This window comes from Carassius carassius, chromosome 6, assembly GCF_963082965.1.
Source record: "Carassius carassius chromosome 6, fCarCar2.1, whole genome shotgun sequence".
NCBI classification, from domain to species: domain Eukaryota; kingdom Metazoa; phylum Chordata; class Actinopteri; order Cypriniformes; family Cyprinidae; genus Carassius; species Carassius carassius.
This window is the reverse complement of record NC_081760.1, coordinates 30,987,528-31,131,706: the sequence shown is the minus strand read 5'-3', so window position 1 is coordinate 31,131,706 and position 144,179 is coordinate 30,987,528. Positions and strand designations below refer to the sequence as shown.

Sequence of the window (144,179 nt, the reverse complement as noted above, 5' to 3'; positions counted from 1 at the left end):
CCAGAAACAACAGCCAGTGTTTTTGTTACTACTCCAAACCTCATGTAAAATTTGGTTTTCTATTTTGAGAGAAATCATAAATGTACAAGTCATAATTTCAATAGAGAAAATGGATGTACATTAAACAAAAGTGGTTATATTTACAGATCTGGTTCAGCAGTGGTCACAAGCAAGCTGGTGTTCATCTCCTTATCTCCAATTCCCAGTGAATCTCTGGTCCTCAGAGCTATCAATACTCTCCGTCATTCCAGAGAGTCACAGCTCAATGAATCGGTTAAGGTGATTAATGTCACCTATGAGAGTAAGTGTCATAATTTTCCCTTCAAAAGATTTTAAATGAAATTATGTTATACAATGATGTATTACAGGCTTTTGACAAATCTTTAAACTACCATTTCCTTCCAAACAGAGATCTCAGAAACCTCCTATGCTGTGGTCTTTACATTTAACGTGATTAACATCAGCATGCCAGAGGACCCTGTGTCTAGAGGCAAAACCACCCAGCATGTGCAAGATACCATCAATAATGCGGTAAACTTAAAAAATGAACAGTATTATATGTCTTAGGTTCAATGCCAGTCTTCTTCAGAAGCTTATGAATGGTTTGATTTTCCACCTTTAGCTGAACACTCTTCTGAATGAACCTGGCAGTCCAACTTTACAACCCAAGACCGCCAACTTCACGTAAGATGCAAATAGACATTGCAATCTTCACTTTGTCTCTATATATTATAGCTTATTAAATGAATCCAAATCATTTAGTAGTAGAAGTAGTGTCAGCTGTGTTATTTCCATGAATTATGTTTCAATATGGATTGAAGTCCTTTAACAACACAATTTGTTTGTTCTGCAGGAGCACTTCAAACCAGATTGATGGCAAGATGGAATACAGCTTCCAGGATGGAGATATCATACAACCAGTCAGCTTCCTCAATGAGCTACGTCTACCAACCACTACAACAGTGTTTCCAGAAACAACAGCCAGTGTTTCTGTTACTACTCCCAACCTCATGTAAATTTTGGTTTTCTATTTTGAGAGAAATCATAAATGTACAAGTCATGATTTCAATAGAAAAAATGGATGTACATTAAACAAAAGTGGTTATATTTACAGATCTGGTTCAGCAGTGGTCACAAGCAAGCTGGTTTTCAACTCCTCATCTCCAGTGCCCAGTGAATCTCTGGTCCTCAGAGCTATCAATACTCTCCGTAGTTCCAGAGAGTCACAGCTCAATGAATCGGTGAAGGTGCTGAATGTCACCTATGAGAGTTAGTGTCATCATTTTCCCTTAAAAAGATTTTAAATGAGATTAAGTTATACAATGATGTATTACAGGCTTTTGACAAATCTTCAAACTACCATTTCCTTCCAAACAGAAATCTCAGAAACTTCCTATGCTGTGGTCTTTACATTTAACGTGATTAACATCAGCATGCCAGAGGACCCTGTGTCTAGAGGCAAAACCACCCAGCAAGTGCAGGATACCAGCAATAATGCGGTAAACTTCAAAACTGAGCAGTCTAAAAAGGCTTAGTTTCAATGGCAGTCTTCATGAGAAACTGATGAATGGTTTGAATTTTCCCCTTCAGCTGAACACTCTTCTGAACGAACCTGGAAGTCCAACTTTACAACCCAAATCATCAAACTTCAAGTATGATGAGTCTATTTTATAACCTTTTTTTTCTCACATGAAATCATGAAAATAAATAAATACATTTCCTAGAAAATTCTCAGTGATTGATCTGTGCATATTCAGTTATGTCCTGATACTGTATGCAACAGATACTGTATGATATTGTTGTTTTTCTATAGGAGTACATTAAATCAGATTGAGGGCAGTATGGTGTACAACTTCCAAGATACAGATTTCATAAAACCAGTCAGTTTCCTACAGGCACTTAATTCATTGACAGGTTTGTCAAAACTGTAAATCAAACAATGCTTTTATTTTTTTTAAATGTGTTGCTCCACAAACACCAAATACAGTAACTGCAAGCCTCCTCCACTAATCACTACTTCATTTTACAGTCTTAACAACAGCTAGCACTCTGACAACAAGTACAACTTCTCCACCAACATTGTAAGAGCCATGATTCCATTGTCATTTTGTAAAGGCCAGTTATTTTATGAATCTGTCTTTACATTCCTGTTATTCTATCATCTTTGGTAGGTTGGGGAAGGTTTATATAAATATTCAATTGGTGTTTATCACATTGGGCCAAATACCAAGTGAAACCATCATTCTACAGTTGGCCAAATCTTTGATTAGCCCACGTTACAGCACTAAAGAATTCTCAACACGAACCCAGGACGCGAGCCTTTTGAATGTCACCTATACAAGTGAGTTTTTTTCTCCTTTTTTGACTACTTTTTGTTCTGAATTAGACATTTGTGATGTATACAGTATATACAGTACTGTGTTGACCTATAGTAGCATGCTTTTAATGAACATTTTTGCCACCAACATATAACCACACAACTAATCATTTTCTGTTGTTTGTTTAAAGGAATTAATGATACCTCCTATACTCTCACATTTGGATTTGAAATCAGCAATATATCCATGTCTGAGAAAATTGAACTAAGGAATGAAACTTACACTTCAATCAAAAGCACTATAAATGGATTAGTGAGTTGGAGACACTTTTACTTAATGGTTTTCCAAAAAAACTTGCTATGAAAATGAATTTGCCTTATTCTAATCACATTAACTTTAACATTAATAAACATTACTCTCTTTATTTTTTACTCCACTCTCCAGCTTAACGAAATCCTAAAAGACCCCTCAGCTTCTCAGTTTGATCTCCGTCACGTTGAATTCAAGTAAGTTCTGAATCTGAAGAAATGTCTTCCCTGATAGCACATGTACATCACAGAGACTCTATTTGACGTCTGCATTTACATATGCAAGATGTATTTTTTAGAGTTCTTGCTTATCTGCAATACGTCTATAGGATGTTTATGATTTAGAATGTATGTAAAACTGACATCTTGCTGATGTGCTATCTGAGGTTAACGATGGTACAAAATGTGCTTTTATCATTGAGTAGTTTTTGGTGTGAGTAAATGGCTTATGAGGTAAATTTTTTTTGATTACCACTTTTGTTCCTCTTTGCATGTTTGAATCTTCACACAGGGATAATAGCACAGTGATTCTTGCCAGTGTTCAGTATGTTTTCTCAGAAAGTGACTTGAACACAAATAGCACCTTTGTCAAGGAAATATTCAAAGCGAATGAAGGTATTACCACATCCACACCTGTTGTCACATTTTATATGCCTTGCAATATAAATACCCCATACTATAATTTAAAGCATGATTCTTCTCTACTAATCATTACTTTATTTTACAGTTTTAACGACAGCCAGCACTCTGACAACACCTTCTCCACCGAACTTGTAAGAGCAATAATTAATTTTCTCTTTACATTGCTCTTTATTATCATCTTTTGAAAATAAATGGTAATATGAAATAAATTATCCAAATAAGAAAATGTATCTTCTGTTGCAGGCTTGGGAAGGTGATCATATACATCAAGCTTGTGTTTAGAACGCGGGGTGCTATACCAAGTCAGAGTGACGTTATACAAGTAGCTAACACTCTGTTGAATGGAATGAAAATGAGAACTAAACGAGCCCTTACAACAAAAGATTTTACTGAACTTGTGAGCTTTGTAAATGTCACCTATACAAGTGAGTTTTTCTCTCTTGTCTTTTTCATGGTGCATATAAAATTTTAATGCAAATGGTGTACATTATGTAGTAAGCTTTTATAGCTTCTTTTGCAAGAAAATCAGTATCCCTGAATGGATAAGTGAAATTTCATCATCCGCATACCACTCCACAACTAACTATTGTTTTGTTTTTGCTTTCTTTCTAAAGAAATTGATGATTACTCCTTCTCTCTTAACTTTGGATTTGAAATCAGCAATGTGTCCATGCCTCAGAACCTTGAATTCAGGAATGAGACCTATAAAGTGATCCAGACCTATATGAATTCATTTGTGAGTTACACACATTGAGAAATTGAGAATAGAGAAATTGTTTTATTTCAGTCACAATAACACATGATAATATTATAAACAAATTAATCAATAGAAATGTATTTCTGCATTTCAGGTATCCACAATCCTAAATAAAACAACAACTACTGACTTTAATTTCAATCAAATCGTTTTCAAGTAAGTTCTGGCTCAGTATATGTACTGTATGTATGTATGTATGTATGTAAATATATATTTAATGAGTAGATTTTGGGTGAGGGAAGGGAAGATCAGTTTATTTATTTTGCTTAATTTCTAATTGTACATTTACATTTCTGCACAGGGGTAATTCCACCGTAATTGAGGCCAATGTAGAGTATGTTTTCACAGACAGTGACATCGGCAGTTTCAGCTTGGTCACAACTTTGCTCGGATTTACTACAACAGCCGCTCCAACCACCTTTTACCCCACAATTCTGCACACTACCATTTACAACAACAGTACTAATGCAGCTTGGGTTGTAGCTATCATTGTCCCCTGTGCTATTATCATCGGGCTTGTACCTTGCTGGATTCTTCTTTGCGTAAGTATTATGATGACTGAATGTCAAATATGTGCATCGGAAGTAAAGTGATTAAAGACATGTTAATGCAAGCTTTACTATTTTGTCTTAAAATAGACTTAAATCTGCCTTTTTATTTGGTTTATAATGTACAGCTGATTAAAAGCAGTTTAAAGTGTATGAAATTACCTTCCATGATGCTAACTCTCACTTTGTCTATGTACGTGTTCAGTGTTTGCTGTGTGGTTGCTGTGCAGCAATCAGAAGACGTTGGCACAGAAGACGGTCATACAATGTGCAGTACACCACTCGAAACAGTCTCTTCTAGAGATATTCAAGAACAAACTTTAAATGCTTAAAAGTGTATTAATTTTCCTATATTACTTGGTATACAGGACATCTCCAAATGTGATGCAACTGTGATTTAGAAAAAAAAAAACGACTATTTAAGGAATAATTTTATTTATTTGAAAATTATGTTAAGTAAAGTAATGATAATCTTGTTTTCTGAATGTAAGATTTATTTGGTAGTATGTATATAATGTTATGGGACAAATGTAGAATGGGTTTATTCACACTTCATGTACTTTATCTTTATCTAAAATAATATATTTTACCCTGATGACCATTCCACAATTAATATTATGAGACTGTGTAGTTAAAAACTGTAATTCAATAAAAAACAAACAAAAAAAAATACAATATCAATATGAGAACATTATTGTATCCATATTTTTTTTACATATACTATACAGAGCTTTATGCTTTAATATGTTTGAAAATTCAGTTGGGCCCATCCCACCAGTCCATGCTGTCTAAACGCTCCACCAAAGACAGAATGGTTATGATGATTGGTGAAACACCTTCAACACAAACTAAGACTCCATTTCACTAAATGGGTGTCAGCCATTTTGCAGTGCTGTCTGACTTCTCTGTGAACAATTTAAAAGACACACCTAAAAAAAAAACAGCATTGAAAACAATCACCATTTCATTCTACTGTTCATATAGAACGTTTCTGAAGATTTAATCATAATAATTTATTTCAATTTTAAATAACTGCATGTCAAACTGTCAACAGAAAATACAGCACAAAGGGTTAATATACAATACTTCTAAACAGGCCCGGTTCTGCTGGGGTAAGCACCCTTAAACGAAATCAAAAGCACCCTGAGTTAAAGCTGTACAAATGGCATTTTATTGATATTGCAAACTAGCCAGTACATTATGGTTTGTGCTTAGGATATCGATTTCTGTTTTAACGTGTTTTTGCAACGTTGAGCAATTTAGCCAATCACAGACATATATACTATCTGTTAATTTCTCAAATCAGAGGCATTTAAATTAGAATCCACTCACCGCTCAAATCGCAGGAGGTTTTTTCATAGATTGTGTTCAGTATAAATAATCTCATTACAGGGGCGTAAATCATGCACTTTTTCGGGTAAGTGTATTCACATTGAGGTTTTCAAAAGCCAGTGTAAATAAATATAGATTTCAGTTTGTCCAGACAGGATGGTCTGTGCATGATCTGATGTTTTATTCGGACACTATGACGTCAGCCAATCAGGTATCATGTTCTAAAAACACCCTGATCTGGTAACTCACATTACTTTCCTGAAGAGACCTATACTTGGTTACATACATAACCTTAGACGTTCCTCTTCAGAAACTCGAGCTGCTTCGAGAACGAATGGGGAACGAGAATGCCCACGCCGCCAGACTTTCAAATCTCTGCCTAGTGTGGAAGAGCACAGCTAAAGCAAGAGAAGGAGCGGTTGAGAGACCGGAAGCTGAGAGTTGTGCCTCCTCAGAGACAACACTTACAGCCTCTAAGCTCCATGCGGGGGCGCACCCTCCGCCTGCGAGAGGAGATCTCTCCTGACGGGAACCTCCCATGCAGTGCCGTCAAAAAGAGAAATCAGGTCCAGAAACCATACCCGGCCCATCCAGAACGGGGCTACTAACAGCAGCCGGACTCCGTCCCGGCCCACTCTCTCCAGAACTCCCGAGAGCAGAGCAATCGGGGTAAAAATGTACAGATGAAGCCTCTGCCATGTCTGTACTATGGTGTCCAGCCCCAGTGGAGCTGGATGAGTCAGAGGAAGCCAGAGGGGACAGTGCGATGTCTCTCGAGTCGCAAACAGATCCACCCGAGTCTGGCCAACATCTCCAACTCTGCTTCATCACCTCAGTGTGAAGCTGCCATTCCCCGGGCCTTGGCCCCTGTCTCAACAGGATGTCTGCTCCCATATTAAGATGCCCAGGAATGTGAACTGCTCTGAGCGATAGGAATTCGTCCTGGGCCCACACAAGGATCTGGTACGCTAGTTGTAAAAACGGCGTGAGTGCAGACCTCCTTGGTGGTTGATGTAAGAGACCACCGCTGTGTTGTCGGTGCGAACCAACAAATGGTTACCTCTTAGGTATGGGAGAAAATAACAAAGTGCACGAAGCACGGCCAGCATCTCCAGGCAGTTGATGTGCCATGTCAGATGGCGACCACTCCACAGACCAAGGGCAGGGTGGCCACTCATGACCGCACACCCCAGGCGGTGAGGGACGCGTCCGTCGCTAGCATCACGCGGCGAAAAGGAGCTCCCAGCACCGGGCCCTGGGACAAGAACCAAGGCTTCCTCCACATATCCAAGGCACGTAGGCAGTGCCGCGTGACCTTTAGCATGCGAAGTGGGTTTCCCCTCAGGGAGAACCCCTTGGTCTTGAGCCACCACTGTAGGGGTCTCATGTACAGCAGGCCAATAGTATTCACGTTGGACGCAGCTGCCATCAGACCCAGCAATTTCCGTGACTGCTTGACAGTGAGTGACCGGCCTTCTCTCACTCTCGTGACTGCAGTGAGGATCGACTCGATCCGAGCAGGTGACATACGTGCCTGCATCGTGGTCGAATCCCACACCATGCCCAGATAAGTGGTTCTCTGAACTGGAGAAAGCACACTTTTCTTGGCGTTAAGTCTTAAGTCCAGCTCTTTCATGTGAGTGAGAACGACACCTCGGTGCCGAACCATCATCTGCTCAGATTGAGCTGATATCAACCAATCGTCAATGTGGTTGAGTCGTGAAAGTGTGGGGTGAGAGTGCAAGGCCAGTGGAAGATCCGTTTTGGTAAGCTTTTGCCCCCAAAAGCAAACCTCAGCAGGCCAATAGTATTCACGTTGGACGCAGCTGCCATCAGACCCAGCAATCTCCGTGACTGCTTGACAGTGAGTGACCGGCCTTCTCTCACTCTCGCGACTGCAGTGAGGATCGACTCGATCCGACCAGGTGACATACGTGCCTGCATCGTGGTCGAATCCCACACCATGCCCAGAAAAGTGGTTCTCTGAACTGGAGAAAGCACACTTTTCTTGGCGTTAAGTCTTAAGCCCAGCTCTTTCATGTGAGTGAGAACGACACCTCGGTGCCGAACCATCATCTGCTCAGATTGAGCTGATATCAACCAATCGTCAATGTGGTTGAGTCGTGAAAGTGTGGGGTGAGAGTGCAAGGCCAGTGGAAGATCCGTTTTGGTAAGCTTTTGCCCCCAAAAGCAAACCCCAGGAACTTCAGATGAAGAAAGATGGAGATAAGTGCATCTTTTGATAGATCGTGACACACCAGTCCTCGGACTTGGCCTGTGCAGGCGGGCTAAACTTCAGTCCCCTGACTGAGAGGTTCAAAAAGCACAGATCTAGAAAAGGACACAACACCTCATCCTTCCTCGGAACAATGAAGTACCGGCTTTAGGACCCGGACTCTGCAACCCAAGGAGGGACCACCTCGATGGTCTCCGTCCTCAGAGAGAGTCTACTTCTGTTCCATTACCAGAGCCTGCTTGGGGCCCACCAGAACTGGATTCTGTGGCCTCTTACTACAGTGTGCAGGACCCACTGAGACACATTTGGCAGTAGTTTTCACGCTGCAATATAGTCTACTAAGGGAATCAGCCTCTCAAGACTGATCTCTGGTTGCATCAGAGCAATTAGCTCGGTGGCCTGAAGCGGCGCACCGCAGGAGACGGCCGAACTAGCTGCTCTGGAAACCTCCCAGGAGGTCGCAAGCCTCTTAGCACCGCTATGTTTCCGGGCGGTAACTGAGAGAAGTGCTCGCTGGATACCACTGCGCCCTGGAACACCGGCAGGGTTGGCAGATCGATCTCCTGAGGGCACTGAGGTGAGACGGGCACCATGTAATGCGGTGTACACCGCTCTTCCCCAGAGGGGCCTGCCCTCCGAGGTCCTGAGCTGCAGCATCAGGACTTTTGTAGCTGAAGTCTCCCAAAAAACGACGGTCCTCAGACCCACATCGTCTGCTAGGAAGCCTAGACCAGAGCCTGCTCGGGGCAGGACCCCGTGAAGTACACTTGGCAGGGGCTCCCGCACCGCCATGTGACCTCCTAAGGGAACCAGTCTCGCGAGACTGGCCTCTGGTGCGCCTAGAGCCACTAGCTCGGTGCCCTGAAGCGGTGGACCGGCAGGGGACGACCGTACTAGCTGCTCTAGAGTCCTCCGTAGAGGTAGCGAGCCTCTCAGCACCGCTATGTTTCCGGACAGTAACTGAGAGAAGCGCTCGCCAGAGATCGCTGCGCCCTGGAACACCGGCAGGGTTGGCAGAACGATCTCCTGAGGGCACTGAGGAGAGACGGGCACCGTGTAATGCGGTGTACACCACTCTTCCCCAGAGGGAGCTGGCCCTCAAAACGTCCTAGGCGTCAGGACGTTATGATGAAGGCTATCCAGCGAAAACAACGGTCCGTAGAACTGCTTTCCACTAGAAGCCTTCGGCCTGGGAGCGCCACTTTGACTCTAGCGTCTGCGGAGTACAAAAGTGACACCCCCGGCACGTGGGGCTGGAACACGGTTGGGAATGCTCCGCCAAGCAGCCCCTGACTGCCTCAACCTCCTCAGAGGAAGAGCAATACACACGTGTTTTCACACAAGAAATCACATCCCTAGAGCCCCTGTACATCTAACTTCCCATAGTCAGATAAACATGTCATTTTATTCCTTAGAATTAAATGTAGTCAGCAACCAGACTAGTCAACACGGTCTGGTGTGGAAAAAACTCACATAAAAATGAAACAATGTAATACACGCGTTGCCTCGGCAGCGCTCTTGTCTTTTTTTTATTTTATCTTATATATATATATATATATATATATATATATATATATATATATATATATATATATATTAGGGGTGTAACGGTTCACAAAATTCACGGTTCGGTTCGATACAATACACTGGTGTCACGGTTCGGTTCGGTACGTTTTAGATACAGCAAAAAGAAAAAAATGGCAGATAAATTTCCTTGATTTTTAAAAAATGTTTTATTTATTAAAACTAACAAAGTATGTTTTTTTTTTTTTTACATTGAACAATGATGGAGCTATTCTTTACCCATCTTCTATGGTGTTGTCTTAGCAGCATACTGTATAAAACAAAAACAGCTCCTTATAAAAAAAAAATGAAAATGTTATATTAGTTATGAACAAATACAAAGATGTAACTTTTTATATGGAACTCTATAACTCTTTATATTGAGTGTGTTTTTACTCAATTGGTTCTCTATAGGGCTTATGTTTTTTGGAACAAAGCAGGAATTGCGGTCTGTCTGAAATGGGCTCGTTAAGGAATATTGTAATGGGGCTTAATTACATTAAGCATGTTCTTAAAACCTACGTTTTCCACTACAGAGCAAGGCGCTCGCTCACTCAGTACGCGCTGAAGGCTCGTTGCAAAATGGCTAATGCGTTTAACAGACCAGAAATAGAAGATCCTCCAATAACCAACAGGTCTGGTGTTTGGGTGCACTTTGGATTCCCTGTAAGCTATAATGGTGGTGATAGAATGAATGATAAATAGTGAGGTCTCATATCCGCGTCTATAACGTAAATGTAGCCGTCTTTTCCCAGATACTGACACACTAAGGTGATGTCGGCGTAAATGAGTTGACATGTTTCAAGTATTCCCGCTGGTGTTTTTTTTTTTTTTTTTGTATTCCCGCTGGTGTAACGTTACCCTAGATGCGACATATCGTTGTTTTTTTTATCCACCACTCTCTTGCCATCACCATTGTAGCTTACAGGGAATCCAAAGTGCACCCAAACACCAGACCTGTTGGTTATTGGAGGATCTTCTATTTCTGGTCTGTTAAACGCATTGGCCATTTTGCAACGAGCCTTCAGCGCGTACTGAGTGAGCGAGCGCCTGACTGAGTAGCCTAACGTAAACATATAAGTTGGTGTTTTTTTCTTCTTCGGGGGTGTCAGGGGCGTTGCCTGTTACGTCATTTGGGTTATTGGGCTACCTTGTTGAACGCATATCATTATATTTCACAATTTTTTTTATTTTCCAAATATAATTAATTAGTCCAACGAACCATTCGGTCCATAATGCGTACCGCGTACCGAACCGAAAGCCTCGTACCGAACGGTTCAATACGAATACGCGTATCGTTACACCCCTAATATATATATATTATTTTATGCTTCTCAGTCACACAAACAACATCAATCTCCTCAGAGAAAGATGGATGCTGCAGCGAGCTGTCTCAGAGGCTGAAGAAACCGCAGCGCTGGTTTCCAAGCCTCGAGAATGAGCTTTAGATCTAGTGAACATGGGTGGAGATAGGACGAGCCGTCTCCAACCCGTTCGCCAGATCATGTGCGATTCCCGCTATCGTGGTCGCCGCCGTGCCTCAGCAACAGTGCGACCGCAATTGCAAGATCGCATGCACGGACACACTCCTCGGAGTGTGCCCGGCGAGAGAGCATGCAGCAGCAGCAGCGAGCTGTCTCAAAGGTCAAAGAAACCGCAGGACTGGTTTCCAAGCCTCGAGAACGAGCTTTAGATCTAGTGAACACGGGTGGAGATAGGACGAGCCGTCTCCAACCCGTTCGCCAGATCATGTGCGATTCCCGCTATCGCGGTCGCCGCCGTGCCTCAGCACCAGCGAGACCGCGACAGCAAGATTGCATGCACGGACACACTCCTCGGAGTGTGCCCGGCGAGAGCGGAGCGCTTAACAGCGAGAAAAGCACAATCAGCCCCCTGAGAGCTGTCTGCGCGAACTCCACTCTTCATTAATGCTGCTTATGTTAATATTAGGCATAATATGCTTGTGTGACTGGTGCTTGTGCAACTGGCGAGCTCATCGACACCTATCCACATCAATCTCCTCAGAGAAAGACAGGCAGCACGTCGCGCCCTCTCATCGGGGAGAAAGTACCGCAAACGCGGGCTTCCGACCACCGAGAGCGGGCGCCGGATCTGGTGGCTAAGAAAGAAGATGGGGACTTGCTCGTCTTACATTCTTTCCAGCAGATCCGACTCGCATCGCAGCCGTCAACTACCTCGAGAGCTGACACTGCGCGCTTCACTCGCAAGCAGACAACACAAGAGCTGCGTGTGTCCCTACCCTTTTTTTTTTTTTTTTTGCAGGGAAAACACACAGCCTGAACGCTGCCTGCTCTCGCCCAAAACTTCTCTTGATTGAAGCTTTGACAATGGAGTTTATCAGTGGACAAACGACACTAAATAAGACTCACAAACGGATAGTCGACTGACACACACACAGAGCGCTTGCTGAAGACACAAGGCTGATTACCGGCTTTGCCGTTCATGCTTTTATGCTTCCTGGTCTCTGACGTCACCCGCCTATGACGTCTCGCCCTTCCATTGGACTGATTATAGACGTTATTCAGAGACGCCACACTGGACGCGTTCCCCATTCGTTCTCGACGCAGCTCGAGTTCCTGAAAAGGAACTGAAAATTTTGGATACATGAGGACATTAAACATACGCTTGCGACAATATATGGTATATTTGTGTTTTTCCAAGTCACCTCCAGCAGGTAATAAATAAAGCATATGAAGGATGCAGTGCTAATTGACATAGCATCTATTACAGTATAGAAACTTTTCTGCCTTATTATGTTATAAAACGTTTTTTTAGTATATAAACATTAATGAATTATTATTATTGATTATTGTCCAGCAGTTATCTGATTTCTAAGCCAATTAAAAGCTAGAAATTAGATAAAAGTTAAAGTTCCCTTTCAAGGGAACTTCTAACTGCGTCCTCTGAGGGGACACTATGGGGAACACCTCGTCGTGACCCGTGTCTGAAGCATACTTTGAACAACGCCAACGTGTTGGCCGGCGACAGCCTCTGACGTCACTACCAGCGCGACTATAAATACGCGCCCGTAGGACCCGTCACTATCTTCTTCGTCTTCAGTTGACTGTTTTGTTTGAAGCGTGCATCTGAGAAACGACCAAAACGGTAAGAGCGATCTATTACTGTTTTCATCATGGCTTCCACTAGCAAGGCGTTTAGACAGTGTGTGCATCCGTGTCAGCGTTATCTGACACCCGATGACACGCACACTCTTTGCGTCTCTTGTTTGGGCGAAGAGCACGCGCGCGATGTCCTTGAGGGGGCGGTCTGCGTGCACTGCGAGCGTTTCTCTCTGAGAAAGCTCCACTCTCGTTTGTCTCTCTTTTCGAGGAAAGAGGGACAGCCATCTGGATCCCGCGGCTCAGGTCCCGCCGTTGCCGAGGCACGGAGGAGAATGAGCTCGTGGGGATCACAAATGGATCTTGCTGAGGAGTGTAGAGAGGGACCTTCCTTTTCACACTCTCTGGCGGCGAACGAGAGCGAACTTCGGGAGGCAGATGTGGTATCATTAACCCATTCTGACACTGAAGTTAGTGCTCTGCTGGGTTCTACCCAGGAAGAGCAGGAGATGTCTGAAAGTGGTGAAGAAGCTGAGGCTGAGCCTTCTCAATCCTCCTGTCCCGCGTATGAGGAGCTGTTAGAGGTTATGGATCGCGCCACGGCAAAATTAGATTTGCCATGGAAGCGTGCCAGCAAGGTGGCGCCACGAGGTCGCCTTGCTGAGCGGTACTTGTCTGACCATAGCCCTCCAGCCCAGGTGAGCCTTCCATTCTTGCCTGACTTACATGCAGAAGTCGAAAAGGAATGGAAGAGGCCGTTTTCCTCTCGCATCCACCGGTTTCAGCATACGAGCTATGCTAATATCGAGGGCTTGCATGAGAACGGCTATGAGAGGATGCCCCTTGTAGAAGAGACGCTGGCTTGCTATCTCTCTGTGGGGCAAACATCCTCTCTTAAATCTCCCGCTTTGCCATCTAAGCCCCTCCAAGATACATCCCGCTTAAATGGCAGGTCATACGCGGCAGCCGGTCAGGCTGTGGCTTCACTGCACACGATGGCGGTGCTCCAGGCCTACCAGGCTGACCTGCTGAAGGACCTGGATACAGGTGAGGGCCTTTCACCTGACCAGGTAGCCGAGCTGCGCCGCACCACAGACCTCTCTCTCCGAGCTACCAAGCAGGCCGCCTCCGCCATGGGCAGGTCTATGGCGGCCATGGTGGTGACGGAGAGACATCTGTGGGTGAACCTGGCTGACATCGGGAAGGAAGAAAGGGGGTTTCTTCTCGATGCTCCGGTCTCGCCTTCTGAGCTTTTTGGTACCTCCATCGAGATGGTGGTCGGGAAGTTCAGGGAGGCAAGGGCGCGCTCAGCGGCCTTTAAATCCTTCATTCCACGAAGGTCCAGGTCCGAGCCCGAGCAACTCAGGGGTCCTGGCTCATCTCGATCTGAGGGTCGTAGAGGGGCGCAGAAGGCTAGTGTTGCGGCTCGCGCTCCTCCCCCGCCTAAGGGCAGGGGCAAGAGGAACCGCGGGTCACGGAGCGGTAAGCAGGGTCTGAGGGACGTGATTCGGACGAGGCAGCGTCCTCGCCCGGGTCAGAGCGGTAGTATGACCTAGTAGCTCCGGATGTTTTTAACCTCTGTTTTTAACCTCTGTTTTTTGTCCTCCCCTGCCTAATTCCCCTGTAGCCACCAGCTTCCACCTGATCGAGGTTAGGTGGACGGTGCTGGTGGTTATATGTCTACTAACAATCTCTGTGAGTTTCCTTACAGTAGCTAGGTGGCCAAAGAATTGGCACAGCACTGCAGGGAATTCCATAGATGTCCGGCTAGAGGACGCAGTGTCTCGTTCCCTCTCAGGGAACCATGGTTACATTCGTAACCTGAGAGGTTCCCTTTCAAGGGAACTTCGAACTGCGTCCTCTGAGGGGCCGCCTGGCGAGGTGATGCTCCCCTCGCCTAGAAAAGAGGGTTGGAGCTCACCGCTCCCGTGCGATCCAGCGCCTCTGCGATGCTTGGGAACCTCTCTGTACACACGCTTGCCTGTGTACTTTCTCAAAGCCACATAATGGTCAGTGTGCACGTTAACGCTTTGCGCACTGTCTGAAATCCACGTAAAGTGGTAAGTGTGCACGCAAGACTCTGCGCACTTTCTGAAATCCACATAAAGTGGTAAGTGTGCACGCAAGACTCTGCGCACTTTCTAAAATCCTGTATGGTAAGGGTTACGCGCTCCGCTTCGTTCCCTTTCTTGGGATGATTCGCCCCCGGTGTTCCTTGGGCTTCATCCAACCAGTGTGTATTTGTTATGCACCTCAAGCATCGCTTCCCTCAACATGAGGGGCTGGGTGGTCTCCCTGGAGATTTGGCTCCCACATACTGTGCGTCTCCACTAAATAGCATATTGTGGTTTTCAGATAGTAGGCTTCACCAGGTCTCTCTGAAGGTGAGCTCCCACGTTCGGTGGTCGCCAGGTAGTAGGCCTCACCAGGCCTCCCTGGAGATTTAGCTCCCACATACTATGCGTTTCCACGGAATAGCATGTTGTGGCTTTTTTCAGATAGTAGGCTTCACCAGGTCTCTCTGAAGACGAGCTCCCACATACTGTGGTTGCCAGGTAGTAGGCCTCACCAGGCCTCCCTGGAGATTTAGCTCCCACATATTGTGCGTTCCACTAAATAGCACATTGTGGTTTTCAGATAGTAGGCTTCATCAGGTCTCTCTGAAGACGAGCTCCCACATACTGTGGTTGCCAGGTGGTAGGCCTCACCAGGCCTCCCTGGAGATTTAGCTCCCACATATTGTGCGTTCCACTAAATAGCACATTGTGGTTTTCAGATAGTAGGCTTCATCAGGTCTCTCTGAAGACGAGCTCCCACATACTGTGGTTGCCAGGTGGTAGGCCTCACCAGGCCTCCCTGGAGATTTAGCTCCCACATACTGTGCGTTTCATAAAGAAAATACGAGCTCCCGCGATTTGTGGTTGTCAGGTGGTAGGCCTCACCAAGCCTCCCTGGAGTTGAGTTCCATATTGCTTTCAGTTTCCACTGAGGTGGTTATCTGGTAACAGATAGTAAGCCTCTCTAGGCCTCTCTGTAGATGAACTCCCACATATTGTAGTTATCAGGTAGCAGGCTTCACAGGCCTCTCTGAATGTGAGCTCCCACATACTGTGGTTGTCAGGTAACCTTTCAGTACACACGCTTGCCTGTGTACTTTCTCAAATCCACGTAAAGTGGTAAGTGTGCACGCAAGACTCTGCGCACTTTCTGAAATCCACGTAAAGTGGTAAGTGTGCACGCAAGACTCTGCGCACTTTCTAAAATCCTGTATGGTAAGGGTTACGCGCTCCACTTCGTTCCCTTTCTCGGGATGATTCGCCCCGGTGTTCCTTGGGCTTCATCCAACCGGTGTGTACTTATTGTACACCCCAAGCCCCCTCAACTTGGGGGGGCTGTGTGGGCAATTCTCGGGTAGTTCAGCAGCACCCCCCTTTTCTGAAAGGGTCACCTATGAGCATGCTGCTCGGAGCTCGGAGTCTTCCTCTCTTGGGAGACTGATTCCCGGTTCTTCAGAGCGCTCCAGTACCACATACTGTTTGAGACGCTCTGTGAGAGCAGGCATCCTGCTGAGGCAGGGGCTGAGGCCTCCAATTGCTCTGCTCCCGGGCCATTCTTCTACGAGCTGCTCTGACAGAGTCCCACGAGAACCCCTCCTTAGAACAGTATTTTAAATCCATGTTATGGTAAGTGTGCACGGGAGTCTTTGCGCACTTTCTAAAAATCCACATTGTGGTAAGTTCGCACGCTAGTCTCTGCGTTCTTTCTAAAATCCCTAGATGGTAAGGGCTTCGCGCTGCTGCTTCGTGCCCTTTTCTTGAGTTGGTTTAGCCCCATTCATCTTGGGCACCACTCCACCTAGGTATCCTCGGATACCTCTAGAACAGGGCGCCGCTACTAGAGTGCTGTAGGGACAGCCCTTTCGGCAGGTTTTTGCGAAAGCTAGCAGTAGCCCCTGTGTGACAGGCAAAGACTTGGTAGAGGAAAGTGCCAGGCTCTTAGCCGTATCCCTTTAAAGGAATCTCCGTGATTCCAAGCCTTTAGCTCTACCCCGGGCCAAGGCCCTACAGGATAAGTTGGGTATGTAGCTTAGGCCTTTGGCCGTAAGGGATAATGTCATAAGGCAGCCGTCAGACCGTCCCAGGGGCGACTCCCGGTGAAGAGAAAAGCGGTAGAGTTGGTACTTAGTGTTTGCCATGATTCTGGTCTGCACTCCCCTCAGCATGGCGGCGTGGGTATACTGTTCCCCATAGTGTCCCCTCAGAGGACGCAGTTCGAAGTTCCCTTGAAAGGGAACGTCTCAGGTTACGAATGTAACCATGGTTCCCTGAGAGGGAACGAGACACTGCATCCTCTAGCTCCCTGCCATGCTTCGGACGCAAGCTTCACGAAGAAGATAGTGACGGGTCCTACGGGCGCGTATTTATAGTCGCGCTGGTAGTGACGTCAGAGGCTGTCGCCGGCCAACACGTTGGCGTTGTTCAAAGTATGCTTCAGACACGGGTCACGACGAGGTGTTCCCCATAGTGTCCCCTCAGAGGACGCAGTGTCTCGTTCCCTCTCAGGGAACCATGGTTACATTCGTAACCTGAGACGTTTCCCATACCAGTCAAATGTTTTTTATCAAGCTTCTAAATATTTTTTTTTTTTAAATAAGTTTCTTCTGTTCACCAAGCTTGCATTTATTTAATCCAAAGTACAGCAAAACTGTAAAAAATTTTAATATTTTTACTAGGCTATTTAAAATAACTGTTTTCTATTGAATATATTTTAAAATGTAATTTATTGTGATTTCAAAGCTGTATTTTTTACATAATTACTCCAGTCACACGATCCTGAAATTATTCTCTTCTGATTTACTGCTCAAAAATATTTATTATTATTATTATTATTATTATTATCATTATTATTATGTTGAAAACAGCTGAGTATAATTTTTCAGGTTTGTTTGATTAATAGAAAGTTCGGAAGAAGAGCATTTACCTGATCAATTTAAAGCATCCTTGCTTAATAAAAATTCTATAATTTATTTTCCAAAAAATAAAACATGTACTGACTCTAAGCTTTTGAATGGTATAGTGCAGGGGTGCCGAACGTCAGTCCTGGAAAGCCGCAGCCCTGCAGAGTTTTGCTTCAAACCTAATTAAACACAATTGAACAAGCTAATCAAGGTCTGAAGGGTTACTAGAAATCTACAGGCAGGTGAGTTTTAATTAGGGTTTGAGCTGAACTCTGCAGGGCTAATAATAATAATAATAATAATAATAATAATAATAATAATAATAATAATAATAATAATAATAATAAAAAGGTTTCCTTAGCAGCAAATCAGCATATATATATATATATATATATATATATATATATATATATATATATATATATATATTAGGGGTGTAACGGTCCACAAAATTCACGGTTCGGTTCGATACAATACACCGGTGTCACGGTTCGGTTCGGTACGTTTTAGATACAGCAAAAAGAAAAAAATGGCAGATAAATTTCCTTGATTTTTAAAAAATATTTTATTTATTAAAACTAACAAAGTATGTTTTTTTTTTTTTTTACATTGAACAATGATGGAGCTATTCTTTACCCATCTTCTATGGTGTTTTCTTAGCAGCTTACTGTATAAAACAAAAACAGCTCCTTGAAAATGTTATATTAGTTTTGAACAAATACAAAGATGTAACTTTTTATATGGAACTCTATAACTCTTTATATTGAGTGTGTTTTTACTCAATTGGTTCTCTATAGGGCTTATGTTTTTTGGAACAAAGCAGGTATTACGGTCTGTCTGAAATGGGCTCGTTAAGGAATATTGTAACGGGGCTCAATTACATTAAGCATGTTCTTAAAACCTACGTTTTCCACTACAGAGCAAGGCGCTCGCTCACTCAGTACGCGCTGAAGGCTCGTTGCAAAATGGCTAATGCGTTTAACAGACCAGAAATAGAAGATCCTCCAATAACCAACAGGTCTGGTGTTTGGGTGCACTTTGGATTCCCTGTAAGCTATAATGGTGATGATAGAATGAATGGTAAATAGTAAGGTCTCATATCCGCGGCTATAACGTAAATGTAGCCGTCTTTTCCCTGATACTGACACACTAAGGTGATGTCGGCGTAAATGAGTTGACATGTTTCAAGTATTCCCGCTGGTGTTTTTCTTTTTCTTTTTGTATTCCCGCTGGTGTAACGTTACCCTAGATGCGACATATCGTTGTTTTTTTTATCCACCACTCTCTTGCCATCACCATTATAGCTTACAGGGAATCCAAAGTGCACCCAAACACCAGACCTGTTGGTTATTAGAGGATCTTCTATTTCTGGTCTGTTAAACGCATTGGCCATTTTGCAACGAGCCTTCAGCGCGTACTGAGTGAGCGAGCGCCTGACTGAGTAGCCTAACGTAAACATATAAGTTGGTGTTTTTTTCTTCTTCGGGGGTGTCAGGGGCGTTGCCTGTTACGTCATTTGGGTTATTGGGCTACCTTGTTGAACGCATATCATTATATTTCACATTTTTTTTATTTTCCAAATATAATTAATTAGTCCAACGAACCATTCGGTCCATAATGAGTACCGCGTACCGAACCGAAAGCCTCGTACCGAACGGTTCAATACGAATACGCGTATCGTTACACCCCTAATATATATATATTATTTTATGCTACTCAGTCACACAAACAACATCAATCTCCTCAGAGAAAGATGGATGCTGCAGCGAGCTGTCTCAGAGGCCGAAGAAACCGCAGCGCTGGTTTCCAAGCCTCGAGAATGAGCTCTAGATCTAGTGAACATGGGTGGAGATAGGACGAGCCGTCTCCAACCCGTTCGCCAGATCATGTGCGATTTCCGCTATCGTGGTCGCCGCCGTGCCTCAGCAACAGCGCGACCGCAATTGCAAGATTGCATGCACGGACACACTCCTCGGAGCGTGCCCGGCGAGAGAGCATGCAGCAGCAGCATCGAGCTGTCTCAGAGGTCAAAGAAACCACAGGACTGGTTTCCAAGCCTCGAGAACGAGCTCTAGATCTAGTGAACACGGGTGGAGATAGGACGAGCCGTCTCCAACCCGTTCGCCAGATCATGTGCGATTTCCACTATCGCGGTCGCCGCCGTGCCTCAGCACCAGCGAGACCGCGACAGCAAGATTGCATGCACGGACACACTCCTCGGAGTGTGCCCGGCGAGAGCGGAGCGCTTAACAGCGAGAAAAGCACAATCAGCCCCCTGAGAGCTGTCTGCGCGAACTCCACTCTTCATTAATGCTGCTTATGTTAATATTAGGCATAATATGCTTGTGTGACTGGTGCTTGTGCAACTGGCGAGCTCATCGACACCTATCCACATCAATCTCCTCAGAGAAAGACAGGCAGCACGTCGCGCCCTCTCATCGGGGACAAAGTACCGCAAACGCGGGCTTCCGACCACCAAGAGCGGGCGCTGGATCTGGTGGCTAAGAAAGAAGATAGGGACTTGCTCGTCTTACATTCTTTCCAGTAGATCCGACTCGCATCGCAGCCGTCAACTCCCTCGAGAGTCCTCCCTTCACTCGCAAGCAGACAACACACGAGCTGCGTGTGTCCCTACCCTTTTTTTTTTTTTTGCAGGGAAAACACACAGCCTGAATGCTGCCTGCTCTCGCCCAAAACTTCTCTTGATTGAAGCTTTGACAATGGAGTTTATCAGTGGACAAACAACACTAAATAAGACTCACAAACGGATAGTCGACTGACACACACACAGAGCGCTTGCTGAAGACACAAGGCTGATTACCGGCTTTGCCGCTCATGCTTTTATGCTTCCTGGTCTCTGACGTCACCCGCCTATGACTTCTCGCCCTTCCATTGGACTGATTATACACGTTATTCAGAGACGCCACGCTGGACGCGTTCCCCATTCGTTCTCGACGCAGCTTGAGTTCCTGAAGAGGAACTGAAAATTTTGGATACATGAGGACATTAAACATACGCTTGCGACAATATATGGTATATTTGTGTTTTTCCAAGTCACCTCCAGCAGGTAATAAATAAAGCATATGAAGGATGCAGTGCTAATTGACATAGCATCTATTACAGTATAGAAACTTTTCTGCCTTATTATGTTATAAAAAGTTTTTGTAGTATATAAACATTAATGAATTATTATTATTGATTATTGTCCAGCAGTTATCTGATTTCTAAGCCAATTAAAAGCTAGAAATTAGATAAAAATTAAAGTTTCCCATACCAGTCAAATGTTTTTTATCAAGCTTTTAGATGTTTTTTTTTTAAATAAGTTTCTTCTGTTCACCAAGCTTGCATTTATTTAATCCAAAGTACAGCAAAACTGTACAATTTTTTTTATATTTTTACTAGGCTATTTAAAATAACTGTTTTCTATTGAATATATTTTAAAATGTAATTTATTGTGATTTCAAAGCTGTATTTTTTACATAATTACTCCAGTCACACGATCCTGAAATTATTATCTTCTGATTTACTGCTCAAAAATATTTATTATTGTTATTATTATTATTATCATTATTATTATGTTGAAAACAGCTGAGTATAATTTTTCAGGTTTGTTTGATTAATAGAAAGTTCGGAAGAAGAGCATTTACCTGATCAATTTAAAGCATCCTTGCTTAATAAAAATTCTATAATTTATTTTCCAAAAAATAAAACATGTACTGACTCTAAGCTTTTGAATGGTATAGTGCAGGGGTGCCGAACGTCAGTCCTGGAAAGCCGCAGCCCTGCAGAGTTTTGCTTCAAACCTAATTAAACACAATTGAACAAGCTAATCAAGGTCTGAAGGGTTACTAGAAATCTACAGGCAGGTGAGTTTTAATTAGGGTTGGAGCTGAACTCTGCAAGGCTAATAATAATAATAATAATAATAATAATAATAAAAAGGTTTCCTTAGCAGCAAATCAGCATATTCGAATGATTTCTGGAGTATCATGTGACACTGAAGACCGGAGTAATCATGCTGAAATTTCAGCTTTGATCACAGAAGTAAATTACATTTTCAGATAGAAAACAGTTATTTTAAATAGTAAAAATATTTCCCAACATTACTGCGAGACACTGCTGAAGTGAACTTCAGAGAGTTGTGAGGAAGAGCGTGAGACGCAGCCGCGTGTTGCCAGATCCATCTATTGTAAGCGTTTTTTTTAAGTTAATAAAGTAGGAAGTTGGGGTTTATGGTCAGCAATAACTTTATATGAACTAATTTCCAAAATATTTTAAACAATTTCGGTTTATTTTATTTATTTATTGGTTATTGTTAATTTTAATAGCAATATCTTGCAACGTTGCATCCTCAGCATTAGTCTGGCAGTAATCCAAAAAGGCAGCGGCTAGCTATAGATGTTAAAATAGCAGGATTTTCTTCTATTTATAATACCTATTGCAAATAGTGGCTATTATCTGCACCTCAGTATTGTAGTACATTATAAAACAGTATGCAATAATTACTGGGTAAATTATTATTATTTTTTTTAATTATTAAATATTAAAATTAAAACCCGGCCAGGCGGCTCACCTCGCTCCTGTAGTTTGTCTCATCTTTGTTGCTAATGAGACCCACCACAGTCGTGTCATCCGCAAACTTAATGAAGAGGTTGTAGTTGTGTGACTGTGTGCAGTCATGGGTCAGCAGAGTGAAGAGGAGGGGGCTCAACACACATCCTTGGGGGCCCCAGTGTTCAGTGTGATGGTGCTGGATGTGTGGCTGCAGACCCATACTGCCTGAGGTCTTCCAGTCAGAAAGTCATGTGGTCTGAGGCTCTCTGTGTGGTGTAAACAAAGTCCAAAATGTTAATGTGACGAGTGGGGCGGGGCCGAGAGACGTGGGAACAGGAGCGAGGCCGGTGGATTGATTGGAAATGAGCAACACCTGCTCGACCCACCGGTCTCGAATCCCACGGAGGAGATGGAGGGATATAAAACCGGAGCGATGACAGTGACGGACGAGAGAGGACCAGGCCTGGATTTTAGTTGTGTTTGGTTTTTATTTGTGTTTTGTGTTTATTTTGTAATTAAAAGTCTGTTTGATTGTCCACTGGTTCCCGCCTCCTTCTTCCCGTGATCATGGAGTTTTAATTTGTTACAGTTATTACCCCGTGTTGGAAAGTTAATGTGTTGGTGTATTTTTGGAAACACACTCTTTAAGTCAGCATGGTTGAAATCCCCAGCTATGATGAGAAAAGCATCAGGGTGTGCTGTCTGCTGCTCACTGGTGTGCTGGTACAGTTCATTCAGTGCGTCGTTCTTGTTGCTGTTGATGTTGTTTGGGGGAATGTAAACCGAAATTAGCAGTATGGCAGTATATTCCCTCGGCAGATAGAACGGCCGGCACTTAATAACCATAAACTCCACCAGGGGTGAGCAGTGTTTGCAGATGACAACAGCATCGCGGCACCACGCGTCATTGATCTAAACACAAAGCCCGCCGCTATCGGGTGCCGTTTGTAAAGCTGCTCATGCTGAAAATAACAGCAACATTTTGTCACATTTAGCTTCAAACAATGTTTAAAAAACTGGTATGAATTTTGGACGGTCACATTTTAGCACATTTACAACAATATTTGTCAACTTAGAGATATTTTAAATAGTTAAACATACATATTAAATGTTACACCTAAATGTTAAATCTTAATACTAAATCTAAATATAAACGTTAAATCTAAATCTAAATCTAAATGTTAAATCTAAATGTAAATATAAAATCTAAATGTTAAATCTAAATCTAAATGTTAAATCTAAATGTTACATATAAATATAAATCTAAATGTTAAATCTAAATGTTAAATCTAAATCTAAATGTTAAATCTAAATGTTAAATCTAAATGTTAAATCTAAATCTTCAATCTAAATGTTCAATCTAAATCTAAATGTTCAATCTAAATGTTAAATCTAAATCTAAATGTTGAATCTAAATGTTAAATCTAAATCTAAATCTAAATGTTGAATCTAAATGTTTCGGTTGAAACTAAATATTTAGCTAATATGCAAATTCAAAATGCCGGAAGTGCCAAAATAAAAGCTCGATGATGTCAGTGTGTGTTTATAGCATAGTGTTAAATAAGGAACGAATAAAAATCATCTCATCCGAGGAAATTCTTGGACATGGATTATCATGATAATGACTACCTAAAATAATAAACACGTTTGGAGAAACTGTATTTGAAGAGTACGCTAGTGTATGTAGATATTAATGTTAGGGAACAATGTGAGTGATGTGTACGTTTAGTAGGAAAACATCTGATCCACTCTGGAACAGAAGAGGGTGGTATTGCGCCAATAAGCTGGATGCCAACCAGTGTTGCCAGACGTACGATAATTATCATATTTGTACGATAATTTTTACCTCTGTACGATGTACGATCAATAATGAAAAAAATCCCGTAATGTACGATAATTTCAGAATTTTATGAAAACTTAAATGATAGTAGTTGCAGTCATAGGGCTTCTTTACTCATACAAGAAATGGGCTCATTACAGACACTCTAAATGCGTTCGTGTGCACCAGAGGGTGTGTTAAGAATGCAGTTGAGTGCCCTGCTTTAAAGCCAACGAGCACTAGTTGCGGTCCATGACAGCAAGAACTCCTTCAACATCTGGCAACACGCAGGATTCCGATGACAGCGGCTCAGATGTGGAGCTAACTGCACCTAGCATCAACAGCTAAATTCCTTCTTCACTGGACGTGACAAAGCAAGTGTTAAAAATCATTTTAATATGTTTTAATATGCCCCGCGAAGCAGACAGACACTGAAAATAATGGGATAGTATTTTGTCTCACTGCTTACGTCCAACAATTTGCCTTGTTATCTATTGTGGTAATTTGCAGGTCGTGTCTAAATGTTGTTGGTTTAAAAAAGATAAATAACCCTTTTGACTCGTGTACGATAATTTTCTTCCAAATACGATAATTTTGAACTTCTGGTACGATACTTGGACATTTCCAATCTGGCAACACTGATGCCAACCGCCGTTAAACTGGGAAGAAGACGTATATGACGGCTTGCTGTGTTACAATGGTGAGAATATATTTTTTTCACGAAATAATTATTTAAATTTAAGAGTACAAGTTATTTTCATACAGTGGTGTTGATTTTGGAGTTAATAATCTATTAAATCTAAGGTGTAAAGTCAGCAACATATAAGCAAAAGGTGTAAAGACGCTATCCTCCGGTTTCACAGGCAAGACTAATTGAGCCATGGCCTGATCCTGGCTTAATCTAAACCCTGTTTGTTACTTACATAATATAGCATATTTGTGATTGTGCTGTAAAACACGTTTTTGTCAGGGTTCTGTCACTCCAGTCTAGTTTTATTCATGGTTTTGTGACAGAGCCCTGATACTCTCCTCATGTCATTGTTTTCATGTGAGTGCGCGGCTTAGTTTTTACTGGCTGCGTGCCGTCTCGTGTGAACACGCGGTTTATGAGCTTGCTCATTAGCTGCGTGTTTGTGTCTATTTAAGCACATGGCTAGTGATTGGTTTGCTGGCCATGTGCTTGTGTTTTTTTGTTTTGTGTGAGCACATGGCTTTTGTCTTAGTTCCTATGTGCCATGTGCTCTCGTCAATTGTCTTGACCCCACCCATCTTGTTACCTGATTATTGATGTAAGTTTCCCCACATGTGTTCCCTCGTTATCCTCCTCATTAGCTCCCCATTTATTGTCCTTGTTTTTGCAGTCTGGTTGCTAGTTCGTCGTCAAACATTTGTCTGTGTACATCGTGTCTTGCCTTGCCTTGCCTTGCCAGTCATGTTTAGTCTGTTTTCCCCTACGGGGTAGTTTTTGTTGGTTTATTTTATTATTACAACTATTAAAGAACCCTTCTCTCTGCATCATTGAGTCCTCGCCTCATCCCTCTACCCAAACCCTGACAGTACGAACTAGCCAGTATGAGGACTCAGCGGAAGAAGGGTTTGCACCGTCCACCAGCCTCCACTCTCTCCAGCCCCCACTACCAGCGCATGCTCCAGTTTAAGACCTTGATCTCTCTCCATCAACAAGGGACTGGTGTGAGGGATTTTGCCCTGGAGTTCAGTGGTACTGCAGAGGGATTGGAGTTTAATGATGCGGCCCTCAAGGACCTCTTCAATGATGCCCTTGATGAGCCTCTCAGCTGGTGGAGAATGAGGGGGCTGGACCACCTGTCGTTTGGGGAATTTGTGGAGTTCGTGGCACGTTCCCCAGCTAAGGAGGCTGCAGTACTGCCTGTGGTGCCCTTCAAAGCTGCCGTTCCCCCTATGGTGGATAAAGGAGCTGCAGTGCCCCCAGAGGTGCCGGATGAGGCTGCAGCGCCCCCAGAGGTGCCGGATGAGGCTGCAGCGCCCCCAGAGGTGCCGGATGAGGCTGCACTGCCCCAGTCTCGGAGACGGAGGAGGAGGAGGAGAAAGGCTTCCTCCATCCCTCATGGCCCGGTGGCCATTCAGGAGCCCACTGCTGGCCTGGAGGCCAATCCAGTCATGCCCAAGCCCCTTGCCCTGCCGGCGCCGCCCAAGCGCCTCGCCCTGCCGGCGCCGCCCAAGCCCCCTGCCCTGATGCCGGCTCTGCCCTTGATGAGTGCCTTGCCGGGTTTGCCCTTCCTATCTGCCGGGGTTCCTGTTAGGCTGGATCCTTGCTGGTTCGTCCCTCTGGCTCCGCCCTGGTGGTCTGCTGGGATTCCTGTTAGGCCGGAGCCTCACTGGTCTGTCCCTCCGGCACCGCCCTGGTGGTCCGTCGGGGTTCCTGTTAGGCCAGATCCTCACTGGCTCATCCCTCCGGCTCCACCCTGGCCCACTGCTGGGACTCCTGGACTGCCTGAGCCTCCTTGGCTCAACCATCCCGCCCCTCCCTGGTCCCTTTTAACAGCTGGTTGGGTTTTCCTGCTAGATGACTGGGCTCCCTTCCCTCCCTCCCTCCCCTATTTTGTCTGTTTTTTGATTTCCATGTCTTGTGTTCTGTTTTGTACCGTGCTTGTGTTGTCATGCCTGTGCTGTCATGTTCCTGTTTTGTTTTTGGGTGTTCCTCGTTAGGGACGCCAGGTGGCGTCCCTTTTGAGGGGGGCTAGTGTCAGGGTTCTGTCACTCCAGTCTAGTGTTATTCATGGTTTTGTGACAGAGCCCTGATACTCTCCTCATGTCATTGTTTTCATGTGAGTGCGCGGCTTAGTTTTTACTGGCTGCGTGCCGTCTCGTGTGAACACGCGGTTTATGAGCTTGCTCATTAGCTGCGTGTTTGTGTCTATTTAAGCACATGGCTAGTGATTGGTTTGCTGGCCATGTGCTTGTTTTTTTGTTTTGTGTGAGCACATGGCTTTTGTCTTAGTTCCTATGTGCCATGTGCTCTCGTCAATTGTCTTGACCCCACCCATCTTGTTACCTGATTATTGATGTAAGTTTCCCCACATGTGTTCCCTCGTTATCCTCCTCATTAGCTCCCCATTTATTGTCCTTGTTTTTGCAGTCTGGTTGCTGGTTCGTCGTCAAACATTTGTCTGTGTACATCGTGTCGTGTCTTGCCTTGCCTTGCCTTGCCAGTCATGTTTAGTCTGTTTTCCCCTACGGGCTAGTTTTTGTTGGTTTATTTTATTATTACAACTATTAAAGAACCCTTCTCTCCGCATCGAGTCCTCGCCTCATCCCTCTACCCAAACCCTGACAGTTTTATAATGAATAACTAACAGGGGAGCTCCATTAAGTACACGACTCAAAAGTGGATTTACATAAACCATATATACATCTTGAATACTATTACTAAATGTCTATCATCTGACAGGATAGTCTTTGATAAGTATTGCAGGTGAGCACATTTAACAGACATGAAACAGGCATCTGAGTGTAGTCTAAGTAGATGAGTGTAAGTCATGTAATCAAACAAATCTACATACAGTAACTAAACACAGGTTATCTATTTTATTTGTTCATTTGCAATATTGATAATTTTAGGAACATTTGTGTTGGATAAAAAGCGAGTTACATCATTTACTAACTCAACATGCAGATGCAGTATATCACAGATAAATCACAGAGGAGACTGACTCTTGTCTGGATGTTACAGGAACAGATTATGTTTATCTGCTGTAGAGTGACTGATGAAGGAATGCTGCCATCAAAGGATTTGTGTAAGTACACTACAAAAATAAATGAAACATTTTAGTTAGTGTAATTTCAAAGAGTTATAACAGCACTTTTCTTATTGTTGATTTCTGTGCATTTGCTGCAGATCTTTTGTGGTGGAGCTGGACCTGCAAGCAAAGGGGAAAAAGGAAATACCTGAAACAAAAAAATAAAGTAATTACTTTTTGTATTGTGTGTGTATTTGTGTAGGTTATGAAAATGTCTGCAGACTGGTGTGTGCACTGAGGATGGAGAAGTCCACTGCAGCATCCGGAAATGGTCCAGAGATATGGATGAGATGCTTCACCACTCCAGCTCTCATCAGGACCAGATGCTGCTGTGGTCTCTTCCTCATCGGTGGCCCCAGAGCAGCGAGAGCATATAGAGAAAGACCAAAAGACACAGAGGATTTGATTTTGGTAAAGTTTGTTCTGCTGGTTTCTGTTTATACAATGAAGGCTGACTTTCAGAAGCTTCAAAAGCATCATCAAAAAATGTGATGGAGCTTTTATCTGAAGTCATTGACAGTGCTCTTATTACAGGGGCCTACAATCCTCTGATCCACCTGGAGAAAAGAGCCGTGCTCACAGACATACTGCTGGTTTTGAACCAGTTCAGTGGTTTAGCCCACTACAAAAATAATAAATTAATGCATGTACTTGTAAACTATGTGTAAATGTTTTAAAGGTAGTGGTGCTCATGGAGAGCAGGCACACGATTGTTTGGAGCAGACACAGCAGCAGTCAGATTGTCCTGCACGTGTTCTTCTGCTCTCGCTTCAAGGTTGTGTCATTCAGAGAGCCAACATCATGGTCTTCCTCATCCTGTTGCTCAACGACATCCCCGTTGAGAAGAGTGAGACTGTGAAGCACAGCGCAGCAGCAGAATCAGAACAGCTGTGTTGAGATGATAGTAAGATGTGGGGTTCACCATCTGTAAATACATGATTGTTAGAACAATAAGTTTGAATGAAGCTTTGTTTCATGTGTTGTTGACTTGTACATGTATGCATTTATTGTGATGCTAACATTTATACATTCATTTAATCATTTAAACATGTTTCTTGTTGTCAGTAAATAAAATATTAATATTTTATCCATTCGTGTATTAATTGCTTGACTGAAAACTGATGCATTCACATCAAATGCATTAGTGTATATTCATGTATAGCTATGTCACGACAGAAAATACATTTTGCTTCTTTTACTAAAATGTAATTTTAAGGAAAAAAATTATTGGTTGGCATTTATCATTATTATTGCATGTAAGTGTTGGGGTGGGCAAAGGATGCAGTTCATTATGGGGTAATCTTCATTCTTGAGTAGTAATACTTACATTTTTAGAGTATAAAATCATCAGTCTTCTCCAAAGGTGAGATCTTCGAGCAGCTGTTCGACGTGTGCAGACATTGCAGAGTCGCTGAGAGAAACTGTACTGGACTGTGGAGTTAGTGATGCTGTGAAGTGGTAGTGCACCTGTACCTCTTCTTATTATTATTGGCAAACTTATAACATAAAAGATCAGGGTAAGACGGTTGTATTTAACAATAACAATCATAACGCCATAAAACAGTAAATAAAAATTTAACGTGTTCATCATATGAGATCCTATACAAGAAATAAAAATCACATAAAATTATTGAAAAAATATTGTAGAGATAACGATTTTGGGTTTTCTAATTCTATAAAAATAAAATCACATTAGTGGAGTTAAAAATATAAAAACTTCAGGAGCATTGAGCAGCATAAAGTGCCCTCTCGTGGCTGTAGACGGTCATGTTTTCTCTTGGTTCATGTCAAATTAATTTTGATAAATAAGTCGCAGGACCAGCCAAACTATGAAAAAAGTGTGACTTATAGTCCGGAAAATATGGTAGTCATTATCACGATAATCCATGTCCAAGAGTCAATTTCCTCTGATGAGATGATTTTTATTCGTTCCTTATTTATAACACGATGCTATAAACACACACTGACCTCATCAAGCTTTTATTTTGGCACTTCCGGCATTTTGAATTTGCATATTAGCTAAATATTTAGTTTCAACCGAAACATTTAGATTCAACATTTAGATTTAGATTTAGATTTAGATTTAACATTTAGATTTTACATTTAGATTTAACATTTAGATTTAATATTTAGATTTAACATTTAGATTTAGATTTAGCATTTAGATTTAACATTTAGATTTAGATTTAACATTTAGATTTAACATTTAGATTTAGATTTAACATTTAGAATTATATTTATATTTATATTTATATTTAACATTTAGATTTAGATTTAACATTTAGATTTTATATTTAGATTTAGATTTAACATTTAGATTTAACATTTAGATTTAGATTTAACATTTAGATTTAGCATTTAGATTTAACATTTAACATTTAGGTTTAACATTTAATATTTATATTTAACTATTTAAAATATCTCTAAGTTGACAAATATTGTTGTAAATGTGCTAAAAAGTGACCGTCAAAAAATTCATACCATTTTTTTTTACATTGTTTGAAGCTAAATGTGACAAAATGTTGCTGCTATTTTCAGCATAAGCAGCGTTACAAACAGCACCCCATATGCCGCCGCAGGTTTTTCCTCTCGCGACGAGAGCTCTGTCCGCTCGATAGCACATCAGCTGATTGAGCTGAATAGCGCCGTCTAGAACACTGTTGAAGAGCCATGTTTCCGTGAACACAAAAACACAACAGTCTCTTACAGTCCTCTGAGTTGAACGTAGTAGTCCAGTTTATTGTCCAACGAGCGTACGTTAGCCAGTATGATGGTGGGGATAGATGGCCATTGGCCATTAGCGTAGCCCAGATACCTCCGCGCTTACCCCTCTTCTGCTTCCTCTCACGCCGCTTGAACACGAAAACACCATTCTGTCGGGACAGAGAGAAGCCGCTGCGTGTGGATGTCGCCGCCATGTTTTTTGTTAAACAAAGACTTTTGGAGAATTAGTGGATTTACTGAAAGAGCATTTTAATCCAAAACCCAGAGAGATTGTACAACAGTTGAAATTTAATTCAAGATCAAGAGAAAGGGGGGGGGGGAGTTTTCTTGAGTATGTGGCAGTATTAAGGAAATTGGCTCATGATTGTAATTATGGAGAAAAATTGACAGAGATGCTGAGGGATAGACTGGTATGTGGAATAAATGATGACCATATTCAACGTAGACTGCTGGCAGAATCAGAGTTAACGTTTGAGAAGGCGTTGAAATTAGCTCAAGCATTGGAAACAGCTAATAAAGATGTAAAGGATTTGCAAGCTCAATGTTCAGAAACATCCATTTAAATGAGAGTGCATTAAACGTCAATAAAACAAGATAGTCAATGTAGAGCATGTTACAGAATTTGCAACATTTAGCCAATGAGTGTAGATTTATTTCAGAGAAATGTCACAAATGTGGGAGACAAGGACATATAATGAAAGTGTGTAGATCAAAAAGTTCCATCAGAGAAACAACCTTTCAAGGGGGAGAAAGACGCAAGCAAAAGTTGCGACCAAAGGAGGACAGAGATCACATTATGTCAGCAGAGATGAAAAAAGTGAATCTGATGAAGGCGTTATTTTTACAGCGTACAGTTTGAAGGAGACAGAGATCCCTAAGGTTGCTCATCTCATCACATTGGCTGTAAATGATTCAAACATACCTTTTGAAGTGGATACAGGCTGTGGCGTGACTGCAATGAATGGGTCAAATTTTTCCAAATTATGGAAAGAACATAAAAATCCAGAATTAAAGCCCCATCTTTGAAGTTAAAAACTTATACTGGCCAAGCCCTACCAGTGTTCTGCGCAAGTGGTCGTCAGACACGAGGGAACAGTGAAGGAATTGCCAGTAGTTGTAGTGCCTGGAACAGGACCTAATTTATTGGGCAGAGGGTGGATCAAGGAAATGGGAATGAAATGGGAGGCCATACACAAGATTCAAGGGGTTGAAAATTTAACCTTGCCTGACATACTTAGCAAACATACAAAATTGTCCAAAGAGGAGTTGGGTGAATTGAAATGTCCACCAGCAAAGATTTATGTGGACAAAGAAACCATCCCCAGATTTTTCAAAGCCAGACCAGTTCCTTATGCAATGAAAGTGAAGATAGTTGAAGTTGAAATCGAACGTCTGTTAAGAGAAAACATCATAGAACCTGTTAAACATTCTGAATGGGCTGCACCTGTAGTGCCAGTTTTAAAGCCTGATAATACAGTACGACTGTGTGGTGATTACAAGCTAACAGTAAATAGAGTTTCAAAGTTGGTACAGTACCACATTCCTCGATTAGATGATCTGTTTGCAACATTGTCAGGAGGGCAGACGTTCACCAAGCTGGATATGAGTTATGCTTACCATCAGACTGCATTAGATGCAGAGTCCAAGAAATATGTTACAGTAAATACCCATAAGGTGTTGTTTACTTACCGTGTTTTCCCCTTTGGAGTTTCTTTAGTCCTACTATCTTCCAAAGGACCATTGGGGGAGTACTGCAAGGTCTTCCTTGTGTGGCAGTTTTCCTGGATGACATCTTGGTGACCGGTCACAATGATGGGGAGCATCTTCAAACACTGGCTAGGGTATTGGAAAGGTTGCAGGAAGCAGGACTGCGTTTGAAACTGAGTAAATGTACTTTTATAGAAAAAGAGGTAATGTTCTTGGGTCATAAAGTAGATGAAACTGGCCTTCACCCAGTACCCGAAAAAGTGACTGCTATTCAAAATGCTCCCTCGCCAAAGACTGTGACTGAGTTGAAGGCCTATTTGGGACTGTTAAAATACTATAACAAATTTTTGCCCAACTTGTTTACTGTTTTAGCCCCAGTGCATGAGATGCTGCGAAAAGATGCAAAATGGCACTGGGGTGGAGAACAAGAAGCTGCCTTTGTTCAGTCTAAAAAATGCTCCAATCAGTAAAAGTTCTGGTCCATTATGACCCCCAGAAAGATGTGATTTTATCATGTGATGCTTCTCATTATGGCTTAGGTGCAGTTCTTCCTCATAAGATGCCAGATGGTAGTGAAAGACCCATTGGATTTATGTTACGGACATTGAATCAAGCTAAACGGAATTATTCGCAGTTGGACAAGGAAGGATTGGCTGTAATGTTTGGCTTACAATACTTCCATAAGTTTTTTTATGGTCGGAAGTTTACCATCATTACAGATCATAAACCCTTGTTGTCTTTGTTTAACGAGTTAAAATCTGTTCCCCAAAAGTCATCACGGTTTTAAAGTGTATAAAATTACCTTCCATGATGCTAACTCTCGCTTTGTTTATCGTTTAGTGTTTGCTGTGTGGTTGCTGTGCAGCAATCAGAAGACAATAGCACAGAAGACAATGTGCAGTACACCACTCGAAACAGAATCTTCTAGAGATATTCAAGAACAAACTTTAAATCTTTTAATTTTATTAATTTTCCTGTATTGCTGGGCATATGTAAAGTAATAATGATCTTGTTTTCTAAATGAAAGATTTATTTGGTAGTATATATCTAAAGGTTTGGGACAAATGTAGAATGGGTTTTTTTACACCTCATGTACTTTATCGTTATCTAAAATAATATATTGTACCCTGGCAACATATCTATGTACCATTCCAGAATTAATATTATAACACGCTGTGGTTAAAAACTGTATTTTAATTAAATATAAATATATATATATATATATATATATATATATATATATATATATATATATATATATATATATATTCAATATAAATATGAGAACATTACTGTATCCATAATTTTTTTACTTTTTTTTTTACATATACTATACAGAGCTTTACACTTTAATATGTTTGAAAATTAAATAGGGCCCATCCCACCAGTCCATGCTGTCTAAATGCTCCACCAAAGACAGACACCAAACTAAGACTCCATTTCACTAAATGGGTGTCAGCCATTTTGCAGTGCTGTCTGACTTCTTTAAAAGACACACCTAAAAAAACAACAGCATTGAAAACTATCAGCATTTAATTCTATTGTTCATATAGGAAGTTTCTGAAGTTTTAATCATAATAATTTATTTCAATTTTAAATAATTCCATTACATACACTTGTTACAGCTTGGTAACAGAAGCTTAGTAGGTATACATACATATATACAGCAGAGGCCCTCAGCGTGCACTTTTACACATATTTTTTTTCATAATAACGAACAGGGGCAAGGCCAGAAATTTTCAAGTTAGTGGGCCTACATAAATCTGGCAGGGCTAACGTAGGCTTATAAAAACTGCATGTCAAATTGTCAACATAAAATATAGCACAAAAGGTTAATATAAATCATTGAAAAACTTTCATTTTCATTTGCAGTCTGCGTAGGGCACCAACTCCCAGAGGGGGCACCATCCCAGTTGCTCAAAAAAAAAAAAAGAAAACATGCGCCATTCTCCCATTCACGCTCGCGACCGCTGGCACCTCATATTTGCGGCTGAATGTTCATAATTGATGGATGGACATCTATGCCCGGGTAAAGGACATCAGCAATCCAGCGCAGAAAAAATAAACTAAAGAAAGTAAAAAAAAAAAAAAAAAAAAAAAAAACTGGCATAAAGTTGCCTTCTCTAAAGTTACATGCGATATTGGTATACACTTTTCTAACGTCAGTAGCATTTGAGGAGAATGACTTAGTCATAAAAACAATTGTAATTGTTCATCTAGGTGTCAGCTATAATGCGCAATTGAACTGAATGTTTGATATTTATTAAAATAAACTGTATATCATATGTAAATTATGCTACTTTTTCACATGGGCTCATGAGGAGGAGAAAGTCTTGCAGTCATAAAACAATTTTAATGTGTTCATTTAGTTGTCAGATACAATGCACACCTTTTTACATTTTTAATATATTTTAAAATAAATTATAAATAATTTAGGTGAAAACGAGGCACGGTTATCACTTTCAGGCACAATCCTATGAAAGGTTTTTTTTTTGTTTTTTTTTCTCTCTCAGGTTCCCTTACAAAAATTACCCATGGTTTTGTAGCCATGGTAACTGCAAATTAACCATGGTTTTGTTACTTCAAATAATAATTTACAAAGAAGTATACTGTAATATTTTTTTGTTGTTGTTGCTATAAAAACAGACCTAAGCCATCAATAGCCTTTAAAATGACTTAAAATGCATTATATATATATAAAAAAACACAATGAGGCAATAATGATTAGTTAATAATAACTGTTAAAATACATAATGTAGGCAAATACAAAATAAACAATGTATGTACATGCTATTACAAATGCCTGCAAAGGGAGCCAAATGCCATGTAATTGCTGCTGTTACACTTACAGGACAATCAAATCCTTGTAGGCTACTGCCACAAAATTGAACCAAAAAAATACAACATTATGTTCTTTTAGCAACGTCATATGACCCCTTTGAGACCAAGCTTCACAGTGAGCGGGATTCGAGCTAATGGCAATCTCCTCCAAACCACGTTTTGACTTCCCACACAGTGTCACAAGAAAACATGCAATGTGTTCAGTGTGTGTGTGTGTGTGTGAGAGAGAGAGAGAGAGAGAGAGAGAAAAAGTGTGTGTGTGAGAGAGAGAGAGAGAGAGAGTGTGTGTGTGTGTGTGTGTGTGTGCGTGCGTGCGTGCGTGTGTGTGTGTGTGTGTGTGTGTGTGTGTGTGTGAGAGAGAGAGAGAGAGAGAGAGAGAGAGAGAGAGAAAATGTATGTGTGGGGGGTGTGTGTGTATGCGCTCTTATTCTGTCCGTTATTTTTCTATTAAAAAAACATGATTGTCCCTTACTTTTCTTTTCTGAAATTGGAGATCTGTCACTTTGAAGGAATTTGTGTAAGGAAGTGTAAAGATGTAAAGTTATGAAGGATGGCTTCCTTCCACGCTGTGGATTCTGTGGAACTTAAACACCTCTAAATGCTCAAAAGAAATTTCTTTGAATAGCTATAATGCTCAACACTTTAAACATTTTTGTATTAAGTATTGACTGTACTTTTGACACACAACATACCATGGTGAGGACATTGATGATCTATATACTGAAATAGTCTGGTTTCAGTGACGTGTTCAGATGGGTGCCATAAGGGCCCCTTGTGCTTTTAAACTGTTTTTGCCGTTAAAGGCCTTTTGATGCAATGGCTTTATTGTGAAGGAAAGTACAACCCGAATTCCGGAAAAGTTGGGACGTTTTTTAAATTTTAATAAAATGAAAACTAAAAGACTTTCAAATCACATGAGCCAATATTTTATTCACAATAGAACATAGATAACATAGCAAATGTTTAAACTGAGAAAGTTTACAATTTTATGCACAAAATGAGCTCATTTCAATTTTGATTTCTGCTACAGGTCTCAAAATAGTTGGGACGGGGCATGTTTACCATGGTGTAGCATCTCCTTTTCTTTTCAAAACAGTTTGAAGACGTCTGGGCATTGAGGCTATGAGTTGCTGGAGTTTTGCTGTTGGAATTTGTTCCCATTCTTGCCTTATATAGATTTCCAGCTGCTGAAGAGTTCGTGGTCGTCTTTGACGTATTTTTCGTTTAATAATGCGCCAAATGTTCTCTATAGGTGAAAGATCTGGACTGCAGGCAGGCCAGGTTAGCACCCGGACTCTTCTACGACGAAGCCATGCTGTTGTTATAGCTGCAGTATGTGGTTTTGCATTGTCCTGCTGACATAAACAAGGCCTTCCCTGAAATAGACGTTGTTTGGAGGGAAGCATATGTTGCTCTAAAACCTTTATATACCTTTCAGCATTCACAGAGCCTTCCAAAACATGCAAGCTGCCCATACCGTATGCACTTATGCACCCCCATACCATCAGAGATGCTGGCTTTTGAACTGAACGCTGATAACATGCTGGAAGGTCTCCCTCCTCTTTAGCCCGGAGGACACGGCATCCGTGATTTCCAACAAGAATGTCAAATTTGGACTCGTCTGACCATAAAACACTATTCCACTTTGAAATAGTCCATTTTAAATGAGCCTTGGCCCACAGGACACGACGGCGCTTCTGGACCATGTTCACATATGGCTTCCTTTTTGCATGATAGAGCTTTAGTTGGCATCTGCTGATGGCACGGCGGATTGTGTTTACCGACAGTGGTTTCTGAAAGTATTCCTGGGCCCATTTAGTAATGTCATTGACACAATCATGCCGATGAGTGATGCAGTGTCGTCTGAGAGCCCGAAGACCACGGGCATCCAATAAAGGTCTCCGGCCTTGTCCCTTACGCACAGAGATTTCTCCAGTTTCTCTGAATCTTTTGATGATGTTATGCACTGTAGATGATGAGATTTGCAAAGCCTTTGCAATTTGACGTTGAGGAACATTGTTTTTAAAGTTTTCCACAATTTTTTTACGCAGTCTTTCACAGATTGGAGAGCCTCTGCCCATCTTTACTTCTGAGAGACTCTGCTTCTCTAAGACAAAGCTTTTATAGCTAATCATGTTACAGACCTGATATCAATTAACTTAATTAATCACTAGATGTTCTCCCAGCTGAATCTTTTCAAAACTGCTTGCTTTTTTAGCCATTTGTTGCCCCCGTGCCAACTTTTTTGAGACCTGTAGCAGGCATTAAATTTTAAATGAGCTAATTAAGTGGATAAAAGTGTAAAATTTCTCAGTTTAAACATTTGCTACGTTATCTATGTTCTATTGTGAATAAAATATTGGCTCATGTGATTTGAAATTCCTTTAGTTTTCATTTTATTAAAATTTAAAAAAACGTCCCAACTTTTCCGGAATTCGGGTTGTAGATGTAACTACAGTAAACAACAGCTAAGTTTCAATATGTGAGGCAAAGCACTAAATGTCACAAAATCATATTGTTCCTCTGAAACGGGGCAGAACGCTGTACTCTGACCATTCCAAGTTTAGCTAGGAATTGTTTATTGTCTGTTAGAGGGATACTGCCAACATGATTCATTATATAACTTTTGGAACAGAACTGCAGGGAAATCAATCCCATAAAACTGAATTAACTTACAAACTACAATTACAGCCGACTTAATATTAAAGATTTTTCTTCATATAAAACAGTACAAATGTATTTATTTGTTTATTTATTTTAGTTCAAATCTAGGCTAGGCTAAGCTATTTAATAAAATTTTATTAGTTGCTTTTTTCATAATGACTTAGATTTGACACATTTGATGTGGGTTGGGCCACAGCCCAACTGGCTATACCAGTTCCACGCTGTGATGGGATAACAACAGATCTTTGCAACTTCAAAACAAACAACAGACATCAGAAATGTTACTGTTTATCGATAAACTTATTTTCATCATGTTTACCTACAAAACTCAATTGCTAAACCACATTTCTGATTACATGTGTAAATCTTTTCAGTGACAGTCAAAATTTCATATGGCCCTTATGTGGCTTCTTGTTCAGCTGCAAGAGCACCTATGAACATTTTATAGAATACATATATTTATATAGTTTTGGATGCATTCATAGCACTAAACATAGTGAAAGGGTCTGCCACTAAAGGAGTTATTTCGATCACTTTTTATCTTGTGTCTCTGTGATCCATGAAGGGTTCTAACAGACAATTATGTGTATCTATTTTAAGATAATCCCCTTTGTTCTAATTGGACTGTTACATGCATATCTGCCTTTGCAGCTGAGTATTGTTTGGAGCATGGTGAAAGAGATGAAGGGAATGAAATAGGATAGTGACCGTAATAGATTGTGTGGTTACCATTGAATAGTTTCATGCATTCAATATAAAATGACAGTAACAATATTGTTGCTGTCTGTAATAAAGTTCACGTTTTCTCCGTGTGTGAAGGAAGGAGACCGGGGTCGGCGTACTGAGGCTCGAAGAAGATTTTATTCAAAAGAAAGAAAAACCAGAAAACAAAGTCGCGCCACATGCGCATAAATGTTCACATTCACCATTCATTCTCGTGCGTCACTACTACTACTGCTGTTGCTGCTGCTGCTGCGTCCTTCCCCGAGTCCTCAGATCTCTCTCTCTCTCTCTCTGCCAATCCTCGGGCGGCTTAAATAGCGTTTCCCCACGCCAATCACTATAACGAGAACCAGGTGTTACTTGTTTCTCACTTGAACCACTTACCATCGCTCGTCTCTTCACTCTCTCTCCTGTCGTGTGATTCGCGCGTTGGTATCCTTCATGCGGTGGAGCCACTGGAGGGGCGCGTGGTCCGAGCAGAGGGTGAACTCCCGTCCCAGGAGGTAATAGCGAAGGGTGAGAACCGCCCACCTGATGGCCAAACACTCCTTCTCTATGGTGCTGTACTTAGTCTCCCTCTTCAAGAGCTTTCGACTAATGTACAGCACAGGATGATCCGCCCCCTCCACCTCCTGGGACAGGACCGCGCCCAGCCCCCTGTCTGACGCGTCAGTCTGCAACAAAAAGGGGAGAGAAAAGTTAGGAGAGTGCAGGAGCGGTCTGCCATACAGGGCATCCTTAACCCGGGTGAAGGCCTGTTGGCACTGCTCCGACCACTGGACCGTATCTGGTACCCCCTTTTTAGTGAGGTCAGTCAGCGTGCTGGTGAGGTCCGAATAGTCAGGGATAAACCTCCTGTAATATCCCGCCAGCCCCAGGCAGGCTGCAATCGCTGCCGTCTTGTCAATTTGGGGACGCACCTCCCGTGACCCAAGTGGAAGCCCAGATACCTTACCTCCACCCGCCCAACTGCGTACTTCTTCGGGTTGGCCATTAGCCCTGCCCTTTCTCAGCGCCCCAAGGATGGCCCTAACATGCTCCACATGCCGCTGCCAGTCTCCATTATAGATGATGATATCATCCAGATAGGCCGCGGCATATGCAGCATGGGGTCTTAGCACCCGATCCATGAGACGCTGAAACGTAGCCGGAGCCACGAACAAACCGAACGGAAGCGTCACAAATTGGTGCAATCCAAATGGCGTGGTGAAGGCTGTTTTTTCTTTGGACATTGGAGATAAGGGGATCTGCCAATATCCCTTTGTTAAGTCAAACTTGTTAAGTTTGTTAAGTCTGCCAATATCCCTTTGTTAAAAGCGAGCCGTGCCTAACCGATCGAGCAACTCGTCAATCCGCGGCATTGGATAAGCATCGAACTTTGACACTGCTTTCACCCTGCGGTAGTCTACGCAAAAGCGCACCGAGCCGTCCATTTAAGGCACCAAAACTATCGGGCTCGCCCAATCACTGTGGGACTCCTCGATTACTCCCATCCCTAACATAGCTTCTAATTCAGCCTGAACTACCTTTTTTTGTGTTCAGGTAATCTGTAATCTATACTCTATACGGCCGGCTGCGAACCACCATGCCCGGTTCTGTCTCAATATGGTGCTGAATCAGATTAGTACATATATATATATATATACATACACACACACACACACATTACAGCAGAACTGTTTCCAGCACTCATAATAAATCATCATATAAGAATGATTTCTAAAGGATCATGTGATAGACCGGATGTCACATGTGACACTGAAGAATGGAGTAATGATGCTGAAAATTCAGCTTTGCATCACAGAAATAAATGATAATTTAAAGTATAATAAATTGAAAACAAATTATTTTAAATTGTAATAATATATCACAATATTAAATTTTTTTCTGTATTTTTGATCAAATAAATGCAGGCTTGATGAGCAGAAGAAACTTCTTTCAAAAACATTAAAAATAGTAATGTTTCCAAACTTTTGTCCTGTACTGTATCCCCCCAAAACTGCACAACTGTAGAGTAAAACATTAATAAAAAAGTGATAATAAAAAATGCGTCTTAAAACTGACATGATTGTACAAAATCACAGTCTGGGGACTCAGAACTCAGAACAACTGCTAACATTAAGTTTAAGGTAAAAATAACTGCCATGAAATTATAGTATCTTACTCCTATGCAATAAATTGTTCATTCACTACATCTTTTTACCTCTGTCTTTATCCTCTTCTCTTCTTTTTGGCACTGTATCTATCGCAGACTATGCTCATTTATAATGTGTCATGTAAATTCGGCCTTCCGTCACAATCAGGAAACTTTCACCGTGTCAAGAACTGGCGTGCTGTCTACATTGGATGCGGTGTCGGGCACGCTACACAACAAATTACCAACAACTGATCGTGCGCGCGCTCTGTTTCTGACGCACTTCAAGCACTCGATGGCCGGGGGGAGATTGAAGAGCCGGACTTTTTTTCTTTTTTTTTTTGCTCTATTTGGTAGTATTTCGAATTAATGGTTTTTAAATAGTAGCCTATTAAAAAAAAAAAAAAAAAAAAATTCACTCGCTCACTCATTCTGGTGCCCCTATGGATGAGTGGCGCCCTTAGCATTTGCCTATACCGCCTATGCCGCGGGCCGGCCCTGGAGCTAGAGGTGGGCATTAACACAAGCACTTTATCTTCTGGTGCAAATTTTCATAGCTTAGTTCCCCTGTTATACGACTGGCTCTGTCTGTCCTGGGCATGAAGCAAGTTCTCCATAGAGAGCCGCCCCAGTGTGTGGAGTTTTGCCCTCAGGTCCATGACATATTGAATTTTGTTTTTTACTCTGACATTCACGACATGACGCGCACCATCTGCGCACGTTCTCGTGAATGCCCGGCCAAAAAAAACGGGTCATTAGGCGATTTAGTGTCGTTGTCATTCCCAAATGCAATGCCATAGGATTACAATGCGCCGCCTGGAAAAGCATTTCCCAACGGCTCCGAGGTACTAACAACTGGGTTGTATCCTCCTTTGTTTGAGTGTTGTGGGTCACTCGATACAACCGGTCTTTAATAATGGCAAAATACGGATAAGAGAGCGCGCGGTCAGGGTGGAGGACCTGTCCATCGACGGCCCGGACCAGTTCGAACGCATGTTTGAGGGTTTCATCCTGGGACTGTTCCAGGGGAAAGTCATCGCAACTGGAAAGGTTCAGCCTCGCCAAGCCGCTCAGTTCCCCTGGGACCATCCCACTGGGTCCTGCCACAGATTCTCCCACCTGAGCGCTCGCTCCCCTGTCCTGCTGATTCTTATTCCCAGAGGCACCCACTGTTAAACACCCCAGTAATTGTTCAAATCCTGGCCAATTGGTCCCCAAAATTAGCGGGTGTAACCATGCTATAACCTCACTATAACCATGCGGCCCATATCCAATGCCCCCGATTGTATCAGTCTTTGATGAATGGAGGTCTGGTTACAACCTGAATCCACCAAAGCCTGATAGCTACCCCCCTTTATACTCACTGGCATTTAGTACAACCCGGCTTGATCGGGGGCAGCCTGCAGGTCGTCCGGGATCCGGACCAACGTCCCCACCTCCATCACCGGGCACTTATCCACGAAATGGCCCAGATCCCCGCAACGCCAGCAGGCCGGCCCAGGCTCCCCGCCGCCCTAGTGGCCGGAAGTGGGTTCCGGTGATTGGCGTGGGGAAGCACCAGGAGGTTCCTCGCCCCCTTCCCAGCGTGGGGAGCCCATTCCCCTGGCCGGACCCACGACCCGGGCCCCGGCTCTGGCCCCGTCCTCCAGCGCGGTGTGGTCCACGGCGGCCCTGCGTACCGGGTCCTGGGGAAAGGAACGGGTTTTGGGGAAGGGGAAGAGAGTGAGGTAAGGGAAGAGAGAGAGAGAGACAGATGGAAGGGGTCCGCCGACCCCGGAACACGCCGTCAGCTGATCCTCCGCCAGCTGGATGGCCAGATCCAGCGACGCCGGCCAGGGGCACTGGACCCACTGGGCAGTCTTCTTCGGCAGGCGGGAGATAAACTCCTCCAGTACCACCTTGTTGACGATGTCCTCGGCGTCGCTTCCTCCGGCCAACAGCCATTTGCGGCAAGAGTCCCGGAGCTGCTGGGCCAAGACAAAGGGCCGGCCTACTTCGGTCAGTTCCAGCGACCGGAAGCGCTGACGGTGCTGTTCGGGGCTAAGGCCGACCCTCTGGAGTATGGCTCGTCTCAGGTCGGCATACACCAGTAGGTTCGGGATGGGCAGTTGTTGCGCTGTTTTCTGGGCCTCCCCTGACAGCAACGGGATAATGCGGACCGGCCAGCTGTCCAATGGCCACCCACATGCCTCGGCCGTCTTCTCAAACAGATCAAGAAATGCCTCCGGATCATCCGTGGCTCCCATCTTCGTCAGAGGCATGTGAGCAGCGGGGCTGGCACTGTGGGAAGCCGGGCTCGCCCGAACCCCCCGGTCCAGCAAGCTCCGGAACAGCTCACGGTCCTCCTGCTGGGCCTGCATCATGGCCTGGAATCGGCGGTCGTGGTCGGCCCGCAGGTCCAGCAGGGCTTGATGTTGCTCCTGATGCTGGCCCGCAAGCGACGTGATGATGTCCGCAAATGGCGAACCCGATGGGCCTGAAGGGGTCTGCATGGCGGTGTGTTTCTCCTTCCTTCCCGGGTTTCGGCACCAGTGTAATAAAGTTCACGTTTTCTCCGTGTATGAAGGAAGGAGACCAGAGTCGGCGTACTGAGGCTCGAGGAAGATTTTATTCAAAAGAAAGAAAAAACTGAAAACAAAGTCACGACACATGCGCATAAACGTTCACATTCACCATTCACTCTCGTGCGTCACTACTACTACTGCTGCTGCTGCTGCTGCTGCTGCGTCCTTCCCCGAGACCTCAGATCTCTCTCTCTCTGCCGATCCTCGGGCAGCTTAAATAGCGCTTCCCCACGCCAATCACTATAACGAGGACCAGGTGTTACTTGTTTCTCACTTGAACCACTTACCACCGCTCGTCTCTTCACTCTCTCTCCTGTCGCAGACCTCGCTGAACCACGCCTCCCCCGCCACACTGTCATTTTAGATTTAATGCATGGATGCTAATAGTATACACATACACATTAACTCTCATTTCATTTGATTTTTTCATTCAAATCTAATACACTAATCCAATAGAATGACACATCCATTTATATACAAACCAATACTAGAATTTTGACATAAATGCAATAAACCAGACAAATTAGTACCGAGTTCTTTTTCTGGTCCTGACAGAATTCAAACATACTTTAATGCTGATGCAGTAGCAGTCTGAAAACCACCCATGTTTTAAATGGTTCCTTCCACCGTAATAACCTATCCTCCTGAATCCAGTTGTGTAGCTGTTTTCTCCTTTTTGATATGGAGATTATTTGACTGCAGGCTATTGGAAATTAATTCCTACAGAAAAATTCAGTTTCCTTTTAAAATGCCTAGATACAAATCTATAGAGAAAACATTCTATGTGAAATTCTCTGGCCAGGCAGAAATGAGAGGTTTGATGAATAAAATTAGTGCTTAAAACACAGTATCTAACATGTTAGTAATGTTTTTGAATTTTTACTGTAGTGAACTAATTGCTTAAAATCATCATAAAAACCAACAACATTGTAAAGTACTTTCCACTTCTGGTTAAATCTTTATCTTTTTTGGGCATAATCCGTTTGTTTCTTATTCACAGACAGCAAATGTTTTTTTTTTTTTGTTTTTTTTTGGGACTTTGTGGTGGGAGAACATTTCTTTTAGACTTGTTAGATATTGTTTGTGTTCAATGTTTTTTGGAATTGTTAAAAACATTTTGTTGCATCACTTTGCTCTCTACTCTTTCATCATAACAAGAATCTTGGTCCACCTCATTCTTTACACAGTTCAGTTTATTCGTAATTATGTTTGTGAAGCCAACACCTTTTTGGTCTGTCTTAGTTTCCTGCTCCTTACACAAATGGTTCTGATTTCACTTGGAATTTCTGATGGAAATGTATGAAACTCTGTATTATCATATAAACAGTGTTGGGAAGGTTACTTTGGAAATGTAATAGGTTACAGATTACAAGTTACCCTGTTTAAAATGTAATAGTAGTGTAACTTTTTCAATTACTTTATTAAAGTAATGTAACTAATTACTTTTGAGTACTTTTTGATTACTTTCCTAAATTTGTGAAAATTAAAGAATAATAAATAAAAGCATATACATAAACTTATCAATACAGTTATCTAATAAGCATGTGACGTATTCTGTGTACTTAACTCCTGAAACATTGGTGTTTTTTTTTAAACTGCTGTCTCTTTGTATATGATGATAGTTTTCTCAAAATAAGTAAAATGCACATAAAGTGACACAGAGCAGTTCTAGAAATTATGTTTATGTGCTCGTGTACTCCTATATTGAGGCAGCAGAGGTTGAAAACACTGCGAGTTTCAGTCCTATGTGTAGTAAATAAAACAATTTTCTCCATTAATTTACAGGAGGGGCGGAAGGGGAAAAAAATTCAGACTGGAAAATTCAAACTCATACAAACAAATTCATGGACAAAACAATTTTTTGTATGGACCGGACATAAAAAAGGTTTAAATCTTTAATTTGGGGACATGCAAAATAATTAAAAGTTCTGTCCTGAACTGCACCTTCACTTCCATTTTTCTCTTCAGTCTCTTTATTTTGCCCTGTTATCCATCTCTCTCATTACTTTAATACTCAAGATTGAACAAAACTATACTTTACAATACTACAATATCTTTATAGAAAAATCCTAATACTGTACACGAGTCATGTTTTTTCCTTACAAAAAATTACCATGCTTTTATTAGCCTATATAAAAGTAAAATAACCTTTTTTTTTTGTTTTTTGTTTTTTTTTGCAAATGGATTTGTATTTATTTTTAAATAAATACATTTGTAAAATAATTTTACATTTTTGGTTATCACAGTTAAACAATAGTAGCCATTTTCTCTGGATTTTTAGTTAAATATTAAAATGTTAATTTTCGTAAGGGTTGTGTTGTTGTCTGTCGTAGCTCCCCCTAAACCTATAAAAAAAAATCTGAATTTTTTTCAGCTAAATTAGTACTGTAACATTGCAACAGATAATAATGATGTCCTTTATATAGTATTTTGAGTGATGACCGGTGAGCAACGTGCTGCTGCTTGATTAAATAAATAAAAAAACAAAGACAAAAAAGCATCTTTAGGCCTACAGATGAAACTGACCTGAAACCCTGAACAGTAGTTCTGCTTCTCTGCTCCAGCAGTACACTCTATTTTCTCTCTCTCTCTCTCTCTCTCTCTCGCATTGATTACTCTGAGTCTGATCCAAACCGTTGGGCGGAGGCGCGGAGAGCGCGCGAGTCATGACTAACAATTCATGACTTATTAGAGATTTAATTATCAAATGGCGGATTCGCAAATGATCGCTTTAGTACATTCGGCAGGCAATTATACAATAATGATATTAAATAGTGGGGCAAAATCGGCTGCCAGGCCACCGGGAATTGTCCCGGTTCTCCCGGTGTCCAGTCCGCGCCTGATTTCCACAGACACGCAGAATGTGCAAGTCATATATTGCATTTTTGGGGCTTTATATTCACAGACACTAGTCGATGTCATGTTTTGATTCAAGTGTACTGACCTACTTTTGATTTAGTCATTCAAAATGTGGCATATTCCGTCCGCATTAGGCATTTCGTTTTTATGACTGGATTCTACGAACCAGACTGTATTTCCGCATCCCGGAAATTATTAGGGCGGTATGTCTCAGAATAGTCAGTGCAATTTGGGAAAGAAATCAGTTAAATCTGTATGTGGATGTGTGTAAATATTCAAATGTAATCCCCTTTGTAATCGTAAAAAATTTCATAAGTAACTGTAATTTAATTACTCATTTTTTCTTAGTAACTGTAACTAATTACAGTTACAATAATTTTGTAATTAAATTACGTAACGCCGTTACATGTAACTAGTTACTCCCCAACACTGCATATAAATTACCTTGTTGTTAACCCAAATTGACTCTTTATCAATTACATTAATAACTTTATACATACTTTTGAAAACTACTGTGTATATTTTTGTATGTATTATTTATACTTTAGCTCTAAAAGTAATTATTTTGAATTTGTTTAAAACTATTTAAAGGAATAGTTTACCCCAAAATTTTTATTTAAATTTTTACAATTTATTTTGGGGTGAAATATTCCTTTAATGTATTGTCTGTATAAACCTTGTTTCTAAAATTTCCTAAGCAAATAAATAACACAAACATACCTATATGTGATATTATTAGGAACAGCGCATATGTGAGTCATGAATGACATGCTTTGAAAACTATGCTATTCAAAAAGGATCCCTGGCTTTCCCTTTAACGTATTATTTCTGTATAACACCATTCAGTTCCATAAAAAGGTGGGAAAAGGAATCATAAACTACGAAATAAGAAAAGTAGCAACATATGGTAAAAGTGCAGTGCACTTATTTGATTATAAATAATCAAAGATTAGATGTCATGTTTGAGGTCTCAGTCATTAAAAATGACCATGGACAAACTATAAAATTAAAGGGTGGAGATTTAGTAGACTTTCAACCAAGCTTAAAGATATGGTATCATCAAAACTTTCAGGTGAATAGATGTGGTTTGGCAGGCCAGTTAATGGCTGTTGTGATCATTCATCTATTTGTCATGCAATTCAGTATTCTGTATTTGTGAATATGAGAGTCTGAGACATTTTGGACATGTTTCAGTGACTGACAGATTAAAAAAACAAAAAGAAAGAAAGAAAATTACACTGTTTGTGTATTTTTAGGTTTATGAGAAAACACCCCAAATGAAATACATCTGATGGGATGTACAGTATTGTTATACTTAATATGAAAGAAGGTGTGTCTCTGTGTACGTCTGTCTATCAATGTGACATAGATGTTGATGTGATAAGAGTTTGTGCGTGTTTGTGCGTGTTTGTAAAATTCCCAACCCACAAGGAATTTAATACAATAAAGTATGATTGTGAAAGAGGGATGGTTTGTGTGTTTGTTAGATGGCTTGTTTGAGTGTGAGCGCAACAGGTTCTGAATGTGCTCACACCCTTAAAGAAACTGTCTGTAAGAATGAGAGATTAAAGAAAGATGTTTTAAACCAAAAGAGAGAAGTTTTCAAATTTGAATGCTTTCTGTTTGTTTTGATCATAAATATAAATTATTGTTAGAGTATGGTGACCCAAAGTGTAAAATAAGAATAAAGTAGAATCAGCACATCAAATAAAATTGGACATTTAAAGAAACATTGTGTCCCATGATTGTGTCAAAAAGAATTCCTGTCTTTGGGACACCAGAAAGTGAGTCAAGTGATATGACTTACAGTTAAACAGGTCTTTGGAATTAATAAGCTTCAAATGAACACACAAAATATTATGTGTCATCTACTTTATACCATATTGGTGTGCTTTTCCTTTATTAAACATATTTAGGCCAAGGTGTGGCATCTGTGAAGTGTATATTGAGAATGTGCAGAGAATTCAATTGAGAATTTGTTTACTCTTTCTGTATTTCTTTCACATACTTCTTTTTTTTAATCATAGGTAATATTATATACAAATTAATATTTTTTCACAACACAGTACTTTTTATTTATTAAACAAAGGCCTTTTATATATATTTTAGAGAACAATCACAGTTGTCCCACCTCATGACCCTCAGGGCCTTAGCCGGGGTGTACAGGGCCCCGATGCAGGTTGTACCTCTGGGTTCAGGTTAAAATCTTGTTCAGTTGAAATCACCTTTCAGAAATGGAACAGGAGTTGGAACAGCCGGAAGCTCCTAGAAGCATTTGAATTGGCTTTCTGAAGCCTGTAAAACAGATGTGGGACCACACTACTTCACTGCAGCCAAGGTGAATTCCATTCCAGGTGTAACATCATGGCCACCTGTGGTATTTCTGTCACAAACACGCCAGGTTCCTCCTCCACACAATAACGACGCACACCCTCACCTGAGTACTAATCACCACCACCTGATCCGCATCACCTTCATCCACCTCAGCACCACAAAAGCCACACACACGCACTCAGTCATTGTCCAGTCACGTTCGCGACAAGATCATTCCAGCGCTAACTATTAGGACTAACTCCTCTTTACCTTCTCTCCAAGGATAACCTCCGAAGTCTCTTCTTCCGTCTTCTCTCCAAGGATTACCTCCAAGATCCTCCCAAAGACCCCACGGTGCGTGTGTGTGGTACCCTCCTTCCCGGCACGGATCCCAGCACCCATCCACTCCTTACTTCCCGCTCCTCTGCTTGTGTCCATTTAATAAACTACATCTTTCATCTGTTACTCCTCTGTTTCCGAGTGATCCGTAACAGATGACCGGACCAGCACAGAGAGACACAAGCATGAGCCTCACGGATCCCTTCCAGGAATTAGTAGATGCACTCCGCCGTACACTTATGTCAGCACCTGCATCACCACCACCAGCGAGCACTTCCGCGGATCCTATCATCTCTCCTTCACCTGCCGTGCACGCCAGTCCCATGGCACGGCCAGCGCCCTACTCTGGTTCGGCGGAGGAATGCAGCGGATTCTTGCTTCAGTGTTCACTGGTCCTGGAGATGCAACCGCTCTCATACCCTACGGATCGAGCCAAGGTAGTTTTCATTATCTCCCAGTAACAAGGCAAGGCTTTACAATGGGCAGACTCTCTCTGGACCCAGAATAATCCTGTAACCCAGTCGTATTCTAGCTTCATCGAACACTTCCGGGAAGTTTTCGGCAAACCTGCCTGGGACTCCTCTATAGGTGAGAGATTATACAACTTGAAACAAGGGAATATGTCTGTCAATGATTATGCCTTGCAGTTCAGGACTCTGGCGGCCTCTAGTGGATGGAACGAACAGGCCCTTCTCACTACCTATCGCCAAGGATTGGAGCCCAGAGTGCGGTTGCATCTCGCTGCATACGAGGATACCATCGGCCTCGAGCGATTCATCCAGCTGTCCATCCGCTTCGCCACTCGTATGCAGTCGTGCTTAGAAGAGCACCAGGGCCAGGCGCATTCCTCCTCTCCGCTCTGCCGGCCAGAGAACATCAGCTCCCCAGAACCAGCCAGCGAGCCCATGGTCGTGGACTCCTACCGCCTCACTAGGGCGGAGCGTCAAAGACGGCTGGCCCAGAATCTTTGTCTGTACTGTGCAGCTCCGGGGCATACCATAGCTGGGTGCCCCGTCCGTCCTCCTCGTCCCATGGTGAGTGCCATCCTTCCTTCACGATATTCTATGAAACCACTCACCACTGTTGTGACACTTACTGCGGCTTATGTGTCTCTTCCAGTTTCCGCACTCCTCGATTCTGGGTCAGCCGGCAACTTCATCTCCGGCGCCCTCTGCCGTCAACTCAGTCTCCCAACCTCGTCCAGGCCGTTAAGCAAGAAGTATGTACGCCACTGCGTGGGTCCAATCTCTCTCCAAACTGGACTCCTTCACCATGAGAACATTCATCTGCTGGTTCTGGAGGATTCCACCGCTGACGTCATCCTAGGGCGCCCGTGGTTGGAGCAGCATAACCCGGTAATCTCCTGGAAGACCGGAGAAATCCTGAAGTGGGGCGAAGCCTGCTTTCAATCCTCTATCTCCGGCTGTCCAGTTCCCGTGGAACGTCCCTCCGAATCAATACCAGTCTACACCACCTCTATTGAAAGCCCTGTCGTCAACCAATCCATCTCCATACCCCAGTGCTACGCCCCCTTCAGTGATGTTTTCTGCCCGAAGCGGGCCTCCAAGCTGCCTCCACACCGGCCATGGGACTGTGCCATAGATCTGCTGCCGGGTGAACCAGTGCCTAGGGGACGGATCTATCCCCTATCCGTTCCCGAGGAGAAGGCCATGGAGGATTACATCAGGGAGGCGCTGGCTCAAGGATACATCCGCCCATCTACCTTCCCTGCTGCTTCGAGTTTCTTCTTCGTGGCCAAGAAGGATGGAGGTTTGCGGCCATGTATCGACTACAGAGTCCTGAATAAAATTACTCAGAAGTTTCGCTATCCTCTTCCCCTCGTCCCAGCGGCCCTAGAACATCTCCGTGGTGCCACTGTATTCTCCAAGTTGGACCTCCGCAGCGCGTATAACCTCATCCGGATACGCGAGGGGGACGAGTGGAAGACCGCCTTCATCACCCCTACTGGCCACTACGAGTACTGCCTGATGCCGTATGGGCTAGTAAACGCCCCCTCCGTATTCCAGGATTTCATGCATGAGGTGCTCCGGGATTTCCTCCATCAATTCGTCCTAGTCTATATCGATGACATCCTGATATATTCCCGGAGCCAGGCCGAACATCGACGCCACGTTGCGGAGGTCCTGCAATGCCTGAGGGACTTCCAGCTCTACCTAAAAGCAGAGAAGTGCTCATTCCATCAGCCCTCAGTGCAGTTCCTTGGCTATACCATCGACCACAGTGGCATCCGGATGGACGAGGGGAAGGTAAGCGCCGTCCAGGATTGGCCCGTTCCTACCACCATCAAGGAACTACAGCGATTCCTGGGCTTCGCAAACTTCTACAGACGATTCATCCAGAACTTTAGTACCATCACCAGTCCTCTAACCAACCTCCTTCGTCAGAAACCCAAGTCCCTGTCTTGGACTCCAGCCGCCACCGAAGCCTTCCAGGCCCTGAAGCTGGCCTTTACGACCGCCCCACTCCTCGTGCATCCTAACCCAGATTTACCATTCGTCGTGGAGGTGGACGCCTCTACCACCGGAGTGGGTGCGGTCCTGTCTCAGCAGCAGGGGACGCCCAGCCGCCTCCATCCATGTGTCTTCTTCTCCAGGAAGCTCAACCCGGCGGAGGTGAACTACGACATTGGCAACAGGGAGCTACTTGCCATCAAGCTTGCCCTGGAGGAGTGGAGACATTGGCTGGAGGGAGCCAAACACCCCTTTCAAGTTCTCACTGACCATAAAAACCTGGAATACCTTAGGGCAGCCAAGAGACTCAACCCCAGACAAGCCCGCTGGGCGCTATTCTTCACCCGCTTCCAGTTCTCCATCACGTACCACCCTGGGGCAAAGAATGTCAAGGCCGATGCTCTGTCCAGATGTTACTCACCCGAAGAGAGGTCTGAGAACCCCGAACCCATCCTCCCAGACAAAGTTATTGTTGCCCCTATCACTTGGTCTGCCGAAACCCTACCTTCAGCCGAAACTCCTGCCAACGCTCCGCCGGGTTGCCCACCAGGGCACCAGTACATCCCCAGGGCACGTCGCACTCGTCTCATCCACGCCACCCATACATCACTTGGCACTGGTCAGCCGGGGGTCAATGAAACCCTCTCGTTGCTACGGGAACGCTTCTGGTGGCCCAACATGGCCTCGGATGTCAGAAGGTACTTGAGTGAATGTAACAGCTGCGCCATGTCCAAGAGTCCTCGCCATCTACCATCTGGCAAACTCCATCCTCTGCCCGTCCCCAACCGTCCGTGGTCACACCTGGGAGTGGATTTCATGACCGACCTTCCTCCCTCTGACAATAACACATGTATTCTGATTGTTGTGGATAGATTTTCTAAAGCTTGTCGTCTTCCTCTGAAGGGTCTCCCCACTGCCATGGAAACGGCAGAACTGATGTTTAACCATGTCTTCAGGTACTTCGGCATCCCAGAGGACATAGTGTCGGATCGGGGCCCCCAATTCATCTCCCGGGTATGGAAAGCATTTCACTCCCTCCTAGGTGTGGCCATCAGCCTGTCCTCCGGCTACCACCCGCAGTCCAACGGGCAGACGGAAAGGAAGGTTCAGGAGATCGGACGCTTCCTCCGTACCTTCTGTCACGGCCACCAGAACTCCTGGAACCAATTCCTGGGGTGGGCAGAGTACGCACAGAACTCCCTCCGTCAACCCACCACCGGACTCACACCCTTCCAGTGCGTACTCGGCTACCAGCCACCCCTGTTTCCCTGGTCTGGAGAGCCCTCTGACGTTCCCGCGGTCGACTATTGGTTCCGGGAGAGCGAGAGGGTCTGGGACGCGGCCCATCACCAACTTCTACGGGCGCTCCGTAGACGCAGGACGGCAGCCGACCTTCGCCGTTCCGAGGCCCCCCAGTACCAACCCGGTCAGAAGGTCTGGCTGTCTACCCGGGACATCCGCCTGCGTCTACCCTGCCGCAAGCTTAGTCCCAGATTCATTGGCCTGTTCACTATCACTCAGCAGATCAATCCGGTCACCTACAAACTGCAACTTCCTCCCGAGTACCGGATTCACCCCACATTCCATGTCTCACTCCTGAAACCTCACCATCCTTCTGTTCTTCCCTCCACAGAACCTGGCGAGACGGAAGCCCCCCCTCCTCTCCTCCTAGATGACGGCGCAGCCTACTCGGTCAAGGACATCCTGGACTCCCGGCGGCGTGGTGGGCAGCTTGAGTATCTAGTGGACTGGGAAGGCTACGGTCCAGAGGAACGCTCCTGGGTCCCACGCAACGACATCTTGGACCCCTCCTTGCTGGATACCTTCCACTCAAGACACCCCAACCGACCAGCTCCCAGGGGTAGAGGACGCCCACCACGACGTCGGGGTCCCCGGCCCTCAGGAGCGGGCCCTGGGGAGGGGGGTACTGTCACAAACACGCCAGGTTCCTCCTCCACACAATCACGACGCACACCCTCACCTGAGTACTAATCACCACCACCTGATCCGCATCACCTTCATCCACCTCAGCACCACAAAAGCCACACACACGCACTCAGTCATTGTCCGGTCACGTTCGCGACAAGATCATTCCTGCGCTAACTATTAGGACTAACTCCTCTTTACCTTCTCTCCAAGGATAACCTCCGAAGTCTCTTCTTCCGTCTTCTCTCCAAGGATTACCTCCAAGATCCTCCCAAAGACCCCACGGTGCGTGTGTGTGGTACCCTCCTTCCCGGCACGGATCCCAGCACCCATCCACTCCTTACTTCCCGCTCCTCTGCTTGTGTCCATTTAATAAACTACATCTTTCATCTGTTACTCCTCTGTCTCCGAGTGATCCGTAACAATTTCCCATGATACAAGCAGCTATAGTGTATCAAATTATTATTATTTTTACTGATATCATATCCAGTGTGTAGACTTTTTGGATATGTTGTGCCTTGCAATTCCATTCTGCCTTTTTTTATTTTTATAACTTAACAAAGTTTGAGGTAGCCAGTTTAAGTTACCCATTTTCAGGTTTCTGAAAGTCTTATTTTTCCCACAATTGTACTGCATCATTTTCAGAAGATGTCATTCTCATTTCTTCTTTTGAGACTATCATATACTGCTTCAAATGGAGCAGAGGAAGGTGACAAAAGAGATCACTGGGGCTTTTTCTTCAACGTGGTCTTCATCTTATTGTAGCTCTCAAAAGCGACGTAGTAATTGGAAAGTTGTTCCAAGGTCTTCATGTAACCCTGAACACTTTGGGTGTAAAGCTGCATATATGGGCTGCCATCCGGCCACGTGTCGTTTTTTACAATGCTCATCAGACTGAAAAGCGAGGTGTGCTCTGATTGGCCAGCTATCCAGTGTGTTGTGATTGGCCGAATGCTTCAAGCGTGTGACGGAAATGTTACGCCCCTTGGCTTGCCATACTTTTATGGCGTGTCCCGGTCAGAACACTGGTACGACAAGACAAAAACAATAAAACCCATTACAAACAAGCCATTTGTTGTGTCCAGTGGGGACATAATTATGGATTATAATGATTTATACTGTGTTTCTACGCTTTGCATCATGCTGCGTAAATATAAAACCATGTCTGTATTTGTGATATGAGGAATGACAAACAACAAGCGCTACTCTACACTGCTTTAAACTTGTGTTTGAATCATCAGTGGCAAATCCATTTACATGTCTCCACAACATGCAAATGTTTTGCAAATCTTAGCGCATCATTATGTAGACATGTGGGGACATGTTTAAACAAGGCGCTTTAGGGGCGTGGACGAGTCTTAACTTTTATAAAGAATATCTCTTTGGGTTTGAGACTTTAGTCTTTGGAACTTTACAGATCTTCTTTAATGCACCAAGAGTTTGAAACATTCGAAAGAGAAAAGAAAACTTGGAATCTTATCACAGGACCCCTTTAAATATAAAGTATTCTTCAAATTATATTTGTAATAATATTTTTGTGAAAACATATATGAGGTATATGTGCTTACTAGATCATCTCATTCTAGCGTTTAATGCTGAGCAGGACTCAAGCCATGAAGTCTCAGAAGGCCTTCTGTTTTGAAGCTTTATTAGCTGTTTCAGGCTTGTTTGATTGGGTTTGGAGCTTAAATCTGCATGAAAGCACTCCAAGAGGAGGGTTGAAGACCCTGAAGAGCCTGGAGGACGAATGTTAAATGTTTAAATTTGTATTAGGGACACCACGATCAACATTGACAAAGGCTGTAGTTAGGTCTAAAAATGGCTCCAAGAACACCAACCACCCTTGTCTACTTGAATGACTGAATGAATGATGCATTTATATAGTGCTTTATTTTGTATTGTTGTACACCCAAAGCGCTTTGCAATCATGTGGGGGGGTCTCTCCTCAACCACCTCCTGTGTGCAGCATCCACTTCGATGATGCGACAGCAGCCACAGGACAACAGCGCCAGTACGCTCACCACACACCAGTTACAGGTGGAGAGGAGAGAGAGATAGAGCCAATCAAGTGGTTGAGGATTATTAGGAGGCCATGATTGGCAAAGGCCAAGGGGGCAATTTGGCCAGGACACTGAAGTTACACCCCTACTCTTTACGAGAAATGCTATGGGATTTTTAATGACCACAGAGAGTCAAGACCTCAGTTTCACAAATTCATTCTTACATATAATTACCTGAGGTATGGTATGCGTATTTGACGTGCTGTCCGGGGAAGGGCTTGAGCTCGGGAATGGCCCGAACCTAGAGTACCCCCCTTTCCCCGTCTAGATGTAAGTTAACTCAAACTGAGGAGATAGGGTGAAGGAGGGATGTGATAAATGTTAATGGATAGAAGTAAGTTAGCGTATTTATACTATGGTATTGATGACTTAATTGTGGTCCACCTGTGTTGATTAGGCTAAGTATCTGACGTGCTCCTCCCAAACCTTGTTACTAAAACATCATTTAACATCTCATCCAAAAGACGCTGCTTGTTGACAGTATAGTGTCCTTGTCACTATACTGGGGCATTAGGACCCACACAGACCACAGGGTGAGCACCCCCTGCTGGCCCCACTAACACCTCTTCCAACAGCAACCTAGTTTTCCCAGGAGGTCTCCCATCCAGGTGCTGACCAGGCTCAACCCTGATTAGCTTCAGTGGGAAAACGTTCTTGGGGTGAAGGGTGATATGGCTGTGGCAAAATCTAAATCCATCTAAATTTAATTTTAAATCCAAACTGATTGGGGTGTTCTAAAAGTTTTTAAAATATAATTTATAATTAAAATGATTTAATAATTCATTATGGTAACACTTAAATTGGTTACAAAGTAGATGAAGGGTGTTAAAGGGAGAGAGAGCAGAGCCCCAAGAAAAGGGCTCCATCCAAGAAAAGAGACAAACAATCATTACAGTCTTCAGTTACACTTTTGAAGGTGTCTTTGTTACAGTGTAATTATACATTTAATTACCAAGTAATATTAATTAATTACATGTTCATACTATATGGTTAGGGTTAGGATTAGGGTTTGGGTTACTTGCAAGTAATTATGCATAATTAATTTTTATTTTAATACATCCATGTATGTGTAACAAGAACAAAGTGCTACCCAATCTTCCTTTTTCCTGTCCTAGACCATGTGACATAAAATCAAATGTGAGACATTCAAACAGACCAATCTACAAATTCTTCAAAATTTGCAAATACAGCTTAAAGGTGTGACAATAAGCAGAAAATATGTATACACATGATGTTATATAATTATAATAATCTGTTCCTCCATTCCAACAAGATGTAATGTCACCAGCATGTAATGACTTCTGATGACATTTGCCTGAAGCATAAAGTAGTTCATAACCTGCTCCACAACAGCTAGCTTAGGTTTTGGGAGTAAACTGTTAGCTAACATACCATTAGAAGTAGAAGATAAGCAGAATGGATTACTAAGACCTTACTTTACTACATTGTTTGATTAACAAAGTTTAAGTTAATTAACCCATTCAGATAATTAACCTAAATAGCATGAAAGGAACACATTCTCTACTAAATTAACAAGATAAGAGGTATATACATTTCATAGTAGACTTACCTCTGTTTCGTGACAGTTTTCTAGCATCCTTCCATCTCCTCACTTTTAACGATTCCAATCTCAAGCCTGGGGGGATATTAACGAAATATTAACTTTCTACAGTATTTAAGTTTTTAGAAAATAAAAATAAAAATACAAGTTGGATTTGTTTGTTTTTTGATAAATTTGCTTGAAATGAGTTCTGTATTTTAAATGCATAAACTATGAAACATGTTTTAAGTTTACAAATAAGTCCTGTAAATCCCAATGTTGTCATTAATAAAGAAATCAAGTTATCATAATTTAACAATACTTAAAATGACACATTTTGGTGTCAAAAGTTTAACTCATTTGGGACCAAAAATCTTTAGAATTAAGATTTTAAGTGTAATGAACTCAAAACTTTTTAAATTTAAATTTAAATTATGCACTATGTCTCTGTTTAATATGATTAGTCTTGTTTAAAATTCTGCCTTGACAAACGCGCTGATTGGTCGACATAAGGCGGTAAGTTTTTGGTCATTGTGAATTAGCTGAAGCAGCGGTCCAGGCACTGGCAGAGAAAGCCATCTAAAAGATTAAAATCGAACGTTAAATTAGTAAGTAAAGATTAAAACGCATATATACACTTTTCTTAAGTACCTTACAAGTTTTATTGTAATGTGATTTGTAGGGCTGGACGATAAAACGATAACAATGATTATCACACAAAATGTTCGATAATGCTCTAAATGTTCTATATAATGTTTATGAACTACGCAAACATTATTAAATTGCAAACACATTCCGCACGGACCGTTTATATCACGGTCCATGAATTCACTCTCTCACCTTCTCTGTGTGTGCGGTTGTGTTGAAGGCACGGTTACTGATTACCTATCACTCTGATCACTGCCACCTGCTGTGTATGAAAGTCATTGACTTTCATTATATGAATGACAAAGCACCACAGTTTAAACTAAAAATCTTCTTTAGTGTTGAACTGAAAAAGAAAAGTCACCTACATTTGGATGGCTTGAGGAAATTAACAGCAAATTTTCATTTTTGGGTGAAATATTCCTTTATTTTTCACCTTTTGAAATGTATGTGAGTTTGGATGCATGTGAATCCATTTTAATTTGTTGATGTTTATTCATCTTCTCTAGATGTCTGATGATCGCAGCATGATCCTTGATGTGCTCAATGTATTCTACTTTCCATTTTTTGCACACTTTGAATATCTACTACCATTCACAAATACGGTGCAAATTTCTATGCTCCATACCGATTCACATTTTGGTGGCTGTTAAAATGTTTCTGTTAAAAATGTGACTTCACACCATGTGCCAGTCATGTGACTTCAATAAGATTTGTGCTGCATTTCCCTGCATTTCCTCTGTTCAACAAAATCCCAATATTCAATAAAATCTCTAACCACTTTACTTGTGTAAATATTAATTAGCATAACTGGATTGTTTCCATCAGTATAGGGCAAATTAAATGCAATCTGACTCATTTAGAGGACTGAATTAAATATGTGACATTTGTGACATACTGTATGTGACCGCTATCATTTTATTCACATGCACAGGTGAATGCACTTTTCATTTTTTAAGACAAGGTTTTTTTTTTTTTTACAAAATGCACCCAGCACTATAGGGGAGAGAGGAGCTATTTTTCAAATTTTTTACTCCAGTTAATTTTCACATGAAAGGTTTAGTTTTGAAAGTCATTTTCTATGTGGACACATATATGCCTACTTTATGTCTTAGCTGCAGTGAAAAATAAAGTAACAAACAAATAGATTGGAAGACAGAACACACATTTTTCAGTTTGAACTTTGTCTGATAGATTCATTCTATTATAGTTTTTTATCTATTGCATCACAAAATTAGCCAAATAGTTAATCTTCTGTACAAAACCACATTTTGTTAAATAAATACAAACTCTACATTTCAAAATGCTGAATTTTTTTTTATATATACTTACTCTATCAAAATACAGCAAACCCAATTCAATATCAAGTCATTAAGACAAAACATTAGCATTTCTTCTCTGTCCAATAGGAACATATAGTCAATCATAGCATAGTGACTGTCAAAATACTGTTGATGGCTTTACAAAAACTGCATATCTTTCTTGAAAATGTTTGACATACATGTTTCAGTTCTACCTGCAAATAGACAATATAAAAATCCATTTTTTTTTATTTAGTTACCTTCAACTGAAACTCATTTTACATGGTTGTTGCAAGTGTTGAATGGGTTCATTCTTGGCAACATACTGTCTAAAACAGAATGAGTCATTACTTTACAATACAATAGAAAAAACTTGGTCCTCTATGCAGAAATTAAATTTGAAATTGCTCTTCAGTGGGTGAGGGTTGGATGTGGATGGTGCCTCATGTGATCAACAAAAATTACAACATAAATGGCCTTTGGTTACTATGCAAGCTTGTTTCCGTCACAGGATAAAAAGGTAAAAACGGTCAATGTGAAATTTTTATCCCACAATTTGGACTTCTATTCTTGGAATTGGGAGTTTACATCTTGCAATTCAGACTTAATCAGATGAGAGATAAATTCACAATTGCAAGAAGTAAAAGTCACAATTACCATTTACCCTTTGTATTCCATGTCAGAAATAAGCTTTCATATGTTCCACATTTTTCTGATCAGACTACTCCTCTCCCTCCTACAACTACTCCTCTCCCTCTCACAGGCATTATTTTTCTCTCTCTCTGATTCTTTGTCTTGTTTTGCATCCACAAAACCAATTCAAAGAGCTGTTTTTTACTCTATGTTGATGTAATGGAAAGAGCATCAACACCTGACTATTCCTCAAACTGAAACTGGAATCAGCTATTTCTAAATACTTTTCTCGATACCTTTGAGTTGCTTTAGTTGCAGAAGTAGAGGATTTATTCTATATTTAAAGTTTGGAACACTGGGTCTTCATTTGTAAAGAAAGATCTATGATTTTGTGTAAGCTTATGTGAAAAGAAAATGTAAGCATTTTAGAAACATGTTAATTTACTGAATAATGTGTGAAAAGAACATGAATCATGTTAAAGGTTTGGTCACGATAGACCGATGTTGTTCTAATTAGTGTTTTGAAAATGTGACTACAGATTGGACAAAAGGATATTAGCAATTGAAATAAAAACTGTAATAGGTTTCTATTCTAATTTCAGTTCTATTCAAGTTTACTATAATAATAACCCTGTGAGGTAGCCTACGTAAAACGTTATCATAGCCTTTTCACGACATAAATAAATATTTAAAGTAAGGTTACACCCTTTTTTGTTGACGGAGATACAGCATAAATCTGATGCTGTAGTGCAAGCTACAGAGATTCGTCACAAAAAAAATGCACCTGTTAGACTACCACGCCTTTCATTATAAGCGTCAACACACCTTATATTTACTGGTCCAACTTTTGTTTTGTCAGTCTTTAAACTTTGAACGAAAACGCATTACATAGCCTAGAAGCATCACAAGGACTATTGTAAGGGATACTGTGCGTTAGGTTATTCATGGTTATGAATTTGAAGAACGGGAGAAGGTAGGTCCTTGAATGAAAGATAAATGTATTCATTTAAAAAAAGGAACTTATAAATGAATATTGTGTCAAGAGTTCGATAGCTGCCTATATATATATATATATATATATATATATATATATGTGTGTGTGTGTGTGTGTGTGTGTGTGTGTGTGTGTGTGATGTATAGGCTATTTTATGCGTTAACTATGCTTTACATGCGTTAACTACAGCAAAATAAATGTTTTATATTATAGGTTAAGAAAAATGTTTTCTGAAAAAGTATATGCCTTATATATATATATATATATATATATATATATATGAAGCAAATATAATAATAGGCTATGTTTCATCCTCTTTTGCGAAGGAACGTTATTATCTCAGGTCCGTCTCCTTACAGCGCGCGTTACACTGGAACTCATTTAACGAGAGCCTCGACCACTCGCAAATCTATTTCATGCAACTTAAAGAGATCGTATCCATTTATTGCTCAATTCGTTACAAAATGTATATATATATATATAAAAAAATATATATATAATGAATGCATTTTTGAGCGAATTTATATTATCCAATGATTTTTTTTTCTGCCTTTAAAACGATCTGACAACCGAACAACAATCTGTTCATGCTATAATTAAGATGACAGACATAGCCTAGATTTTTGGAGCCTATTGTAATAAACATAACTGTTGTAAATACGTAGGCTACAGTATAATTATATAAATATATTATTTATATAATTATATTGATGAAATAATAATTATTTTACATTTATAAGAAAATGTGACCCCACATTTAGTGGGCTAATAGCACATTTATACATGTATATTTTTCATTTATAAATTATGTAAGTTTTCAAAATATTTTCCACTGCATACCTGCCAAACTCTTATGGCCAGTATACGCTGTTCAAATCTCCTCAAGTTTATAGCTAGTCACAATTAGCTATTGCACAGTGCTCAGATTGCGTATAGGCTAATAAGTGGTGGGAATGGGCTATTTCCCTGCCTTAGCCTTATGTAATGTCAAATTCATAAATTTCTATTTAGCCTACAAACCTTAAAAAACCATTACACTGAATAAGAATAATAAGTCACAATCAGGAAGAACAGATTACCAACCAAATTAAATTATATCAACAAAGTCATCATTGCATGCACAGAAGAACTAAATTAATTATGCATTTATTATTAGGTAGCCTATTTCGGTATATTTACACTGTTTAATGGGACTCAGAGTTGGCATGAATGAGTTTAAAGGTATAATAACAATGTCATGGGATTAATGCTTTAAATATAAAGTTTTGGATATATAAATATTAAATAATTTAAATAACTGAAATAATGCTTTAAAATGAAACTAAAACTATCAGTAGGTGGCGGTAAGTCCCTGTATTTATCACTGAATAATGAATTCAATCGATTCGTTCAAACACCTTTATGAATGGGTGATTGAATCTTTGACTCAGTAGATTCATTAAAAAAAATTAATAAACGTAACTTCTACAACACTTTGTAAATTGAAACCTTATATGCTCTCCGGAGCGCAGACATGTATGTCTGGATTACCGTGAGCGTTTGTGGATCAGTTGCGTGCTTGTGCAAGTGCGGTAGGTTAACATTAGATGTAAAATGTAAGATGTGAAAGTAAGATGTTCAGATTTTTTGCAAAAGCACGGGTCATCTTAGATAATTTTACATGAAGCAGTCTGTTTTCACGATCTGTGGTGCATCGTTAGATGACTATGGTAGTTTCACTGAAATATGTTGGTAACAACGGACATTGCGATCAAAGTTGTTTTTAGGAAACGCTCGCCTGTTCTGTAAGGAGTAGGACTAGCTTGTATTATACTATATTATATTATATATAATACTAAGTATAATGGATTATCACAAAAATCCACATCGCTCAGCTAATCATATAGACACAAATATCCCGCTAGCATTACATTTATTATGCATTAGCTACCCTAGTTTATGTTCGAAGCTCCGCTCGCGTTCATAGGCTTTTGAATTGCTAAAATAATAATATAATAATATTTTTTTTTCCTGATCAGAACGTTTACTCATTTGTAGATATTATTTTATGAAGGATAAGTTTGTTAATTGTAAAACAATAAAAAAAATAATAACTAAATGTCGTTTTCTCTTCTAGCAGTTTTTTTCTTTCTAAGCAGGATGGCACTAGAAAAATTCTATTCAGCTTATGTAAGTATTGTAAATATTGTATGTGTGTCATTTATAATATATATTTATATATAAACATAACACATTTTTCTTCATGTGTTGATTTAGTTGATTTATTTCACTAATTCCATTCAAAAAGTGAAACTTGTATACTAAATTCATTCATTACACACAGACTTATATATTTCAAATGTTTCTTTTTTGATTATTATAACTGACAACTAAGGAAAATCCCAATTAAGAAAAAAGAATATTGCTTAAGACCAATACAAAGAAATATGATTTTTAGAAATCTTGGCCAACTGAAAAGTATGAACATGAAAAGTATGCACTCAATACATAGTTGGGGCTCCTTTTGCCTGAATTACTGCAGCAATGGGGCGTGGCATGGAGTCGATCAGTCTGTGGCACTGCTCAGGTGTTATGAGAGCCCAGGTTGCTCTGATAGTGGCCTTCAGCTCTTCTGCATTGTTGGGTCTGGCGTCTTCCTATTCACAATAATCCATAGATTTTCTATGGGGATATGGTCAGGTGAGTTTGCTGGCCAATTAAGAACAGGGATACCATGGTCCTTAAACCAGGTACTGGTAGCTTTGGCACTGTATGCAGGTGCCAAGTCCTGTTGGAAAAGGAAATCTGCATCTCCATAAAGTTGATCAGCAGCAGGAAGCATGAAGTCCTCTAAAACTTCCTGGTATACGGCGCGTTGACCTTGGACCTTTAGAAAAACAGTGGACCAACAACAGCAGATGACATGGCGTCCCAAACCATCACTGACTGTGGAAACTTTACACTGGACCTCAAGCAACGTGGATTGTGTGCCTCTCCTCTCTTCTTCCAGACTCTGGAACCCTGATTTCCAAAGGAAATGCAAAATTTACTTTCATCAGAAAACATAACTTTGGACCACTCAGCAGCAGTCTAGTACTTTTTAAAGCGAGACGCTTCTGACACTCTCTGTTGTTCATGAGTGGTTTGATACAAGGAATGCAACTGCTGAAACCCATGTCTTGTATACGTCTGTGTGAAGTGATTCTTAAAGCACTTAAAGACTTCAGCTGCAAACTCTTTTTTAGTTTGTGGATCTCCCCAAAATTTTTTAATGGGTTTTGTGTCACAATCCTCTCCAGGATGTGGTTATCCCTGTTGCTTTTACACTTTTTTTCTACAACATCTTTTCCTTCCCTTCGCCTCTCTGTTAACGTGCTTGGACACAGAGCTCCTTGAACAAGCAGCCTCTTTTGCAATGACCGTTTGTGTCTTGCCCTCCTTGTGCAAGGTGTCAATGGCCGTATTTTGGACACCTGTCAAGTCAGCAGCCTTCCCCATGATTGTGTAGGCTACAGAACTAGACTGAGAGACCATTTAAAGGCATTTGCAGGTGTTTTAGCTGATTAAAGTATGGCACCAGGTGTGTTCAGTATTGAACCTTTTCACAATATTTTAATTTTCTTGAGATACCGAATTTTGGATTTTCCTTAGTTGTCAGTTATAATCATCACAATAAAAAAAATTAAAAACATTTGAAATATATCAGTCTGTGTGTAATGAATAAATATGGAATTTTGAATGGAATTAGTGAAATACAATTTTTGATGATATTCTAATTATATGACCAGCACCTGTGTGTGTGTGTGTGTATATATATATATATATATATATATATATATATATATATATATATATATATATATATATATATATATATATATATATATATGTATATATATATATATATATATGTATATATATATATATATATATATATGTATATATATATATATATATATATATATTACAGGAATGTATTTCTCTTTACAGTGTGTCTGTGGTGTGCTGTTCATTCTGGAACTAGAGTTGGGTAAGTGATAATAATAAGTAATAAGTGTCATTGCTGTTTCATCTAATAAAAAACATGTTTTCCTGATAGGTAATACAATTTTAGATCTAATATTTTTCTTTTAAAAAATACAGTGCTACAACAATGGAGTCTACAACTTCAGGATATACAGATTCAGAAGCCACAACTGTACTTCCCATTACTACCACATCTGATTCTACAGGTACAAATACGGATACAACACTTCCTTCAACAACCATGCCTAAATCTTCAGAAATGACAGCTGCAGCTGAAACAACATATACTGCATCCACAACCACAACTGAACCTTCCACTACTACAGCTATAACCACAACAACACTTGAACTCACAACAACTGAATTCAAAACATCAGAGAGTACAACAGCAGAAGCTGCGACTACGTCAACATCCACAACTACTGAAATTCCCACAACCACAGATGTGAGTACAGAAACCACATCTTTTACTTCAACAGTGGTCCCTACAACTTCAGAAAGCAAAACAGCTGAAACCACAACTACAGCTTCATCAACCACTCCTACAACAACAAACAATCCCACGACATCAACAGCTGTAACTTCAGATTCAACAACTCTCACTTCAACAACAGTGCCTACATCTTCAGAAACAACTGCACCTGTAACAACATCAGGAACTACTACATCCACAACTACTGAAATTCCCACAACCACAGATGTGAGTACAGAAACCACATCTTTTACTTCAACAGTGATGCCTACAACTTCAGAGAGTACAACAGCAGAAACCACAACTACAGCTTCATCAACCACACCTACAACAACAAATGATCCAACAACTTCAACAGCTGTAATTTCTGAATCTACAACTCTCACTTCAACAACAGTGCCTACATCTTCAGAAACAACTGCACCTGTTACAACATCAGGAACTACAACATCCACAACTACTGAAATTCCCACAACCACAGATGTGAGTACAGAAACCACATCTTTTACTTCAACAGTGATGCCTACAACCTCAGAAAGTACAACAGCAGAAACCACAACTACAGCTTCTTCAACCACACCTGCAACAACAAACAATCCCACAACCTCAACAGCTATATCTTCAGAATCAACAACTCTCACTTCAACAACAGTGCCTACATCTTCAGAAACAACTGCACCCGTAACAACATCAGTAACTACAGCATCCTCCACTACTGAAATTGCCACAACCACAGATGTGAGTACAGAAACCACATCTATTACTTCAACAGTGGTGCCTACAACTTCAGAGAGTACAACAGCAGAAACCACAACTACAGATTCATCAACCACAGCTACAACAACAAGCAATCCCACAACGTCAACAGCTGTAACTTCAGAATCAACAACTCTCACGTCAACAGTTATACCTACATCTTCAGAAACAACTGCACCTGTAACAACATCAGGAACTACAATATCCACAACTACTGAAATTCCCACAACCACAGATGTGAGTACAGAAACCACATCTGTTTCTTCAACAGTGGTGCCTACAACTTCAGACAGTACAACAGCAGAAACCACAACTACAGTTTCATCAACCACGCCTACAACAACAAATGGTCCAACAACTTCAACAGCTGTAATGTCTGAATCTACAATTTTCACTTCAACAGTTATACCGACATCTTCAGAAACAACTGCACCTGTAACAACATCAGGAACTACAACATCCTCAACTACTGAAAGTCCTACAACCACAGTTGTGAGTACAGAAACCACATATATTACGTCAACAGTGGTTCCTACAACTCCAGAGAGTACAACAGCAGAAACCACGACTACCGCTTCATCAACCACACCTACAACAACAAACAATCCCTCAACCTCAACAGATATATCTTCAGAATCAACAACTCTCACTTCAACAACAGTGCCTACATCTACAGAAACAACTGCACCTGTTACAACATCAGTAACTACAGAATCCTCCACTACTGAAAGTCCTACAACCACAGTTGTGAGTACAGAAACCACATCTATTACTTCAACAGTGGTGCCTACAACTTCAGATAGTACAACAGCAGAAACCACGACTACAGCTTCATCAACCACACCTACAACAACAAACAATCCCACAACCTCAACGGCTATATCTTCAGAATCCACAACTCTCACTTCAACAACAGTGCCTACATCTTCAGAAACAACTGCACCTGTAACAACATCAGTAACTACAGCATCCTCCACTACTGAAAGTCCTACAACCACAGTTGTGAGTACAGAGACCACATCTATTACTTCAACAGTGGTGCCTACAACCTCAGAAAGTACAACAGCAGAAACCACAACTACAGCTTCTTCAACCACACCTGCAACAACAAACAATCCCACAACCTCAACAGCTATATCTTCAGAATCAACAACTCTCACTTCAACAACAGTGCCTACATCTTCAGAAACAACTGCACCCGTAACAACATCAGTAACTACAGCATCCTCCACTACTGAAATTGCCACAACCACAGATGTGAGTACAGAAACCACATCTATTACTTCAACAGTGGTGCCTACAACTTCAGAGAGTACAACAGCAGAAACCACAACTATAGATTCATCAACCACAGCTACAACAACAAGCAATCCCACAACGTCAACAGCTGTAACTTCAGAATCAACAACTCTCACGTCAACAGTTATACCTACATCTTCAGAAACAACTGCACCTGTAACAACATCAGGAACTACAACATCCACAACTACTGAAATTCCCACAACCACAGATGTGAGTACAGAAACCACATCTGTTTCTTCAACAGTGGTGCCTACAACTTCAGACAGTACAACAGCAGAAACCACAACTACAGTTTCATCAACCACGCCTACAACAACAAATGGTCCAACAACTTCAACAGCTGTAATGTCTGAATCTACAATTTTCACTTCAACAGTTATACCGACATCTTCAGAAACAACTGCACCTGTAACAACATCAGGAACTACAACATCCTCAACTACTGAAAGTCCTACAACCACAGTTGTGAGTACAGAGACCACATCTATTACTTCAACAGTGGTGCCTACAACTTCAGAGAGTACAACAGCAGAAACCACGACTACAGCTTCATCAACCACACTTACAACAACAAACAATCCCACAACCTCAACGGCTATATCTTCAGAATCAACAACTCTCACTTCAACAACAGTGCCTTCATCTTCAGAAACAACTGCGCCCATAACAACATCAGTAACTACAGCATCCTCCACTACTGAAATTGCCACAACCACACCTACAACAACAAACAATCCCACAACGTCAACAGCTGTTACTTCAGAATCCACAACTCTCACTTCAACAACAGTGCCTACATCTTCAGAAACAACTGCACCTGTAACAACATCAGGAACTACAACATCCACAATTACTGAAATTCCCACAACCACAGATGTGAGTACAGAAACCACATCTATTACTTCAACAGTGGTACCTACAACTTCAGAAAGTACAACAGCAGAAACCACAACTACAGCTTCTTCAACCACACCTACAACAACAAACAATCCCACAACCTCAACAGCTATATCTTCAGAATCAACAACTCTCACTTCAACAACAGTGCCTACATCTTCAGAAACAACTGCACCCTTAACAACATCAGTAACTACAGCATCCTCCACTACTGAAATTGCCACAACCACAGATGTGAGTACAGAAACCACATCTATTACTTCAACAGTGGTGCCTACAACTTCAGAGAGTACAACAGCAGAAACCACAACTACAGATTCATCAACCACAGCTACAACAACAAGCAATCCCACGACATCAACAGCTGTAACTTCAGAATCAACAACTCTCACGTCAACAGTTGTACCTACATCTTCAGAAACAACCGCACCTGTAACAACATCAGGAACTACAACATCCACAACTACTGAAATTCCCACAACCACAGATGTGAGTACAGAAACCACAGCTGTTTCTTCAACAGTGGTGCCTACAACTTCAGACAGTACAACAGCAGAAACCACAACTACAGTTTCATCAACCACACCTACAACAACAAATGGTCCAACAACTTCGACAGCTGTAACGTCTGAATCTACAATTTTCACTTCAACAGTTATACCGACATCTTCAGAAACAACTGCACCTGTAACAACAACAGGAACTACAACATCCTCAACTACTGAAAGTCCTACAACCACAGTTGTGAGTACAGAAACCACATCTATTACTTCAACAGTGGTTCCTACAACTCCAGAGAGTACAAAAGCAGAAACCACGACTACCGCTTCATCAACCACACCTACAACAACAAACAATCCCACAACCTCAACAGATATATCTTCAGAATCAACAACTCTCACTTCAACAACAGTGCCTACATCTACAGAAACAACTGCACCTGTTACAACATCAGTAACTACAGAATCCTCCACTACTGAAAGTCCTACAACCACAGTTGTGAGTACAGAAACCACATCTATTACTTCAACAGTGGTGCCTACAACTTCAGATAGTACGACAGCAGAAACCACGACTACAGCTTCATCAACCGCACCTACAACAACAAACAATCCCACAACCTCAACGGCTATATCTTCAGAATCCACAACTCTCACTTCAACAACAGTGTCTACATCTTCAGAAACAACTGCCCCTGTAACAACATCAGTAACTACAGCATCCTCCACTACTGAAAGTCCTACAACCACAGTTGTGAGTACAGAAACCACATCTATTACTTCAACAGTGGTGCCTACAACTTCAGAGAGTAAAACAGCAGAAACCACGACTACAGCTTCATCAACCACACTTACAACAACAAACAATCCCACAACCTCAACGGCTATATCTTCAGAATCCACAACTCTCACTTCAACAACAGTGCCTTCATCTTCAGAAACAACTGCACCCATAACAACATCAGTAACTACAGCATCCTTCACTACTGAAATTCCCACAACCACACCTACAACAACAAACAATCCCACAACGTCAACAGCTGCTACTTCAGAATCAACAACTCTCACTTCAACAACAGTGCCTACATCTTCAGAAACAACCGCACCTGTAACAACATCAGGAACTACAACATCCACAACTACTGAAATTCCCACAACCACAGATGTGAGTACAGAAACCACAGCTGTTTCTTCAACAGTGGTGCCTACAACTTCAGACAGTACAACAGCAGAAACCACAACTACAGTTTCATCAACCACATCTACAACAACAAATGGTCCAACAACTTCGACAGCTGTAACGTCTGAATCTACAATTTTCACTTCAACAGTTATACCGACATCTTCAGAAACAACTGCACCTGTAACAACAACAGGAACTACAACATCCTCAACTACTGAAAGTCCTACAACCACAGTTGTGAGTACAGAAACCACATCTATTACTTCAACAGTGGTTCCTACAACTCCAGAGAGTACAAAAGCAGAAACCACGACTACCGCTTCATCAACCACACCTACAACAACAAACAATCCCACAACCTCAACAGATATATCTTCAGAATCAACAACTCTCACTTCAACAACAGTGCCTACATCTACAGAAACAACTGCACCTGTTACAACATCAGTAACTACAGAATCCTCCACTACTGAAAGTCCTACAACCACAGTTGTGAGTACAGAAACCACATCTATTACTTCAACAGTGGTGCCTACAACTTCAGATAGTACGACAGCAGAAACCACGACTACAGCTTCATCAACCGCACCTACAACAACAAACAATCCCACAACCTCAACGGCTATATCTTCAGAATCCACAACTCTCACTTCAACAACAGTGTCTACATCTTCAGAAACAACTGCCCCTGTAACAACATCAGTAACTACAGCATCCTCCACTACTGAAAGTCCTACAACCACAGTTGTGAGTACAGAAACCACATCTATTACTTCAACAGTGGTGCCTACAACTTCAGAGAGTACAACAGCAGAAACCACGACTACAGCTTCATCAACCACACTTACAACAACAAACAATCCCACAACCTCAACGGCTATATCTTCAGAATCCACAACTCTCACTTCAACAACAGTGCCTTCATCTTCAGAAACAACTGCACCCATAACAACATCAGTAACTACAGCATCCTTCACTACTGAAATTCCCACAACCACACCTACAACAACAAACAATCCCACAACGTCAACAGCTGCTACTTCAGAATCCACAACTCTCACTTCAACAACAGTGCCTACATCTTCAGAAACAACTGCACCTGTAACAACATCAGGAACTACAACATCCACAACTACTGAAATTCCCACAACCACAGATGTGAGTACAGAAACCATATCTATTACTTCAACAGTGGTGCCTACAACTTCAGAAAGTACAACAGCAGAAACCACAACTACAGCTTCTTCAACCACACCTACAACAACAAACAATCCCACAACCTCAACAGCTATATCTTCAGAATCAACAACTCTCACTTCAACAACAGTGCCTACATCTTCAGAAACAACTGCACCCGTAACAACATCAGTAACTACAGCATCCTCCACTACTGAAATTGCCACAACCACAGATGTGAGTACAGAAACCACATCTATTACTTCAACAGTGGTGCCTACAACTTCAGAGAGTACAACAGCAGAAACCACAACTACAGATTCATCAACCACAGCTACAACAACAAGCAATCCCACGACGTCAACAGCTGTAACTTCAGAATCAACAACTCTCACGTCAACAGTTATACCTACATCTTCAGAAACAACTGCAACTGTAACAACATCAGGAACTACAACATCCACAACTACTGAAATTCCCACAACCACAGATGTGAGTACAGAAACCACAGCTGTTTCTTCAACAGTGGTGCCTACAACTTCAGACAGTACAACAGCAGAAACCACAACTACAGTTTCATCAACCACACCGACAACAACAAATGGTCCAACAACTTCAACAGCTGTAACGTCTGAATCTACAATTTTCACTTCAACAGTTATACCGACATCTTCAGAAACAACTGCACCTGTAACAACATCAGGAACTACAACATCCTCAACTACTGAAAGTCCTACAACCACAGTTGTGAGTACAGAAACCACATCTATTACCTCAACAGTGGTTCCTACAACTCCAGAGAGTACAACAGCAGAAACCACGACTACCGCTTCATCAACCACACCTACAACAACAAACAATCCCACAACCTCAACAGATATATCTTCAGAATCAACAACTCTCACTTCAACAACAGTGCCTACATCTACAGAAACAACTGCACCTGTTACAACATCAGTAACTACAGAATCGTCCACTACTGAAAGTCCTACAACCACAGTTGTGAGTACAGAAACCACATCTATTACTTCAACAGTGGTGCCTACAACTTCAGATAGTACAACAGCAGAAAACACGACTACAGCTTCATCAACCACACCTACAACAACAAACAATCCCTCAACCTCAACGGCTATATCTTCAGAATCCACAACTCTCACTTCAACAACAGTGCCTACATCTTCAGAAACAACTGCACCTGTAACAACATCAGTAACTACAGCATCCTCCACTACTGAAAGTCCTACAACCACAGTTGTGAGTACAGAAACCACATCTATTACTTCAACAGTGGTGCCTACAACTTCAGAGAGTACAACAGCAGAAACCACGACTACAGCTTCATCAACCACACTTACAACAACAAACAATCCCACAACCTCAACGGCTATATCTTCAGAATCTGCAACTCTCACTTCAACAACAGTGCCTTCATCTTCAGAAACAACTGCGCCCATAACAACATCAGTAACTACAGCATCCTCCACTACTGAAATTCCCAAAACCACACCTACAACAACAAACAATCCCACAACGTCAACAGCTGTTACTTCAGAATCCACAACTCTCATTTCAACAACAGTGCCTACATCTTCAGAAACAACTGCACCAGTAACAACATCAGGAACTACAACATCCACAACTACTGAAATTCCCACAACCACAGATGTGAGTACAGAAACCACATCTATTACTTCAACAGTGGTGCCTACAACTTCAGAAAGTACAACAGCAGAAACCACAACTACAGCTTCTTCAACCACACCTACAACAACAAACAATCCAACAACCTCAACAGCTATATCTTCAGAATCAACAACTCTCACTTTAACAACAGTGCCTACATCTTCAGAAACAACTGCACCCATAACAACATCAGTAACTACAGCATCCTCCACTACTGAAATTGCCACAACCACAGATGTGAGTACAGAAACCACATCTATTACTTCAACAGTGGTGCCTACAACTTCAGAGAGTACAACTGCAGAAACCACAACTACAGATTCATCAACCACAGCTACAACAACAAGCAATCCCACGACATCAACAGCTGTAACTTCAGAATCAACGACTCTCACGTCAACAGTTGTACCTACATCTTCAGAAACAACTGCACCTGTAACAACATCAGGAACTACAACATCCACAACTACTGAAATTCCCACAACCACGGATGTGAATACAGAAACCACATCTGTTTCTTCAACAGTGGTGCCTACAACTTCAGACAGTACAACAGCAGAAACCACAACTACAGTTTCATCAACCACACCTACAACAACAAACAATCCCACAACCTCAACAGATATATCTTCAGAATCAACAACTCTCACTTCAACAACAGTGCCTACATCTACAGAAACAACTGCACCTGTTACAACATCAGTAACTACAGAATCCTCCACTACTGAAAGTCCTACAACCACATTTGTGAGTACAGAAACCACATCTATTACTGCAACAGTGGTGCCTACAACGTCAGATAGTACAACAGCAGAAACCACGACTACAGCTTCATCAACCACACCTACAACAACAAACAATCCCACAACCTCAACGGCTATATCTTCAGAATCCACAACTCTCACTTCAACAACAGTGCCTACATCTTCAGAAACAACTGCACCTGTAACAACATCAGTAACGACAGCATCCTCCACTACTGAAAGTCTTACAACCACAGTTGTGAGTACAGAAACCACATCTATTACTTCAACAGTGGTGCCTACATCTTCAGAGAGTACAACAGCAGAAACCACGACTACAGCTTCATCAACCACACTTACAACAACAAACAATCCCACAACCTCAACGGCTATATCTTCAGAATCCACAACTCTCACTTCAACAACAGTGCCTTCATCTTCAGAAACAACTGCGCCCATAATAACATCAGTAACTACAGCATCCTCCACTACTGAAATTCCCACAACCACACCTACAACAACAAACAATCCCACGTCAACAGCTGTTACTTCAGAATCCACAACTCTCATTTCAACAACAGTGCCTACATCTTCAGAAACAACTACACCTGTAACAACATCAGGAACTACAACATCCACAACTACTGAAATTCCCACAACCACAGATGTGAGTACAGAAACCACATCTATTACTTCAACAGTGGTGCCTACAACTTCAGAAAGTACAACAGCAGAAACCACAACTACAGCTTCTTCAACCACACCTACAACAACAAACAATCCCACAACCTCAACAGCTATATCTTCTGAATCAACAACTCTCACTTCAACCACAGTGCCTACATCTTCAGAAACAACTGCACCCGTAACAACATCAGTAACTACAGCATCCTCCACTACTGAAATTGCCACAACCATAGATGTGAGTACAGAAACCACATCTATTACTTCAACAGTGGTGCCTACAACTTCAGAGAGTACAACAGCAGAAACCACAACTACAGATTCATCAACCACAGCTACAACAACAAGCAATCCCACGACATCAACAGCTGTAACTTCAGAATCAACAACTCTCACGTCAACAGTTGTACCAACATCTTCAGAAACAACTGCACCTGTAACAACATCAGGAACTGCAACATCCACAACTACTGAAAATCCCACAACCACAGATGTGAATACAGAAACCACATCTGTTTCTTCAACAGTGGTGCCTACAACTTCAGAGAGTACAACAGCAGAAACCACAACTACAGTTTCATCAACCACACCTACAACAACAAATGGTCCAACAACTTCAACAGCTGTAACGTCTGAATCTACAATTTTCACTTTAACAGTTATACCGACATCTTCAGAAACAACTGCACCTGTAACAACATCAGGAACTACAACATCCTCAACTACTGAAAGTCCTACAACCACAGTTGTGAGTACAGAAACCATATCTATTACTTCAACAGTGGTTCCTACAACTCCAGAGAGTACAACAGCAGAAACCACGACTACCGCTTCATCAACCACACCTACAACAACAAACAATCCCACAACCTCAACAGATATATCTTCAGAATCAACAACTCTCACTTCAACAACAGTGCCTACATCTACAGAAACAACTGCACCTGTTACAACATCAGTAACTACAGAATCCTCCACTACTGAAAGTCCTACAACCACAGTTGTGAGTACAGAAACCACATCTATTACTTCAACAGTGGTGCCTACAACTTCAGATAGTACAACAGCAGAAACCACGACTACAGCTTCATCAACCACACCTACAACAACAAACAATCCCACAACCTCAACGGCTATATCTTCAGAATCCACAACTCTCACTTCAACAACAGTGCTTACATCTTCAGTAACAACTGCGCCTGTAACAACATCAGTAACGACAGCATCCTCCACTACTGAAAGTCCTACAACCACAGTTGTGAGTACAGAAACCACATCTATTACTTCAACGGTGGTGCCTACAACTTCACAAAGTACAACAGCAGAAACCACGACTACAGCTTTATCAACCACACTTACAACAACAAACAATCCCACAACCTCAACGGCTATATCTTCAGAATCCACAACTCTCACTTCAACACCAGTGCCTTCATCTTCAGAAACAACTGCACCCATAACAACATCAGTAACTACAGCATCCTCCACTACTGAAATTCCCACAACCACACCTACAACAACAAACAATCCCACAACGCCAACAGCTGTTACTTCAGAATCCACAACTCTCACTTCAACAACAGTGCCTACATCTTCAGAAACAACTGCACCTGTAACAACTTCAGTAACTACAGCATCCTCAACTACTGAAATTCCCACAACCACAGTTGTGAGTACAGAAACCACATCTATTACTTCAACAATGGTTCCTACAATTTCAGAGAGTACAACATCAGAAACCACGACTACAGCTTCATCAACCACAGCTACAACAACAAAGAATCCAACAACCTCAACAGCTGTAACTTCAGAATCCACAACTCTCACTTCAACAACAGTGCCTACATCTTCAGGAACAACTGCACCTGTAACAACTTCAGTAACTACAGCATCCTCCACTACTGAAAGTCCTACAACCACAGTTGTGAGTACAGAAACCACATCTATTACTTCAACAGTGGTGCCTACAACTTCAGAGAGTACAACAGCAGAAACCACGACTACAGCTTCATCAACCACAATTACAACAACAAACAATCCCACAACCTTAACGGCTATATCTTCAGAATCCACAACTCTCACTTCAACACCATTGCCTTCATCTTCAGAAACAACTGCACCCATAACAACATCAGTAACTACAGCATCCTCCACTACTGAAATTTCCACAACCACACCTACAACAACAAACAATCCCACAACGTCAACAGCTGTTACTTCAGAATCCACAACTCTCACTTCAACAACAGTGCCTACATCTTCAGAAACAACTGCACCTGTAACAACTTCAGTAACTACAGCATCCTCAACTACTGAAATTCCCACAACCACAGTTGTGAGTACAGAAACCACATCTATTACTTCAACAGTGGTTCCTACAACTTCAGAGAGTACAACATCAGAAACCACGACTACAGCTTCATCAACCACAGCTACAACAACAAAGAATCCAACAACCCCAACAGCTGTAACTTCAGAATCCACAACTCTCACTTCAACAACAGTGCCTACATCTTCAGGAACAACTGCACCTGTAACAACTTCAGTAACTACAGCATCCTCCACTTCTGAAAGTCCTACAACCACAGTTGTGAGTACAGAAACCACATCTATTACTTCAACAGTGGTGCCTACAACTTCAGAGAGTACAACATCAGAAACCACGACTACAGCTTCATCAACCACACCTACAACAACAAACAATCCAAGAACCTCAACAGCTTTAACTTCAGAATCCACAACTCTTACTTCAACAACAGTGCCTACATCTTCAGAAACAACTGCACCTGTAACAACTTTAGTAACTACAGCATCATCAACTACTGAAATTCCCACAACCACAGTTGTGAGCACAGAAACTACATCTATTACTTCAACAGTGGTGCCTACAACTTCAGAGAGTACAACAGCAGAAACCATGACTACAGCTTCATCAACCACGCCTACAACAACAAACAATCCTACAACCTCAACAGCTGTAACTTCAGAATCCACAACTCTCACTTCAACAACAGTGCCTACATCTTCAGGAACAACTGCACTTGTAACAACTTCAGTAACTACAGCATCCTCCACTAATGAAAGTCCTACAACCACAGTTGTGAGTACAGAAAACACATCTATTACTTCAACAGTGTTGCCTACAACTTCAGAGAGTACAACAGCAGAAACCACGACTACAGCTTCATCAACCACACTTACAACAACAAACAATCCCACAACCTCAACGGCTATATCTTCAGAATCCACAACTCTCACTTCAACACCAGTGCCTTCATCTTCAGAAACAACTGCACCCATAACAACATCAGTAACTACAACATCCTCCACTACTGAAATTTCCACAACCACACCTACAACAACAAACAATCCCACAACGTCAACAGCTGTTACTTCAGAATCCACAACTCTCACTTCAACAACAGTGCCTACATCTTCAGAAACAACTGCACCTGTAACAACTTCAGTAACTACAGCATCCTCAACTACTGAAATTCCCACAACCACAGTTGTGAGTACAGAAACCACATCTATTACTTCAACAGTGGTTCCTACAACTTCAGAGAGTACAACATCAGAAACCACGAATACAGCTTCATCAACCACAGCTACAACAACAAAGAATCCAACAACCTCAATAGCTGTAACTTCAGAATCCACAACTCTCACTTCAACAACAGTGCCTACATCTTCAGGAACAACTGCACCTGTAACAACTTCAGTAACTACAGCATCCTCCACTACTGAAAGTCCTACAACCACAGTTGTGAGTACAGAAACCACATCTATTACTTCAACAGTGGTGCCTACAACTTCAGAGAGTACAACATCAGAAACCACGACTACAGCTTCATCAACCACACCTACAACAACAAACAATCAAAGAACCTCAACAGCTTTAACTTCAGAATCCACAACTCTCACTTCAACAACAGTGCCTACATCTTCAGAAACAACTGCACCTGTAACAACTTTAGTAACTACAGCATCATCAACTACTGAAATTCCCACAACCACAGTTGTGAGTACAGAAACCACATCTATTACTTCAACAGTGGTGCCTACAACATCAGAGAGTACAACATCAGAAACCACGACTACAGCTTCATCAACCACACCTACAACAACAAACAATCCCACAATGTCAACAGCTTTAACTTCAGAATCCACAACTCTCACTTCAACAACAGTGCCTACATCTTCAGAAACAACTGCACCAGTAACAACATCAGTAACTACAGAATCCTCAACTACTAAAATTCCCACAACTACAGTTGTGAGTACAGAAACTACACCTGTAACTTTAACAGTGGTGCCTACAACTTCAGAAAGTACAAAGGCACAAACCACGACTACAGCTTCAACAACTACAAGTACAACAACAAACAATCCAACAACCTCAACAGCTTTAACTTCAGAATCCACAACTCTCACTTCAACAACAGTGCCTACATCTTCAGAAACAACTGCACCTGTAACAACTTTAGTAACTACAGCATCATCAACTACTGAAATTCCCACAACCACAGTTGTGAGCACAGAAACTACATCTATTACTTCAACAGTGGTGCCTACAACTTCAGAGAGTACAACAGCAGAAACCATGACTACAGCTTCATCAACCATGCCTACAACCACAAACAGTCCTACAACTTCAACAGCTGTAACTTCAGAATCCACAACTCTCACTTTAACAACAGTGCCTACATCGTCAGAAACAACTGCACCTGTAGCAACATCAGTAACTACAGCATCCTCCTCTTCTGAAATTCCCACAACCACAGTTGTGAGTACAGAAACCACATCTATAACTTCAACAGTGGTGCCTACAACTTCAGAGAGTACAACAGCAGAAACCACGACTACAGCTTCATCAACCACACCTACAACAACAAACAATCCCACAACATCAACAGCTGTAACTTCAGCATCCACAACTCTCCCTTCAACAACAGTCCCTACATCTTCAGGAACAACTGCACCTGTAACAACTTCAGTAACTACAGCATCCTCCACTACTGAAATTCCCACAACCACAGTTGTGAGTACAGAAACCACATCTATTACTTCAACAATGGTTCCTACAATTTCAGAGAGTACAACATCAGAAACCACGACTACAGCTTCATCAACCACAGCTACAACAACAAAGAATCCAACAACCTCAACAGCTTTAACTTCAGAATCCACAACTCTCACTTCAACAACAATGCCTACATCTTCAGAAACAACTGCACCTGTAACAACATTAGTGACTACAGCATCCTCCACTACTGAAATTCCCACAACCACACCTACAACAACAAACAACCCCACAAAGTCAACAGCTGTAACTTCAGAATCCACAACTCTCACTTTAACAACAGTGCCTACATCTTCAGAAACAACTGCACCAGTAACAACATCAGTAACTACAGAATCCTCAACTACTAAAATTCCCACAACTACAGTTGTGAGTACAGAAACTACACCTGTAACTTTAACAGTGGTGCCTACAACTTCAGAAAGTACAAAGGCACAAACCACGACTACAGCTTCAACAACCACAAGTACAACAACAAACAATCCAACAACCTCAACAGCTTTAACTTCAGAATCCACAACTCTCACTTCAACAACAGTGCCTACATCTTCAGAAACAACTGCACCTGTAACAACTTTAGTAACTACAGCATCATCAACTACTGAAATTCCCACAACCACAGTTGTGAGCACAGAAACTACATCTATTACTTCAACAGTGGTGCCTACAACTTCAGAGAGTACAACAGCAGAAACCATGACTACAGCTTCATCAACCATGCCTACAACCACAAACAATCCTACAACTTCAACAGCTGTAACTTCAGAATCCACAACTCTCACTTTAACAACAGTGCCTACATCGTCAGAAACAACTGCACCTGTAGCAACATCAGTAACTACAGCATCCTCCTCTTCTGAAATTCCCACAACCACAGTTGTGAGTACAGAAACCACATCTATAACTTCAACAGTGGTGCCTACAACTTCAGAGAGTACAACAGCAGAAACCACGACTACAGCTTCATCAACCACACCTACAACAACAAACAATCCCACAACATCAACAGCTGTAACTTCAGCATCCACAACTCTCCCTTCAACAACAGTCCCTACATCTTCAGGAACAACTGCACCTGTAACAACTTCAGTAACTACAGCATCCTCCACTACTGAAATTCCCACAACCACAGTTGTGAGTACAGAAACCACATCTATTACTTCAACAATGGTTCCTACAATTTCAGAGAGTACAACATCAGAAACCACGACTACAGCTTCATCAACCACAACTACAACAACAAACAATCCCACAACGTCAACAGCTGTAACTTCAGAATCCACAACTCTCACTTCAACAACAGTGCCTACATCTTCAGAAACAACTGCACCTGTAACAACATCAGTAACTCCACCATCCTCGACTACTAAAATTCCCACAACCACAGTTGTGAGTACAGAAACCATATCTATTACTTCAACAGTGGTGCCTACATCTTCAGAGAGTACAACAGCAGAAACCAAGACTACAGCTTCATCAACCACAGCTACAACAACAAAGAATCCAACAACCTCAACAGCTTTAACTTCAGAATCCACAACTCTCACTTCAACAACAATGCCTACATCTTCAGAAACAACTGCACCTGTAACAACATTAGTGACTACAGCATCCTCCACTACTGAAATTCCCACAACCACACCTACAACAACAAACAACCCCACAAAGTCAACAGCTGTAACTTCAGAATCCACAACTCTCACTTCAACAACAGTGCCTACATCTTCAGGAACAACTGCACCTGTAACAACTTCAGTAACTACAGCATCCTCAACTACTGAAATTCCCACAACCACAGTTGTTAGTAAAGAAACCATTTCTATTACTTCAACAGTGGTTCCTACAACTTCAGAGAGTACAATATCAGCAACCACGACTACAGCTTCATCAACCACAACTACAACAACAAACAATCCCACAACGTCAACAGCTGTAACTTCAGAATCCACAACTCTCACTTCAACAACAGTGCCTACATCTTCAGAAACAACTGCACCTGTAACAACATCAGTAACTCCACCATCCTCGACTACTAAAATTCCCACAACCACAGTTGTGAGTACAGAAACCATATCTATTACTTCAACAGTGGTGCCTACATCTTCAGAGAGTACAACAGCAGAAACCAAGACTTCAGCTTCATCAACCACACCTACAACAACAAACAATCCCACAACGTCAACAGCTGTAACTTCAGAATCCACAACTCTCTCTTCAACAACAGTCCCTACATCTTCAGGAACAACTGCACCTGTAACCACTTTAGTAACTACAGCATCCACAACTTCTGAAATTTCCACAACCACAGTTGTGAGTACAGAAACCACATCTATTACTTCAACAGTGGTGCCTACAACATCAGAGAGTACAACATCAGAAACCACGACTACAGCTTCAACAACCACAAGTACAACAACAAACAATCCAACAACCTCAACAGCTTTAACTTCAGAATCCACAACTCTCACTTCAACAACAGTGCCTACATCTTCAGAAACAACTGCACCTGTAACAACTTTATTAACTACAGCATCATCAACTACTGAAATTCCCACAACCACAGTTGTGAGTACAGAAACCACATCTATTACTTCAACAGTGGTGCCTACAACATCAGAGAGTACAACATCAGAAACCACAACTACAGCTTCATCAACCACACCTACAACAACAAACAATCCCACAATGTCAACAGCTTTAACTTCAGAATCCACAACTCTCACTTCAACAACAGTGCCTACATCTTCAGAAACAACTGCACCAGTAACAACATCAGTAACTACAGAATCCTCAACTACTAAAATTTCCACAACTACAGTTGTGAGTACAGAAACTACACCTGTAACTTTAACAGTGGTGCCTACAACTTCAGAAAGTACAACAGCACAAACCATAACTACAGCTTCATCAACCTCACCTACAACAGCAAACATTCCCACTACGTCAACAGCTTTAACTTCAGCATCCACTACTCTCACTACAACAACAGTGCCTACACCTTCAGGAACATCTGCACCAGTAACAACATCAGTAACTACAGAATCCTCAACTACTAAAATTCCCACAACCACAGTTCTGAGTAGAGAAACTACACCTACAACTTCAACAGTGGTGCCTACAACTTCAGAAAGTACAACAGCAGAAACCACGACTACAGCTTCATCCACCTCACCTACAACAGCAAACAACCCCACAACGTCTCCACCTTTAACTTCAGCATCCACAACACTCACTACAACAACAGTGCCTACATCTTCAGGAACAACTCCTCCAGTAACAGCATCAGTAACTACAGAATCCTCAACTATTAAAATTCCCACAACCACAGTTGTGAGTACAGAAACAACACCTGTTACTTCAACAGTGGTGCCTACAACTTCAGAAAGTACAACAGCACAAACCATGATTACAACTTCATCATCCACACCTAAAACAATAAACATTCCCACAATGTCAACAGCTTTAACTTCAGCATCCACTACTCTCACTTCAACAACAGTGCCTACATCTTCAGGAACATCTGCACCAGTAACAACATCAGTAACTTCAGAATCCTCAACTAATAAAATTCCCATAACCACAGTTCTGAGTACAGAAACTACACCTGTTACTTTAACAGTGGTACCTATAACTTCAGAAAGTACAACAGCAGAAACCACAACTAAAGATTCATCAACCACACCTACCACAACAAACATTCCCACAACGTCTACACCTTTAACTTCAGCATCCACAACACTCACTACAACAACAGTGCCTACATCTTCAGGAACAACTCCACCAGTAACAGCATCAGTAACTACAGAATCCGCAACTACTAAAATTCCCACAACCACAGTTATGAGTACAGAAACTACACCTGTTACTTCAACAGTGGTGCCTACAACTTTAGAAAGTACAACAGCAGAAACCACCACGATTGCTTCATCAACGACACCTACCACAACAAACATTCCCACAACGTCAACAGCTTTAACTTCAGCATCCACTACTCTCACTACAACAACAGTGCCTACATCTTCAGGAACATCTGCACCAGTAACAACATCAGTAACTACAGAATCCTCAACTACTAAAATTCCTACAACCACAGTTCTGAGTACAGAAACTACACCTGTTACTTTAACAGTAGTGCCTATAACTTCAGAAAGTACAACAGCAGAAACCACAACTATAGCTTCATCAACTACACCTACCACAACAAACATTCCCACAACATCTACACCTTTAACTTCAGCATCCACTACTCTCACTTCAACAACAGTGCCTACATCTTCAGGAACATCTGCACAAGTCACAACATCAGTAACTACAGAATCCTCAACTACTCAAATTCCCACAACCACAGTTCTGAGTACAGGAACGACACCTGTAACTTCAACAGTGGTGCCTACAACTTTAGAAAGTATAACAGCAGAAACCACGACTATAGCTTCATCAACCACACCTACCACAACAAACATTCCCACAACGTCTACATCTTTAAATTCAGCATCTACTACTCTCACTTCAACAACAGTGCCTACATCTTCAGGAACAACTCCAGCAGTAACGACATCAGTAACTACAGAATCCTCAACTACTAAAATTCCTACAACCACAGTTCTGAGTACAGAAACTACACCTGTTACTTTAATAGTGGTGCCTACAACTTCAGAAAGTAAAACAGCAGAAACCACTACTACAGCTTCATCAACCTCACCTACAACAGCAAACACTCCCACTACGTCAACAGCTGTAACTTCAGCATCCACAACACTCACTACAACAACAGTGCCCACATCTTCAGGAACAACTCCACCAGTAACAGCATCAGTAACTACAGAATCCGCAACTACTAAAATTCCCACAACCACAGTTATGAGTACAGAAACTACACCTGTTACTTCAACATTGGTGCCTACAACTTTTGAAAGTATAACAGCAGAAACCACGACTATAGCTTCATCAACCACACCTACCACAACAAACATTGCCACAACGTCTACAGCTTTAACTTTAGCATCCACTACTCTCACTTCAACAACAGTGCCCACATCTTCAGGAACATCTGCACCAGTAACAACATCATTAACTACAGAATCCTCAACTACTAAAATTCAAACAACCACAGTTGTGAGTACAGAAACTACACCTGTAACTTTAACAGTGGTGCCTACAACTTCAGAAAGTACAACAGCAGAAACCACGACTACAGCTTCATCAACCTCACCTACAACAGCAAACACTCCCACTACGTCAACAGCTGTAACTTCAGCATCCACAACACTCACTACAACAACAGTGCCCACATCTTCAGGAACAACTCCACCAGTAACAGCATCAGTAACTACAGAATCCGCAACTACTAAAATTCCCACAACCACAGTTATGAGTACAGAAACTACACCTGTTACTTCAACATTGGTGCCTACAACTTTTGAAAGTACAACAGCAGAAACCACCACGATTGCTTCATCAACCTCACCTACAACAGCAAACATTCCCACTACATCTACAGCTTTAACTTCAGCATCCACTACTCTCACTTCAACAACAGTGCTTACATCTTCAGGGACATCTGCACCAGTAACAACATCAGTAACTACAGAATCCTCAACTACTAAAATTCCCACAACCACAGTTCTGAGTACAGAAACTACACCTGTTACTTTAACAGTAGTGCCTAAAACTTCAGAAAGTACAACAGCAGAAACCACAATTATAGCTTCATCAACCACACCTACCACAACAAACATTCCCACAACGTTTACACCTTTAACTTCAGCATCCACTACTCTCACTTCAACAACAGTGCCTACATCTTCAGGAACATCTGCACAAGTAACAACATCAGTAACTACAGAATCCTCAACTACTAAAATTCCCACAACCACAGTTCTGAGTACAGAAACTACACCTGTTACTTCAACAGTGGTGCCTACAACTTTTGAAAGTACAACAGCAGAAACCACCATGATTGCTTCATCAACCACACCTACCACAACAAACATTCCCACAACGTCAACAGCTTTAACTTCAGCATCCACTACTCTCACTTCAACAACAGTGCTTACATCTTCAGGAACATCTGCACCAGTAACAACATCAGTAACTATAGAATCCTCAACTACTAAAATTCCCACAACCACAGTTCTGAGTACAGAAACTGCACCTGTAACTTCAACAGTGGTGCCTACAACTTCAGAAAGTACAACAGCAGAAACCACGACTACAGCTTCATCCACCTCACCTACAACAGCAAACAACCCCAAAACGTCAACAGCTGTAACTTCAGCATCCACAACACTCAGTACAACAACAGTGCCTACATCTTCAGGAACAACTCCACCAGTAACAACATCAGTAACTACAAAATCCTCAACTACTAAAATTCCCACAACCACAGTTGTGAGTACAGAAACAACATCTGTTACTTCAACAGTGGTGCCTACAACTTCAGAAAGTACAACAGCACAAACCATGATTACAGCTTCATCATCCACACCTACAACAACAAACATTCCCACAACGTCAACAGCTTTAACTTCAGCATCCACTACTCTCACTTCAACAACAGTGCCTACATCTTCAGGAAAATCTGCACCAGTAACAACATCAGTAACCACAGAATCCTCAACTAATAAAATTCCCACAACCACAGTTCTGAGTACAGAAACTACACCTGTTACTTTAACAGTAGTGCCTATAACTTCAGAAAGTACAACAGCAGAAACCACAAATATAGCTTCATCAACTACACCTACCACAACAAACATTCCCACAACGTCTACATCTTTAAATTCAGCATCCACTACTCTCACTTCAACAACAGTGCCTACATCTTCAGGAACATCTGCACCAGTAACAACATCAGTAACTACTGAATCCTCTACTACTAAAATTCCTACAACCACAGTTGTGAGTACAGAAACTACACCTGTTACTTCAACAGTTGTGCCTACAACTTCAGAAAGTACAACAGGAGAAACCACAACTACAGCTTCCTCAACCTCACCTACAACAACAAACATTCCCACAACGTCAACAGCTCTAACTTCAGCATCCACTACTCTCACGACAACTACAGTGCCTACATCTTCAGGAATAACTGCACCAGTAACAACATCAGGAACTACAACATCCTCAACTACTAAAATTCCTACAACCACAGTTGTGAGTACAGAAACTACACCTGTTAATCCAACAGTGTTGCCCACAACTTCAGAAAGTACTACAGCAGAAACCATGACTACAGCTTCATCATCTACACCTACAACAACAAAAAATCCCACAACGTCAACAGCTGTAACTTCAGCATCCACTACTCTCACTTCAACAACAGTGCCTACATCTACAGGAACATCTGCACCAGTAACAACATCAGTAACTACTGAATCCTCTACTACTAAAATTCCTACAATCACAGTTGTGAGCACAGAAACTACACCTGTTACTTCAACAGTGGTGCCTACAACTTTAGAAAGTACAACAGGAGAAACCATGACTACAGCTTCATCAACCACAGCTAAGTCAACAAATATTCCCACAACATCAACAGCTTTAACTTTAGCATCCACTACTCTCACGACAACAACAGTGCCTACATCTTCAGGAACAACTCCACCAGTAACAACATCAGGAACTACAACATCCTCAACTACTAAAATTCCTACAACCACAGTTTTTAGTACAGAAACTACACCTGTTACTCCAACAGTGGTGCCTAAAACTTCAGAAAGTACTACAGCAGAAACCATGACTACAGCTTCATCATCCACACCTACAACAACAAAAAATCCCACAACGTCAACAGCTGTAACTTCAGCATCCCCAACGCTCAATGAAATAACAGTGCCTACATCTTCAGTAACAACTCCACCTGTAACAACATCAGGAACTACCGAGTCCTCAACTACTAAAATTCCCACAACCACAGTTGTGAGTACAGAGACTACACCTTTTACTTCAACAGTGGTGCCTACAACTTTGGAGAGTAAAACAGCAGAAAAAATGACCACAGCTTCATCAACCACACCTACAGCAACAAACAATCCCACAACATCAACAGCTGTAACTTCAGCATCCACAACTCTTACTTCAACAACAATGCCTACAACTTCAGAAACAACCGTAGCTGTAGCAACTTCAGTAACTACAGAGTCCTCAACTACTAAGGTTCCCACAACCACAGTTGTGAGTACAGAAACTACATCTGTTGCTTCAACAGTGTTGGTTACAACTTCAGAGAGTACAACAGCAGAAACCACAACTTCAGCTTCCTCAACCACACCTACAGCAACAAGCAAACCCACAGCGTCAACAGCTGTATCTTCAGAATCCTCAACTCTCACTTCAACACGTGTGCCTACATCTTCAGAAACAACTGGACCTGTAACAACGTCAGTAACTACAGCTTCTTCTATTACAACTGTACCTTCCTCTAAGCCAGCAGCTCCAATGTCATCTGAAGCTCCAAGTACAACAACATCCCAAACCACATCGCTTCTTGCAGCCACCTCTACTGGAGCTCTCATGTCCACTGTTGTGACTTCAGAAGCAACAACTCTTACGTCTACAACATTTCCAACAAAATCAGAAAGTACAACTACACCTGCAACAAGCACAACTGCAGCCTCCACAGCCTTAGTGGGGCCTTCCACTGCTGTGACTACAGCTTTCAAAACTACAACTACATCCTCAACATCTACACCTTCCTCAGCTGCGATAGTGCCTTCTGCTTCTACATCATCATCTCCAACCTCATTATCAACTAATTATCCAACAACATCAACAGCTGTAACTTTACCAACAATGTCTACATCTTCAGAAGCATCTGCACCTGTAACAAAATCCATAACTACAGCTTCCTCAACTATAACTGTACCTTCCTCTATGACATCTGCTCCAATGACAACAACAGCTCAAACCACAATGCCACTTGCACCGGCAACTTCTGAAACAATCACAAGAATGACTTCAGAAACCACAACTTCACCAACAACATCAAGAACTACAGCCTCCACAACTACAACTGTAGTTTCAACAATGACAACAGCAGCTTCTACAACCATAAATAAACCTTCCACCAGGACCTCAGCTCCAACGTCATCTGATGCCCCAAGTTCAACCACAGCTCAAATCACAATGTCTAGTGTAGCTGCAACTACTGAAGTTGTGAGTCCAGATTCCACAACTGTTGCATCAACAACAATTTCTACAAATTCAGAAACAGCAAGTTCTCTTGCAACAACCACAACTACAGCTTCCACCACAACAATCATTCCTTCCACTACTACATCAGTCACTACAACTGAAACCTCAACTCTTACTGCACCAACAATGTTTGCAACATTGGAGAGTACTCCTGCACCTGCAACATCTACCATTACAGCTTTCTCTTCTACTAATAACTATCCCACAACTGAACATCCATCTCAAACTGCTTCAATTCCAAGCACAAACACACCAACAGTGGCAAAAACAACTGCATTCCAAATAATAACTGCACCTATATCAACCACAACTATTGCTTTCACTAATACAGCTCCAGCTCTAAGCCAGGCAGGACTCATTACCACAACAAATGCACCTCCGATTATCACAACTGTGTCTCCAGAAACTGTAACTATTGCTGTAACAATTATGCCTATCTCATCATCACATGTAACTTTATCCCCAACATTAACTCCAACAAAAACAGCTGAACCTCCAAGAACCCCAACTACACCCATTACAACCATGACTGTTCTTCCCACCACTTCAATTCCAGCTGATATCTCAGTTACAGTTCCAAGCAGAACAACAGCCACTATTCCAAGTTCAACTGCAGCTCAAACAACAGATGCATTTCAAGTAACAACAGGTCTTTTAAGAACAACTGTAGCTTTTACCAGCACATCTTCTGCTCCAGTCACACCTGCACTTTCAACCAAAACAACTTCAAGGCCAAAAATGGATTCAGAGACTACAACTGCATCAACAACTACAACTGGAATTAGTACAGGTCTCATCAGTGCAGCAGAATTTCCAATAGCTCCAGTAACATCAGTTCCAAACACAAACACATCAGCATCTCCACCATCTACAATTCCACTTCAATCATCAACCAAAACTACACCAGCTGAAACCATTTCTAGCAATACTACACCGCTAAACAATACAACAAAAGCAGATGCATCTACAACACTTCAAAGTACTTCAAGTTTGGAACCAGAAACTTCAAACATACCCAAAACATTGTCAACGAATGTAACTGGTGCAGCAACTGTCACAACCAAATTGGTATTCTCATCCTTGTCGTCAGTGCCCACTAAAGATTTGGTCCTAAATGCTATTAGTACCCTTCGGGAATCTAGACAGTCCCAACTCAATGAATCACTGAAGATTGCAAATATTACTTATCAGAGTAAGTTTCATCATTTTAACATATCAAATGTAAAAGAAAAAAATGTAAACATGAAAGATTCAACCAGCAAAACATGTCAACATTTAACTGATTGTAAATGGGTGTTTCTTTCCAAACAGAGCTCTCAGAAACCTCCTATGTCATCATCTTCGAGTTTAGTCTGAGTAATATCAGCATGCCAGAGAACCCTGATCTAAGAAACAGCAGTTACGTGCAAGTACAAGATGTTGTAAACTATGGGGTAAGAAATTATTATTAACCCATTAACAAACTTTATGTCCATTGTTAATCTTCACCAGAAACTGATGAATGGTTTGATTTTTCCCCTTCAGCTGAACACTCTTCTGAATGAACCTGGCAGTCCAACTTTACAACCCAAGACCTTCAACTTCACGTAAGATGCAAATTAATTTCAGTCTTTACTTCACACTCCCTTGCATTTAACTTATTTAAGCTACGTAATGTTACAAATACCAAAAAAAAAAAACATTTTCAAGAAGTGGGTTCAATTCCCTAAATGAATCCTATTATTGTTTTGTAGGAGCACTTCAAACCAGATTGATGGCAGGATGGAATACAGCTACCAGGATGGAGATGTCATACAACCAGTCAGCTTCCTCAATGAGCTACGTCTACCAACCACTACAACAGTGTTTCCAGTCACAACAACCAGTGTTTCTGTTACTACTCCAAAACTCATGTAAATTTTGGTTTTCTATTTTAAGCAAATAAAAAAAAATGCAAAAGTCATGTTTTTATTGCAAATACATTGATGTAAATTAAATAAAAGTGGTTATATTTACAGATCTGGTTCAGCAGTGGTCACAAGCAAGCTGGTGTTCAACTCCTCATCTCTAGTGCCCAGTGAATCTCTGGTCCTCAGTGCTATCAGTACTCTCCGTCATTCCAGAGAGTCACAGCTCAATGAATCGGTGAAGGTGGTGAATGTCACCTATGAGAGTAAGTGTCATCATTTTCACTTCGAAATTTGAACTGAGACTGAGTCAACCAATCATGTTTTACAGGCTTTTGTCAAAATTCTAAAATTACCATTTCCATCCAAACAGAAATCTCAGAAACTTCCTATGCTGTGGTCTTTACATTTAACGTGATTAACATCAGCATGCCAGAGGACCCTGTGTCTAGAGGCAACACCAACCAGAAAGTGCAGGATACCATCAATAATGCGGTAAACATAAAAAATGAACAGTTTAATACTACTTAGATTCAATGCCAGTGTTCTCCATAAACTGATGAATGGTTTGATTTTTCCCCTTCAGCTGAACACTCTTCTGAATGAACCTGGCAGTCCAACTTTACAACCCAAGACCTCCAACTTCACGTAAGATGCAAATTAATTTCAGTCTTTACTTCACACTCCCTTGCATTTAACTTATTGAAGCTACGTAATGTTACAAATACCAAAAAAAAAAACCTTTTTCAAGAAGTGGGTTCAATTCCCTAAATGAATCCTATTATTGTTTTGTAGGAGCACTTCAAACCAGATTGATGGCAGGATGGAATACAGCTTCCAGGATGGAGATGTCATACAACCAGTCAGCTTCCTCAATGAGCTACGTCTACCAACCATTACAACAGTGTTTCCAGTCACAACAACCAGTGTTTCTGTTACTACTCCAAAACTCATGTAAATTTTGGATTTCTATTTTAAGAAAATTAAAAAATGCAAAAGTCATGATTTTATTGCAAATATATTGATGCAAATTTTACAAAAGTGGTTATATTTACAGATCTGGTTCAGCAGTGGTCACAAGCAAGCTGGTGTTCAACACCTCATCTCCAGTGCCCAGTGAATCTCTGGTCCTCAGTGCTATCAATACTCTCCGTCATTCCAGAGAATCACAGCTCAATGAATCAGTGAAGGTGGTGAATGTCACATATGAGAGTAAGTGTCATCATCTTCACTTCGAAATTTGAACTGATATTGAAACAACCAATCATGTTTTACCGGCTTTTGTCAAAATTCTAAAATTACCATTTCCATCCAAACAGAAATCTCAGAAACCTCCTTTGCTGTGGTCTTTACATTTAACGTGATTAACATCAGCATGCCAGAGGACCCTGTGTCTAGAGGCAACACCAACCAGAAAGTGCAGGATACCATCAATAATGCGGTAAATGTCAGAAATTAACAGTTTAATACTACTTAGATTTAATGCTAGTGTTCTCCAGAAACTGATGAATGGTTTGATTTTTCCCCTTCAGCTGAACACTCTTCTGAATGAACCTGGCAGTCCAACTTTACAACCCAAGACCTCCAACTTCACGTAAGATGCAAATTAATTTCAGTCTTTACTTCACGCGCCCTTGCATTTTACCTTATTGAAGCTACGTAACGTTACAAATACCAAAAAAAAAAAAACATTTTCAAGAAGTGGGTTCAATTCCCTAAATGAAACCTATTATTGTTTTGTAGGAGCACTTCAAACCAGATTGATGGCAGGATGGAATACAGCTACCAGGATGGAGATGTCATACAACCAGTCAGCTTCCTCAATGAGCTACGTCTACCAACCACTACAACAGTGTTTCCAGTCACAACAACCAGTGTTTCTGTTACTACTCCAAAACTCATGTAAATTTAGGTTTTCTATTTTAAGCAAATAAAAAAAATGCAAAAGTCATGTTTTTATTGCAAATACATTGATGTAAATTAAACAAAAGTGGTTATATTTACAGATCTGGTTCAGCAGTGGTCACAAGCAAGCTGGTGTTCAACACCTCATCTCCAGTGCCCAGTGAATCTCTGGTCCTCAGTGCTATCAATACTCTCCGTCATTCCAGAGAATCACAGCTCAATGAATCAGTGAAGGTGGTGAATGTCACCTATGAGAGTAAGTGTCATCATCTTCACTTCGAAATTTGAACTGATATTGAAACAACCAATCATGTTTTACCGGCTTTTGTCAAAATTCTAAAATTACCATTTCCATCCAAACAGAAATCTCAGAAACCTCCTATGCTGTGGTCTTTACATTTAACGTGATTAACACCAGCATGCCAGAGGACCCTGTGTCTAGAGGCAACACCAACCAGAAAGTGCAGGATACCATCAATAATGCGGTAAATGTCAGAAATTAACAGTTTAATACTACTTAGATTTAATGCTAGTGTTCTCCAGAAACTGATGAATGGTTTGATTTTTCCCCTTCAGCTGAACACTCTTCTGAATGAACCTGGCAGTCCAACTTTACAACCCAAGACCTCCAACTTCACGTAAGATGCAAATTAATTTCAGTCTTTACTTCACGCGCCCTTGCATTTTACCTTATTGAAGCTACGTAACGTTACAAATACCAAAAAAAAAAAAACATTTTCAAGAAGTGGGTTCAATTCCCTAAATGAAACCTATTATTGTTTTGTAGGAGCACTTCAAACCAGATTGATGGCAGGATGGAATACAGCTACCAGGATGGAGATGTCATACAACCAGTCAGCTTCCTCAATGAGCTACGTCTACCAACCACTACAACAGTGTTTCCAGTCACAACAACCAGTGTTTCTGTTACTACTCCAAAACTCATGTAAATTTAGGTTTTCTATTTTAAGCAAATAAAAAAAATGCAAAATTCATGTTTTTATTGCAAATACATTGATGTAAATTAAACAAAAGTGGTTATATTTACAGATCTGGTTCAGCAGTGGTCACAAGCAAGCTGGTGTTCAACTCCTCATCTCTAGTGCCCAGCGAATCTCTGGTCCTCAGTGCTATCAATACTCTCCGTCATTCCAGAGAGTCACAGTTCAATGAATCGGTGAAGGTGGTGAATGTCACCTATGAGAGTAAGTGTCATCATTTTCACTTCGAAATTTGAACTGATATTGTGTCAACCAATCATGATTTACAGGCTTTTGTCAAAATTCTAAAATTACCATTTCCATCCAAACAGAAATCTCAGAAACCTCCTATGCTGTGGTCTTTACATTTAACGTGATTAACATCAGCATGCCAGAGGACCCTGTGTCTAGAGGCAACACCAACCAGAAAGTGCAGGATACCATCAATAATGCGGTAAACGTCAGAAATTAACAGTTTAATACTACTTAGATTCAATGCTAGTGTTCTCCAGAAACTGATGAATGGTTTGATTTTTCCCCCTTCAGCTGAACACTCTTCTGAATGAACCTGGCAGTCCAACTTTACAACCCAAGACCTCCAACTTCACGTAAGATGCAAATTAATTTCAGTCTTTACTTCACACTCCCTTGCATTTAACTTATTTAAGCTACGTAATGTTACAAATACCAAAAAAAAAAAAACATTTTCAAGAAGTGGGTTCAATTCCCTAAATGAATCCTTTTATTGTTTTGTAGGAGCACTTCAAACCAGATTGATGGCAGGATGGAATACAGCTACCAGGATGGAGATGTCATACAACCAGTCAGCTTCCTCAATGAGCTACGTCTACCAACCACTACAACAGTGTTTCCAGTCACAACAACCAGTGTTTCTGTTACTACTCCAAAACTCATGTAAATTTTGGTTTTCTATTTTAAGCAAATAAAAAAATGCAAAAGCCATGTTTTTATTGCAAATATATTGATGTAAATTAAACAAAATTGGTTATATTTACAGATCTGGTTCAGCAGTGGTCACAAGCAAGCTGGTGTTCAACTCCTCATCTCCAGTGCCCAGTGAATCTCTGGTCATCAGTGCTATCAATACTCTCCGTCATTCCAGAGAATCACAGCTCAATGAATCAGTGAAGGTGGTGAATGTCACCTATGAGAGTAAGTGTCATCATTTTCACTTCGAAATTTGAACTGAGACTGAGTTAACCAATCATGTTTTATAGGCTTTTGTCAAAATTTTAAAATTACCATTTCCATCCAAACAGAAATCTCAGAAACCTCCTATGCTGTGGTCTTTACATTTAACGTGATTAACATCAGCATGCCAGTTGACCCTGTGTCTAGAGGCAACACCAACCAGAAAGTGCAGGATACCATCAATACTGCGGTAAACATCAAAAATTAACAGTTTAATACTACTTAGATTCAATGCTAGTGTTCTCCAGAAACTGATGAATGGTTTAATTTTTCCCCTTCAGCTGAACACTCTTCTGAATGAACCTGGCAGTCCAACTTTACAACCCAAGACCTCCAACTTCACGTAAGATGCAAATTAATTTCAGTCTTTACTTCACACTCCCTTGCATTTAACTTATTGAAGCTACGTAATGTTACAAATACCAAAAAAAAAAAAAACATTTTCAAGAAGTGGGTTCAATTCCCTAAATGAATCCTATTATTGTTTTGTAGGAGCACTTCAAACCAGATTGATGGCAGGATGGAATACAGCTTCCAGGATGGAGATGTCATACAACCAGTCAGCTTCCTCAATGAGCTACGTCTACCAACCACTACAACAGTGTTTCCAGTCACAACAACCAGTGTTTCTGTTACTACTCCAAAACTCATGTAAATTTTGGTTTTCTATTTTAAGCAAATGAAAAAAATGCAAAAGTCATGTTCTTATCGCAAATACATTGATGTAAATTAAACAAAAGTGGTTATATTTACAGATGTGGTTCAGCAGTGGTCACAAGCAAGCTGGTGTTCAACACCTCATCTCCAGTGCCCAGTGAATCTCTGGTCCTCAGTGCTATCAATACTCTCCGTCATTCCAGAGAGTCACAGTTCAATGAATCGGTGAAGGTGGTGAATGTCACCTATGAGAGTAAGTGTCATCATTTTCACTTGGAAATTTGAACTGAGACTGAGTCAACCAATCATGTTTTACAGGCTTTTGTCAAATTTCTAAAATTACCATTTCCATCCAAACAGAAATCTCAGAAACCTCCTATGCTGTGGTCTTTACATTTAACATTATTAACATCAGCATGCCAGATGACCCTGTGTCTAGAGGCAACACCAACCAGAAAGTGCAGGATACCATCAATACTGCGGTAAACATAAAAAAATTAACAGTTTAATACTACTTAGATTCAATGCCAGTGTTCTCCAGAAACTGATGAATGGTTTGATTTTTCCCCTTCAGCTGAACACTCTTCTGAATGAACCTGGCAGTCCAACTTTACAACCCAAGGCCTCCAACTTCACGTAAGATGCAAATTAATTTCAGTCTTTACTTCACGCGCCCTTGCATTTTACCTTATTGAAGCTACGTAACGTTACAAATACCAAAAAAAAAAAAAACTTTTTCAAGAAGTGGGTTCCATGCCCTAAATGAAACCTATTATTGTTTTGTAGGAGCACTTCAAACCAGATTGATGGCAGGATGGAATACAGCTTCCAGGATGGAGATGTCATACCAGTCAGCTTCCTCAATGAGCTACGTCTACCAACCACTACAACAGTGTTTCCAGTCACAACAACCAGTGTTTCTGTTACTACTCCAAAACTCATGTAAATTTTGGATTTCTATTTTAAGAAAATTTAAAAATGCAAAAGTCATGATTTTATTGCAAATATATTGATGCAAATTTTACAAAAGTGGTTATATTTACAGATCTGGTTCAGCAGTGGTCACAAGCAAACTGGTGTTCAACACCTCATCTCCAGTGCCCAGTGAATCTCTGGTCCTCAGTGCTATCAATACTCTCCGTCATTCCAGAGAATCACAGCTCAATGAATCAGTGAAGGTGGTGAATGTCACCTATGAGAGTAAGTGTCATCATTTTCACTTCGAAATTTGAACTGATATTGAGTCAACCAATCATGTTTTACCGGCTTTTGTCAAAATTCTAAAATTACCATTTCCATCCAAACAGAAATCTCAGAAACTTCCTATGCTGTGGTCTTTACATTTAACGTGATTAACATCAGCATGCCAGAGGACCCTGTGTCTAGAGGCAACACCAACCAGAAAGTGCAGGATACCATCAATAATGCGGTAAACGTCAGAAATTAACAGTTTAATACTACTTAGATTTAATGCTAGTGTTCTCCAGAAACTGATGAATGGTTTGATTTTTCCCCTTCAGCTGAACACTCTTCTGAATGAACCTGGCAGTCCAACTTTACAACCCAAGACCTCCAACTTCACGTAAGATGCAAATTAATTTCAGTCTTTACTTCACGCGCCCTTGCATTTTACCTTATTGAAGCTACGTAACGTTACAAATACCAAAAAAAAAAAACATTTTCAAGAAGTGGGTTCAATTCCCTAAATGAAACCTATTATTGTTTTGTAGGAGCACTTCAAACCAGATTGATGGCAGGATGGAATACAGCTACCAGGATGGAGATGTCATACAACCAGTCAGCTTCCTGAATGAGCTACGTCTACCAACCACTACAACAGTGTTTCCAGTCACAACAACCAGTGTTTCTGTTACTACTACAAAACTCATGTAAATTTAGGTTTTCTATTTTAAACAAATAAAAAAAATGCAAAAGTCATGTTTTTATTGCAAATACATTGATGTAAATTAAACAAAAGTGGTTATATTTACAGATCTGGTTCAGCAGTGGTCACAAGCAAGCTGGTGTTCAACTCCTCATCTCTATTGCCCAGCGAATCTTTGGTCCTCAGTGCTATCAATACTCTCCGTCATTCCAGAGAGTCACAGTTCAATGAATCGGTGAAGGTGGTGAATGTCACCTATGAGAGTAAGTGTCATCATTTTCACTTCGAAATTTGAACTGATATTGAGTCAACCAATCATGTTTTACAGGCTTTTGTCAAAATTCTAAAATTACCATTTCCATCCAAACAGAAATCTCAGAAACCTCCTATGCTGTGGTCTTTACATTTAACGTGATTAACATCAGCATGCCAGAGGACCCTGTGTCTAGAGGCAACACCAACCAGAAAGTGCAGGATACAATCAATAATGCGGTAAACGTCAGAAATTAACAGTTTAATACTACTTAGATTCAATGCTAGTGTTCTCCAGAAACTGATGAATGGTTTAATTTTTCCCCTTCAGCTGAACACTCTTCTGAATGAACCTGGCAGTCCAACTTTACAACCCAAGACCTCCAACTTCACGTAAGATGCAAATTAATTTCTGTCTTTACTTCACACTCCCTTGCATTTAACTTATTGAAGCTACGTAATGTTACAAATACCAAAATAAAAAACTTTTACAAGAAGTGGGTTTAATTCCCTAAATGAATCCTATTATTGTTTTGTAGGAGCACTTCAAACCAGATTGATGGCAGGATGGAATACAGCTTCCAGGATGGAGATGTCATACAACCAGTCAGATTCCTCAATGAGCTACGTCTACCAACCACTACAACAGTGTTTCCAGTCACAACAACCAGTGTTTCTGTTACTACTCCAAAACTCATGTAAATTTTGGTTTTCTATTTTAAGCAAATAAAAAAATGCAAAAGTCATGTTTTTATTGCAAATATATTGATGTAAATTAAACAAAATTGGTTATATTTACAGATCTGGTTCAGCAGTGGTCACAAGCAAGCTGGTGTTCAACTCCTCATCTCCAGTGCCCAGTGAATCTCTGGTCCTCAGTGCTATCAATACTCTCCGTCATTCCAGAGAATCACAGCTCAATGAATCAGTGAAGGTGGTGAATGTCACCTATGAGAGTAAGTGTCATCATTTTCACTTCGAAATTTGAACTGAGACTGAGTTAACCAATCATGTTTTATAGGCTTTTGTCAAAATTTTAAAATTACCATTTCCATCCAAACAGAAATCTCAGAAACCTCCTATGCTGTGGTCTTTACATTTAACGTGATTAACATCAGCATGCCAGTTGACCCTGTGTCTAGAGGCAACACCAACCAGAAAGTGCAGGATACCATCAATACTGCGGTAAACATCAAAAATTAACAGTTTAATACTACTTAGATTTAATGCTAGTGTTCTCCAGAAACTGATGAATGGTTTAATTTTTCCCCTTCAGCTGAACACTCTTCTGAATGAACCTGGCAGTCCAACTTTACAGCCCAAGACCTCCAACTTCACGTAAGATGCAAATTAATTTCAGTCTTTACTTCACACTCCCTTGCATTTAACTTATTGAAGCTACGTAATGTTACAAATACCAAAAAAAAAAAAAACATTTTCAAGAAGTGGGTTCAATTCCCTAAATGAATCCTATTATTGTTTTGTAGGAGCACTTCAAACCAGATTGATGGCAGGATGGAATACAGCTTCCAGGATGGAGATGTCATACAACCAGTCAGCTTCCTCAATGAGCTACGTCTACCAACCACTACAACAGTGTTTCCAGTCACAACAACCAGTGTTTCTGTTACTACTCCAAAACTCATGTAAATTTAGGTTTTCTATTTTAAGCAAATGAAAAAAATGCAAAAGTCATGTTCTTATCGCAAATACATTGATGTAAATTAAACAAAAGTGGTTATATTTACAGATGTGGTTCAGCAGTGGTCACAAGCAAGCTGGTGTTCAACACCTCATCTCCAGTGCCCAGTGAATCTCTGGTCCTCAGTGCTATCAATACTCTCCGTCATTCCAGAGAGTCACAGTTCAATGAATCGGTGAAGGTGGTGAATGTCACCTATGAGAGTAAGTGTCATCATTTTCACCTGGAAATTTGAACTGAGACTGAGTCAACCAATCATGTTTTACAGGCTTTTGTCAAAATTCTAAAATTACCATTTCCATCCAAACAGAAATCTCAGAAACCTCCTATGCTGTGGTCTTTACATTTAACATTATTAACATCAGCATGCCAGATGACCCTGTGTCTAGAGGCAACACCAACCAGAAAGTGCAGGATACCATCAATACTGCGGTAAACATAAAAAAATTAACAGTTTAATACTACTTAGATTCAATGCCAGTGTTCTCCAGAAACTGATGAATGGTTTGATTTTTCCCCTTCAGCTGAACACTCTTCTGAATGAACCTGGCAGTCCAACTTTACAACCCAAGGCCTCCAACTTCACGTAAGATGCAAATTAATTTCAGTCTTTACTTCACGCGCCCTTGCATTTTACCTTATTGAAGCTACGTAACGTTACAAATACCAAAAAAAAAAAAAAACTTTTTCAAGAAGTGGGTTCCATTCCCTAAATGAAACCTATTATTGTTTTGTAGGAGCACTTCAAACCAGATTGATGGCAGGATGGAATACAGCTTCCAGGATGGAGATGTCATACCAGTCAGCTTCCTCAATGAGCTACGTCTACCAACCACTACAACAGTGTTTCCAGTCACAACAACCAGTGTTTCTGTTACTACTCCAAAACTCATGTAAATTTTGGATTTCTATTTTAAGAAAATTCAAAAATGCAAAATTTATGATTTTATTGCAAATATATTGATGTAAATTTTACAAAAGTGGTTATATTCACAGATCTGGTTCAGCAGTGGTCACAAGCAAGCTGGTGTTCAACTCCTCATCTCTAGTGCCCAGCGAATCTCTGGTCCTCAGTGCTATCAATACTCTCCGTCATTCCAGAGAATCACAGCTCAATGAATCGGTGAAGGTGGTGAATGTCACCTATGAGAGTAAGTGTCATCATTTTCACTTTGAAATTTGAACTGATATTGAGTCAACCAATCATGTTTTACAGACTTTTGTCAAAATTCTAAAATTACCATTTCCATCCAAACAGAAATCTCAGAAACTTCCTATGCTGTGGTCTTTACATTTAACGTGATTAACATCAGCATGCCAGAGGACCCTGTGTCTAGAGGCAACACCAACCAGAAATTGCAGGATACCATCAATAATGCGGTAAATGTCAGAAATTAACAGTTTAATACTACTTAGATTCAATGCCAGGGTTCTCCAGAAACTGATGAATGGTTTGATTTTTCCCCTTCAGCTGAACACTCTTCTGAATGAACCTGGCAGTCCAACTTTACAACCCAAGATCTCCAACTTCACGTAAGATGCAAATTAATTTCAGTCTTTACTTCACACTCCCTTGCATTTAACTTATTGAAGCTACGTAATGTTACAAATACCAAAAAAAAAAAAAAACTTTTTCAAGAAGTGGGTTCAATTCCCTAAATGAATCCTATTATTGTTTTGTAGGAGCACTTCAAACCAGATTGATGGCAGGATGGAATACAGCTACCAGGATGGAGATGTCATACAACCAGTCAGCTTCCTCAATGAGCTACGTCTACCAACCACTACAACAGTGTTTCCAGTCACAACAACCAGTGTTTCTGTTACTACTCCAAAACTCATGTAATATTTGGTTTTCTATTTTAAGCAAATAAAAAAAATGCAAAAGTCATGTTTTTATTGCAAATACATTGATGTAAATTAAATAAAAGTGGTTATATTTACAGATCTGGTTCAGCAGTGGTCACAAGCAAGCTGGTGTTCAACTCCTCATCTCTAGTGCCCAGTGAATCTCTGGTCCTCAGTGCTATCAGTACTCTCCGTCATTCCAGAGAGTCACAGCTCAATGAATCGGTGAAGGTGGTGAATGTCACCTATGAGAGTAAGTGTCATCATTTTCACTTCGAAATTTGAACTGAGACTGAGTCAACCAATCATGTTTTACAGGCTTTTGTCAAAATTCTAAAATTACCATTTCCATCCAAACAGAAATCTCAGAAACTTCCTATGCTGTGGTCTTTACATTTAACGTGATTAACATCAGCATGCCAGAGGACCCTGTGTCTAGAGGCAACACCAACCAGAAAGTGCAGGATACCATCAATAATGCGGTAAACATAAAAAATAAACAGTTTAATACTACTTATATTCAATGCCAGTGTTCTCCATAAACTGATGAATGGTTTGATTTTTCCCCTTCAGCTGAACACTCTTCTGAATGAACCTGGCAGTCCAACTTTACAACCCAAGACCTCCAACTTCACGTAAGATGCAAATTAATTTCAGTCTTTACTTCACACTCCCTTGCATTTAACTTATTGAAGCTACGTAATGTTACAAATACCAAAAAAAAAACTTTTTCAAGAAGTGGGTTCAATTCCCTAAATGAATCCTATTATTGTTTTGTAGGAGCACTTCAAACCAGATTGATGGCAAGATGGAATACAGCTTCCAGGATGGAGATGTCATACAACCAGTCAGCTTCCTCAATGAGCTACGTCTACCAACCATTACAACAGTGTTTCCAGCCACAACAACCAGTGTTTCTGTTACTACTCCAAAACTCATGTAAATTTTGGATTTCTATGTTAAGAAAATTTAAAAATGCAAAAGTCATGATTTTATTGCAAATACATTGATGTAAATTAAACAAAAGTGGTTATATTTACAGATCTGGTTCAGCAGTGGTCACAAGCAAGCTGGTGTTCAACTCCTCATCTCTATTGCCCAGCGAATCTTTGGTCCTCAGTGCTATCAATACTCTCCGTCATTCCAGAGAGTCACAGTTCAATGAATCGGTGAAGGTGGTGAATGTCACCTATGAGAGTAAGTGTCATCATTTTCACTTCGAAATTTGAACTGATATTGAGTCAACCAATCATGTTTTACAGGCTTTTGTCAAAATTCTAAAATTACCATTTCCATCCAAACAGAAATCTCAGAAACCTCCTATGCTGTGGTCTTTACATTTAACGTGATTAACATCAGCATGCCAGAGGACCCTGTGTCTAGAGGCAACACCAACCAGAAAGTGCAGGATACAATCAATAATGCGGTAAACGTCAGAAATTAACAGTTTAATACTACTTAGATTCAATGCTAGTGTTCTCCAGAAACTGATGAATGGTTTAATTTTTCCCCTTCAGCTGAACACTCTTCTGAATGAACCTGGCAGTCCAACTTTACAACCCAAGACCTCCAACTTCACGTAAGATGCAAATTAATTTCTGTCTTTACTTCACACTCCCTTGCATTTAACTTATTGAAGCTACGTAATGTTACAAATACCAAAATAAAAAACTTTTACAAGAAGTGGGTTTAATTCCCTAAATGAATCCTATTATTGTTTTGTAGGAGCACTTCAAACCAGATTGATGGCAGGATGGAATACAGCTTCCAGGATGGAGATGTCATACAACCAGTCAGATTCCTCAATGAGCTACGTCTACCAACCACTACAACAGTGTTTCCAGTCACAACAACCAGTGTTTCTGTTACTACTCCAAAACTCATGTAAATTTTGGTTTTCTATTTTAAGCAAATAAAAAAATGCAAAAGTCATGTTTTTATTGCAAATATATTGATGTAAATTAAACAAAATTGGTTATATTTACAGATCTGGTTCAGCAGTGGTCACAAGCAAGCTGGTGTTCAACTCCTCATCTCCAGTGCCCAGTGAATCTCTGGTCCTCAGTGCTATCAATACTCTCCGTCATTCCAGAGAATCACAGCTCAATGAATCAGTGAAGGTGGTGAATGTCACCTATGAGAGTAAGTGTCATCATTTTCACTTCGAAATTTGAACTGAGACTGAGTTAACCAGTCATGTTTTATAGGCTTTTGTCAAAATTCTAAAATTACCATTTCCATCCAAACAGAAATCTCAGAAACTTCCTATGCTGTGGTCTTTACATTTAACGTGATTAACATCAGCATGCCAGAGGACCCTTTGTCTAGAGGCAACACCAACCAGAAAGTGCAGGATACCATCAATAATGCGGTAAACGTCAGAAATTAACAGTTTATTACTACTTAGATTTAATGCTAGTGTTCTCCAGAAACTGATGAATGGTTTGATTTTTCCCCTTCAGCTGAACACTCTTCTGAATGAACCTGGCAGTCCAACTTTACAACCCAAGACCTCCAACTTCACGTAAGATGCAAATTAATTTCTGTCTTTACTTCACACTCCCTTGCATTTAACTTATTGAAGCTACGTAATGTTACAAATACCAAAATAAAAAACTTTTACAAGAAGTGGGTTTAATTCCCTAAATGAATCCTATTATTGTTTTGTAGGAGCACTTCAAACCAGATTGATGGCAGGATGGAATACAGCTTCCAGGATGGAGATGTCATACAACCAGTCAGCTTCCTCAATGAGCTACGTCTACCAACCACTACAACAGTGCTTCCAGTCACAACAACCAGTGTTTCTGTTACTACTCCAAAACTCATGTAAATTTGGGTTTTCTATTTTAAGCAAATAAAAAAAATGCAAAAATCATGTTTTTATTGCAAATACATTGATGTAAATTAAACAAAAGTGGTTATATTTACAGATCTGGTTCAGCAGTGGTCACAAGCAAGCTGGTGTTCAACTCCTCATCTCTAGTGCCCAGCGAATCTCTGGTCCTCAGTGCTATCAATACTCTCCGTCATTCCAGAGAGTCACAGTTCAATGAATCGGTGAAGGTGGTGAATGTCACCTATGAGAGTAAGTGTCATCATTTTCACTTCGAAATTTGAACTGATATTGAGTCAACCAATCATGTTTTACAGGCTTTTGTCAAAATTCTAAAATTACCATTTCCATCCAAACAGAAATCTCAGAAACCTCCTATGCTGTGGTCTTTACATTTAACGTGATTAACATCAGCATGCCAGAGGACCCTGTGTCTAGAGGCAACACCAACCAGAAAGTGCAGGATACCATCAATAATGCGGTAAACGTCAGAAATTAACAGTTTATTACTACTTAGATTTAATGCTAGTGTTCTCCAGAAACTGATGAATGGTTTAATTTTTCCCCTTCAGCTGAACACTCTTCTGAATGAACCTGGCAGTCCAACTTTACAACCCAAGACCTCCAACTTCACGTAAGATGCAAATTAATTTCTGTCTTTACTTCACACTCCCTTGCATTTAACTTATTGAAGCTACGTAATGTTACAAATACCAAAATAAAAAACTTTTACAAGAAGTGGGTTTAATTCCCTAAATGAATCCTATTATTGTTTTGTAGGAGCACTTCAAACCAGATTGATGGCAGGATGGAATACAGCTTCCAGGATGGAGATGTCATACAACCAGTCAGCTTCCTCAATGAGCTACGTCTACCAACCACTACAACAGTGCTTCCAGTCACAACAACCAGTGTTTCTGTTACTACTCCAAAACTCATGTAAATTTGGGTTTTCTATTTTAAGCAAATAAAAAAAATGCAAAAGTCATGTTTTTATTGCAAATACATTGATGTAAATTAAACAAAAGTGGTTATATTTACAGATCTGGTTCAGCAGTGGTCACAAGCAAGCTGGTGTTCAACACCTCATCTCCAGTGCCCAGTGAATCTCTGGTCCTCAGTGCTATCAATACTCTCCGTCATTCCAGAGAACCACAGCTCAATGAATCGGTGAAGGTGGTGAATGTCACCTATGAGAGTAAGTGTCATCATTTTCACTTCGAAATTTGAACTGATATTGAGTCAACCAATCATGTTTTACAGGCTTTTGTCAAAATTCTAAAATTATCATTCCCATCCAAACAGAAATCTCAGAAACCTCCTATGCTGTGGTCTTTACATTTAACGTGATTAACATCAGCATGCCAGAGGACCCTGTGTCTAGAGGCAACACCAACCAGAAAGTGCAGGATACCATCAATAATGCGGTAAACGTCAGAAATTAACAGTTTAATACTACTTAGATTCAATGCTAGTGTTCTCCAGAAACTGATGAATGGTTTGATTTTTCCCCTTCAGCTGAACACTCTTCTTAATGAACCTGGCAGTCCAACTTTACTACCCAAGACCTCCAACTTCACGTAAGATGCAAATTAATTTCAGTCTTTACTTCACACTCCCTTGCATTTAACTTGTTGAAACTACGTAATGTTACAAATACCAACAAAAAAAAACCTTTTTCAAGAAGTGGGTTCAATTCCCTAAATGAATCCTATTATTGTTTTGTAGGAGCACTTCAAACCAGATTGATGGCAGGATGGAATACAGCTACCAGGATGGAGATGTCATACAACCAGTCAGCTTCCTCAATGAGCTACGTCTACCAACCACTACAACAGTGTTTCCAGTCACAACAACCAGTGTTTCTGTTACTACTCCAAAACTCATGTAAATTTGGGTTTTCTATTTTAAGCAAATAAAAAAAATGCAAAAGTCATGTTTTTATTGCAAATACATTGATGTAAATTAAACAAAAGTGGTTATATTTACAGATATGGTTCAGCAGTGGTCACAAGCAAGCTGGTGTTCAACTCCTCATCTCCAGTGCCCAGTGAATCTCTGGTCCTCAGTGCTATCAATACTCTCCGTCATTCCAGAGAGTCACAGCTCAATGAATCGGTGAAGGTGGTGAATGTCACCTATGAGAGTAAGTGTCATCATTTTCACTTCGAAATTTGAACTGAGACTGAGTCAACCAATCATGTTTTACAGGCTTTTGTCAAAATTCTAAAATTACCATTTCCATCCAAACAGAAATCTCAGAAACTTCCTATGCTGTGGTCTTTACATTTAACGTGATTAACATCAGCATGCCAGAGGACCCTGTGTCTAGAGGCAACACCAACCAGAAAGTGCAGGATACCATCAATAATGCGGTAAACGTCAAAAATGAACAGTTTAATACTACTTAGATTCAATGCCAGTGTTCTCCAGAAACTGATGAATGGTTTGATTTTTCACCTTCAGCTGAACACTCTTCTGAATGAACCTGGCAGTCCAACTTTACAACCCAAGACCTCCAACTTCTCGTAAGATGCAAATTAAGTTCAGTCTTTACTTCATGCACCTTTGCATTTTACCTTATTGAAGCTACGTAATGTTACAAATACCAACAAAAAAAAACCTTTTTTCAAGAAGTGGGTTCATTTCCCTAAATGAATCCTATTATTGTTTTGTAGGAGCACTTCAAACCAGATTGATGGCAGGATGGAATACAGCTACCAGGATGGAGATGTCATACAACCAGTCAGCTTCCTCAATGAGCTACGTCTACCAACCACTACAACAGTGTTTCCAGAAACAACAACCAGTGTTTCTGTTACTACTCCAAAACTCATGTACATTTTGGTTTTCTATTTTAAAGCAAATAAAAAAAATGCAAAAGTCATGTTTTTATTGCAAATATATTGATGTAAATTAAACAAAATTGGTTATATTTACAGATCTGGTTCAGCAGTGGTCACAAGCAAGCTGGTGTTCAACTCCTCATCTCCAGTGCCCAGTGAATCTCTGGTCCTCAGTGCTATTAATACTCTCCGTCATTCCAGAGAGTCACAGCTCAATGAATCGGTGAAGGTGGTGAATGTCACCTATGAGAGTAAGTGTCATCATTTTCACTTCGAAATTTGAACTGAGACTGAGTTAACCAATCATGTTTTATAGGCTTTTGTCAAAATTCTAAAATTACCATTTCCATCCAAACAGAAATCTCAGAAACCTCCTATGCTGTGGTCTTTACATTTAACGTGATTAACATCAGCATGCCAGAGGACCCTGTGTCTAGAGGCAACACCAACCAGAAAGTGCAGGATACCATCAATACTGCGGTAAACATCAAAAATTAACAGTTTAATACTACTTAGATTTAATGCTAGTGTTCTCCAGAAACTGATGAATGGTTTAATTTTTCCCCTTCAGCTGAACACTCTTCTGAATGAACCTGGCAGTCCAACTTTACAGCCCAAGACCTCCAACTTCACGTAAGATGCAAATTAATTTCAGTCTTTACTTCACACTCCCTTGCATTTAACTTATTGAAGCTACGTAATGTTACAAATACCAAAAAAAAAAAAAACATTTTCAAGAAGTGGGTTCAATTCCCTAAATGAATCCTATTATTGTTTTGTAGGAGCACTTCAAACCAGATTGATGGCAGGATGGAATACAGCTTCCAGGATGGAGATGTCATACAACCAGTCAGCTTCCTCAATGAGCTACGTCTACCAACCACTACAACAGTGTTTCCAGTCACAACAACCAGTGTTTCTGTTACTACTCCAAAACTCATGTAAATTTAGGTTTTCTATTTTAAGCAAATGAAAAAAATGCAAAAGTCATGTTCTTATCGCAAATACATTGATGTAAATTAAACAAAAGTGGTTATATTTACAGATGTGGTTCAGCAGTGGTCACAAGCAAGCTGGTGTTCAACACCTCATCTCCAGTGCCCAGTGAATCTCTGGTCCTCAGTGCTATCAATACTCTCCGTCATTCCAGAGAGTCACAGTTCAATGAATCGGTGAAGGTGGTGAATGTCACCTATGAGAGTAAGTGTCATCATTTTCACCTGGAAATTTGAACTGAGACTGAGTCAACCAATCATGTTTTACAGGCTTTTGTCAAAATTCTAAAATTACCATTTCCATCCAAACAGAAATCTCAGAAACCTCCTATGCTGTGGTCTTTACATTTAACATTATTAACATCAGCATGCCAGATGACCCTGTGTCTAGAGGCAACACCAACCAGAAAGTGCAGGATACCATCAATACTGCGGTAAACATAAAAAAATTAACAGTTTAATACTACTTAGATTCAATGCCAGTGTTCTCCAGAAACTGATGAATGGTTTGATTTTTCCCCTTCAGCTGAACACTCTTCTGAATGAACCTGGCAGTCCAACTTTACAACCCAAGGCCTCCAACTTCACGTAAGATGCAAATTAATTTCAGTCTTTACTTCACGCGCCCTTGCATTTTACCTTATTGAAGCTACGTAACGTTACAAATACCAAAAAAAAAAAAAACTTTTTCAAGAAGTGGGTTCCATTCCCTAAATGAAACCTATTATTGTTTTGTAGGAGCACTTCAAACCAGATTGATGGCAGGATGGAATACAGCTTCCAGGATGGAGATGTCATACCAGTCAGCTTCCTCAATGAGCTACGTCTACCAACCACTACAACAGTGTTTCCAGTCACAACAACCAGTGTTTCTGTTACTACTCCAAAACTCATGTAAATTTTGGATTTCTATTTTAAGAAAATTCAAAAATGCAAAATTTATGATTTTATTGCAAATATATTGATGTAAATTTTACAAAAGTGGTTATATTCACAGATCTGGTTCAGCAGTGGTCACAAGCAAGCTGGTGTTCAACTCCTCATCTCTAGTGCCCAGCGAATCTCTGGTCCTCAGTGCTATCAATACTCTCCGTCATTCCAGAGAATCACAGCTCAATGAATCGGTGAAGGTGGTGAATGTCACCTATGAGAGTAAGTGTCATCATTTTCACTTTGAAATTTGAACTGATATTGAGTCAACCAATCATGTTTTACAGACTTTTGTCAAAATTCTAAAATTACCATTTCCATCCAAACAGAAATCTCAGAAACTTCCTATGCTGTGGTCTTTACATTTAACGTGATTAACATCAGCATGCCAGAGGACCCTGTGTCTAGAGGCAACACCAACCAGAAATTGCAGGATACCATCAATAATGCGGTAAATGTCAGAAATTAACAGTTTAATACTACTTAGATTCAATGCCAGGGTTCTCCAGAAACTGATGAATGGTTTGATTTTTCCCCTTCAGCTGAACACTCTTCTGAATGAACCTGGCAGTCCAACTTTACAACCCAAGATCTCCAACTTCACGTAAGATGCAAATTAATTTCAGTCTTTACTTCACACTCCCTTGCATTTAACTTATTGAAGCTACGTAATGTTACAAATACCAAAAAAAAAAAAAAACTTTTTCAAGAAGTGGGTTCAATTCCCTAAATGAATCCTATTATTGTTTTGTAGGAGCACTTCAAACCAGATTGATGGCAGGATGGAATACAGCTACCAGGATGGAGATGTCATACAACCAGTCAGCTTCCTCAATGAGCTACGTCTACCAACCACTACAACAGTGTTTCCAGTCACAACAACCAGTGTTTCTGTTACTACTCCAAAACTCATGTAATATTTGGTTTTCTATTTTAAGCAAATAAAAAAAATGCAAAAGTCATGTTTTTATTGCAAATACATTGATGTAAATTAAATAAAAGTGGTTATATTTACAGATCTGGTTCAGCAGTGGTCACAAGCAAGCTGGTGTTCAACTCCTCATCTCTAGTGCCCAGTGAATCTCTGGTCCTCAGTGCTATCAGTACTCTCCGTCATTCCAGAGAGTCACAGCTCAATGAATCGGTGAAGGTGGTGAATGTCACCTATGAGAGTAAGTGTCATCATTTTCACTTCGAAATTTGAACTGAGACTGAGTCAACCAATCATGTTTTACAGGCTTTTGTCAAAATTCTAAAATTACCATTTCCATCCAAACAGAAATCTCAGAAACTTCCTATGCTGTGGTCTTTACATTTAACGTGATTAACATCAGCATGCCAGAGGACCCTGTGTCTAGAGGCAACACCAACCAGAAAGTGCAGGATACCATCAATAATGCGGTAAACATAAAAAATGAACAGTTTAATACTACTTATATTCAATGCCAGTGTTCTCCATAAACTGATGAATGGTTTGATTTTTCCCCTTCAGCTGAACACTCTTCTGAATGAACCTGGCAGTCCAACTTTACAACCCAAGACCTCCAACTTCACGTAAGATGCAAATTAATTTCAGTCTTTACTTCACACTCCCTTGCATTTAACTTATTGAAGCTACGTAATGTTACAAATACCAAAAAAAAAACTTTTTCAAGAAGTGGGTTCAATTCCCTAAATGAATCCTATTATTGTTTTGTAGGAGCACTTCAAACCAGATTGATGGCAAGATGGAATACAGCTTCCAGGATGGAGATGTCATACAACCAGTCAGCTTCCTCAATGAGCTACGTCTACCAACCATTACAACAGTGTTTCCAGCCACAACAACCAGTGTTTCTGTTACTACTCCAAAACTCATGTAAATTTTGGATTTCTATGTTAAGAAAATTTAAAAATGCAAAAGTCATGATTTTATTGCAAATACATTGATGTAAATTAAACAAAAGTGGTTATATTTACAGATCTGGTTCAGCAGTGGTCACAAGCAAGCTGGTGTTCAACTCCTCATCTCTATTGCCCAGCGAATCTTTGGTCCTCAGTGCTATCAATACTCTCCGTCATTCCAGAGAGTCACAGTTCAATGAATCGGTGAAGGTGGTGAATGTCACCTATGAGAGTAAGTGTCATCATTTTCACTTCGAAATTTGAACTGATATTGAGTCAACCAATCATGTTTTACAGGCTTTTGTCAAAATTCTAAAATTACCATTTCCATCCAAACAGAAATCTCAGAAACCTCCTATGCTGTGGTCTTTACATTTAACGTGATTAACATCAGCATGCCAGAGGACCCTGTGTCTAGAGGCAACACCAACCAGAAAGTGCAGGATACAATCAATAATGCGGTAAACGTCAGAAATTAACAGTTTAATACTACTTAGATTCAATGCTAGTGTTCTCCAGAAACTGATGAATGGTTTAATTTTTCCCCTTCAGCTGAACACTCTTCTGAATGAACCTGGCAGTCCAACTTTACAACCCAAGACCTCCAACTTCACGTAAGATGCAAATTAATTTCTGTCTTTACTTCACACTCCCTTGCATTTAACTTATTGAAGCTACGTAATGTTACAAATACCAAAATAAAAAACTTTTACAAGAAGTGGGTTTAATTCCCTAAATGAATCCTATTATTGTTTTGTAGGAGCACTTCAAACCAGATTGATGGCAGGATGGAATACAGCTTCCAGGATGGAGATGTCATACAACCAGTCAGATTCCTCAATGAGCTACGTCTACCAACCACTACAACAGTGTTTCCAGTCACAACAACCAGTGTTTCTGTTACTACTCCAAAACTCATGTAAATTTTGGTTTTCTATTTTAAGCAAATAAAAAAATGCAAAAGTCATGTTTTTATTGCAAATATATTGATGTAAATTAAACAAAATTGGTTATATTTACAGATCTGGTTCAGCAGTGGTCACAAGCAAGCTGGTGTTCAACTCCTCATCTCCAGTGCCCAGTGAATCTCTGGTCCTCAGTGCTATCAATACTCTCCGTCATTCCAGAGAATCACAGCTCAATGAATCAGTGAAGGTGGTGAATGTCACCTATGAGAGTAAGTGTCATCATTTTCACTTCGAAATTTGAACTGAGACTGAGTTAACCAGTCATGTTTTATAGGCTTTTGTCAAAATTCTAAAATTACCATTTCCATCCAAACAGAAATCTCAGAAACTTCCTATGCTGTGGTCTTTACATTTAACGTGATTAACATCAGCATGCCAGAGGACCCTTTGTCTAGAGGCAACACCAACCAGAAAGTGCAGGATACCATCAATAATGCGGTAAACGTCAGAAATTAACAGTTTATTACTACTTAGATTTAATGCTAGTGTTCTCCAGAAACTGATGAATGGTTTGATTTTTCCCCTTCAGCTGAACACTCTTCTGAATGAACCTGGCAGTCCAACTTTACAACCCAAGACCTCCAACTTCACGTAAGATGCAAATTAATTTCTGTCTTTACTTCACACTCCCTTGCATTTAACTTATTGAAGCTACGTAATGTTACAAATACCAAAATAAAAAACTTTTACAAGAAGTGGGTTTAATTCCCTAAATGAATCCTATTATTGTTTTGTAGGAGCACTTCAAACCAGATTGATGGCAGGATGGAATACAGCTTCCAGGATGGAGATGTCATACAACCAGTCAGCTTCCTCAATGAGCTACGTCTACCAACCACTACAACAGTGCTTCCAGTCACAACAACCAGTGTTTCTGTTACTACTCCAAAACTCATGTAAATTTGGGTTTTCTATTTTAAGCAAATAAAAAAAATGCAAAAATCATGTTTTTATTGCAAATACATTGATGTAAATTAAACAAAAGTGGTTATATTTACAGATCTGGTTCAGCAGTAGTCACAAGCAAGCTGGTGTTCAACTCCTCATCTCTAGTGCCCAGCGAATCTCTGGTCCTCAGTGCTATCAATACTCTCCGTCATTCCAGAGAGTCACAGTTCAATGAATCGGTGAAGGTGGTGAATGTCACCTATGAGAGTAAGTGTCATCATTTTCACTTCGAAATTTGAACTGATATTGAGTCAACCAATCATGTTTTACAGGCTTTTGTCAAAATTCTAAAATTACCATTTCCATCCAAACAGAAATCTCAGAAACCTCCTATGCTGTGGTCTTTACATTTAACGTGATTAACATCAGCATGCCAGAGGACCCTGTGTCTAGAGGCAACACCAACCAGAAAGTGCAGGATACCATCAATAATGCGGTAAACGTCAGAAATTAACAGTTTATTACTACTTAGATTTAATGCTAGTGTTCTCCAGAAACTGATGAATGGTTTAATTTTTCCCCTTCAGCTGAACACTCTTCTGAATGAACCTGGCAGTCCAACTTTACAACCCAAGACCTCCAACTTCACGTAAGATGCAAATTAATTTCTGTCTTTACTTCACACTCCCTTGCATTTAACTTATTGAAGCTACGTAATGTTACAAATACCAAAATAAAAAACTTTTACAAGAAGTGGGTTTAATTCCCTAAATGAATCCTATTATTGTTTTGTAGGAGCACTTCAAACCAGATTGATGGCAGGATGGAATACAGCTTCCAGGATGGAGATGTCATACAACCAGTCAGCTTCCTCAATGAGCTACGTCTACCAACCACTACAACAGTGCTTCCAGTCACAACAACCAGTGTTTCTGTTACTACTCCAAAACTCATGTAAATTTGGGTTTTCTATTTTAAGCAAATAAAAAAAATGCAAAAGTCATGTTTTTATTGCAAATACATTGATGTAAATTAAACAAAAGTGGTTATATTTACAGATCTGGTTCAGCAGTGGTCACAAGCAAGCTGGTGTTCAACACCTCATCTCCAGTGCCCAGTGAATCTCTGGTCCTCAGTGCTATCAATACTCTCCGTCATTCCAGAGAACCACAGCTCAATGAATCGGTGAAGGTGGTGAATGTCACCTATGAGAGTAAGTGTCATCATTTTCACTTCGAAATTTGAACTGATATTGAGTCAACCAATCATGTTTTACAGGCTTTTGTCAAAATTCTAAAATTATCATTCCCATCCAAACAGAAATCTCAGAAACCTCCTATGCTGTGGTCTTTACATTTAACGTGATTAACATCAGCATGCCAGAGGACCCTGTGTCTAGAGGCAACACCAACCAGAAAGTGCAGGATACCATCAATAATGCGGTAAACGTCAGAAATTAACAGTTTAATACTACTTAGATTCAATGCTAGTGTTCTCCAGAAACTGATGAATGGTTTGATTTTTCCCCTTCAGCTGAACACTCTTCTTAATGAACCTGGCAGTCCAACTTTACTACCCAAGACCTCCAACTTCACGTAAGATGCAAATTAATTTCAGTCTTTACTTCACACTCCCTTGCATTTAACTTGTTGAAACTACGTAATGTTACAAATACCAACAAAAAAAAACCTTTTTCAAGAAGTGGGTTCAATTCCCTAAATGAATCCTATTATTGTTTTGTAGGAGCACTTCAAACCAGATTGATGGCAGGATGGAATACAGCTACCAGGATGGAGATGTCATACAACCAGTCAGCTTCCTCAATGAGCTACGTCTACCAACCACTACAACAGTGTTTCCAGTCACAACAACCAGTGTTTCTGTTACTACTCCAAAACTCATGTAAATTTGGGTTTTCTATTTTAAGCAAATAAAAAAAATGCAAAAGTCATGTTTTTATTGCAAATACATTGATGTAAATTAAACAAAAGTGGTTATATTTACAGATATGGTTCAGCAGTGGTCACAAGCAAGCTGGTGTTCAACTCCTCATCTCCAGTGCCCAGTGAATCTCTGGTCCTCAGTGCTATCAATACTCTCCGTAATTCCAGAGAGTCACAGCTCAATGAATCGGTGAAGGTGGTGAATGTCACCTATGAGAGTAAGTGTCATCATTTTCACTTCGAAATTTGAACTGAGACTGAGTCAACCAATCATGTTTTACAGGCTTTTGTCAAAATTCTAAAATTACCATTTCCATCCAAACAGAAATCTCAGAAACTTCCTATGCTGTGGTCTTTACATTTAACGTGATTAACATCAGCATGCCAGAGGACCCTGTGTCTAGAGGCAACACCAACCAGAAAGTGCAGGATACCATCAATAATGCGGTAAACGTCAAAAATGAACAGTTTAATACTACTTAGATTCAATGCCAGTGTTCTCCAGAAACTGATGAATGGTTTGATTTTTCACCTTCAGCTGAACACTCTTCTGAATGAACCTGGCAGTCCAACTTTACAACCCAAGACCTCCAACTTCTCGTAAGATGCAAATTAAGTTCAGTCTTTACTTCATGCACCTTTGCATTTTACCTTATTGAAGCTACGTAATGTTACAAATACCAACAAAAAAAAACCTTTTTTCAAGAAGTGGGTTCATTTCCCTAAATGAATCCTATTATTGTTTTGTAGGAGCACTTCAAACCAGATTGATGGCAGGATGGAATACAGCTACCAGGATGGAGATGTCATACAACCAGTCAGCTTCCTCAATGAGCTACGTCTACCAACCACTACAACAGTGTTTCCAGAAACAACAACCAGTGTTTCTGTTACTACTCCAAAACTCATGTACATTTTGGTTTTCTATTTTAAAGCAAATAAAAAAAATGCAAAAGTCATGTTTTTATTGCAAATATATTGATGTAAATTAAACAAAATTGGTTATATTTACAGATCTGGTTCAGCAGTGGTCACAAGCAAGCTGGTGTTCAACTCCTCATCTCCAGTGCCCAGTGAATCTCTGGTCCTCAGTGCTATTAATACTCTCCGTCATTCCAGAGAGTCACAGCTCAATGAATCGGTGAAGGTGGTGAATGTCACCTATGAGAGTAAGTGTCATCATTTTCACTTCGAAATTTGAACTGAGACTGAGTTAACCAATCATGTTTTATAGGCTTTTGTCAAAATTCTAAAATTACCATTTCCATCCAAACAGAAATCTCAGAAACCTCCTATGCTGTGGTCTTTACATTTAACGTGATTAACATCAGCATGCCAGAGGACCCTGTGTCTAGAGGCAACACCAACCAGAAAGCGCAGGATACCATCAATAATGCGGTAAACTTAAAAAAATAACAGGGTAAAAAAGGCTTACATTCAATGTCAGTCTTCACTAGAAACTGACGAATGGTTTAAATTTTTTCTCTTCAGCTTAACACTCTTCTGATTGAACCTGGTAATCAAAATTTACAACCAAAGTCCTCCAACTTCACGTAAGATGCAAACTCACGTCACAATCTTTTTTCATGTGTCCTCACATTTTAGATTATTTAAACTACTTAAAGTAAAAAAAAAATGTAGCAGGTAAACACTAATAAAAAATAAACTTTTTCAAGATGTGTGTTAAAGCCCTTAACAGATATCTCTTGTTTGTCTTGTAGGAGCACTTCAAACCAGATTGATGGCAGGATGGAATACAGCTTCCAGGATGGAGATGTCATACAACCAGTCAGCTTCCTCAATGAGCTACGTCTACCAACCACTACAACATTGTTTCCAGACACAACATTTGTTTTCTCTGTGACTCCGTTAAACCTAATGTAAGTGTTGGTTTTCTATTTTGAGAACAGTCAAAAATGGGCAAGTAATTTTATTATATTTTATTAATTTATATATGTATATTAAACAAAAGTGGTTATATTTACAGATCTGGTTCAGCAGTGGTCACAAGCAAGCTGGTTTTCAACTCCTCATCTCCAGTGCCCAGTGAATCTCTGGTCCTCAGTGCTATCAATACTCTCCATCATTCCAGAGAGTCACAGCTCAATGAATCGGTGAAAGTGCTGAATGTGACCTATGAGAGTAAGTGGCATCATTTTCAGTTCAAATGTTGTGTAATGAGATTGAGTCAAACAATGATGTATAACAGGCTTTTGGTAATTCTTAATATTACCGTTTTCATCCAAACAGAAATCTCAGAAACCTCCTATGCTGTGGTCTTTACATTTAACGTGATTAACATCAGCATGCCAGAGGACCCTGTGTCTAGAGGCAAAACCAACCAGAAAGTGCAGGATACCAGCAATAATGCGGTAAACTTAAAAAATAAACAGTGTAAAAAGGCCTAGGTTCAATGCCAGTTTTCTCCAGAAAATTATTAATTGTTTGATTTCCCCCCTTCAGCTGAACACTCTTCTGAATGAACCTGGCAGTCCAACTTTACAACCCAAGACCTCCAACTTCGCGTAAGATGGAAATTAATTTCACAGTCTTTACTTCATGCATCCTTGCATTTTACCTTATTGAAGCTATGTAATATTACAAATACCAAAAAAAGATGCAACCTTTTTTTTCATGTTTCTTCACATTTTAGCTCATTGAAGCTACTTAAATCTACCAAAAAATAATAATAATAATAATTTGAGCAAATAAATAATAATAAAAAATCTACTTTTTCAAGATGTGGTTTAAAGCCTCTAACAGATATCCCTTGTTTGTCTTGTAGGAGCACTTCAAACCAGATTGATGGCAGGATGGAATACAGCTTCCAGGATGGAGATGTCATACAACCACTCAGCTTCCTCAATGAGCTACGTTCACAGACAGGTTTGTCAAAACTGACAACGGATTGCAAATGTTGTAACTGCAAGCCTTTTCCATTAATCATCACTTTTCTTTTACAGTCTTAACGACTGCCAGCACTCTGACAACTACTCCACTGATAGTGTAAGAGCAGCGATTTCAGTCTGATATTTACTTCTTTTATTTTTATTATTTAGTTTTTTTATATATTTTAATTTCCTGTCTTAATGTGTATTATTTATTGTCTTTCTAGGCGTGGCAAAGCACTCATATTTATTCGCCTCGTATTTGTCACACTGGGCCCCCTGCCAAATCCAGAGAAGGTTCTTGAGGTGGCCAACACTCTGCTGAAGACACGTCTCGCAACTAAACAAGACACCACAACACAAGACCTGAGTGATCCTGTGAGCTTTGTCAACGTCACATATACAAGTGAGTTTTTGTCTCCTGGTTTGGCCTCATTTTGTTCTGAATATGTTATTTAAATTCTAATGTTGTAGATTTGTATCTTTGATAGCCTATATTGAAGAAGAAGAATATTAAGGAATGCATTAGTGAAATTCCCCCACCCATATATAAGCACACAACTAAATAATTGTTTTATATATTTTAAAGAAATAAATGAGACGGCCTATGCTCTTAACTTTGGATTTGAAATCAGCAATATAACCATGACTGAGAAGCTTGAACTCAGGAATGGCACCCACCTGTTAATACAAGACTCTATAAACACATTGGTAAGTAGGAATAATTTCAATAGTGCAGTCTTTTAAAAACACTTTTTTTATTTGCCACAGTAACCTCAACATATTCATAAACAAATGTACCTCTTTTTTTCAGCTGGGCAAGATCCTCCTCAGTAACTCCTCAGCTCCTATCATTAAGTTCCAAGCAGCTGATTTCACGTATGTATTACTCACTTTTTACTTTTAATTTGAGCAAATATGTCCTAATGACTCTTCTTTGGTGTCAGTCAGTTTTTGTATATGGCTTGTGACTTATTGACTTTAGTTTCTCATTGTACATTTTAATCTCCCCACAGGGGCAATTCCACAGTAATTAAGGCCAATGTAGAGTATGTTTTTTCACCAAGTGACATCACGCAACCCAGCATTTTTGTTCAGGAACTTATCCAACTTAGCGAAGGTATTACCATATCCACACCTGCTGCACTGTCAACCATCTGTTACCCCACATTTATATGGCCAAACTGACAATCAAATGTTAAACTTACATGTTTTATATCTTGCTTCAAAAACATCAAATGCTGTGATTTAAAGTCTGATTCTCCTCCATTAATTATTATTTTCTTTTACAGCGAGCACTACAACTTCACCACCAATCTTGTAAGACCAATGATGGATTTTGATTTTGATTTATTATTATTATTTTGTTTTTTTTATAGCTACTCTGTGATATTCCAATTATTTAACATCTTTATTTATGCAGGACTAAGAGGGCAATTATTAAGATCCGTCTCGAGTTTATCACACTTGGAACAAGACCAAGTGAGAGTGATGTTCTTCAGCTGGTTAAATCTGTGGTGGCCACAAATCTCACAACTAAACTAACCACGAGAGTAACAAGCGTGAGTGAACCTGTGACCTTGGACAATGTCGAGTATTCGGGTGAGTTTTTCTCTTTTCATGTTCCATTTTTGTTGTGAATATAACATAGCTATAACATAATAATAAAATGCATGGCTTCTTTTGAAGGAAAGTAATAATAATTTAAAAAAGACAATAATTATGCATAATGAATAATGAAAATGGATCATGGAATATCATGACTGATATATAGTCACACAACTAATTGTTTTTGTTGTATATTTTTAAGGAATTAATGAGACCGCCTACGCACTCATTTTTAAGTTTGAAATGAACAAAGTATCACTGACAGCGACACAAAGTCAAGAAGCCTTTAAAGAAATCCAAACGAAGATAAATGGTTTGGTGAGTTGGAGAGGCTTACATATTGATTTGCTGAAATTGAAATTGCCCTATTTTAATCATTGACCAATTGTATTTTATTATTGCACTCTGCAGGTGTTCCAGATACTAAAGGACCCCTCGTTTAATCTGACCATCCCAGCTAGTTTCAAGTGAGTTCTGATTCACTGCTTTTTACTTGATCTTGAGAAGAAGTGTCTAAATGAATTAAAAAAAACGGCTTTTGCTAATGTAATGGTTTTGATACATGGGCGAATTAATTTTAATATCATTTTATTTCCTTATGTTTCTCATTGTATGTTTTATTCTCTCCATAGGGAGGATATCTTTCAGATTGAGGCCAATGTTACGTATGTTTTCTCACAAAATAACAACAACATGGCCTCCGGGTTCTTGGTCAGTGCCCTTTTCAAGGCTTTTACCACACCAGCTCCAACCACCATAAGCACTACAACCTCCAACAATGGTACAAATGCAGCTTGGGTTGTGGCTATCATTGTCCCCTGTGCTATTATCATCGGGCTCGTACCTTGCTGGATTCTTCTTTGTGTAAGTACTATTATGTTGACTGAATGTCAAATACTGTGTGTGCATTGGTAGTGAAGTGATTACTGACAACAGGCATGTCTTATTCTTACAGTAATATTAGACATTGATCTGCCATTTAAATATAGTATATAATTGTGTTATGTACAGGTGATTGAAAACGTTTTTAAAGCGTATTAAATTCCCTTCCATGATGTTAACTCTCACTTTGATTATTGTTTAGTGTTTGCTGTGTGGTTGCTGTGCGGCAATCAGAAGACGTTGGCACAGAAGACAGTCGTACAACGTGCAGTACACCACTCGAAACAGTCTCTTCTAGAGAATTCTGAAATATTTAACAAAAACAGGACTGAACACCAATGAAAACAAAAATCATGGATTTTGGATATTCAATATGCTATTCAATACTGCTTCTTTTGTAGTAATGAAAGTACTATGTTAATGCTTTTATAAATGATTTATTTTAATATGGCAGACACACAAGTCCTCCATAAAATATTTCTAAATGTGACATTTGAATACGTCCTATAGTATATAATTAAATTGTATTAATGTTATTTATTCTTATTTATTTGTAATATTCTGTTTATGTTTAGTTAATAATATTTTGCAAATCATTAGTCTGCTTGACATTACACAGTTTAATTTAAAGGGGTAAAAGGTAGAACATTTGAATGAGAGCTATTATTTATTCATACGTCATGCACTTTAACTTTATAAATCTAAAGCAAATGTAAAGCAAGCTCATGATGTAAAGGAAATGCAAAAAAAAAAAAAGAATTTATGTACGTCATTGGCATAAACATGTTAATAAAACTGTAATCAAATTACTAGATCAATAAAGAATACAGAAAAATACAGAGGCTTGTGTTTCTCATTGTAATGTACTGTTAATATAAAGTTCACCAAATACTGGCTTAAATCTTGTGCTAATTTTTGGTAAACAATGTTACCCAGAATTCTGGTCCGAAAACCAGTCAGTGTCTGGTGTGACCACCATTTGCCTCACGCAGTGCAACACATGTCCTTTGCATAGAGTTGTTGATTGTGGCCTGTGGAATGTTGGTCACTCCTCTTCAATGGCTTGGCGAAGTTGCTGGATATTGGCTGTCTATGATATTGGCAGGAACTGGAACACGCTGTCGTATCCATAGACATCATATAGGTAGACGCCCTATCGAACGCTACTGCCTATTGGCACGGTCGAGCCGTGGAGCCGCCATCTTGGACCAGTTGTCAGCTCCACTCAGTGTAACTTGTTTGCCAGGTGCGATGAGCGGTCAGGTTTTTTGCTGCAAAGGTCATTCATGTAGCTATGATACAGGACACATGGTTCAGCGTATTTTAATTTTCATAATAGGCTTAACAGTTACATATTATATTCTGATATAAAGATATAAAGTGGCCAGACGTCCAAAATCAAAATATGTGAGGTAGGATATTTATAAATCACACACTATACATATATGATAAAGAAGCAGAAACAGATAGTTGCAGTAAAATAAGATATTTTAATAAGCTGAAGAAACAATTTATGATTTGTGACAGACACAGGGCCGGATTACCCAATGGGCATTATGGGCATGTGCCCAGGGGCCCATGCGCACTTGGGGCCCAAGAAAAGGAAAAAAAAAAAATTCTAAAGAAAATATTTTTTTTTTTCTTTTTACGGAGCGTATTGTATAGTTGCGCAACTTGCGCTAAGTGTCTGTCTTTCTAGCAAAAAGACTCACGTTAATGCATTATATCTACAGTCAGTGCAGTGGCGTAGACCGTAGGGCGTTGGTACTTGAGATTTTTGACGCGTTGGACCCGGGTTCGAATCTGCCTTTGGCCGAACTTGATCATCTTCTTTCTCACTTTTGATATGATATGGTTATTATTTATATGCAGCACACAACTATGCAGTTTTTTCAACCTCATAATGTTTATTTTAGGTTTCAGACATTTCAATACATATAAGCAAGCACCGAGTAAAACAATACATTTGGATTAAGCGTGAAAGGTTTAATATAGGCTATGCATAATAAATGACGCTGGCTTATCTTTTTATTAAGCAAGTTAATATCAGTGTGTATTGATCACTGATGGTATAAAGTTAAGCCTCCTTAAGAATTTCACATGCTGAAAGGCAGGCTGATATATTTGTATTCATAATATAATTCAAGCGCAGCTGTGGGAACGCACTGACTTAACAACCCCGCCCCCACGCGAACTTCAAATAAATCCGCACTGAATTGAGCGCGGACTGTGGGATGAGTCGTTGACGTTGTAGGTCAAGAAAATGAGTGAAAGAAGCGGTTGTTTTAAACGCAAACGAAAAAGAGAAAAAGAGGAGAGGGAGGCGTCTTTATTAAGACAGCTTCCATCTATCAAATCATTCTTTAAAAGTAGCCAGGCTGAGGCCCAGGAGGCGGAGAATCAGGGTGAAGAATGTGTGGTAGATCGAGATTATTATGATGATGACGAGCATGCTGCTAACCAGGGACCCGAGGACGTCGTGGAGACTGAGGCTAACGTTAGCAAGGCAGCACAACCTGCTAGCGCTAACGTTATCGGTAGCAGCAGCAGAAGCGACCATGATGAGCAGTGGTTTAATCAGGTGTCTGACCCGGCATTGTGGGGGGCAATCGACGAGGATGCTCGTGCTGTTCTTATCGATCGTGGACCTGCTGCTTTTCATAACAGAAAGACCACATATCTAGCCTCAACCCGTGATGGGGGTCTGGGTGGTAACGTTAAGCGCTCCCTTACTAATGATCTGCTGTGCTGTCAACTCCCAAATAGGGAAAAAGTTTCCAGAGACTGGATCACCTATTCACCATCTACAGGTAATATTTTTTGTTTTGCCTGTATGCTTTTTTCTACCAAGAAAAATCAATTTGTTAGTGGTTTTTCTGACTGGAAACACCCTGAACGTGTGCGTGAGCATGAAAAAAGCACAGAGCATTGTAATTGCATGTTAGCATTGCTTCGGCGCTCATCTGTCACCGGGAGCGGGACTGTGGATGCTAAACTAGTGCAACAGCTAGATGGAGAGAAGCGGTATTGGCGGGAGGTGCTCAAGAGGGTTGTGGCTGTCATAAAGTTTTTAAGCGAAAGAGGACTGCCTTTCCGTGGCGATGACGAAATACTTGGCTCACCACATAATGGTAACTTTCTCGGCATTCTGGAAGTCATCTCTCAGTTTGATCCTTTCCTCGCCGAGCACATTAATAAGTATGGACAGAAGGGTAGAGGCAGCACATCCTATCTTTCATCCACTATATGCGAGGAATTGATTCAGCAAATGGGCAACAAAGTAAAAGATATCATAGCTGCAGAGATAAGGCAGGCAAAGTATTTTTCTGTAATAGTGGACTCTACACCTGACCTGTCACATACTGACCAGCTGACATTTATTTTTAGATTTGTGAATAACGAAGGAAAAATAATTGAACGATTTGTTGGCTTTGTACCAATTGAGAGTCACACAGGGGAGAGTCTGGCTGATACTGTAATGGCTATGCTTGACAATTTAGGCTTAGATATTGCAAACTGCAGAGGCCAGGCATATGACAATGCAAGCAATATGTCAGGGCGTTACAATGGGCTGCAGGCTCACTTGAAGAAAAAAAATCCATTAATCCATTACATACCCTGTGCAGCACATTCTCTCAATTTGGTGGGTGTCAACAGTATTGATGGCAGTTGTCAAAATGCAAGTCAGTTCTTCGGCCTCATGCAGTCCCTATATGCATTTTGTGCGGGTTCCACTCGTAGATGGAACAGATTCTTCAATAATGCAGACATCAAGGTAGATATGACGTTGAAATCACTGTCATCAACACGTTGGAGTTGCCGTGCAGATGCAGCTAAAGCCCTTTGTGGCAATTATGCACAAATCAGGGCTATACTTCAGAGCATTTCTTCTGATACAGAAGAAAACCGTGACACACGCAACGAGGCAGCAGCACTGTTCTCAAAACTGGGCACTCTTGACATGTCATTTATGGCACAGTTTTGGCACTGTCTCTTAAGCAGATTTAAAGTGACAAGCGAGGCATTACAAAAGGCCGACATTGATCTGATGACTGCAATTAATCTGTTCAGGTCTTTGATATCATGGGTTGAATCCCTTAGAGAACAATTTGACCATTTTGAAACCTCTGCAAAGAACATTCCCAGTGTGTGTCAGTCATATAAAGATGAACTGCAGAGGGTCAAAAAGCGCAAAGCATTTTCAGATGAATGCACAGAGCATCAAGTAACTCTGAAAGGCCAGGAGCGATACCAGGTAGAAACATTCAATGTCATTATTGATAAGCTAATCAGCTGTTTAGACCATAGACTGGATGCATACCGGAACGTTAATGACATCTTTGGGATTCTACTGAACATGGAATCAGAAGATTTGCCCACTGTTCGTAAACAAGCGGATGCACTCAGCGCTTCATATCCTTCGGATTTAGATCAGAACCTTGCAGATGAAATTATCCAGTTCAGATTCTTTATAGAGAGCGAGCAGGATAAGTCTCCTCAAAAACTGCTGCAGGTGCTCTTGAAACATGGTCTGCAATCAACTTTCCCCAATTTGTTTGTAGCCCTACATATTTTTTTGACACTGCCGGTTACAAACTCTGAAGGAGAAAGATCTTTTTCACAAATGGCAAGAATTAAAAATGAACTCAGAACAACACAAACACAAAATCGCCTCAGTGCACTTTCACTGATGGCCATTGAATCTCAGCTGGTCATGGACTTGGATTTTGATGATATTGTAACTGAGTTTGCTAATAGGAAAGCCAGGAAGAAGTATTTTTAAGGGCAGATGGAGAGAGGAGAGAAGGAGAAAGACAGACACACAGACAGCCCCTGAGGAGAAAGACAGACACACCGACAGCACCTGAGGAGAAAGACAGATAGACAGACAGCACCTGAGGAGAAAGACAGATAGACAGACAGCACCTGAGGAGAAAGACAGATAGACAGACAGCCCCTGAGGAGAGGAGGAGAAAGACAGACAGCACCTGAGGAGAGGATGAGAAAGACAGATAGACAGACAGCCCCTGAGGAGAGGAGGACAAAGACAGACAGCCCCTGAGGAGAGGAGGACAAAGACAGACAGCACCTGAGGAGAGGAGGAGAAAGACAGACACACAGACAGCACCTGAGGAGAAAGACAGACACACCGACAGCACCTGAGGAGAAAGACAGACACACCGACAGCACCTGAGGAGAAAGACAGATAGACAGAGAGCCCCTGAGGAGAAAGACAGATAGACAGACAGCCCCTGAGGAGAGGAGGAGAAAGACAGACAGCACCTGAGGAGAGGATGAGAAAGACAGATAGACAGACAGCACCTGAGGAGAGGAGGACAAAGACAGACAGCACCTGAGGAGAGGAGGAGAAAGACAGACACACAGACAGCACCTGAGGAGAAAGACAGATAGACAGACAGCCCCTGAGGAGAAAGACAGACAGACACACAGACAGCACCTGAGGAGAAAGACAGACACACACACAGCACCTGAGGAGAAAGACAGACAGACACACAGACAGCACCTGAGGAGAAAGACAGACACACACACAGCACCTGAGGAGAAAGACAGATAGACAGAGAGCCCCTGAGGAGAGGAGGAGAAAGACAGACACACACACAGACAGCACCTGAGGAGAAAGACAGATAGACAGACAGCCCCTGAGGAGAGGAGGAGAAAGACAGACACACACACAGACAGCACCTGAGGAGAAAGACAGACACACACACAGCACCTGAGGAGAAAGACAGATAGACAGAGAGCCCCTGAGGAGAGGAGGAGAAAGACAGACACACACACAGACAGCACCTGAGGAGAAAGACAGACACACCGACAGCACCTGAGGAGAAAGACAGACACACCGACAGCACCTGAGGAGAAAGACAGATAGACAGAGAGCCCCTGAGGAGAAAGACAGATAGACAGACAGCCCCTGAGGAGAGGAGGAGAAAGACAGACAGCACCTGAGGAGAGGATGAGAAAGACAGATAGACAGACAGCACCTGAGGAGAGGAGGACAAAGACAGACAGCACCTGAGGAGAGGAGGAGAAAGACAGACACACAGACAGCACCTGAGGAGAAAGACAGATAGACAGACAGCCCCTGAGGAGAAAGACAGACAGACACACAGACAGCACCTGAGGAGAAAGACAGACACACACACAGCACCTGAGGAGAAAGACAGACAGACACACAGACAGCACCTGAGGAGAAAGACAGACACACACACAGCACCTGAGGAGAAAGACAGATAGACAGAGAGCCCCTGAGGAGAGGAGGAGAAAGACAGACACACACACAGACAGCACCTGAGGAGAAAGACAGATAGACAGACAGCCCCTGAGGAGAGGAGGAGAAAGACAGACACACACACAGACAGCACCTGAGGAGAAAGACAGACACACACACAGCACCTGAGGAGAAAGACAGATAGACAGAGAGCCCCTGAGGAGAGGAGGAGAAAGACAGACACACACACAGACAGCACCTGAGGAGAAAGACAGATAGACAGACAGCCCCTGAGGAGAGGAGGAGGAGGTATACTGTGTGTTTGGGTGTTTGAGTGTGTGTTTGAGTGTTTGTGTGTGTGTGGTGTGTGTTTGAGTGTTTGTGTGTGTGTGTGTTTATGCAACAGCTTATAACAGCTTATGTGAAACAGTTTTGTCAATTTTTGGACAGGTCATGACTCCAGAAATTGTAATTCAAAAGCAACCAATATTATACCAGAATACAGTTTAAATCATCTTGTAATGTGTCTTCTACCATTTCACTTTTTCATCACAGGAAAAGGGGGAGAGAGACAAAGAGTGGCAGCCCCTGGTCTGGAGAACCGAGGAAAAGAGGACAGGAGAGGAGAAAAGAGACCGACAGGAAGGAGACATTAATAGGTGTGTTATGTGTTTGTTTGTGAATTATGAAAGTTATTTTGATTCATAGAACTGGATTGGTAAAGGTGAGGCTCTATGTGATTGCAAATGCCAGCTAGTTGCTCAGTAGAGATTTTACCAGCAAATAGTAACCAAAAATGTAAAAGCTTGATTGGGGTGGGGGGGGGGGGGGGGGGGGGGGGAATGGCGGTTGGTGGGGGGGGGGCCCTACAAGACATTGTGCCCAGGGGCCTTGGAATTCTTAATCCGGCCCTGGACAGACACACACACTCTCCCTCTCTCTCTCTCTCTCTCTCTCTCTCTCTCTCTCACACACACACACACACACACACACACACCTCTCTCTCTCTCTCTCTCTCTCTCTCTCTCTCTCACACACACACACACACACACACACACCTCTCTCTCTCTCTCTCTCTCTCTCTGACACACACACACACACTAAACCCCCTGAAAGAGGACTGTTTTGCAGAGCTTCTTTCTCGTGCTCCCTTTCTGTAGTTCAAGAGAGGCAAGGTTAATTATCTTTAGAAACACGGACACAACCATTGACAACAAATCAGACTGATGGTTGTCAATGCCAAACTGGGTCTCCTCAATGTGCTCCCCGAGAAGGAAAACATCCTCTGTTCCACAATTAAAATGTCAAGGTGCAGTTTGTTTAGATTGTTTCCCCCACAGAAAATGATACAATTCAGCAATGCTAGGTAAATAATGGTCAATTTGTAATTTTTTTCAAAATTCATGGAACAAATGGAAAACATTCTGAATAGTACTGTAAAATGAATAATTGCATCCTAAATTAAAAGTTATATAAATAAATATATAAAATGTACACACATTTATTTTAGTTAACATTTTTGTTTTTAGAAGCAATTCTGCTTTATAGTAATCGGTTCAGGGATAAGGAAAAAAAAAACATTACTACTTTAAAACAATAAGTGATTTCACAGATGAAAGCGAAAAAGGAGACATTAATAATTTACCAATGACCGAAATCACATAACTACAGGGATTCAGATCTGCTTTTAAAAACATGAATTCGCTTTCTGTTTTACGTACCAGCACTGACTTTCTGTGCAGGAAACGTTACTGATAAATGCCTCAGTACTTTTATAATTGACATCATGAACACGTATACTCCAAACGCCAAAACCAAATATTGAAAAAGTTATGAAAGTAAAAAAAAATAAAAAATAAAAAACCCAGCAATCTATGCTTTTTATGATTGATTTCTGTAAGGCAAGACACTCCGGGTGAATAGGACAAAAAAAAAAATACTAAAAGATTGCCACACTCCCCCAGTTGATTGCATTGGAAAAACTTTAGAAGTTTTCTGAAATATTAAATATAAAAATATATAGAGAGAAATAAGCATACAAACATATGTTTTAGAAATAAAATGTTGCATGACAAAAAATTGTATTGTAATTAAAATCTACTTTGTCCATAAACAAATAAATTGCAATGGAATAAATAGCCTACTTCCATTTCAAAATTGACCAGAACATAAGAAATAATGTTTAGCCTTCTGGGTCCGTGCCAGGTTCTGGTTTTAACATCCGAGAATTTTCCAAATAAACCGTTACGTTCACTCCATGCCTATTTACGGGCTGCTTTTATTTTGAAAAGCACAAGCGGATGTTGTCGACTAATTGGTCAGCTTCGCGACGCGTTTCGAGCTGTATACAACAACGGTTTCGAGAGCCATACTAATTTAGAAGGATATATGTTATTGTAAAGACTGCCTCGCTATTATTAAAGGAGCTTCATCTTAATAAATTCCAATGCAATGGCAAATACAGTAACTTTTCAGACGCAAATCGCTTCAGTCATGGAAGTGCTCGCAAACGCCGCTGTTGCAGAAATATGCAAACTTGTTGAGGACAGCTATACCGAATTACAGCTTGAAATATGCCAAACACAGAAGGAGAACAACCTCCTTAAAAATAAAATCAAAATGATAGAAATCCGGGATTCGTTTCATCGAAGAGCGCACAAACTAAGAAACGAATCAACTGCTTTGACAAAAATAGGAGGTCACGAAAAAGAATCAGGTAACAAAGGCCTGATCATGGTTTTAGACAATAGTGATGATGTTGGACTAATTCCATTCTGTTAAAAGTCACTGTTATAACTCATTAATTACTAATGGAGAACGTGATCTGTTTCCAGGTCGAATTAGTGTGAAAATCGCTTCGCTGTCTAATGAGGATGATGATGATGAAACAGCTTGCTCTCGTGAAGTCTCGCGTCTTCAACCCGAAACACTAGACCAGGTCTGCGGAAACAGTGAATGTCTCGTTTTGTACACTGCAAACTACAAACCTCAGTTACCTGTTCATTCAATCTGACAGTTCCACTGAACCTTTTTCAACTTATAACGTTACTTCCCCATTAATCACAGATTTCATCTTTAGCGTTATTAGCGTTTCATTGATAATTAAACACCTAAAAAAAGTACTTCAAATATTATACGTCACTTACTATCATTGAGTTGTTTTTGTACAGATAGATACAGTAAAAGCAAAGATTGATTGAACATGATCCTTCAGAAATCATAATATGCTGTATCTATTATGCTGATTTGGTCCTCATAATAACAGCATAGTAACTATGTTGAAAATTAACAAAAAAAAATTGAAAACAGTGCTTATTTTCAGAATTCTTTGAAGCACAAAGTTCAAAAGAACAGCATTTATTTGAAATAGAAATCTTTTGTAATACTGTAAATTCCATTAATGTCATTTTTATCAATATCATGCATGCTTGTTCAATGAAAAAGTTGCTACCTTTAAGAACACATTTTTTTTACCCTAAACATTTACAATCATGACAACATTGTACCTTTGATCAGTCTGTAGAGATTGACGAGCCAGACATTCTCCGTATTAAAGAGGAGAGACCTGACAATGAGAGGTGTGAGCAGTCAGAAAGAGAAACCGAGACTACTGAAAATCGTGAGTATGGTGTATTGTTTTATTTTCGCTGTAAGGTACTTTGGGGAATAAATGCATATAGTGGTCAGATCTGTGATTAGTTGATGTCAACATGATGACAAAATATAGCTTTTAAGGAGATTTTAACTAATGCAAAGTTCACAGATATATGTGAATTATGCAACAACAACTGTATTTAAGTATTTTATTACATATGGATATTACATATTATTTTCTTTTTGCATTATATACTGATATGTCCATGTTGCAGATAAAGATGACAGCCAGTACAGGAGTGCAGGAGTCTCTGTAACAGTCTGCAGAGATAACTTCATAGACCAGAACACAGTCCAGCATTGCCAGCAAGAAGTAAGAAACTGTACAACCCGAATTCCGGAAAAGTTGGGACGTTTTTTTAATTTTAATAAAATGAAAACTAAAAGACTTTCAAATCACATGAGCCAATATTTTATTCACAATAGAACATAGATAACATAGCAAATGTTTAAACTGAGAAAGTTTACAATTTTATGCACAAAATGAGCTCATTTCAATTTTGATTTCTGCTACAGGTCTCAAAATAGTTGGGACGGGGCATGTTTACCATGGTGTAGCATCTCCTTTTCTTTTCAAAACAGTTTGAAGACGTCTGGGCATTGAGGCTATGAGTTGCTGGAGTTTTGCTGTTGGAATTTGGTCCCATTCTTGCCTTATATAGATTTCCAGCTGCTGAAGAGTTCGTGGTCGTCTTTGACGTATTTTTCGTTTAATGATGCGCCAAATGTTCTCTATAGGTGAAAGATCTGGACTGCAGGCAGGCCAGGTTAGCACCCGGACTCTTCTACGACGAAGCCATGCGGTTGTTATAGCTGCAGTATGTGGTTTTGCATTGTCCTGCTGAAATAAACAAGGCCTTCCCTGAAATAGACGTTGTTTGGAGGGAAGCATATGTTGCTCTAAAACCTTTATATACCTTTCAGCATTCACAGAGCCTTCCAAAACATGCAACTGCCCATACCGTATGCACTTATGCACCCCCATACCATCAGAGATGCTGGCTTTTGAACTGAACGCTGATAACATGCTGGAAGGTCTCCCTCCTCTTTAGCCCGGAGGACACGGCGTCCGTGATTTCCAACAAGAATGTCAAATTTGGACTCGCCTGACCATAAAACACTATTCCACTTTGAAATAGTCCATTTTAAATGAGCCTTGGCCCACAGGACACGACGGCCCTTCTGGACCATGTTCACATATGGCTTCCTTTTTGCATGATAGAGCTTTAGTTGGCATCTGCTGATGGCACAGCGAAATTGTGTTTACCGACAGTGGTTTCTGAAAGTATTCCTGGGCCCATTCAGTAATGTCATTGACACAATCATGCCGATGAGTGATGCAGTGTCGTCTGAGAGCCCGAAGACCACGGGCATCCAATAAAGGTCTCCGGCCTTGTCCCTTACGCACAGAGATTTCTCCAGTTTCTCTGAATCTTTTGATGATGTTATGCACTGTAGATGATGAGATTTGCAAAGCCTTTGCAATTTGACGTTGAGGAACATTGTTTTTAAAGTTTTCCACAATTTTTTTACGCAGTCTTTCACAGATTGGAGAGCCTCTGCCCATCTTTACTTCTGAGAGACTCTGCTTCTCTAAGACAAAGCTTTTATAGCTAATCATGTTACAGACCTGATATCAATTAACTTAATTAATCACTAGATGTTCTCCCAGCTGAATCTTTTCAAAACTGCTTTCTTTTTTAGCCATTTGTTGCCCCCGTGCCAACTTTTTTGAGACCTGTAGCAGGCATTACATTTTAAATGAGCTAATTAAGTGGATAAAAGTGTAAAATTTCTCAGTTTAAACATTTGCTACGTTATCTATGTTCTATTGTGAATAAAATATTGGCTCATGTGATTTGAAATTCCTTTAGTTTTCATTTTATTAAAATTTAAAAAACGTCCCAACTTTTCCGGAATTCGGGTTGTATTTCACAAACCAAGAGCACATTTGACCAGTAATAATGCATCAGGAATCATGACAGCATTGTGGTTTTTATCAGTCTGTAGAAGATGACGAGCCTGATTGTCTCATTATTAAAGAGGAGAGACCTGACAACATGAGGTGTGAACAGTCAGAAAGAGAGATCGAGACAACTGAAAACCGTGAGTGTAGTGTACTGTATGTAGTGTGTGTGAACACCTTTATTTTTCACTTATTTAGTTGTCCCAACATGGGTGATAAAATTGATGTAAGGTTTTACAAATTAATCCAGATAAGTGATGAGTAATATTACATATATTACTAAATATTTGATTTCTAATTATTTGAATACTAAGTACTTATCTGGTAATACATAGAGGAATAAATGTATAAATTGGCAAATATACAACAAAATAATAGCATTAATAATAGTGTTTTTTTTTTTTTTATCTATTTGTTGTATTTAATTTTTTTATATAGAAAATAATTAAAACATGACCAACTTTTGAATAGATATTGATATTAAAAATGTAAAATTATAATTTCTTACCCTGTGTTATTTTTACTCTTTGCTTTCTGGATAAGAAGACACACAGTATGGTGCAGGAGTTTTTGTAACCGTCCATAGAGATAACTTCATAGATCAGGACACGGTCCAGCACTGCCATCAAGAGGTTAGTGTGAGAGACACATTTGAACATACCTGTAATTGTTTACAAATCATGCTCATGACAGACAAACTGCTTTTCTCCAGCAGTGACAATTTACATACGGCTGCCTTTTTTTGTTCACATATGATTAACATTCCTAATTTATGTTGGGCTCTAGTATATTTTGATTTAACATGAACCGAGAGTGAAAAATCCATCTAAAGCATTTATCAGTGTAATTTACTTATACATTATTAGAGTAGAATTTTTTTTTTTAAATTGGAGTAGGTTTATTTCAATACTTGTCTTGTAATTATTTATGAAATTCACTAGTGAAAAAAAATAGTCTAAAGATTTTGTTTTCAGTGTATAATATTATTTAATCAACAGCTAACATGAACAGTTTTTAACAACTATCATCAATAAAGAATAATAAATACTGCAACAAATATATCACTCATTGTAAGTTGTTTTCACTTCATGCATTAACTAATGTTAACTAATGAGACCTTATTGTAAAGTATTACTAACACATCAAATTCAATATTCATATTTCATGGTACAGAGATTGTATATCTTGAATACAGACTACAATTCGATTTAATTTGTTCTCTTCTAAAACTGCTCTTAACATTCAAAATCACATAATTCACCATCAATGATTTGTTCCTCTGGCAGTCCAATGGGATGCTACCTGATCACCTTAAGGACGAAACCCCAGAAACGAAGGATATAGGTGAAGATGCACATTTACTAAATAGTAACTAGTAAATTCTTGTTGTGAGTGACATAATTACTAAACACAGTATTTGCTTGCATGCTAGATTTCATTTATGCATGTTGTATTTCAAAATAGGGGGACTTTGTGATGGAGACTCAGAGACTAACCTGCAGCCTGTGCCTTCTTACCCCTCATGGGTTTCCACGAGATTTGACTCAACCACAAATCATCCCTCCTATTCTGAATCTGAATGCAATGGAGGACCTTCTGTGAATCAGTACTTGATGTACAGAGGCAGCGCAGATCCCATGTGTTCCTACGCAACTCCAATAGACTCTAATGGCTTGTCTATGCTTGATATAGAAGGTCATTTAACACACAGTGATGAAGGTAACAACATTTCTCGATCCGACCGGTCCCGTTTCACACCAAACTTTTCTATCAAACATTCAGACTCTCCTCAGATACAAAGGAAAGACAAGTTTGTATGTAAACATTGTGGAAAAGCGTTCTCTCAACTTAGCACTCTCCTCTTGCATCAAAAAATTCATAACAGGGAGAAGGTTCACCACTGTACACTCTGTGGAAAGCGATTTAGTCAGGCGTCTGGTCTCAAAAGACACCATAGCATCCACAGAGGAGAAAAACCGTTCAGATGCGTGCACTGTGGCAAGCAGTTCGCAGATCAAAGTAACCTCAGAAAACATGTGACTGTTCACACGGGTGAAAAGCCTTATGGTTGTAACCTTTGTGGGAAAATGTTCAACCAGTCTTCAAACCTAAAAACACATATGATGATCCACACACATGAGAAGCCTTTTGGTTGTGATCGATGTGGGCGAATGTTTGCACACAAATATATTTTGGTGAAACACCAACAGAGAATCTGTGTGTCTGCTGGACAACTCTAGTATCTTTTATCAAGTGTACTAGTGTAATAATCATTTCAACTGTTTCCTACAATCCACCTAGTTCCATTCTGAAGTGGACTCTTTTGATGATCCGAAAAATTCTTAATAGATAAAATTAAGTCCCTGCATTTTTTTTCTCATTGAATATCCTGTTTCGCTGATAAATACATCATCAGATTTCTGAAGTAAACTGTGTTGCGATCAGAATTTATTAAAAAATAAAATAAAATAATAATACACGACCTATTAAGCAATATTGAATATGGTAGATTTAATATAATTTTCATGTGTTAAAATTCATAAACAAATGATTTTATAAATCACAAGCAACTGCCTCTTTTCATAAAACCATTAATTTTGATGTGGATAGTATAATATAGTGTGATGTGTACAGACCTTTGGTTTTTATGATTTAAAATTGTCAGTGTAATTTATAATACCACCATATTTCTGTTCAAAAGATCTATTCAATCTGTTGACCTGGTAAAATAAGATCTGAAATTGATTGATTCTTAGTTCAGATGTATTAAATCATCAAGTATGCATAAACTTTTATTAATAAATACATCTGTCAACTGTAAACGTCAAATCACAGACTCTGCCTATTTGGTAGGGGTGATAGAATGTTAGTATAAAGTCAAGTAGAATAAAACAGTTAGATGGAAAAGAAAAATGTCTCCCACACTAACCCAAAAATTGCTGGGTGCATTAAAAGGGCATCCAGAACTGTTGGTTGTGGCATTAGTGGAGGGAGAGAAAGTCGTTGTTTTTGCCATTACTGTTGTTGTTGCTGTAGTCATGCTGTTTGTTGTAGAAGTGGTAGACATGAAGGTGTTGTTCCTGGTGGTAACAGTAGATGTTATTGATCTTGAGCATATGCCAACATTTCCAGCTCTGTCTACAGCAACCAGTTCCATTACTCCGGAACAACAAGAGGCGCTGTAGAATGCAAGAGTGACGTTCACACCTCCATCCCCGATTACGGTGGTAGTGTTGAAGGTTCCTATTTTAATATATTTTAAAATATAATTCATTCCTGTGATGCAAGTATGCATTACTTCAGTCTTCAGTAATCATTCTAATATTCTGACCTGCTACTCAAGATACATTTCTTATTGTTAAGTGTTGAAAAAGTTGTGCTGCTTAATATTTTTGTGGAAATCTTGATACATTTGTTTTCAGGATTCTTTAAAGGTACAGAAAAATAAATCTTTGTAAGCTTATAAAGGTCTTTGTGATTTCATCTTTGCTTGATTTAATGCAGTGAGATTTGCTGTGCTATTTCCACTGTTTCCACTTCCAGCAGTCATGGGGCTGGGAAATACTGTGGCAAACCCACGGTCATTCCTAGCATTAATGTTAAAGAGCTCATCAGATCCATTGTACACCGCTGTAAAAGGGATGCTCAATGTCTTTCCAGGCTCCCATACATCATCTGTCAAAGCCTAAGTGTATAAATATTATGATAAATAGTTATAAGTTGGAGAAAGAATAGTATGAGTATGGAGTATTGGTCTCATGTTTCCATGACTAATGTTAGAAAGCCCGATCTTACAGTAATAACCACCTTTAGCTTTGATTACATTCATTATGCCATTGTTTCAAAAACTTTTTAAAAACATCACAACATTTATTTCCTTCAAGTGTGGCAAAACCTTTTTGCTGAGATCTTGTATTGGCAATTTAAAAAAGTCTAATTTTTTTTTTTGACTCTAGCACATACCAAAGAATATCAATAAGGTTGAATCCATGACTGGTGAAAAATTCATGTATGAAAATGGTTCCTCATGCTCATTGAGCCACTATTTTACAATTTGGGCCCAATGAACCTTCCAACATGACTGTTTGAGAAATAAAAAGCTACACACTGCATTACTTAGGGTTAAAAGAATTGTTGCAAAACATACAACATACACCATGTTATGACCTCAAAACACTTTTATTGTAGTGGATGACTTATAAATATATATTTTAACATTTGCATCATATAACCAGTTCCATTCTGTATTTCTTTTTTTTTGTGATGTAGTTAACTTTCTTTCTTTTAGTCCTACTCAGGACATTTCATTTCTGAACTGCCTAGATATGGACAACCAATGTAATAAAAGGTTGCCATTAGAACCACTTACTGGACTTTGAAAATGTCATGAAAAGGGTGGGACAGATGATCTAGTTCTTTCTACTGACACACCTGTAGAGTATGTAGTGCCTCGCCCAGCTGCTTTCTTGCAGTTTCATAATTACCCTGTTGGACAGCAGCTATAACAGATTGACACCTTCTGTGATGAGGTCACGACCCTTCAAAAAAGTCTCGCCATCAAAATAATGTCTTGCACTCGTCAAGTGTTTTCCATCAACCCAGGCATATTTACAACTAATGGCTTGTTGAAAACCTTTGGCTGATTCAGGAGACAAGCAAGCTTTTGTCAGAGACTCAACTGTAAATACGCTTGACTGAAACAAAAAGACATGCAAACACTGACGTTAAGTTCTTTCCTTTTGTGTACATTGTGGATCTCTCAGATAATTTTCATTAGTGAAAATAATTGGATAGACATATTTGATGCATGTAGGTGGTACTTGTTTTTTTTTTGTTTTTGTTTTTTTCAATCATTTGCACATGCACTATTGTCCATGCCACTCTAAGATTGGACCTGTGCATGCGTACAGTGTTTGCAGACATCAACAGACTGTTACTTTGGGCTTTAGTATGACATGAACTTGCAAGTGCAAGAAAGTTTGTAACAAAAAAATTCTGTTCAGTCATTTCTAGCACAGCTACCTTTGCAGCTTACAATCTTTTAAATATGCATCATACTTTGTATATGTGTGTTGAAGTGCCTGAGCCTTACAATCTTCTGCTGTTGTTTGTAAAATCACTTTTTGCGTTCTTTCTTGGTGGGTAATGGAACTAGTTAGGAGAACCTTGAAAGCCAGAATCCATTCTTTGTTGTGCAGAATGACAAAGAGGATGATAATTGTACAGAGTGAACTTTGAATCATTATGGCTTTATCTAAAAAAAAAAAAGATACAAGATAGGCATAATCACAAACTAAGAGACAAATATATAAAATGGCTCTTATAACTCAATCCTTGATAACAACCTGAAGAGGATTCTCTGCTGTTTATGTACTCCATGCACAATTATACTTTAAATTGTTCTACCTTCCCATGGACCATTTATATATCAGTCTAGAAGGTGGCCATTAAAAAAATAGAATGTGCCTCATCCCGGTTTTATTTATCTATAATTTTAGCTGTTCTACTTTTGTCTGGGTAGTCTAGTTAGTTTTCTTTTAGAAGAAAGATTTGCACAAAAACTAATGAATAGCAATCGTTCCATTCAAAGATACATCCATTCACAAATACTTTCACTTTGAATCGAACAAAAAAACTAATTGTTTCATTAAGTTGGTTGCAAAGCACTACCAGCTCCTTCCTGACCCTGAAAGTTATGTTATGTTCTGAAACAATATGTAATATCTCTATAACTTTTTGGAGTTAAGTATAGAAATGTATTAGGCTAATGAAAACATTCAATGTTGTAGACCATTTCCGCGTTTTTGGGAAAATGTGCTTCTTGGTTTCAAAAGGATGTTGAATGATTTCATTAATTAGGGGGAGAGTGGGGATGGTTGGAACACATTTTGCACTTCCTCCAGTTTCTCAGAGACCGTTTGTACAGGAGATATTTGTCAGCTACTCACCCACACTGCTGTAACGTGCACATATGATATAAATACAATTTAAGCTTGAATAGACTAAGTCAAATGTTGCAGCTGACCAGGTGCATATCTAGAAAATTTTCAGGTGAGGAACCTTAAAAGTTGGCTGCAAAATAACCAAAATGAGCATGATAAAAAAAAACAAAAAAACATTGTAGAATCTATGGGATACTATTAAGCTAATCTGCAAATGTTTGGGAGCTATTTCTACCTCATCTAACCCTTAAATTTAATTTTATCAATGTAACCTATAGGTTAATTAGGTTAATATTTTTGGTTTGAATAAAATCAAATAAATTAGATGTTACCATATAAGAAATTGTACATATTCAAATGAAGAAAAGCACTTAAAGGGACTTTACTTTACTCAAGTGAAAACACTTTCATCATCCTCTTGACAGTACATGCTGGTTTTGTCTCATATCTAAAGGCTACAACACAATAGTTCCAAGCTGAGTTAAACAATCGAAACCTCTCATTGTAACATGAGTGTATATACACAATGTTAATAATAGATTGATTGCGCAGTATATAGAGATTCATTGGTCATAACAGAACTTTGTGAGATCACGATGAACAAAGAGTGATAGCTTTTTAAGGGGGCACTCTTTGTGAGCTTTCTAGGCTATAATCCATTCAAAATGTATAAGTTTTGTTTTTCTAACACTAACACTTTGCAGAGTTTCGGGACATCACACTCGAAAATTTCGAGTCGGAATCGCAGTGATTGACATTTATATATTGACAATTATAGCAATGGATGGTGGGACCATATTAAAGGCAGGGTAGGTAAAAAATGTATAAAAAACTTTTTTTCCAAATTTGTTTAAACTTTATTTATATATCAATACATAATTAAAATGTAAGTACTCTGAAAAAGAAAGTATAAAAATCGAGTGTCTGTAGACCTCTCACGACTGTTTTAAAGACAGCTCATTATTTCCATTCACTCCACCCCCTCCCTTCTGGGCTCCTATAGATTATTTATCGTCTCTACTACGGCTCGCTAAGTAATGTTATGTTAGCTATATTACGCGGCTACGTGTGCTAATGACACATGCTTCATGAAAAAATAAACAAAAAAATATGTATGATCAAAATACAAAAAGAAAGATTTACCTGTCCAGCAGAAATAAAGCCATCAAGGAGTCACTTTTCAGCCCCTTGAGTTCCCTCAGTTCTCGCCATCGCTGGAAAGCCACGACGATATTAACTCGCGTTTTATTTCTTTGTTTATCCAAAGACTTTTTGTTCATTGCCTTTTCTTGTACTGTTACTGTCTTCCTTTTTTTGCCTGGTTTGCCTTCACTAACTGCATAGGCCAGTACTGTGAATTTTGCTTGCTGTTTCTCTGCCATTGTTTTGGTATTCCTAGGATCCGTGCCTCTTGAATTCCTCAAATCAAACGTGCGTGCGCAAGTGGGCAGGTCATGTGTGGCAAAAGGGTGGTTGCCATGGTTGCGAGAGAGTGACAGTCGCCTAAGCCAATCCTATGTTTCGTCCCGAAATGGAAATAATGAGCTGTGTTTAATACAGATTAAACGGTCTAGAGTCACTCGATTTTTATAGTCTTTTTATCAGAGTACTTACATTTTAATTATGCATTGATATATATAGAAAGTTTAAACAAATTTGGAAGAAAGTTGTTTATACATTTACTACCTACCCTGCCTTTAAACTGGGTCTGGTTGATACACTTTCATTGTAGAACTACACACAAAAACAACAAAATACAAACATATTAAATAAAATTATTTAATAAATGCATATTTCAATAGACACAACTCAAATAAGTAGCATATTAAGTAACAAAATAAATAACTAGAGAAGGCTGACTATAATTAGCTTGCTTCCATTTAGTTAAAGGTCAATCAAAAAAACAACAACGGACCTTTCACTATAAGGACAAAACACCAATATTTTTCTAAATATCTTATTTTATGTTATACAGAAGAAGAAAACCGATGCAACCGGTTCTTGACTCGAGAACGAGTCAGTCTTTCGTTCATTATCTGGCTCTGCTCGGTGTTCATCTTCAGTTCTCTCTTCACAGCAGTTCAGTCAGTGTACTGTTTGAGTAAATGAATTACTCCGGGATATTGGTTTATTTGAACTCAGAGGGAATGTCAGCCGCATTAAAAAAGTTAACAGCTTAAGTCATTTGTGGATTAATGCTCATTGGAGACGCGAACCGTTTCAAACGATTCAGTTCGATTTGGTGAACTGGTTCAACCGGTTCACTAAGAAGAACCAGTTAAATCTAATGATTCGTTCGCGAACCAGATATCACTACACTGCAGTGAACACGCTCACAACAGACCAGGAAGACAAGACGATGCTGAATAAAGTCATAGTTTTTGTTATTTTTGGACCAAAATGTATTTTCGATGCTTCAAGAAATTCCAACTGACCCTCTGATGTCACATGGACTACTTTGATGATGTTTTTATTACCTTTCTGGACATGGACAGTATACCGTATATAGATTTTCAATGGAGGGACAGAAAGCTCTTGGACTAAATCTAAAATATCTTAAACTGTGTTCCGAGGATGAACGAAAGAATGCTTCTGTGGGACTTTTACTTTGAATATCAGTGAACAAGCATCTACGATTGTCGTCAGCTTCACAAAACAATGCGGAAGTGTCCGTGCTGCTGATTACAAAATTGGGTAGAGAACTGACACGTACCTAAGGTAAAATATAAATTATGTTTGCATTGTTATAGTTGCTTTGCTCATTGCATCGTTCACATTTAGTACAGAAAGAACTATACATGCAGACGCGTTAAATAGACACTGACGAGCTGGATCTCATTCATTCATCAGTTCTTTCCCTCTCTCGTTAATTCATTTCCTCATTTTTTTGTTCAGTTAGCCAGCAGTTTATGTAATTTGCAGCGTTTTGTATATAGACCGGTGTAAAATTCTAATCCTGTTTTAGGGGTATATATTTCAAATGCATAAACCAGTAGTCTATTAGCTTCTTATGCTGCAGTCACTGTGCTAACTGTATTCAAAACCTCTTGAGTTGTGCTGATCTGCAGGTGCTGTACATTTGAATGACTGTCGTCCCCAGACCATCTTGGTCAGGTCAAAAGAAAGATGGGAAGGCGGAGGAAGAGGGTTGCAGCAGGTGATGGAGTACCTAACCCAAGAAAGGAGGAAAAAACACCTGCTCCTTTACGCAAGGAGAAAAAGAGGAAAGCTGACATCGGGAAGATGTTTATCAATATATCCATTGGTTTGTGTATTTTCAGTCTCATCTGGTTCTTCTATGCCCTTTACATGCGCTCATCCTTGGCCAGGAGGGTTGTGACCTTGCACCCCTCTCCACGGGTCTTGGATGCTAATAGCTCAAGTCCTGATGTGTCTCCTGAAAGATATTGGGGTACCTATCGGCCCCAGGTGTACTTTGGGATGAAAACAAGAAGTCCCAGATCTGTTGTGACAGGTGGGGTGTTTCAGATTCACATTTTATCTTAATGCAACATTTCTATATTTTTACTTGTCTTTTTGTGATGTTATTACAAGCCTGCCGTTTTCTACTGATTTGATTAGGCTTAATGTGGATGCGTCAGTTTGCTGAAATAGATGGAAATCTGAGGCATACTTGTGAGCAAGGGGACCATTTGCTGGGCTATGGATGGCTGATGCATGACGGAGTCTCTTTTGGAGTCCAAGAGGTACATGACCGTGAGTTCACCCTGACCACAGAGTTTGTGAAGCGTATGGGTGGAGACCATGGTGGAGACTGGACTTGGAGGATTACTGCAAAACAGCATGTAAGTTAAGAGAAATGCTCTTTTGTTTTTAAACAGTTTTGTTTTTAAACAGTTTTGTTTTTAAACACTCAGTTTGTGTGTTTAACAGCCAGCATTAACTGATTTGTTACTCTAATATTGTAAAATAAAAGGATATTTAATTATAACATTGTAGGAGTATTATAAAACAGATGTTAGTTGTTTTCAATGCACATAGACTGGGGATGTCAGGATTCTGGAAACCTGGAAATATCAGGAAAATTTAAAATTAACAAAAAGGTCATGGGACTTTATGGAATAATCTATATTATTATTATTATTATTATTATTTTATTTATTTTTTTACTAGGAAATATTCCATTGCAAAAAATTGCTGCTTATTACGAAATTTTTATTAAAAAATATCCAGGAAGCAGAAATGAAAGGTGCAATATACAATTTGCATGAATTTCTGACGGTCAGATACTGCAGAGTATGGTAGACATACGTCAGATCCACTTAACATTACAGTTTTCTCATAGTTCCTTTAATATGATATAAAGTTAAAGTGGTTACTTCTGATAAACACAAAGCATTTATAATTAGGTAAGGTGAACTTTTATTGTCCCCAGTAGGGAAATTTGTCTTGGGCCATCACCCATGCTGCAACCATACAGTACACACATTAGACAAATAAAATTCACAAAATACACAGAATATTTATACATAAAATTACAACTCCATACTTCCTCTATTTAACAACTTCACAGACACTGGGATAAAAGAGAATGATAGTTGTATTAATTATAGTATAAAAATCACTTCATCACATCAAATCTGTCTTTGTTTCTGATTGGCAGAGCACTGCTTCCTCGGCTCCTGTGATCTCGCTGATGTTCTACACTGCTACAGATGTTCAAGGGTCCTTGCAGGCTCATGTAGAGGAGAAAAATCGCTTGAGCACTGTGACTGGAACATCTGAGGAGCTTGGCAACTTCAAGATCACATTTGGCAAGCCCACTGCAGGGGAAGGTGCTAGTGGCAAATATGCCAGGTATCTTACATTTATTGCGCACTACAAGCTTTTGTAGTAAGTAGGTTTATGAACAATAGAATTAGTAATAGGGAGAATAGTAGGTTTTTAGCACACTATTAGTATGATTCTCAGATGAACAGAAAGGAGGAGTGTGAGAAAACAATATGATAAAATAAGGTTTTCTGTCATTTTATTATTTTAACAAGTTGCTGTATTGTTTTACTTTTTTTTTTTTTTTTTTTTTTCTTTTCAGATATAATTACTTGCAAACGAAGAGCCCTGGCCTTGATAAGCTAACAGATATTGTGAAGAACAGCCTAAATCACAAGTTTGATTTCAGTCCTCCCAAAAGTGAAAAAAGATTTTATTTTGCTGTGGATTCTTACAAAGTCACTAACCACCAGAACCAACAGAACGATCCTAAGATGGAGAGTGATTTTGTGGTGCATCAAGTAACAGTTCAAACCCCTTTCCAGATTGAAGTTTTGTTTGAATCCCGGAGCTTCCGGGAACGACCAAATCAACTTGTGGGCTCGATGCTTACAGATGAGCTGGAGAAGCGTAAGGTGGCATTTGATCAGAGGTTTGAGAGTACATTTGGCCTCCAAGCTAAAGGGTTCACATCTTCACAGATTAAATTTGCTAAGGCATCTTTAAGCAACATGCTTGGTGGCATGGGATATTTCTTCGGACAGTCGGTGGTTCATTCGGTTTATAATGAGCACCCTGTACTTTACCCTGAGGGTCCGCTGTTTACAGCAGTACCATCTCGCTCTTTCTTTCCAAGGGGCTTTCTTTGGGATGAAGGATTTCATCAACTTCTCATCAGCAAATGGGACACTCGGTTAACAAAGGAAGTCATTGCACACTGGCTTGATCTTATCAATATAGAGGGCTGGATCCCACGTGAACAAATCTTGGATGATGAAGCACGCAGTAAAGTACCGTCTGAGTTTATAGTGCAGCACAACGAAAACGCTAACCCGCCCACGCTCTTCCTGGCCCTACATGAGTTACTAGAGCATCTGGATGCTCAACCAGAGTTGTCGTCCTCTCAAACCATGATTCCTTTCCTGAGAAGGTTGTACCCAAGACTGCAGGTTTGGTTCGAGTGGTTTAATACCACACAAGCTGGACCAATGGCCAACTCCTACCGCTGGCGAGGTCGAGACAAAGACACCAACCTTTTCCTAAATCCCAAGACCCTGACCTCTGGCCTGGACGACTACCCGCGGGCTTCCCACCCATCTGATGATGAGAGACATGTGGACTTGTATTGCTGGATGACCCTGGCCTCTGGCATCATGGCAAATGTGGCACGAATACTTGGGGAGCCCCACCTGGTGTACGAAAACACCCACCGTACTCTGAGCAATAATGATCTATTAAACAAACTGCATTGGTCCGAGAATCTGCATGCCTTCAGTGATTATGGAAACCACACCCAAGCGGTCTCACTTCAGCAGGAGAAAGTGTTTGTGCCTCCTGGACAACCACGTCACCAGTTCCCAGTCACACGGTTGGTTCGCTCTGTTCGTAAAGCCCCTAAGCTCCAGTACGTGAATGCTTTAGGCTATGTTAGCCTTTTTCCGTTTTTGCTACAAATTCTGAAACCAGATTCGCCAAAAATAGAGCATATTTTGCGGGACATTCAGGATCCTGAACACCTTTGGACACCATATGGCCTGCGCTCACTCTCGCACTCAGATCCCCTCTACATGAAGAGGAACACGGAACATGATGCCCCCTACTGGCGAGGACCGATCTGGATCAACATCAACTACCTGGCAGTTAGAGCACTGCATCACTATGGCAGCATAGAAGGGCCATACAAAAAGAAGGCAGCTACCCTATATCAAGATCTCAGGACTAACCTTATCAATAATGTTTACAAGCAGTATATGGAAACTGGATACATCTGGGAACAGTACAATGATAGCACTGGAAGGGGGCAGGGTAGCCACCCCTTTACTGGCTGGTCAGCTCTGACTGTACTGATAATGGCTGAAGAGTATTAAAATCAGTAGCAGGCCAGAATCAGAATGATAAATCAAGATCAACTGGTGCCATATGTTTATTACAACAGTGTAATTCATTTTTACATAAATTAGATAATTGGTGGATTTTTTTTATTTTATACTTTAATATAATAAAGAAAAGTCCTCTTTAAATATTTCAGATTTACGTCCAGTTAAATGTGATTATATCCTCAGGTTCAAAATGCCATAGACTTTTTCTGGATCAGACAAAACAATATCATCTGTGTGAACCAGGAGGAGACCGTGCACTTATTTCGGTCCATTGCTGTTTGGCTTCATTTAACAGAATAAATTAAAAACTTATTTTAAAACCATTTTCAGATGAATTGAATCCTATACTTTATATTACAGTCATATCTCTTTATTAAAAAAAAGTGTTATGTAATTTACTCTGATTATAAATAGGGTTGGAGATTTGCTCTCTTTTTGTACTCGGTATAATTCATGTTTTAGAATTTAAATTGAATTGAATACAATTCACAGCAAGTTGAATTGCAGTGACAGAAAAAGGATTATACTGAATTGATTCTTTCTGTTTGGT

The 144,179-nt window shown here is 40.2% G+C and overlaps 4 protein-coding genes and 1 long non-coding RNA gene across 5 annotated transcripts; all 5 read left to right on the top strand.

Annotated features, from left to right (window-relative positions):
• Positions 1-1,433: 1,433 nt before the first annotated feature.
• Positions 1,434-5,209, top strand: LOC132141694 (uncharacterized). Its single transcript, XM_059551359.1, has 14 exons — positions 1,434-1,499; positions 1,591-1,652; positions 1,814-1,914; positions 2,030-2,081; positions 2,172-2,341; positions 2,509-2,630; positions 2,763-2,824; positions 3,138-3,241; positions 3,354-3,399; positions 3,512-3,693; positions 3,883-4,004; positions 4,120-4,181; positions 4,327-4,567; positions 4,779-5,209. The coding sequence occupies exons 1-14, from the start codon at positions 1,434-1,436 to the stop codon at positions 4,872-4,874; spliced, it is 1,488 nt and encodes a 495-aa protein (XP_059407342.1). The 3' UTR covers positions 4,875-5,209.
• Positions 5,210-64,463: 59,254 nt separating this feature from the next.
• LOC132141693 (serine-rich adhesin for platelets-like) lies at positions 64,464-119,455 on the top strand. The gene is made up of 95 exons (XM_059551358.1): positions 64,464-65,346; positions 65,476-67,131; positions 67,243-67,386; positions 67,501-68,307; positions 68,692-69,509; positions 70,178-70,403; positions 72,985-73,102; positions 73,309-73,520; positions 73,633-73,916; positions 74,028-74,365; positions 75,403-75,614; positions 75,844-75,937; positions 76,069-76,268; positions 76,324-76,635; positions 76,750-76,818; positions 77,212-77,301; positions 77,416-77,501; positions 77,671-77,699; positions 77,755-77,954; positions 78,265-78,780; positions 78,831-78,974; positions 79,102-79,242; positions 79,612-79,752; positions 80,673-80,816; positions 80,908-80,995; positions 81,127-81,225; positions 81,382-81,438; positions 81,637-81,836; positions 81,892-82,015; positions 82,912-83,378; positions 83,476-83,621; positions 83,863-83,876; positions 83,986-84,131; positions 84,628-84,820; positions 84,952-85,110; positions 85,207-85,406; positions 85,648-85,840; positions 86,026-86,171; positions 87,046-87,199; positions 87,355-87,527; positions 89,325-89,446; positions 89,538-89,599; positions 89,747-89,813; positions 90,486-90,547; positions 90,972-91,111; positions 91,219-91,340; positions 91,432-91,493; positions 91,643-91,801; positions 91,906-92,060; positions 93,117-93,238; positions 93,331-93,392; positions 94,489-94,647; positions 95,699-95,853; positions 95,961-96,082; positions 96,174-96,235; positions 98,278-98,436; positions 98,858-98,924; positions 99,017-99,078; positions 99,489-99,643; positions 100,701-100,822; positions 100,914-100,975; positions 101,121-101,279; positions 102,328-102,482; positions 103,536-103,657; positions 103,749-103,810; positions 103,957-104,115; positions 104,220-104,374; positions 104,482-104,603; positions 105,643-105,704; positions 105,855-106,013; positions 106,119-106,273; positions 106,381-106,502; positions 106,594-106,655; positions 109,647-109,805; positions 110,854-111,008; positions 112,062-112,183; positions 112,275-112,336; positions 112,483-112,641; positions 112,824-112,900; positions 113,071-113,129; positions 113,221-113,282; positions 113,431-113,497; positions 114,169-114,230; positions 115,696-115,772; positions 116,594-116,636; positions 116,746-116,924; positions 117,108-117,229; positions 117,333-117,397; positions 117,535-117,638; positions 117,811-117,838; positions 117,942-118,120; positions 118,329-118,444; positions 118,538-118,593; positions 118,759-118,990; positions 119,211-119,455. The coding sequence occupies exons 1-95, from the start codon at positions 64,464-64,466 to the stop codon at positions 119,304-119,306; spliced, it is 16,458 nt and encodes a 5,485-aa protein (XP_059407341.1). The 3' UTR covers positions 119,307-119,455.
• An 8,062-nt stretch (positions 119,456-127,517) lies between these two features.
• LOC132141692 (zinc finger protein 587-like) lies at positions 127,518-133,097 on the top strand. The gene is made up of 8 exons (XM_059551357.1): positions 127,518-127,953; positions 128,072-128,175; positions 128,754-128,856; positions 129,107-129,204; positions 130,895-130,997; positions 131,401-131,489; positions 132,144-132,201; positions 132,322-133,097. Exons 1-8 carry the CDS (start codon positions 127,689-127,691, stop codon positions 133,095-133,097), a joined length of 1,596 nt encoding a protein of 531 aa, XP_059407340.1. The 5' UTR covers positions 127,518-127,688.
• A 26-nt stretch (positions 133,098-133,123) lies between these two features.
• LOC132142627 (uncharacterized) lies at positions 133,124-134,324 on the top strand. The gene is made up of 2 exons (XR_009434089.1): positions 133,124-133,680; positions 133,822-134,324. It is a non-coding gene; the product is annotated as an uncharacterized LOC132142627 (long non-coding RNA).
• Positions 134,325-139,412: 5,088 nt separating this feature from the next.
• LOC132142626 (mannosyl-oligosaccharide glucosidase-like) lies at positions 139,413-143,949 on the top strand. The gene is made up of 5 exons (XM_059552630.1): positions 139,413-139,517; positions 139,868-140,274; positions 140,382-140,605; positions 141,424-141,617; positions 141,853-143,949. Exons 2-5 carry the CDS (start codon positions 139,926-139,928, stop codon positions 143,615-143,617), a joined length of 2,532 nt encoding a protein of 843 aa, XP_059408613.1. The 5' UTR covers positions 139,413-139,517; positions 139,868-139,925; the 3' UTR covers positions 143,618-143,949.
• The last annotated feature ends 230 nt before the right edge of the window (positions 143,950-144,179 follow it).

Bases quoted from the DNA above. Each gene is read 5' to 3' on its own strand.
- LOC132141694 (XM_059551359.1), top strand. From the start codon at position 1,434: ATGCCAGAGGACCCTGTGTCTAGAGGCAAAACCACCCAGCAAGTGCAG. The intron at 2,082-2,171 runs GTAAGAGCCATG...CATCTTTGGTAG, and splicing joins ACAACTTCTCCACCAACATT to GTTGGGGAAGGTTTATATAA. The intron at 2,342-2,508 runs GTGAGTTTTTTT...GTTTGTTTAAAG, and splicing joins TTTGAATGTCACCTATACAA to GAATTAATGATACCTCCTAT.
- LOC132141693 (XM_059551358.1), top strand. From the start codon at position 64,464: ATGGAGTCTACAACTTCAGGATATACAGATTCAGAAGCCACAACTGTA. The intron at 114,231-115,695 runs GTAAGATGCAAA...TCTGGTCCTCAG, and splicing joins CCCAAGACCTCCAACTTCTC to TGCTATCAATACTCTCCATC. The intron at 117,230-117,332 runs GTAAGTAGGAAT...TCTTTTTTTCAG, and splicing joins AAGACTCTATAAACACATTG to CTGGGCAAGATCCTCCTCAG.
- LOC132141692 (XM_059551357.1), top strand. From the start codon at position 127,689: ATGGCAAATACAGTAACTTTTCAGACGCAAATCGCTTCAGTCATGGAA. The intron at 128,857-129,106 runs GTGAGTATGGTG...TCCATGTTGCAG, and splicing joins AACCGAGACTACTGAAAATC to ATAAAGATGACAGCCAGTAC. The intron at 132,202-132,321 runs GTGAAGATGCAC...ATTTCAAAATAG, and splicing joins CCCAGAAACGAAGGATATAG to GGGGACTTTGTGATGGAGAC.
- LOC132142626 (XM_059552630.1), top strand. From the start codon at position 139,926: ATGGGAAGGCGGAGGAAGAGGGTTGCAGCAGGTGATGGAGTACCTAAC. The intron at 140,275-140,381 runs GTGGGGTGTTTC...TGATTTGATTAG, and splicing joins TCCCAGATCTGTTGTGACAG to GCTTAATGTGGATGCGTCAG. The intron at 141,618-141,852 runs GTATCTTACATT...TTTTCTTTTCAG, and splicing joins GCTAGTGGCAAATATGCCAG to ATATAATTACTTGCAAACGA.